This window comes from Onychomys torridus, chromosome 7, assembly GCF_903995425.1.
Source record: "Onychomys torridus chromosome 7, mOncTor1.1, whole genome shotgun sequence".
NCBI lineage: Eukaryota > Metazoa > Chordata > Mammalia > Rodentia > Cricetidae > Onychomys > Onychomys torridus.
The window spans coordinates 68,911,171-69,046,048 of NC_050449.1; the positions used below are offsets into that span (position 1 = coordinate 68,911,171).

A 134,878-nucleotide genomic window follows, 5' to 3' on the forward strand; every position below is an offset into this window, starting at 1 on the left:
AAGGACTATTAACAAACAAATAAACACATACACAAAATCAAAAACCAACCCCAGTGTAGCCGAGGCCCATTGAACAAGTTCAGAAACTTGCAATGCAGAGGAATGTTCTGTCTCCCAGAAGAGGACTGGTCGTCTCCTGGAGACCTGCTTTGGATTACGTAGATATGTCAGATTCTGAGCCATCTTTTAAAGTTCTGAAGTTTTATTTCCCTAATAAGGAAAAAGCAAACTCTTGCCAAATTCATATATTTTGTTTCGTTTTATTTTGTTTTTTGAGACAGAGTTTCTCTGTAGTTTTGGTGCCTGTCCTGGATATCACTCTGTAGCCCAGGCTGGCCTCGAACTCACAGAGATCCGCCTGGTTCTGCCTCCTGAGTGCTGGGATTAAAGGCATGTACCACTGCTGTCTGGCTCCAAATTCATGGATTTCTAAAAAAGGAAACCGCCTTGTGCCCTATCCTTTATGTACAAGAAGCAGCATTAGCAGTGGTCAGCAATGTCCCTTTTTGATTTAAAAAAAAAGATTGGTCCTCAAGGTGTTCAAATTATTCTATTTTTTTTTTTTTTTGAGCTGAGGATCAAACCCAGGGCCTTGCGCTTGCTAGGCAAGCATTCTACCACTGAGCTAAATCCCCAACCCTCAAATTATTCTTACATACATGACTTCTGAAACTTTCTACAACTGCATTTTTATCTAAAAATTATAAACCATTCAATTAAGCTAAATTAAAATGATTTCAGTAGAAAGGCTACAAATATAAAATACTAATTACTGATTTTACAAATCAAACATAATACTTGAAGCTAGGAAAATAATGCATATGGTTAAAAAAGATTTCCAGTCTTTCCCCTTCTACCCAGGACATCGTTACATCTGCCGTCACCACAGGAGCCTCTGGTGATCTGCAGGCTTCCAAAGGTACCGTGGCACTCTTACTGATGGTCTCCTTCAACTCGCCTCTTGCGCACTGTGGGGAAAAAAGGCCTGTTATGAATCCCTATTGGTTTATAAATTGTTAACTTGCTTGTAACAAGTTTCTGTATAATGCAGTTAACATCTCATAAAAGTGAACTGAGTACTTTTGATTCCTATGACCATTAATAAAGAAGACTCAGTCACCTGCCACTGTCATTACTTGATGGAACTCAGGAGACTTCTAAACAAGAGCTATCTATGTATCTTATGATATAGGAGCTTCCATATAGCTGGGTAGAAACCTAGGTGTTCAGTGAGTGTTCAGCACTCACTTTTCAAGTCATTTGCTAACAGACAAAAAAGTACGCCTAAGTTTCGAGAAATGATTGGTTAATACAATAACGTTTACAATGACACCAGCAAGCTGTGGCTAAGAAGTTATTTTAGGGGGCTGGAGAAATGGCTCAATGCTCTTCCAGAGGACCTGAGTTCAATTCCCAGCACCCACATGGCAGTTCTCAACTGTCTGTTACTCCAGTTCCAGAGGATCTGATATCTACTTCTGGCCTCTAGGTACTAGGCACACACATGGTACAAAGACATACATGCAGGCAAAACACCAATACACAAAATAAAATTTAAAAAGTTTTATGAAAAGTATTTGCATGTTCCCCTGGTTAGCTACAATGTATTTCCTTACATTGAAGGAATCTATAAAAATACTTTCATCATTTCTAATAACTTAGAACTGTTTTCCAAATTTCCCTTCTGGGACTATAAATGCTGGCTCCAGAAAGTGGCTAGCCAACTAGTCCAGATGACGGAGCAAAGAAGATGCATATGCCTGACCATGCTCGAACTTTTCATGGACTGGTGACATGAAACTATTGCCGAGCTCACAGGCAGCAAGTAAGGTCTTCGGCTGTCTTGCTCGTTTGACTATCAGTCACCAAGGGCATTTACCAAGAGCCACCACGTCAGTGTTCAACACTATGGCTGACCACTCTTCAGAGTCAGTGAGGGAACATAACCACAGTTCTGTCACTGTTCTGGGTGTGTGCTGTGGCAATCAGCCTGGTCTCAACTTTCTTCTCTAGCAGGAGAATAACGGTATCTAATTCTCACAGCTCTCAGTGATAACGTGCTGCACAGAGCAGTGCAGTGAACACAGTAAGTGTTTAGTAGAGGACTCCTCCATCCATCGCTGTGAGACTACACGCTGGCCCTGCGGCACTGGTCAGCCATGCTCCTAGTGAGGGAAAGGCAACCTGGCCACCAGGAGGAGCTGAGCTGCTGTGCTATATTGTCTTGCTGCTTGGCACTCCACTCTCTGACTGCTGACTCCCCACGTTCCCTCTAGAAGCTGGTCACAAGGCACTGCCTCTTTCTAGCCTGAGTTGGCTGTCAGAAGAGCTCGTCAAGAGTATGCTGGCTCCTACCCAGGCACAGTAGTGGCTGCTCCCATGCTATTCTGGCTGCTAGCTGCTGGTGCATAGGAGGACTGTCCAGTCACTGGCTGAGTGGAGTTGAAAAAATAAAAGCAAAGGCTACAGTCTCCACAAACTATACTTACCGACCCACCTTTTCCTGACTCTGATCTAACCTATAGTAATGAGGAACAAGTTTCAAGTGTCTACTGAAAAATTGAGGGAGAAAAAAGCCAAGGAGACCAGAAAGAAATGCGAACACAAATAGACATTGAAAAGGGAAACACCAGGCAGGTCTTAGGGCAGGGTTGGACTGGTTTTGGCAAACCATTTCAGATGTTAAAATGCATGCTAAAACAATGTTAAAGGCATTACAGACAGGATCTATAGGACAGAGCATAGCAAACAAAACTTCATAGACGCCGGTTATGCAGTTAGCTAGTGTACAGATGAACAGCTCAGTGTGGAAGTGACTATTGTATGTGTACCATACAACCTCTTTTCTGTTAGAGCTGGGACACTTCTTAGCTGGAGAGATGGCGAGTAGGCAGAAGTATTTCAATGGACAGCTGAGAGTAAGAAGATAATGAGAAGATATTATAAAAATGAGGACAAAGATCTGATATAGCCCCATTTGCAAGCTGAAGGAGAGTTATTTCAGGGGACTGTCAGGTCAGGCCGCTGGGACCCCTGGGTTAGAAAGCACAGTTCCCAGGCTCTCTGCCTCAGTCTATTGGCAGAGACCACGGTGCACTGAAAGAGAATGAGGCTGGAAGCAGATCTGAGGCAGCTGCTGTATGCACAGCAGGGCAGAGGGCAGTCTTGATTATTCTTCGTCACCTGTTGTCCAATCTTTGTTCCCAAAACCTACTTCATGAGAGTAAAAATTCTTGATCCTTCACTGGTAGCCACTGTTGATAAGTCTTAACTAACCTCACTTTCAGTCTATAAAACAATCATGTTTTTTCTTTTTCTTTTAAAGTATTGTGATAATCATATAGCCTATACTAGCTCCCAAATGCCTCCAACATAAAACATAAAAAGCAAACAACTAAGTTCTTTGTCATGTAGTTTTAGTACCTTCTATTAAACCCCCTGCTCCATTTTCCCCACCCATCTTCCTAATGTTGACCTTACTTCATGCTCATACACGAATACGATGCATTCCTGTTATTCTCACCCCACCCTTGTCTCTCTCTCTCATCCCTATCAATCCCCTCTCTTCCTTGCCAGTGACATCGCTTTAAAAATCTGTATGTATGCACGGAGAGTTTATTGTAGCGCCTGCTCTCACATCCAACCCTCTATGCCTGCAGTGCCCCCCGGAATCTCCTTACTGTCACTTGTGGTTGGTCTTTGCTCTTTTGAGGGGCCCACCACCCAGCTCCCAAACAAATCACACACAGAGGCTTATTCTTAATTATAAATGCCCGGCCTTTGCTTGGCTTGTTTCTAGCTAGCTTCATTTACCTTTAAATTATCCCTTCTATCTTTTGCCCCTGGGCTTTTATCTTTAATTCCTGAGTAACTTTTCTTTCCTTCTTAGTCCGTGTCTGGCTGTGTAGCTGGGTGGCTGGCCCCTGAAATCCTCCTTCCTCTCTCATTCCTTGATCTTTCTTCTCCCAGATTTCTCCTTCTATTGATTCTTTCTGCCTGCCAACCCTGCCTATCCTTTCTCCTGCCTCGCTATCAGTTGTTCAGCTCTTTATCAGACCATCAGGTGTTTCAGAGAGGCAAAGTAACACAGCTTCACAGAGTTAAACAGATGCAGCATAATCAAAGTAACACACCTTAAATAATATTCTACAACACAACCAGATTCAAGGAATGAAACTACAGCAACATAGTGCAGACCTGGCTGAAACTTAAAAGAACTATGCTGCTCGGAGATGCCATCCCTGTTGAGAGGACTTATTTTTACTTCTTGCCTACAATGAATCTTGTCAAACATTTTAGCGGTAAACTGTGTAACTTAAAGAGAGTCACTTTCTGGAAACAGAGAAACAAAATTACAAGTACAGTATTTATTAATTCACCCAGGACTAGCGAGTTCATTTCAATCAGGGCCCACAAAAGAATGGGATCACTGAGGCAGGTGAGTGCAGGAAGAGGACACTGCATACATTATGAGGCCAGGGAGCTAAACTATACTTGCTTGATATTTCATAATATGAACTGAATTCCTGTCTGGATCTGCCTGGTAAACAGGCAGAATGCCCTCTGGTGGTGTTGGACTCTGTTTCAAAGCACAAGGAGAAAGTGGCAACCAAGAACAAAGCCATCTGCCCTGGAAAGCATCACGTAAAGCCAGCATGTGCTTGTCAGAGCTCACCATCGACAGGAAGACCACTGCACCCTGGCACAGCTCTGACTCACTGTATAAAGGACCGAGCAGCACTGGACACCAAGGACAGGCTAGTTTCCCATGTTACAATTTATTTCTAAAAATAGACTGGTGTATTTGGAGACTTAACTGAGCATTGCATACATCTTACCTAAGTCGTTGTTTTTCGTTATAGCATTGGCTGCCCTGGTTCGGGGTCCTTGCTGTGTGAACTGATACCCAAATTTAAGAATATTCGTATTTTCTTCAAGCATCTTAGCCATTTCTAATTCTACAGCTGTGCCCAATTGCTGTCTCTGGAAGGATCAGAAACAGAGAATGGTATTAATAAACCAGATCAAAATATTTTTAGGTAAAAAAATTTAAGACTCAGTCTCATGCTGAGTCTGTTGGTCTTTTAAGTTTTCCCAATTTCTACAACATACGTAAGAAATACATTTTTAGAAGTTCAACAGACACCAAAAGCTCATATAGAAACGAAAAGCTGTGTGGACACCGTGAGTGTCACCTTATCAGCTGGTGCTGGCCTTGCATCCATGAAGCTCTGGGTTCAGTCCTCAGCACTGCACACTCCACCAGGTATGGGGGTACACACTCACCAGGTATGGAGGTGCACACTACATCAGGTATGGAGGTGCACACTCATCAGGTATGGAGGTACACATTTGTGACCCCAGAACTGGGAGCTGACAGCACATTTAAGGTCATCTTCTCACACAGAGAAGGTAGCCTGGGCTACACAAGACTGTAGTACAAGATGAACAAGCAGAAGGCATAGTAGTGGGCACCTCTAGTCCCAGGTACTGGGCAGGTTGAGGTGGGAGAAATGCTTGATCCTAGACCAAGAACAGTCTGGGCAATACAGTGTGACCCTTCTGTCTGTTCAAGTGGCTGTCAAGAATATAGCAAAGTGGGCCTTTGGCAACTGCTCGAAAAGCAGAATTATCTTACCATCCAGCAGTTCTACTCGTAGGTGTAAGCCCCAAGAAACAAACATGTATGTTCATAAAAAACTTAGATGTGGCTGGCTGATAGTGGTGCACACCTTTAATCCCAGCACACTGTACTGGTCTGATAAAGACGATGTCCTCAGAGCAGCCTGGGTACTGGGATGTTCCTCTCACTGGACCTGATGCTTGCTGTTTTGGCTATCAAGCTCCTGGGATCCGCTATTCCCTGACCCCCAGTGCTGGAGGTGATCCAGGCGGATGTGGCTGTGGCCAGCTGTTTTTACACAGGTGCTGGAGACTAACTCAGTTCCTCTGGGAATCAGAGCAAGCGCTCTCACCCACTGAGGCATCTCTGCAGCACTGTTCTTCTTTCGTGTGATCAATTCTAGTCATATTCTCTGTGTTTGGAGCTGAATACTCTACAGATACAAAAGGTTTACCTACTGTGTGGCTCTCTCAAAGGGCTGGGGAAAAGTGAGCTAAATCATATGCAGAAGTCTTCACAGTTCAAATCAGCAAGAGACTCGCTCTATATCCACCTGGTGCATTAATATTCTGGATCCCCAAATGTCTCATCACCCCCTTTCCACCGCCATTTTTCCGAGAGGGCTACAGCCCTCCAGGCAGGGGGCTGCAGTTTCCTCCGAATTCTTACTGCAGAACCAACCTGATTGTCAATCTTGAGCTCTGTCAGGGTCTCATTGTCTCTCAAAGCATCAATCAGTGCCAAAACCCCTGTGCCTGTAATGAAGTTGGACTCCATATTTAAACTCTTCAGAGTTTGGTTCACTTTTAGCATATCTGCAAACGCCTAGAAATTCAGAGAAAACATTTGGAGATTAAATGTTGATAGCGCCCATTTTCCACTGCACATGCTATAAGTAAATTCATGAATTGAACTTTCTTAAGTTTCTCTTTACATTTTTCAGCTTGTTACATTACTGCTCAGGTCTCACGTGCTATTTACTTATCTCATGTACATATATAATTTTTTTAAAGATTTATTTATTTTATGTATGAGTGCTCTATCTTCATGTATACTTCTTATACCAGAAGAGGGCGCCAGATCTCATTACAGATGGTTGTGAGGCACCATGTGGTTGCTGGGAATTGAACTCAGGACCTTTGGAAGAGCAGCCAGTGCTCTAACCACTGAGCCATCTCTCCAGCCCCACCATATATAATTTTAGATTATTTGGTCACATGGAATTTCCTGGTGCTGACATTCCCAACTCTTCTTCATATTTCACGTTCATTCATTCTCTACTCTGAAGCTCCTCACGCCTCCTCGGTTTCTGTAAGGAACTAATTCACTAATATCCTTATGGTTTGAGGGTGGGTAAGACAGAGAGATGGCTCACTGGAGAGGCCTCTGCAAAGATCCAGAAAAAACAAGACTGTTTGGGCCAGGGCAGGACTATCAAAACGTGAGAAATGGTTAGGTTCTGAATTATCCCACACCCCCCACTTTTTAATAAAAAAATAAAAAAGACAGGGTCTCATGCATCCCAGGCTGGCCTGAAACTCTCTATGGAGCTGAGAATGGCCTTGAATATCTGACCATTCTGGCTCTTCTTCCTGAATTCTAGGATTATAGGTATGTTCTACTACATTCAGTCTGTGCAGTCCTGGGGAAAAATCTAGGACTTTGGGCATGTTGAGTAAGCACTCCACTACGTGAGTGCTGTCTCTAGCCCTCCCCGTCCCCCTTTGAGACAAGCTTCACAATGTAGCATTGTCTGGTCTTGAACTCACAGAGACTGGCCGGCTTCCACTTCCAGACTGCTAGAATTAAAGGTGTGCACCACTGTACCCAGATCTAGCCCATTAAAAATTCTGATTGTGTCTATATGACGTGTGTAGATGCGTCTGCACTGTGGTATGCATGAGGAAGTCAGGGACAGCTTTGTGGAGTCAGTTTCTCTTTCCGCCTTTACCCGGGTTCTGAGGATTGAACTGAGGTTGTCAGGCCTGTATAGCATGTGCTTTACTTGCTCATCTATCTCACCAAGTTGTTCTTAAAAGATAAGATCTCATCATATGGCCCAGAACAGCCTGGAGGCTGCTATGTAAACCAGGGTGAACTCAAACTTATGGCAATCCTCCTGCCTCTGCCTCTTGAATACTAGGATTACCTGTATGAGCCAGCACGACTATCCTGGGTTCTAAAAATATTTTGAAGACAGGACTATTGGATTTACACGTTAAGGCTGTAAGAAAAGGAAGTTAATAGTGATTGCTTTTCATTTGTTTCCTGTCTACCAGGGAAAGTAGACGGATGCGTCCATTTAGTGGTAAAGACTGAAAACACCAGGCATGGGACAGAGGTCAGGAGTTCAGTCCTTGTCTCTGGTTTGAGATGTCCATTAGACATCCAGGTACACTACTTAGTAGGTAGCTGGGGGTCAGTGCAGAGTGAAGGGGACAGGTACAAAGGGGACTGGAGTCACCAGCAAGTCCAAACAACCCACAGCACTGAAATGATGAGCTTGCCCAGGCAGCAGTGACGGTGAGCAGAAAGCCCTGGACCACTCCAGCGTTCCGAGGAGGACTGTGGGGGTGGGGGTGGGGACCTGGAACTAGTGAAGCTGGGAGAGAACCAAAAGGAGTCACTGCTGCAAAGTCACGGGCAGGAAAAGGTTCTTGGGACGACTGACGTGCTTTCCGAGGAATGCAAGGCTGAGTCAACACACACAAGTCAGGGTTGGTGTTGAATCACAAACACCACACACTCATCTCCAGAGAGACCATTTGATACAAGCCCCAAGTCACAGACCCCTAACGGGACCCTGGACGACAGACGCTAAGGATGCAGCACACCTTTGTATGCTGACACAAAAGGAGCCCCAACATATACAGTTGAATGGGAAATCAAAATCAAGTTAATTCATTCATTCTTCTTTTTTTTTGTGGTCCTGGAGACAAAAAGACAGGGACTCACATGTAACAGGCCACTACTTTAATGCCTTTAATCCCAGCACTTGGGAGGCAGAGACAGGTGGATCTCTGTGAGTTCGAGGCCAGCCTGGGCTACTGAGTGAGTTCCAGGAAAAGGCGCAAAGCTACACAGAGAAACCCTGTCTTGAAAACAAAAACAAAAACAAAAACAAACAAACAAAAAAAGAAAATTCAAAAGGGTACATAATATAGTGCCAAATAGTGAGGTAAGATGGTAAGTGAAAAAAAAACCAACCATATATATATAAAAATCACAGTTTGGGCCAATGAGATGGCTCAGTGGATCAAGGTACTGGCTGTGAAGCCTGACTACCTGAATTCCATCCCTGAAACCCATGTGGTGGAAGGAGAGAACCGACTCCTGCAAGTTGCTCTGACCTCTACATATGTACTGTGACACACACACACATACACACACACACACACACACACACCCCAAATAAATCAATAAATGAATGAGTGTAAAAGAAGTCACAGTGTAAGAGGGTATAGTGGTTCAGGCCTATAATTCCAGCACTTGGGAAGTGGAGACAGGAAAATTGAGGAGTTCAAGATCATCTTCTACCGCCCATGGAATCCAAGGCCAGCCTGGGCTAGGAGAGACGCTATCTCACAAAACAAATCCATTTACCCTCACTATGACACAGGTCTGCAGACATCAGCTGGTAATTCCTGACAGTGTCAATCACAGCATACTTACCATAGCCACGGGGTCATTGCTCCTGGTGGCTGCAAGACTGAAATGTTTCACATGTGTGTTGGTTTCCAAAGTCTTAGCAAAATCTTTTAGAGTTGGAATTGGGATATTCTTGAAAGACAATAATGTGAAACACCGTCAACTTTTTAGTTTTCAGGAGGTTCAATCCATCAGTCAAAGACATTTATACTTACAGTTTGCTTAAAAACATATTCAGGAAACATGCAAACAAACAGCCTAGTCTATAAAGCAAGTTCTAAGATAGCCAGGACTTCACAGAGAGACCCTGTCTCAAAACAAACAAACAGTAATAAGAAATTTGAAAAAACAAAGAAAAACAGATCCCAGAAAGCCAATTTCTAGGCATTTGGTCAAGAGACACAGAACCTGTATTTTCAAAGGCCTCACATAAAGTGTGTGCAGCTGCTTTACACACACATCACCATTCCGACCTGGACACAACCTGCAGGCCAGCTACTGGACTCAGGACTCGGGGATGAGCACACCACAGCTGTCCCAGGAGAAAATGTCTCCGCAAAGGGCAGTCTAGAGGCATCTGCACAACACGGCCAGTCTCAAACGCATTAGCCCAAAGGGAAGACTCAAAAAGCTGTGAACCCGACCCCGTTTTCAAGGCTGGAGAAAGGGCAAGATGGACGGGGAATAACACAGGGCCCAGAGAACTGCTGATGTTACAGATGGGCTTTACATCACTTAGTTAGCCATTTATTTTTTGTTTTACAACTTGTCAGTGGTGTTTTACAGCTTTACATCCCAGGACTGTACAATTAAAAGAATTTTACTTAACTATATTAAAATTACCTTAATAAATCCAATTAAAAGAAAAACCAAAGGCTAAAGTTCTTACAAGTGGGCAGTACTTTAAAAATTAGAGTAACTTACTGACAATGTGTAGGCACATTTTATATGATAAACTCTTTCAAAAGCAAGTAACAAAATATTTTCTATAATTCTTGAATGTACAAACTTTGAAGAAATCTATGTTCATATCCTGATAGCATACTTGTCCTTAAAGCAGAAGTTAAGACTACATATCAGAACTGCCATATTACTGACCTGGGTTCAGTTGACTCAAAGCAAACATCATATGTGTTGATATTGATACATATGTATATTGCATGCTTAACATACTTACTTTTATGTTATTCAAATTAACTTCAACAAGACGGGAATCATTTTCCTTAATTCTCTTTAAACTCTCTTCAACATTGGTTGGGTTTGGAGGCTCATCAAACACTGGAAGAATCTTTTCACCTTTTACCACATCTGTAGGAACAAACGGAAGAGCAAGGGTTGGCCGAGTCGGCTGGAATTGAGAGGAGACACATTAACCTGGTCATCTATCCCACTCCCAGCCCACACAATCAACACATGCAGTCTGGAATCCCTTCTGCACAACTGCTAACAGATCCTCTATCTGTTGGTAGTTACTATATCACCACAGAAAGTGTTACTGAGTAGATTCAATCTAATGAGGCAGCCTTCTTCCATCTAGTGGAACACAGGAGGTACTTCTTCAGTGAATGGAAACTTGAGTGAGCGTTCAGTTTTATAAAACCACAGACTAAGTATATTTTAGGTCTAGCATCTAATAATGGCATTAGATTACGTTTTTAAAACGTTCTTAACTTGTGAGACATATATATGTATATGGGCACAAAGTAACAAAAATAAGGTTGGGCTTTCAAAACAGTATCTGATCAATGGCCTGCTACAATGACATGAAAGGTTCCTGGGGAACTGTAAGTGGACGGGCTAGGCTGACGCCTGAACCAGCTCATCTCTTCTCTTATTCTCTGCCTCCCTCCCTCTCATTCTCAGACAGTCTTGCCATGTAACCAAGGCTGTCGAGAACTTGGGATCCTCTTGCTTTAGACTCTCTAGTGCTGAGATTAGAGCTGTGTACCTCCACAACACACATAGTTCCTCAATGATCAGTCTGAACAGTCTCCAAAAATGAGGGACCACACTTGATAAGTTATGTGATTTAAGCATTAAGTCAAAATTCCTACATCTGAATCTGACCTCGCCATTAACCTAAAGTTTATAGAAACACTGGAGACATAAAAACATAAAATAACCCTGGGGTTACAATAAACCAAATCCAGAATGGAGAAGTTTTTATTCAGCAAATAATCTTCTCATTTACACATGTGCAACACGGCAGAAGGTTTTTTTTAAAAGAAAGGAAAAAGAGACTGAAAAACAAACAAATGTAATGTGTAACCCTTTCTCAGATTCTGATGTGAAGCAAGGACGAACTGATGATTTTGAAAGTAAGAGAAATGTGGACATGGACTGAATTTCAGATGATATAAAGTAAATATTAAATTTTGTGTTTAGTAATGGCATTTGGTTATGTCTTAAAAAGTCTTAAGTTTGTCATATATACATTATATGTATGTATATGTGTATACATATATACACACACACATATATATATATTTGTGTTTATGCACAAAGTAAAGGTTTGACTTTTTTTTTTCCTTTCTGAGACAGGGTTTCTCTGTGTAACAGTGGCTGTCCTGGAACACGCTTTATAGACAGGCTGGCCTCAAACTCACTAAGATCTACCTGCCTCCTCTGCTTCCCGAGTGCTGGGATTAAAGGCGTAGTGTGCCGCCACCACCACCGCCACCACCGCCGCCACCACCACCACCTGGCTAAAGGTTTGAGTTTTAAAAAATTCAGGAAAAAAGGAAAGGAAAGGAAAGGAAAGGAAAGGAAAGGAAGAAAGAAAGAAAGAAAGAAAGAAAATGGCTAGTGAGACGGCCCAGCTGGTGAAGGTGCTCGCTGACGGTCAGATGACCTTGTGATCCCTGGGACCCACATGATAGAAAACACAGACTCATGAAGGCTGCCCTTCGACCTCTAAATACAAAAGAAAGAAGGAAGGAAGGAGAGATGGATGGACGGACGGACAAATGAACTTACTTCAGAAAAACTGTGAAGGAGCTGAGAGGGAGGCAGAAGAAAGGTTGGTAATGTTTATAAAATAGCTGGAGGCAGGTAATGAATACCTGATGTTTTCTTCTTTCTCACAGTTGGACATTTATGAAAATAAAAAGTTAAAAACCATGGGAAACAGCCAAACCACACAACATTCTAAGAGGGACAGCTATACAAACGTTTGACTGAAATAAATCTGCATGTAGTGGTTGGAACCTCACTGCTTCTTTATGTGGCCCCAAGGCTGCTAGCGCTCTAAAATCCCAGCTCCCTCAGGGGACATTAAAGAGAATGATAATACTCTTCCATAGGGCTGTTGTGAGTATTTAGTGAGGATAATCCGCATTTGAGAGCTTGCACAGAGGAGGTCCATAGAAAGAACTTAAAAAGCAAACAAACAACCCTAGAAACAGTGCTATTACTGAAAAATTAAGTTGTGGGCTGGAAAGATGGCTCAGCAGTTAAGAGCACTGGCTGCTCTTCCTGAGGACCTGGGCTTGATTCCCAGTACCCACATGGTGTGGCTCATACCCAATACCAGTCCCAGGGACTCCAGCAGCCTCTTCCTGCCAGCATGGGTACACTCACACACTTATAGACAAAACAGCCATTAAAAAACATATTAATCACTGGGCGGTGGTGGTGCATGCCTATAATCCCAGCACTCGGGAGGCAGAGGCAGGTGGACTTCTGTGAGTTCGAGGTCAGCCTGGTCTACAGAGCTAGTCCAGGACAAGCTCCAAAGCTACAGAGAAACCCTGTCTCGAAAAACCAAAACAAACAAACAAAACAAAAACAAACAACAAAAAACATATTAATTAAAATTCTTAAAATCAAGTTGCAATAAATATATAAATTTTATTAAAAAGGCAATTTATGTATAACATGTATATATTTGTATATAAATTTCAAACAGGACAGAATCATAAAACAGGATACATACCATCTTATTAACAGCTGAGGGGTGACAGGCTACATAATGCTTGTGAATAGAGACATTTACTTCCTTTTTGTTTTGTTTTTGTTTTTGTTTTTTTTCTTTTTAATTCGGAGTTGAGGACCGAACCCAGGGCCTTGCACTTGCTAGGCAAGCACTCTACCACTGAGCTAAATCCCCAACCCTACTTCCTTTTTAAAAGAAATTTATGTGTATGTATGTGTGCCTATTTGAAATATAAGTGCATCCCTTGCAGGCAGGAGCCTACGGAGACCAGAAAAGGGCATCGGATCTCCTGGAAATGAAGTCGCAGGTGCTGGGAACCAAGCCGGGGTCCTCTACAGGAGCAGTAAGCTCTGGCTGAGTCATTTCTCCAGCTCTGAGACATTTACTTGGCAGTGTATACATATATGTCATGTTTAAATATGCTACAACAGCATATATTTACCTTGAGAATTTAAAATCATCTTATATTTTTAAATAAGAAACTTTGTCAGAATTTCCATGGATTCCTTAAAACTAGAAACACAACAATAAAATGTCGACAAAAACTAAGCATGGCTGGGCTGGGGCTGTTCAGTGGCAGGGAGTTCAGGTAGTATGCTTAAGGTCCTGGGCTGGATCCCCAAACTGCAAAAACAGCTCAGAAAAAAAGAAGACAAATTAAAAACCCTAAGCTTGTCTAGTTTTTATGTGGCATTGTCATTAGTATTTATGTGGCAAAAGCAGTTTCCATGACATTTGCCACCACATTAAGACTAAAATACTGCCAGGTATGGTGGCATATGCCAGCACTCAGGAGGCAGAGGGCAGAGACAGGCAGATCAGAGTTTGAGGTCAGCTAAGGCTGCACAGTGAGACCCTGTTTAAAAAAAAAAAGAAGACTAAAATGCTAAGTATTTATTCTATTTTTAAAATTTGATTTAAAAAACATTTATTTTAATTTATGTGTATGCCACATGTGGGCAGGGGGCTTGGAGGCCTGGAAAGGGCATGGGATCCCCTGGAGCTAGAGTTAAAACGTAGTTGTAAGCTGTACAACGTAGGAACTAAACTTCCATCCTCCAGAAGAACAGGAAGCATTCTTAAGGATAGGATACAGGCATGAATCACTACACCTGACTACATTCTATATTTAATGGCGCTCTGTAACAGTACTATCAAACTTGAATTTTAAATTTAATACACACACACACACACACACACACACACACACACACACACACACACAATTTGGTGTAATAAATACCGAAGTTAATACATGGGGGAAGCAAAAACATATTTGACAAAGGATTGGCATTCTCAAGGCATTTCAATTACTCACTTGAAAAATGTTCTTGGTCGACACCATTACTGCTCCCCACCACATCACAGAACTGTGAGTTTGTGATCAGATTGTGCATTCCAAGAATAGCTGCAGAGAGAACAGAGGTTTTCACTTCTACCTGCTCTAAACGTTTTCATTTCTACTGTGTAGACGGAGTCTGCTGTGTTGCCCAGGCAGGCCTCTAACTCCTAGGCAGAAGCAGTCCCCCTCAAAACTTCCGAGTATCTGTGACTATAGATGTGTGCCCAGTACCCAGTTTGCAAACAAAAATTTGTATTAATAATTTTAACATTCTCTAGACATATTTCTATTAAACTGAAAATGGACCTTACAACCCCAAACAAGAGGACGGGGTGGGTGTAGTGTTTAGAAATCACCGACAATCTCCCATTCATTTTCATCAATAGTTTAGACAACAGCGTGAGCCAGCAGATCCTAAAGGGAACTCTATGCTTAGCTCCACCTGGTGGCTATGAGTGGAAACAGAAAAGATTTACTTGGCTGTTCACTGTCTAGGTTTCTAGGAACAAAACAGAGTCCAGGCATGGTGGCTCATGTGAGACTACACTAAAAGTACTGTTAAGGTCGTTCATTTAAGGTAATGTAGCACCCTCAGAAATATTCAAATCTTTTGATGTCCCCTCTAATGAAAGTACCATCTACAAACCCACCAGTCCTTTATCCCTCAAGAATATACCACCTTCTCTAGCTGTGACACCACACCTCACTTTGCCCTTTCTAGGGTCCTTCCAAAAACCTTCAATCCACTTTCAAACATGTCAGTTCTTAGAGTTCTCTGGCATGTGGGTCTTCCTATATGTTACATTTTCCACCAGGGAAATGGGTATCTGCACAGTAAGTGGGGAAGAGTGGTCTAGGTAAAGACTGACGATGTGGATCCAGGAGGTCTACAGTGATCCATGTCACTTTGGCAAAGTTGGGGACATGAACACAGCTTTTGATTTCTATTTATTCTCCATGAAACAGGGCAGAAGTTGACCCTGACGTGTGTCTAATGCTCAGACAGGACAGGTTCACCAGCTGGTGATATGGCTTCATTGTTAGAAAGAATTTAAAATACAGCAATGAAGGAAAAAATATCAAATAAATTTTATCACTATAAAACTTCACCATAGAGAGTACTTAAAAGCATCCTTCTGCCAGGTTTACTGTGTAAAGTGCAAAGTGTTTGTGTAGTACATGCAGGTGGGCCCTGCATGACTCTTCCCACACCACACTCCTTTAAAATTTGCTCGTTTGGGGCAATACCTGCAAGGTCACACAATTCTGTATCAGAGGCACTTGTCAAAGCTTCTTCTAATTCTGGATCAAGGGATATGTTTTCTTCTGTAAAAGTCTGCACAGGTTTCTGTTTGGGGATAAAAATTTTCCCTGAAAAAGAAAAACAAAACCAAACCACACATTTGTTATTCATTTCTACTAACTCATTACCATCTTTGCCCTTCTAACAAACGTTAGACAAGGCATGTGCTACCTAAATGGACAGTATACTAGCAACAGACTGGCTACACATGTTAGAAAGGAAGGCTTCCTGAGAAACCTCCCCATCTCTGAAAATAAAAATGGCTCTTTTTGTTTTCTGTTTTGTTTTGAGGCAGAATTTCAACACTTGTCTGAGACTGGCCTAGAACTTCCTATGTGCCTAGACTGGCCTTGAACTCATAATCCTTTCACCTCAGCCTCCTGAGTGCACAATGCTCAATTCTTTCATGGAGCAATTATGAGTTATTTCACAGATTCTGAACCAATATTTAAATGAAGCTAGTTGAGTAATCGGACACTTGGGAAACTAAGGAAGGAGGACCAGAAGCCAGCATGGGCATAGTCTCCAGGCCAGTCTAGCATGAGAAAACAAAACAAAGTCCAAACCAATCAACCAACTGCACGAACACACACACACACACACACACACACACACACACACACACTCTCTAGAAAGTCTATAAAACTTAAAAATTAAAACAGGATCCAATTTCTTATTGTCAAACTACAAACTGTTACAGTCACTTGAGGAATAGCAGACACAATTTTATTCCAGAAATTCAAGTTCTAATTTTAAGGAAATTTCTCTATGTCCTCAGTAGTGTTCTAAAACTTGACAACTGTTCTTCTGAAGCAAGCACATGAACAAGCTGTGAAATAGAAGCAAGAGGATCAGAAGTTCAAGGTTAGCCTGAGCTGTAAGAGATACTGCCCTCCCCCCCAAATCAAAGCCAAGTTACTCCATGTCTCTTCTAAATGTTTTCCCATCCCTTTATATATGCTGCTGTATACATTTCTCTAAGATTCTTTGGTCAGTTTTAGCTAGGGTCTCTCTTTGTAGCCCTGGCTACTCTGGAACTCACTATGTAGACCAGGCTGGCTTCAACTCAGAGATCTACCTGCCACCTCCTCTGCCTCCTGAGTGCTGAATCATTTCAGAACATATCAGGAGTTTCTTGTCAAGGTCTGAGAGGTGGACTCTGAGATTGTGGAGGAGCTGCCTACTTTTTTGTGAACTGTGAGCTACACCTCTCCCCCACCCCCAAATACAGCCCTAACTACAAGCTCTCCAGACAGCTGACAGCGTTTCCCACTTTCCTCTCCTGCTTTTTGTACCCTGGAGGACAACTGGACCTGTGCTTATCTTGTTTACCTTCTACCCAGTGAGGAGGAGGGTGGTCTGGAGAGAGCTGCAGCTCTGCTGCCCTCCCCCAGTCTCTCCTAGCTGACAGGCAAGCCTTGGGGAGTTTTCCTCTCCACTTCTGTTCCTGAAGTACCGTCCCCACACTAAACACAGACTAGCGGTCTCTCTCTCTTGCTGCCCGGTGTCCAATGCCAATGTCCACTGGCCACATGTGGCTCTTATAAAACTTCAGCCATCCTTCCAGTGCTCAGTGGACACATCTTGTTTGATATCTGGACTAACTAGGATGGCAGATAGTAGCCAGTTAGAGTTTATTCTGTCTATTTTGGTTGTGATGGCTTTGCTGAGAAGTACCACAAAAGTGTATGGGCAGGAGTCCTGTTTTCCAGTTGGTAAGCCAGTCACTCATGAGAGCTGTGACCTAATAACATGGTGGCCCTGGAATGTGGGGTGGTGGGTGGTGGAACTAGTCACAAGCAAGTTGCTGGAGTGTGGCCTGGGGAGACCTACCCCATTTCTAGCCCCTTCCTGACTGTCATGTGGAAGCAGCTTTGCTCTGCTACATGTCTCATCACGGTGTTCTGCTTCACCTTACGCCCAGGATAAAGGAGCTGGTTGGCCATGGATCAACCTGGGCAGTGATCAAATATCAACTTTTTTTGTTTGTTTTGTTTTGTTTTTCGAGACAGGGTTTCTCTGTGTAGCTTTGCGCCTTTTCCTGGAACTCACTTGGTAGCCCAGGCTGGCCTCGAACTCACAGAGATCCTCCTGGCTCTGCCTCCCGAGTGCTGGGATTAAAGGCGTGCGCCACCACTGCCTGGCTTCAAATATCAACTTTTTAACTTTTTAACCACAGGGTCTCACTGTATAGCCCTGGCTGGCCTTGACTGAGATCCTCGTGTGTCTGCCTCTGTCTCCCGAGTGCAGGAACTATATATAAAGGTGTGTGCTATCACACCCAGTCCTAAGTTTCCCTTTAAAAGAACCAAAGTTGTCTTGTTGTCTTTTGTTAAAATGACAGAAAAACTAAGACCGTGAGAATAACAGTTTTTATGACTTCCTACCTCTGAATTCAAAGCCAGGGATTTCTGATTCAGAACCTATCACTGGGTGAATCCAGATGGCTTTGTATTTATTAGTGAGGACATATTAACTACATGCACAGCACAGAACACCTGGTTGAAATACAGCGCTTTAAGTCTTAGCTACAGCAGTGAGGATGTGTTACTGACATGCATGCCACAGAACATCTAGTTGAGACACAGAGTCTGAAGTCTTAGCTACAGCAATTAAACAAGAGGAAGACATAAAAGGGATTAAGAACAGACATCAAACTATCCTTATGTGCAGACTATATAATTCTGTCTGTAACCATCATCCTCTGCTCCTGTTTTTCAAGACAGAGGTTTACTGTGCAGTCCTGGTTGTCCTGTAGACCTTGAACTCAGAGATCCACCTGCCTCTACCTCCCGAGAGCTGGGATTAAAGGTGTACTAGAAAACTTTTAGCTCTAATAAAGACAATACAGTTGCAGGATACACAATCAATATAAGAAACAAGTGGCCTTTGTATGTATGTATGTAGATACATACACCAAAAAACGAACTCTCGAAATTAGGAAAAGTATCTCATTTACGTTGAGCTCCTATCTCTGCTAAAAGTAGCTAGAAATAAACCTAACCAAAGAACTGAAAGGCCTCCACAAAGAAAACCTCAAGACACTGAAAAAGGAAATCAATGAAGATATTAGATAATAGATATTAGATAATAGTCCATGCTCCTAGACTGGCAGAATTATTTGTGAAAATGATGTTACTACTTAACCTATGGATTTAACACACAATACCCATCAAAATTCAGATGCTATTTCACAGATCTAGGGAAAGAACTCTGGGAAGTCACATGGACTCAAGACCACAGGTGGCCAATGCAATCCTCAAGTGAAGGAACAGAACTGGAGGTGTCGCCGGCCCTCAGATGACACTGCAGTAGTGACAAAGGTGGCCTGGGAACAACGGAAACAGACAACTGGAAGAGAACAGAACCGGAAATGAACAGACAAAGCCGTGGCAATCCAACTTGCTGAAGAACTACTGAAGGTCAACTTTGTAGTCGAAATAGTCTCACTTTGTGAAAACTTAAAACACATTGGTTCAAAGGTGGGATAACTAACTAGAAATAATTTTATTTCACCAATATGGATGTACATATGTCTATGCCTGGTGCCTGCAGAGGCCAGAAGAGGGCATCAGATCCTCTGGAACTGGAGTTACAGATGGTTGTGAGCTGTCACATAGGTCTCCCCTAGAAGAGAGGCAATGCTCTTAACCACTGAGCCATCTCTACAGCCCTGGAATAAAAGTTTCCAAACTCTCAAGCCAGTGCTTCTTTCCATAAGTTGATAGCTTAAAATTTTAATTATTTCTAGTAAGAGCCCTTCTCCCCACCAAAAAAAAAAAAAAAAAAAAAGCCAAGCTAAATGGCAGTATGCATAACTGATGTCAACACCAAACTTTGGGGTTCTGGTGATTAGATAATTTCTTTTTACTTTGTGTCCGTGCATGTTTGGTGCCCACAGAGGCCAGAAGAGGGTGTTGGATCTCCTGAAACAGGATTTACAGTTGTGACCCTTTGTGTATGTTCTGGGAACTAAACCTGTGTCCTTCCTTGGTAAGAGTATCAAGTGCTCTTAACCCCTGAGCCATCTCTCTAGCCTTTTAGGTAATTTTTCATTATTGGTTCATAATTAACGGCAATCCAAATAATGGTGTCCTAAAATACTCACAGTGGTTACTATTATAATGAAAATGGTGTGTAGCGGGGCAGGGAGTATGGCTCAGTGGCAGAGCATGTGCTTATCATGCACAGGCCCCAGGCTTGACCTCCAACACAAAAAAGGGCAGGGGACAGACATGGTTTAGCAGGAATGCCTTCCACTGCCATTACATCTTCCTGGGCTCAAACCTGCCCACATTCCCTGCTGTTTATAAATAGCAAATGCACACTAGACTTGGCAACAAGTTTTGAGAAACACTACTGTCTGAATTCTCTGGTTTATTAGTTGGTCTGATGTGCTGCTGGGGGCATCTGCAATCCAACGGACATAGGCAAGGTTAAGAACCACTGGATTACAGCGTTCACTGATCAAACAAAACCATATTTGCCACAGGAAAATACGTGAGGCAATACAAATACCTTGATTTTGTCATTCTATCCTGTGTACATATATAAAAACTTTTGTTGCAGAGTATGTGTGTGTATATATATATATATATATATATATATATATATATATATATATATATATATATATAGTTTCTATTTTTGTCAATTAAAAAAGAGAAGCTGGGGTTGGGGATTTAGCTCAGTGGTAGAGTGCGCAAGGCCCTGGGTTCAGTCCTCAGCTCCAGGGGGAAAAAAAAGAGAGAGAAAAGCTGGTGTGGCCTTATGTAGGAGGTAGAGGCAGAAGTTGGAGATCATCCTCAGGCCAGCCCAGACTTAAAAATATTTGTAAGACCTTGTCTTTAAAAAATAAAAACAGAGCTGGGTGGTGGTGGTGCATGCCTTTGATCCCAGCACTCGGGAGGCAGAGGAAGGTGGATCTCTGTGAGTTCGAGGCCAGCCTGGGCTACCGAGTGAGTTCCAGGAAAGGCGCAAAGCTACACAGGGAAACCTTGTCTCGAAAAACCAAAAAATTAAAAAAAAAAAAAAACCAGAAAAGAAAATGAGAAAGAAAGCCACCGAACTATCCAATAGCTGTCCACGTCGTAGAGGAACCAAAGGAACCTAAAGCCTGTGAAAATCTAGGATGTCTGCTTCTGTGATCCCCACCACATCTTAGAGGGATTATTCATATCTGATTTTCCCCACCCACAAACCTTTGCTGAAGCTTTAAAAGCACAAAATAAATCTTAAAAGACAAAAGAAAAAGCAAAACACAAGGCAAAACAGAATTTCTGAAGACCTGTGGAAATTCTAACACAGATTTTTATCTTTATTTTTTGGAATTAAACTCATTTTATTAATTCTTTGATAAATGGAGACATGGTTACACATTTTTAAAGGCACTAAAGATAACAACAATCTCCAGGGGTATAAGGATCCGTGATGAATTCACATTTCCTTCCAAGTTTTCAATACAACTTAATGTCTCATTTCTAAATAAGGTCAGTTACAAATGAGTTGTTGTACTCTTACGAGGATATTAAAAAGTGGTAGTGCACAGACCAGATGTTATTTTTAAATAATTCCTGACACGGACTGGCACCTGTCTTGGCATTCTCTTTATGATAACCTCTCCTTATATAGAAATGTGTTAATAATAAAAATTACTTCATCCTGTTCTAATGAGAGACAGAAAGGGTGTGGCTCCTGAGGGGAGGGGAGGTAGGGAGGGACTGGGAGGAGCAGAGGGGAGGAACTGTAATCAGAACAGTACCTTATGAGAGAAGACTCCATTTTCAATAAAAGGAGGGGGGGGGGTTGGGGACTCAGCTCAGCGGTGCTGGCTTGCCCAACAAGGTGTCAAGTCAGGAGGAAGAAAAAAAGGGCAAAAATAGACAAGACAGCTCCTCCTATTCAACAATAAACAAATTACTTCATATTTTCTTTGTGAGTACTTTAACACTAATAAATAAGAGATTAATTTTATAAGAAAGTATAACTTAGGATCTACATTTACTCTATAATTCAAAATTTGTGGGCTCCTTCCAAATTTATTTTTTGACTTCAGTCCTTTTCAAAATCCTAAATGGTCACTTCACATGAAATGACAAGCTGATCTGAAAATTCATATGAAAACAAATGTAAGCCGGAACAGCCATGCTACCTTGAAAAGAACCAACACCAGAGAACTCACACTTAACCATTTTAAGACTGAATGCAAGCCTACTATAATTAAGCTAGTACTGGTGTATAGAAGAAAAGCTATTTAGATCAATGGACTAGATCCATAAGTAAACTCTTACACTTGGGCAACTGATTTATCTACAAGCACATCAAGACAATTCAACTGAGAAAGATCAGTAGATAACTAGACAGTCACAGGCAAACCCCCTGGAAGCTGGGTACCCCTCCCCCATCACAAGTATTAATTCAAAACAAATCAGAAAGCTGGGTGTAAAGGCTCACATCTATAATCCCAGCACTAGGAACACTAAGGCAGGAGGATCTCTAGGAGTTTGGGGTCAGCCTGGACTATAGCACATAGCTGTCTCAAAAAACAAAAAACCAGCCGGGCGGTGGTGGCGAACGCCTTTAATCCCAGCACTTGGGAGGCAGAGTCAGGCGGATCTTTTTGATCTTTTTGGTCTACCAAGCGAGATCCAGGAAAGGCGCAAAGCTACACAGAGAAACCCTGTTTCGAAAAACAAAACAAAAAACAAAACCAAAATACAAAAAAAAACACCCCAGAACAACAACAACCATTTGTATGCAATATTCACTGCAGCGTGCGTGCTTGTGGCAATGTGCATTTGAATGTAAGTGCTCTCTATCTGATTGACTTTAATTTCCTTGTTTAACAAAACCCAGAACTGGAATTTTTAAATTAAAATTAATTTTTTACACTGGTAACAAAACATAAACAATGACTAGATCAGGAAAAATGATGACTAGAACCAGTACAAAATGATCCAGTCCTGCCCCCGAACAAAACAAAGCAAGTAACAGTGGGAGCTTAAGTCTTTGATGCAGAACTTCAGCCACACCAAACCCGCACATGCAGCTGCTGCAAAGGCCTCTAATTGCATCTTTCTGACTCACTTTCTGACTCTGAGTCAAATGGTCCTCAGAGTCACATACTCAAGGAGATGTTGCAAGTCTCTCAGAATAATGGCGAACTCAAGACTTCTGGAAGCTGAGAGAGCTGCAGGAGAGTCGAAATGTATTTAACAAGCCATTCATTGAAGCCAGCCTGGCTAATTCACCGTTAGGAAGCAAGGGGGCGTTATATAGGATTCTTGGGGAGGAACCCGAGAATACTACGTTCTCAGAGTTGGAAAGAAAAAAAGAACAATAAAGTGCAGAGGGCTCTACCCCAAGAACTAGCAGAGCGAACAGGAGTGTTCCCCGAGGGACGGGAGGGGCCCAGGCCTGATGAGTCAGAGTTCAAACAATGCACTGGAACACATATATCTGCAGCAAACAGACTGCAGTCCCGGCACTGAAATAATGGGCAAAGGAAACACAGTCCAGACAAGAGTGAAGCAAGGCAGGGGCCAAACGGAGAGGGACTCACAGCAAAGCAACATGAAAGACAGAAAGAAACATTACAGACTGGGCACATAATTTGCCACATGATAAACTCGTGGGACAGCTCTATGCATTATTTAAGTCTGAGACAGACTACTGATGACACGCAGAGTATGGTAGGAAACAGCCACAGTCAACATTGTGCATGTTCATCATTTTTCAAAAGAGCTAGAAAAGGGTTGGGGATTTAGCTCAGAGGTAGAGCAAGCACAAGGCCCTGGGTTCGATCCTCAGCTCCAAAAACAAACAAACAAACAAACAAACAAACAAAAGAGCTAGAAAAATACTCTCCTTCATCCTGTCTTTGACTACGCCCAGCTACCCATTTTGCAATTTTATCTTAATTTGTGTATGTATATGTGGTAAGAGACAGGGTCTCATGTAGCCCAGGTTGGCCTCATACCCAATTCTCTTGCTTCCACCTCCTCAGTGTCAGGATTACAGACTATACAGCCACATCCAGTTCACGCAGTGTTGGGGATTGAACCCAGGTTCCTTACATGAGAGGCAAACTTCTTCTGACTGAGCTATATCCCCACCACTATTCTGCAGAAGGTTAAAGAGGCAAAAAGCCCATGTCTTTTTCATATTTTAATGCAATATCTATAAGTAAAAGAAATATACTTATAATTTTAATTGTTTTGGTTTGTTTTGTTTTTGAGACAGGGTTTCTCTGTATAGTTTTGGTGCCTGTCCTGGAACTCACTCTGTAGACCAGGCTGGCCTTGAACTCACAGAGCTCCACCTGGTTCTGCCTCCCGAGTGCTGGGATTAAAGGCATGCACCACCACCACCTGGCTAATTTTAATTTTTAAATGTTTAGAATCATAAAGGAGTTATTCATCTGTCAAGATTATTTCCTATCATGATAGTATTCCTCAAGGAGCTTATTAAAGTTAGATGAATTGAATAGAAGTATGCTGTGGGACTGCCTATAAAAAATGCACTTAAAGGGTTGGGGGATGCAGCTCAGTGGTGGAGTGTTTTTGTTTATCATGCACAACCTCTTGGGCTTAATCCAGTGGTTCTCAACATATGGGTTGTGACCCTTTGGGGGGTCAAATGACCCTTTCACAGGGATTACCTAAAACCACTAGAAAACATAGATATTTACATTATGATTCACAACAGCAGCAAAATCAGTTATGAAGTAGTAAAAAAATAATTTTATGGTTGGGGTCACCACAACATGTATTAAAGGGTCGCAGCCTTAGGAAGGTTGAGAACCACTGGCGTAATCTCTAGCATTGCAAAAAAAGAGGCATGGAGGCTCACATCTGTAATCTCAGCACTCTGGGAGGCAGAGGCAGGAGGATTACACAGCGGTTAGGTTAGCCTCAGCTAGTTCCAAGCCAGTCTAGACTAGCAAGACACTATCTAAAAAAACAACAACAACAAAAAAAAAAAACAGGGTTGGGGATTTAGCTCAGTCGTTAGAGCATTTGCCTAGCAAGCGCAAGGCCCTGGGTTTGATCTTCAGCTCAAACAAACAAACAAACAAACAAAAAAACAAAGAACAACAAAAAACCCACTACCACAATTCTTCCCTATTAGGTAACCTAAACGTTGTCTTACAAGGATGCTCGGTAATTTAAGAAAAAGCTTTCCTGGGCTGGAGAGATGGTTCAGTAGGTTAGAATGCTTTCCATCAAAGTCTAAAGACCTGAGTTCGGGCTGGAGAGAAGGCTCAGCGGTTAAGAGCACTGACTGTTCTTCCAAAGGTCCTGAGTTCAATTCCCAGCAACCACATGATGGCTTACAACCATCTAAAAAATGAGATCTGGTGCCCTCTCCTGGCAAGCAGAACACTGTATACATAATAAATAAATAAATCTTAAAAAAAAAAAAAAAAAAGACCTAAGTTCAACTACTAGAATCCACAAAGTAGGAAGAGAAAACTCCCTCCCCAAGTTGGTCTCTGACCTCCACATGCACACTCATCCATACACATATAAACAGAACATAGGTGAGTGAATGCAGTAATAAGAAAAAAGCAAGTCTGGGGCTGGAGACATGTTCAGTGGTTAGAAGCACCTTCGGCTCTTTCAAAGGACCCAAGTCTCAGCACCCATATTGGGTGGCTCACAACTGTAGTCACACAACTCCCTTTTCTGGCCTCACTTTACACACAGTTGTGGTGATATATTTGTAATCTAAGAAATAAAGATTGCCTGAAGATCAGGGGACAGAGCCAGCCATAGAGTTAAACACAGAGGTCAGGCAGTGGTGGCTTACATCTTTAATCCTAGCACTCAGGAAGCAGAGATCCGTCTGGATCTCTGTGAGTTCAAGGCCACACTGGGCTACATGACATTGATCCAGTCTAGGAGAAAAAGAGTCAGGTAGTAGTGGCACACACATTTAACTCCAGTATTTGGGAAGCATACACGCCATTAATCCCAGCACTAGGAAGGTTGAGATAGGAAGTGAAAGGGCTGGGTGGAGAAAGGCATATGAGGCGTGAGGAGACAGGAACTAAGAAACTTTTCGGCTGAGGACTAAGAGGCTTTTAGTCTGAGGATTTGTGGGGATCAGTTGAGGAGTTGGTGAGGTGAGAAGTAGTTGTGGCTTGTTCCTTTGTCTCTCTGGTCTTTCAGTATTTACCCCAATATCTGGCTCTGGGTTTTCATTAAAAGACCATTTAGGATTCGTGCAACACACGGGCACATAAAACATACACAGATCCAAGCACATACACATATTTTAAAAAAGAAACCCTCAAATTAAAAAACAAACAAACTGCTTTTACTGGATCAAGGGATCTACCTAATATACATAATTGTACCCTCTGTGTTCATTTTGGTTCATATTTTATGTACTCTGATTTTACTTGAAAAAAATATTAATTTTTGGGTTGGGGATTTAGCTTAGTGGTAGAACGCTAGCCCTGGGTTCGATCCTCAGCTCAAAAAAAAAATTAATTTTATTACGTATGGGGGGAGGTATGTGCAAGTGAGTGCATGTCCCTCAGAGGCCAGAAGAGGGCGTTGGGAGTCTTTAGAGGTACAGCTCTAGGAAGTTGTGAGTTGTGTCACATGAGTACTGGGAACTGAATACAGGTCCTGTGGGACAACAGCAAGTGGTCTAACCACTGAGCCACCTCTCCAGCCTTTCCTATAACTTCTATATAAGCTGCATACAAGCTAAGCCATCTTGCAGAATTTTCTATCTAGTTGTACTTTAAAGTAAAAGTCTATTACCCGTCCTTAGTTGCCCATTTTCTATTTCTTCATGTACACCCCAATTCTAAGTTATATGCTAGCCACTACTTCTTGAGCTGTAACTTCAGCTAGTAAATTTTTTCACTCTGAAAAGTAAAGTTCAATCAAAGCCACGTTTTCATGCATTGTTTGTTCTTGTTTTTTGACTAAGAAAGATCAATGTATGTGGATGAATGAATTAGATACTATAATATGAAAGCCCTAAGACTAGAAAAATTTCCTCAAACTCACCATAGGAAACATTAGCAAACTATGATGTATTAAAGACAGCTAAGGAAGGGCGTCTTTTTAAAAGTGTGAATTATTTTATGGAATTTCACTCTAAAGACTTTAAAGAGTTAGGGAAGAGCATTTTTGGCTGTTACTTGCGCTCTGTAAGTAAACTGGGTTTTAAATTTGCTTCAACAACTTGTAGTGTGAATTGATGTTATACAAAGTCTCTGTGTAATAAAACCTCACTAATGAATAATTAAGACAAAAATCTCACTAGGTAAGTTGATAAAAATACAAGTGAAGTGTCTAAACTACCTAGTAAACTTTTAGGTCGACAGTATTGCATCTTTAAAGGCTGCTGATTATGCACATCTAGAAACCATTTTCTCCTTGGGCATCCATTATAAAAAGGACCCGAAGCTGCTGAATGACAATGTCCATTCCTGGGCTTACCTTTTTTCTCTCCAGTGTAGGGCACATAGTCTTCCCGGTCTTTATGCTCCAGTGCCTCCTTCTCTAGATAAGAAAGGAGATGTTCTCTATCAAAGGGTCCCGTGGCAGACTTTGAGGTCTGGTTCTTCTGCCGAAAACCTGCAGGCAGAAGGGCATTCTGCCAAAGAGAATGAGTCAGTCATTATGACCAGCAAACCACCAAGAATGCCAACACTACATGCTTCCACAGATTTCCCATCAAGAAACTAGCAGGACACAGGCATCAAACACCTCCTTACAGGATTTTAGGACAATCACATGAGATGTTTTACAAGATGTTTTTTTATTTAAACATTGATTTATTGATTCTGGGTGTGGGCATATAGAGGTCAGAGGATAACTTTTGGGAGTCACTGGTAACTGCTCTTAGTGCTGCCCCATCTGACTGCCTCACAAGTCTGTTTTCCAGACAGGGTTTCTCTGCAGCCCTGGCTGTTCTGGAACTTGCTCTGTAGGCTAGGCTGGCTTCAAACTCAAAGAGATCTGCCTGCCTCTGCATCTCAAAAGCATGCACCACTACCACTTGGCAAGTCTAATTTTTTTTAAGTAGGCAGAATTCACTTACATTATTATTAAAAATAGGCACCTACATATTTTCTTCAGACAGTATCCCTCTAGGAGGAAACATCCATTAGCTTTTTTTTTTTTTTTTTTTTTTTTTGAAACAGGCTCTTGATATATCACCATGACCGGCTTGGAATTCACAATGTGTACCATGCTGGCAACAAACTTGTATGATCCTTCTTGCCAAATCCTTCCAAGTACTCAGATTATAGAAATGAGTCATTTTGCCTAACTTCACCCTTTAATTTTTAAGTGTCCATGGATTATTATTTTTCCAGGGAAGGTTTTTTTACTTTATGTTGATATTTATATTCAAGTTGATATTTTTATTTTTCTCCAAGCACTAGTAAGGAAAAGGTTTTCCTAGCTTGGCCTAATAACACATACCTATGTTCTAGCTCTCAGGGAGCTGAAGCCAGAGGATAAAAAGTTCAATGTCCAAACAACAGCAACAACAATTTTCTTAATGCTTAATAACTGACCAGTGAACATGTACATAAACTAATTCTATCACAAAAGAACTTCAAACTACTATATAATATTCCTTGTAATGACTTCCATTTGATCACAGAGCTAAAAACATACACAGTCCAACATCAAGACTGTTTAATAAGGGTTAGTGTATGCTAGTAACAGTTAATGTCTTTGCTATGCATGCCTCATGGTACCCTGAGATACAGAAGAGCTAAGTCCTCTGATGCCCACACAGCACAGCCTTGAGCACACGGACTAGAAAGAGAAAGGAGAGGAAGGCTTGAAGTTGCCCCTGAGAGTCAGGCCTCTCAATTTGTATGAATAGAGTAACAAAACAAAGTAAGCACCATCCTGCTTGTCAACAGTCAACCTCAACCGGGAGCACATGCCTGGACTCTCAGTCCCTGGCAAAGAGGCAGGAGGACCAAGAGTTCACAGCCAGGCCAACCTGGGTTACAAGAGTTCTTGTCTTAAAGCAAAGCAAAGCAAAGCAAAGACAGGTTGCCTTGCCCCATATTCCCGAATATTCCTTGTTCTACAATTGAGGTAGCCAGTGAAGGCAACACACCTATTACTAGGAGTGATGTTCAACCCCACAGATGGTATACATTTTCATTACAAAAGGTGATTTTTCAGCCGGGCGGTGATGGCGCACACCTGTAATCCCAGCACTCGGGAGGCAGAGGCAGGTGGATCTCTGTGAGTTTGAGGCCAGCCTGGTCTACAGAGCTAGTTCAGGACAGGCTCCAAAGCTACAGAGAAACCCTGTCTCGGGAAGAAAAAAAAAAAAAAAGGTGATTTTTCTATGGACAATAATGGGAAATGATGACTTTATAACTAAAAATATCATGCTTACGCTTTGGCCATTTCCTTAAGTCCACAACAGTTCACAAAGTTCTTAATGTAGTGATACTCAGTACTTAGAAGGCTGATCTACAAGGACAAACCACAAAGATCTGTTCCCAACCCTGAATACTGTGTGCATTTACAATTAAGAAACTATCTGTGCAACTATAAAGAATAAACATGAGATTTCTACCTTTAGATGTTGAAATATGAGAAGAACGACAAATAACCCATTCAGCCTGCAAGTTTACCCAGTTTTACTTCCTAAAGAATGCAACCATCACTTCCTCCTCTCCAAAGCCAATGGGCACAAGCACTGATGGGAGCTTGGCTGGAATGTCACACTAGTGTAACTGACTCAGTACTTCAGGTGCCTGGTCTCATCCTCCCTTCACGCCCTCCATCTGTTAGCCCAGGTTCAGCTCACACCTCCATTCTTGACACACTGGACTATTTCCTTCCTTGTTCTTGTCAGACACCTCCTTCAACCACAACCTTTAAATATGTAAAGTGCGGAGATCACTTCCCCTGAAGGTTCTGTCCATCCTTTCCTGTCACTCATTCGTTCTTAAGACTCTGGCACTATGCCCCAGGAACGTTTGTCCTGATGCCTCATTCGTAAGTTACTGTCTCCAGCACTCGTCACTCTTTCAATACACTTTGGTTAGCTGATTCAAGTCTACTTTTCCCCTTCCCTACCAGCCTGCATCACAGGGCAAAAACTACATTTGTTTGGTTCACTCTTGATTTCCTAAGTGTAGCATAGTAGCCAGGACCTGCAGGTTGTCTCCGAACATTTACTGAATAAAGATTTCAGAGCTGGGGAAATGAAGTATATACACCCATGTGTAGGGAGCAGAGGAAGCCCTAAGTGAGTGAAGTCTTGAGTGAATTGTGTGTTGTTGACATAGGCATGGCCATGTTAAGGACCCCATAGTCTTAGACCCAGGGAGAAAATGGTAAAGCCTTCTCCTTGGGGGTGGGACTCAGAAGGAAATAGTGAGCCCTTTGCTTCTGGTCCATGTGTGGATGCTGACAGTGTGTACAAAAATGTCTACCATAGTTTTCTTCCCCTGCATATTCACAGCCTGAAGACTGCTCCCCAATGGAGACTGCTCCCCAATGGAGACTGCTCCCCAATGGAGACTGCTCCCAATGGAGACTGCTCCCCAATGGAGACTGCTCCCAATGGAGACTGCTCCCCAATGGAGACTGCTCCCCAATGGAGACTGCTCCCCAATGGAGACTGCTCCTACTGAGGCAAGGAGTTGTTAAACATCCTGCAAAGCACAGGATAGCTCCTCACAAAAGTCACTGGCCCAGGTGAAAACCCCAGGCTAGACAGTCTCTTACATGCTTTCTAGGTCTTAAACCATTTTATTTAAATTGGTCTCATCAACTGACTGCCAAATATACTGTTGACAGCTCTATTATCCTGAGTAATCTCTCAAACTTAGATAGGAGCAGTTTTCCTCATTAATAGTAATTATGGTCAAAGGACTTGACCTATGGTATAGACATACCAGCTAGTAACAAGAACAATTTTATAAAGCACATTTTTAGCATGCTTGAGGCCCTGATTTTAATTAATTCCAGTATCTCTCCTTTCCCTAAAAGCTCATGATACTTCAATTCTTAAAGGGCATATACAACCAATGGCTTTAAGAAACATGGTAACGCTTTGCCGACAACCACTACTTTGCAGTTCTTCCTGCCACCTGCTCCTCCTTGAGCCACACTCAAAGATTAAAGGGTTCTACATTAGCCTAATGTAGCCTTGTATGAGACAAGTAACAGCTGCTTGGCAAATACAGACAAGAATACATCTACAATGTCCTTGACTTAACAATGGTACAACTCTAAGATGGTGGAGAAGTGTACCCACACAATCATTAATTTTCATTTTCAGTATAGCACACAACTTACATGATGTAGTTAATACTTAATTACAAACTAGGTTTACATTAGATGATTTTGTCCAAATGTTATTTAAGTGTCTGAGCACACTTAAGGTAGGCTAGGAAAAGCTATGATGTTAGTAGGCTAAGTATATTAAATGCACTTCAATGTATATTTGCAACCTAGGATGGGTTTATCAGTTAAGAAATATCTATGTTCGGATCTACATCTCAGAACTGTTCTACCAATGCTACTGACTTCTACCATTTGGTCAACTTTCCTCAAGAACCATTATAATTAGGTTTAGGCCATTAAGAACATTCTAGAGGCACAGTATACTGGCACCAGCCTGGAACAGAAACTCTGAAGAAAAACAGATTAGCATCAATTAAAGAGCTAATTAGCTATTACTACTTTCAATTGCACAGAGGGAAGATTATAATAGAGAAAAAATTGTGTAGAAATTTAACGATAGTTTAGAATGCCTGTGTCATAAGATGTGGAGGTAGATATGGGGACCTGGAGAAGAAGCAAAATGCCAGTTCATGTGGATAGAAAGTGGGTGAAGGGAACTGGGGAAAGCCATGAGAAAGCAAGCTGGCAGTCTGAAAAGCTAGCGCACTTCTTGTCCTCGGCTAGCACCAACCTCGGGGTCAAGGTCATCCAGGACAGTCTCGAGCTGTTTCAGCTCTGCTTCTGACAGATTGCCAAGGAGCTCATCTTCATCCAGGTCCTTATACTCCCCCAAGTCCTTCCGGAACGGCAGTGCCATGGTTCGCAGTGTAGGAAGTCACGTGATTTGCCCCACTTCTGATAGCTACGGAGTGAAGAAACAACCATTTAAACATAAATCTTATCTAGTTGTATCTATTATTGGGGAAAGGGCATGTTACGTCCATTTGTCATACAGTCTTGATGATATGATATGCTACTCTTAGCTACAGATCATTCATGCCTTCACTTTTTGTCTCTAGAAAAATAGTAAAGTGGGAAAAAGGAAGTGAAAATGAAAACCATTAAAATAACTACTTACAGAATTACATTTTCTGATAACTGAATTTCAGTGGCAAAATTATATATAGCCAAAACAAATTTCTACCAGTGATGTTAAGTTGTCCTAATGGACATTATTTGTTTCTATCAGTGATGTCAAATTGTCCCAATGGACAACATTTGTTTCACTACAAACTATTTAGGAGCGCAGTATGACACAATATCAACACAGGAAAACAGTAATAATGTGTCACAGGAAGGAGTAGTCCCCTGCCTCTGGGAAAAATTTTTTTAAAAATATTTTTTCAAAGGGATTATTTTAGGAGATGGAGAGGATGGCTCAGCAGTTAAGAATACTCCCTGTAGAGAATTTGTGGTCAGTTCCCAGCATTCACATGGGGCGGCTCACAAGTGTCTGTGTTCCAGATGATCTGGCACTTTCTTTTGGGTTCCAAGAGTATTGGCACACATGTAATACACACACATATGTAGTAGATAGCCATCCCAGCATTGGCCTGGAAGTTCCCAACCCCCATTGAGGCTTCGGTAATGGTCACGCCCACAAGGCAGGGCAGAGGAGGAAGCGGAAGACCAAGGATCGGGAGGAGGTCTCTCTCTTGGTTCTGGGACCCTGGACGCTGGAGGTAGACCGAGTTTTCCAGAGAACACCGCCGGACTGCGCTATACCTTTGCCAGACCCTGCAACCTACCCCTTCATTTGTAAGTTACCCCACAAAATAAACTTCCCTTTTAACTACGTGGAGTGGCCTTAATAATTTCACCAATACACATACATGCAGACACTCACAGGCATACATAAAATAAAAACAAGGGAATCTTTTACAAACTTTTTTTTTTTTGGTTTTTCGAGACAGGGTTTCTCTGTGTAGCTTTGCACCTTTCCTTTCACTCTGTAGACCAGGCTGGCCTTGAACTCACAGAGATCCACCTGCCTCTGCCTCCCGAGTGCTGGGATTACAGGCGTGCGCCACCACTGCCTGGCTTAAAAACATTTTTAAAGGAAAATATTATTTTGTTATTTGTTCATTTAAGGGTATTTTGTTGTTGTTGTTGTTGTTTTTTAAAGATGAGCTCTCACAATATAGCCCAGGTAACCAGGAACTCTCTACATAGACCAAGCTAGCCTTGAATTCAAGGTGAGCCTTCTGTATTGGCCTCCCAAGTGCTACAAACACAGGTGTACACTACCATATCCAGCTGAAAAGATGTTTTTAAACAACAATAAAAAGGCATTCTGAAAAGTCTTCATTAAAACTCTTAAAACACACTGGGATGCATCACCCAGTAGTTGGTAGAATGACCCAGAGGGCCTGACCCCAGGGAAGGCTCTTCATTTTGTCAGTGTGGCTCTACCTAACAAGAGTTAGGCACAACGGCATCCCTACAAACAGCAGAACTACTTTACAGGAATGGACACTGAAAACATGACACAACAATATGGGAAGCTGGTGATCATGTACTTCAAAATCTTTATCAGCACGCCTGGACCATCACATAAAATGTTCGTGTAAGAGACAGTGCTTAGACTAGTGGTCTGCCTGGTTTTTTATTGGCTGTGAAATGACCAGTAATGCCAAGGTCTGATCTGTATCCTTTGCTCCCTTTTCTTCCAAGAGTTCCCAGCTTAATGTTTTAGCTGGTATACCTTCCTCTACAAACTCATTACGGATCTTTCTGCCTCATGTATAGAAGTAAGATTCACCCACTAATTTACTAGCAACCCTTAGGTCTAACGACAAGTAAATGGGCAGCATTCACCTCTGCAGATATTACACGACAGGCATTTTATGTAACTGCCGAAGCCAGGCCTGGTGTATACTTGCTGAGTGGCAGTTCCTCCGGGTCGCAGGTATCCGGGACTTCCTGTAGCACAAGCTGGCACTGCTCCTGCTTTAGCTCCCCACATGCTGGAGATACAGGGGTGCTATGGTGCTTGGGTTACCTGTTGTTGCTATTGCTTGGTTTTCAGCAGATTATCATCACTAAGCAACTCCCACTTCGTGCTTCCAACTTTAAGAAATGGTTTGTTTTTATTTTTCAACTGTCTATCCTGGGCCTTGTGAATGCTACACAAACTCCCTACCATTGAACAACAGAGATCCCTCCGAAAGTTCTCTACGTTAACTGTTATCAGAATGTAGCCACATTCGTAAAGATCCAGAGTCCAGAGCCTTACCCAGTTTCCTGATTGACTAATCAAGTATGAGTCTGGTGAGAGCCCATAATTTGCCATTTCTGATAAGTTCCTAGAACTTTCAAATATATTAACCATAAAGTGTAATGCAGGAGGTGATGGATAATTTTGAGGGGAAAATTATTTAAAATAAGATGGCTTTGAAAAATAGTCCTTTCATAAAAATACCAGTAACGTGATTATTTGAGACAGGTAAGGGTAACAGACTGACAAAGGTCTACAAGTGTGTATCAAGAACAATTTTGCTAGCTGGACCTGGTGGCACAGACTTGTAACTTCAGCCATTGAGGAGGGTCATACAGGGGATACAAGTTCAATGCGGTGATATATATTATATCCTAGTAAAATTTGTCTGAAGATCAGAGGACAGAACAAGCCACTAAATTAAACATAGAGGACAGGCAGTGATGGCACACACCTTTAATCCTAAGCACTCAAGAGGCAGAGATCTGTCTGGGTCTCTTTGAGTTCAAAGCCACCCTGGATTATATGAGATTGACTCAGTCTAGGAGAGAAACAGAGCCAGGCAATGGTAGCACATGCCTTTAATCCCAGTACTTGGGAGTCACATGTCTTTAATCCCAGTACTAGGAAGAAAGTGAAATAGCTGGGCAGAGAAAGGTCTGTAAGAAAGGCCTGTATGAGAAGACAGGAACTAAAGCCTTTTAGGCTAGAGGCTTTCTGGGCTGGACCCCTTTTGGCTAAGGACTCAGGGACATTCAGTCAGAGGATTCGATTTGTGGAGTTGGTGAGGTGAGATGTGGCAGTGGCTTGTTCCTTTGTCTCTCTGATCTTTCAGTATTTACTCCAATATATGGTTCTGGGTTTTTTGGTTTTGTTTTTTAATTAAAAGACCATTTAAGAATTCGTGTAACACTTCATCTACCTAATGGAGACTGTCTCAAAAGTTTAAAAACACTACAAAAGGAGGGGTGGAGATATACCTCATTGTAGTACACTTGCTGTGTGTGAGGCCCTAGGTTCAATTCCCAGTATTACACACACACACACACACACACACACACACACACACACACACAGTAATTTAATTTCCATTATTTTTCAATGTTTGGATACCCAATAAAATTTTTGTTATTTTTTTTTGAGACAGAGTTTCTCCAAGTAGTTTTGTGCCTGTCCTGGATCTTGCTCTGTAGACCAGGCTGGCCTTGAATTCACAGAAATCCGCCTGGCTCTGCCTCCTGAGTGCCGAGATTAAAGAAAGGCGTGTGCCACTGCCGCCTGGCCCAATAAAAAAGTTTTAAATGTGCTTTAATATCACCCATGTAAAAAATATAAAAAGCCAGGCAGTGGGGGCACACACCTTTAAGCCCAGCACCCGAGAGGCAGAAGGATCTCTGTGAGTTCAAGGCCAGCCTGGTCTACCGACCGAATTCTAGGGCAGTCAGAGCTACACAGAGAAACCCTGTCTCAAAAAACAAAACAAAAAAAACCCAAAAAACAACAACAACAAAAACTATACATATATATCATAAAAACAATTTTTAGTAAGTAACTGTTTCTCTAAAAAGTCCCCATACAAAGATTGTAATTATTTTGATCATTCTCTCTCTTAATTCTCTAAAGTGTCCCAATACGATCCATAAATTCAAAATCACCATACTAAAATATTCTCGTGCACAGTGGCAAGAAACGAGGTACTATTGGCAAATGTAATGTTACATGACACCCAGGTTTTACAGATTTGGGATAGGACACACAGAAACAGTCTACTCCAGTATACTGCTTTTCCTTGTCCCGGAGAGAAATCTATGCTAAGGCTTACGGTATTACCCACAAGCACACTGAGCATCTCAGGCACTTCAGGTGCGTCTCTCCTCCAAAGGAGCTAGTTAGTATACTGAATTATCAATGACTCTCTTGCTCCCTACAGTTAGAATGTACAAATCCTTAGCAGCTTTTGTTTTTCCTTTTTATTACACCTCATATTGATAAGTTCCTAGAACTGACTTTTTTTCATTTACCACTGCTTTGAGTTGAGGCTTGAGTTATACTTACTTCCATTTCATCTCAGCACACTACTCCACTCTCTGAACATGTAAGCTCCTAGCACCATCCCCTCTACTTCTTTGCTGATAAATAATCTACTTATTTTCTGGTGCAGATGGACAATTCCTCTTTGGCTCAAACCTAGGAACAGAATTGCTGGGGAAAGGGAATGCTTGCTTATTGTAGTGGTTTGAAAAGAAAAAGGCCCCCAAAGGGAGTGTCACTATAAGAAGGTATGACCTTATTGGAGTAGGTGTGGTCTTGTTGGAGAAAGCGTGTCACTGTGGAGGTCTCATATATGCTCAAGCCACACCCAGTGAAACAGACCACTTCCTGTTGCCTGTAGGTTATGTAGAATTCTCAGCTTCTTCTCCAAAAACATGTCTGCCTGTACCACGTCCTACCAAGATGATGATGGACAACCTCTGAACTGTAAGCCAGCCAATTAATGGTTTTCCTTTATAAGAGTTGCCATGGTCATGGTGTCTCTTCACAGCAATAGAAACCCTAACTAACTAAGACATATATACTCAACTCTAATAGGTAATGCCAAATGATGTTCAAAGTGACTATGCCAATTTACATTTCTAAAAGGTTCCATACATGGCAATTCATGTTGCTCTTCTTTGTTTATTTTTAGTATTTATCACACTTTTGATTTTTGGCATTTGGAATATGTGAAATGGTATTTCACCTTGGCTTTAATGTGCATTTTTTTTAAAATTATGACATGATTATGCCTTGTTTCACATGTTCATTTACCAATGGCAATCCTTTTTCTTTGTGGATAACCTACTGCTCATTTTTACAAAACACATCATCTTTTGTGTGTGTGGCATATGCGCTTGTTAGTATGGATGTACATCCATGTGCAGGAATGCATACACATACATGTCAGGGCCAAAGGCTGATATGTGGTATGTTTCCCTGATCCTCCATCTTCTTATTTATGAGACAGTCTCAAAACAAAACAAAACCTGGGCCCTACTGAAGTGCAATGATTAGGCTACACTGGCTGACCAATGAGCTTCAGGGATCCATCTGTCTTTCTACCCCCAAGCAGTGGGGGTAGGAGGATATTTCTGGGCACTCACAACCATCCCAACTTTTTATGTGTATTCTAGGAATCTGAACTCAGATCTTCATGCTGTGATGGGGCTGGCACTTTATCTTTTCAGCTACCTCCTTAGTCTAATGGCCCTTTTGTTTTGTTTTGTTTTAAGAAGTCTTTGAAAACTCGAGTTCCATTTGCTCTCAGGATGGGATACCATCTTACAAGGACTCCAATTTGCAGTAAGGCTCATTAAGGAAGGGAATGGCTCAGCTGCCTTTAGCCTACCGGCTATGGGTAGGTCAAGACTTTTGCTGGTCTTTTCTGTGTTGAACACACAGATTGCAAGCCCAGTGCCACTTAGAGATCTTTGACAACAGTTAACTCTGCAGCTCTCACATGATTGAGCCTGTATGATGAATATTCACAGACGGGTAATGCCTGGGGGGCACTCACCAACCTAAGACAAAACACCTGTGTGGCCTGGACAGGTGTCTCCATGACAGGTAAGGTGACCTACTGATGTCTCACACAACCTAAGTCAGAAGCTCATTTTTTCAGTAAAAGGGGTGGGGGGACCTATAGGTCCCTGGCCCCCGTTTTGGTAACTATTGCCTTGCTTGCCGACCTTGACCTTGATATCATCCCTATGCTAATTCCCTGAATTCCACCCTCCTGAATGCTTAAGGGAAGCTCCTTGTCTGTGTATCCAGCACACTGGGCGTTAACAGCTTAGATGCAAGATTGTAAAACATCAGGAGAGGGGGGGTGCTTAGCTCAATGGTAGAGCACTTGCCTAGCAAGTGCAAGGCCCGGGGTTCGACCCTCAGCTCCAAAAAAAAAAAAAAAAAAAAAAAAAAAAAAAAAAAAAAAAAAAAAAAACAACAACAACATCAGAAGTGAACTTCTGCTCTCCGGGGTTCTCCCATTGTGCTGTAAGCCTGTATTTAAGACCTCCTCCCTCCTTCAATTAAAAAAAAATAAAATAAAATAAGAAGAGGAGGGGGATCAAGATCATGATGGGGAAACCCACAGAGATGGCTGACCGGTGCTAGTTGGAGCTCACTGACTCTGGACTGACAGCTCGGGAACCTGCATGGGACCGAACTAGGCCCGCTGAATGTGGGTGACAGTTGTATGGCTTGATCTGTTTGTGGGATCCCTGGCAGCAGGGCCAGGACTTATCCCAGGTGCATGAACTGGCTTTTTGGAGCCCATTCCCTGTGGTGGGATACCTTGCTCAGCCTTGATATAATGGAGAGGGGCTAGGCTCTCCTTCAACTTTGGTATGCCAGACTTTGTTGACTACCATGGGAGGCCTTACCCACTCTGAGGAGTGGATGGGGGTAGAGTGGCAGGGAGGTGAGGAGGCGGGAGAAGGGGAAGGAGGGGGAGCTGGGGTTGATATGTAAAATGAAAAAAAAATGTAATAAATAAATATATTTAAAAGAAGAAGTCTTTAATTGAGTCTAGACATTAATCTGTTATCAAGTTAAATTTGACAACTCTTTCATTTTCTATGTTCTGATTAGGTTTACCTTCCCATCTCCTTCCAATTCTTCTCCACCCACCCAGCCCCACACCCTTCTCTTTTTAGAAAACAAACGAGCAAATAAGAAAACAAACTAGAGTAATAATAATAATAATAATAATAATAATAATAGGAAAAAGCAGCCAAGTAGTAGTGACACATGCCTTTAATCCCAGCACTCAAGAAGCAGAGGCAGGCAGATCTCTGAGTCCAAGGCCAGCCTGGTCTATAGAGCAAGTTCCAGGATAGCCTGGGCTACACAGAGAAACCCTGTCTCAGAAAACAAACAAACAGGGGCTGAAGAGATGGCTCAGAGGTTAAGAGCACAGACTGCTCTTCCAGAGGTCCTGAGTTCAATTCCCAGCACCCACATGGTGGCTCACAACCATCTGTAATGAGATCTGGCACCCTCTTCTGTATATATAATAAAAAAAAAAAAAAGAAGAAAAAGAAAACAAACCCCAAAACAAAACATAAACAAACAAACAAACAAAAAACCAAACCAAAAAAATGGAAAAAGCACAAGAAACAAAGACACAGACACACCACCCACCCCATAAAAACACAAAATCAGGAACTATAGCATACAAGCAAAAGACCAGTAAGATTAAAACAAAACAAAACAAACAAAAATGCCAAAACAAAGCAACATGAGACAAAACAAAAAACAGACAACAAAAAACTCTACAAAACGTCACTCAGTTCATTTTGTGTTGGCCTTCCACTGCTTGGCATGGAGCCTGCCCTCGAATGTGGTTTGTACACCCAGTGAGATTCTAGTGGAGAATACTGGTTTTTCCTTTGCAAGTGATTGTCAATTTGGAGATAGCTTCTTCTTAGTTAGGGATGGGAGCCAAGTCCACTTCTCCCTCTCAGCTCTGGTATCCAGTCTGTGGAATCTACGCAGGCCCTGTGTGTGCTACCACAGTCTCTGTGAGCTCGTTAGTGGGTCAGTCCTGTCGTGTCTGGAAGACACGGTCTCCTTGGTGCCACCCAGCCCCTCTGGCTCTTACAACTTCTCCGCCTCCTCTTCTGCCCAGCTCCCTCAGCCCTGAGGAGAGGGATTTAATGAAGACATTTAGGACTGAGTGTTCCAGAGTCTCTCACCCTCTGCACATGGTCCAGCTGTGGATCTCTGTATTAGTTCCCATCTACTGTAGGAAGAAGTTTCTCTGATGATGGCCGAGCAAGACATGGACCCATGGTGCGCTGGCTAGTTTTGTCAACTTGACAAAGGCTAGAGTCATCTGAAAAGAGGGAACCTCAATTGAGAAAACGCCTCCATGAGATCCAGCTGTAGGGCATTTTCTTAATTAGTAATTAATGGGGGAGGGCCCAGCCTACTATGGGTGGTGCTATTCCTGGACTGGTGGTCCTAGGTTCTATAAGAAAGCAGGCTGAGCAGGCCATCATGAGCAAGTCAGTAAGTGGCTCCTGCCTATGTTCCTGTCCTGACTTCCTTCAGTGATGAACAGTGATGTGTAAGTGTAAGTCAAATAAATTCCATCCCTCCAAGTTGCTTTTGGTCATGGTATTTCATTACAGCAACAGTAACCCTAACTAAGATATAGGATACAGCAGAGTATCAGTTAGAGGTCATTTTACTGCTGTGTTCCTTCAGCAAAACAATAGTACTTGGTTTTCCCCTAGGCCCATGGCCTATCTCATCTCAGATTCTTAGCCACCCAACCTGGTCAGGCATGGGTTCCATCTCATGGAGTGGTCTTAGATCCAATCAGACAGTGAATGGTCACCAGTGTATCAAGCAGGAATGTTACTGCTGTAGATTACAGGGTCTGTAGCTGTGTTCTATTAACTCTTACTACTTTTTATGTGTCACAGGGGAACATGTATCTATGACTTTATTTCAGCTTATTTGTTTTTCCTTTTCAAAACAATGGACAAACCATTTCCCTGAGATTCAGATGATGGAACTTTTGCCAAGATGAAAGAACTGCCAGTTAATACAGCCAATTTTCCTAGAAATTCCAATTCTATAACAGCAAAGTGTCAACAACCAGTGTTCATGCTACCTAACCTTGCTCAAAACTCAGACGGGCACTCTCTTTTATTCTGTGTTATCAGTCTTAGAGTCTCTCCATGATGGTACATTTCCTCTTTACTAAGGGGTACGGTATACTGACAGGGTCCCAGGACAGCAGGGTTCAGAACCTGTTCTGGTTCCTGTGCTTCTGTTCTGAGGATGGCAATGCTATCTCTTGCCTGTCCTCTGAGAACAATTTACTGGAAAAGAAAACAAATTCTGAATGGCAATGAGGAAAACCAGTATGTTGGACATGTACAGCAACATGGAGTGAAGGACATTAGACTTAGTGCAAAAAGCTAAATACAGAAAGTCCAATAGTGTAGGTTCTCACTCTTAAGTACAAGTTACAAAGTTAATTTCATAGACATTGAGTAAATGTTTGTACAGGCTAAAAAGGCTATACCCAGGAGGATGGTAATGGGGACTAAAATACAAAATACAACTAGTTAAGAATAAGTCCTTGTGCTCTACAGCATTGACTTGAATTTGGCCTTATGCCTGGTTACATGACTGTAAACTGGAACAGTTACATTATCCATGGAGGCATTGTCTATTCCTGTTATGTGCCCCAGTAGGAGAGCTGAATAATTATAAAGGCTCACAGAGGCTAAAACATTTACTATTGGCCCTTCACAGAAAAGAAAAGAAAAAAACGTAAGAAAGAGTTTACAACCTTATAGCTAGCTTCCCAGTATTATCTCCAGCTGTTCCCTATCACACTATCCATGGCTCGGAACAGGAGACAAACTCTAGATCCCTCCATCCTTGCTTACCATGAAGTCTGTTTCCTCGACTGAAGCCCCAGACATTCCTCAAGGCTCACCGAACATAATAACATCCCTAAAATTTTCTGAGGCTCCATTCTCACACAATCACAATCTAAGTTACTTGCACCTGTACCACGTATTCTGCTTCCATGGATAAACTGTTCATACTGTTATCTATAGTTACTCGTGTGTGACCAGATCCCATCAATAACAGTTCTGTTGTGTGTAGAGGGTGGGGGTGGCGGCGTGTTTTCTTTAGTTTAAAATAGAGCATCATTATATAGCACAAGCTGGCCTTGAACTCAAATGATTCTCCTGTCTCAGCCTGTAATGCTAGTCTATCAATAGCAATTCAGTTTTAGTAAAAATCATCAATGAACACTAGGACACATTTTTCTTTCCTTCAAAGAGAATTTATAAATTATGTAAGTTTGGCTGATAAGATGGCTCAGTGAGTAAAGACAATTGCCACTGAGCTTGACTACCTAAGTTGATCCCAGTACCCAGTAGTGAAATTGTGATTCCAGCAAATTGTTCTTTGACCTCTACCATGGCACATGTATCTCTTCTACAAACAAACAAACAAACAAACAATTTTAATTAAGTATGAAAAACATGACTGTACCTAACCAGTATCTACTTATTCTCTCCCAGCTTCTATTTTTATAGAGGAAGGTCTCAACAGAGATTATGCTATAAAGCAACTATGGAGTTACATGATTCAGATACACAATCTGTTAATCTCCATTTCATCATCGTTTCTATAGGGTAGGCGTAGTTTCCAGACTCTTCTATCTGGACTCTTTGCACACATGTGATCATGCTCTTTTTGGTTAAACTTCTATGCAGATTCCTATCTCTCCAGGAGGATGGACAAACTATAGATAGTAACCGTCCTTCTCTCCTAAGCTCACCTTACTTCCTTGATGATTTCATACACTGACCATTCTTGAATTTTACCTTTAATCTGGACCTCTCTTCTGAACTCCATACCTAAAAAATAACTACCTATGTAAAATCTTTTCCTAAATCCTAAACACAAATATGTAAGAACTTGCTGGGTGGTGGTGGTGCACGCCTTTAATCCAAGCACTTAGGAGGCAGAGGCAGGTGGATCTCTGTAAGTTCGAGGCCAGCCTGGTCTACAGAGTTCCAGGACAGCCAGGATACACAGAGAAACCCTGTCTCAACAAACCAACCAACCCCAAACCATCCAACCAACCAATACAATAAATAAATATACAAGAACCCATACATCTGATCCCCCCCCACACTCTTGACATTTTGCTCATAACAATAGCAGCAGCTTCATTCTCTTAGTTGCTTTGGCGAAAAGTCTTGAAGTTAACTTCGACCTCTCTCACATTTCACACCCAAACCACCAGTCAAACCCTGTGTGCGAGAAGGTCTCAGTTACTACCTCATGCCTAGCTTCCTAAGGAGCCAGGTCTGACTCGAATGCCTTGTCCTTTTATCTATAAAATATCAGTTATTTTCTTTTTTAAATGGAAGGCGTTTCCTCTTAGTCTTTGTTTGTTTGTGTGTATGTGGTGTGTGTGTGTGTGTGTGTGTGTGTGTGTGTGTGTGTGTGTACAGGGGCACATGTATGGAGCTCAGAGGACAACTTCAGGTGTTAGTACTTGTCTGAGTCATAGTCTCTTTTTTGATGCCATGGATGAAGCCAGCTGGTTCATGATCTTCTGGGACTTCCTTGTCTCTGTCTTCCATTGTACAGGGAAATTTCTCCAGTCCCAGCCTAGAGGTCCGGCCGAATCTCTCTCACCTGTGGTCCCACATATACTTACAAAATAATTACTCAGAGGCTTAATATTAATTACAAATTGTATAGCCTCTGGCTCAGGCTTCTTGCTAGCTAGCTCTTATAACTTAACTCAACCCATAACTATTAATCTATGTATGGCCACATGTTCTGTGGCTTTCCCCATGTCCCATTACATGTTGCCCTTGGACGGGGTTGGCGTCTCCCACTCTCCTTTCTCCTCTCACTGTCTCTCTTGGACTTTCCCACCTGGCTCCATCCTGCCCTGCCACAGGCCAATGCAGCTTTATTTATAATCTAATTGGAGCCATACATATTCACAGCGTACAGAAAGACTGTACTTCCCTTTTCTGTCTAATAAAAAGGAAGGTTTTAACTTTAACATCCCATCTCAATGAAATAGTGCTGAGATTACAGATACATGCCACCATGCCCGGTTCTACATGAGTTCTAAAGACTCGAACTCAGTGCTTTACCCACTAAGCCATCTCAGTCCAACTGAAGACTTCTTAATTGTAAATTGACTAATTATCATTGTGTGTATTTGTTGGGCATAATGTGATATTTAAACCTTTACTGAGGTAACTGTAGAATCACACACAGTGGAAACAAAGAACATACAGGGATTTCTTTCACACTGTGTCCAGTTTCCCTTGGTAACATTTTGCAAAACCACAGAATCACAAGGAAGACATTGGCCTTGACACATTCCACTGATCTTCCTCCATTTCCCCAATTTTACATGCAGTCTTATGTATGTGTTTGTTATAGTCTAGTTTTTTCACCAGTACACATGAAGTCTCAACACACAGGATTCCTCATGTTGCCCTTTTACAGCCATACCCACCTACTTCTCTCATACCCAGCAACTGTTGATCTAACTAGTTTCTTAACTTTTGGTTATGGTGGCTCTTGCCTATAATCTAAGCATTCCAGAAGCAGAAATAGGAGGATTTCTACAAGCTTAGGACCAGCCTAGTCTACATAGTTCCAGAGCAGCCACAGTTACATAAAGAGATTGTTTCAAAACAACAAATAGGAAGTTGGATATAAGGGGTTGGGGATTTAGCTCAGTGGTAGAGCACTTGCCTAGCAAGCCCAAGGCCCTGGGTTCGATCCTCAGCTCCACCAAAAAAAAAAAAAAAAAAAAGTTGGATATAAACACCTTTGAGACTAGCTTTTATCATCAAATATAAATCCCTAGGAATTTATCTAAGTTACTTCATTAGTACTTCGTGCTCTGCTATAGTTCATAGTAATGTTGTGTATGTGCCATTGGTACTTAGATGCTGACAGTCATCTGGAATGACTTATTTATTATTTACTTATTTTGTGGGAGAAGTTCTGGAAACCAAACATAGGGCCTCGTGCATGTTATACAGGTACCCTACCTCCAAGCCATATCCCTAGCACCCAACTCCATATCTTGACTATTACAAATAAGGTGGCTATCAAGATTCATGGACATGTTTTTGTGTGAACATAACTCATAGCATTAATTTACACAGCTTATGATATCTAAAGAAAAGCCAGTCTGACCTTACCACGGTTCACAGGACTCAAAAGATTACCCTGGGCTTCACTCACTTCCAACCATTCACCTCTGAACTAGAACGCTCCGGCAGTTCCGATCTTATCACCCTTCCTCCAGCAGACCAGGCACACTTCTGCCTCAGTCCTCTGCCCTTTACCTCGATACTCACTCAGCTAAGCGACCTGTGCCCTCTTTCTCAGGTCTCTGTTTAAATGTGAACTGATTGTGGAGATCCGTTCATGATTACTTCTTACAATAGCAACCCTCACAGGTCCCTACTGTTAGGTTTTCTTTGGCTGTATTTCAGGCACTGTATGATATATTTACATTGTATAGTATATTTACTGATTATTGGCTATTCTGTCACTGAACTCTAAATAGTCAGGCAAGGACTTTGTTATCCTTAACACCTAGAATAAAGCAAGACACACACTAAGGACTAAAATGCAGCAAATATAATTAACTCCAAAGTTGTAACTAATACCCCCAAATCACTTAATATGCAATTATCAAGATTACTGAAACATTAACTTTTAACTTTACATGACAGTAATTTTGGGAGTGTTTTTCCATTCATTCATCATTTTATTTTTAACGCTACGTATCCCTAGCTAGCCTATGTAGACCAGGTCAGCCTTGAACTCACAGAGATCTGTCTGCCTCTGCCTCACAAGGGCTGAGATTAAAAATGTACATACCCAGTTTTCAGGGACTTCTGTTTGTCTGAGCAAGGTGTCACTATGTATCCCCTGGCTGGCCTGGAAATCCTTACATCATTTTAAAATAGGAAGCTATTATAAAATGAAAAAAAGGAGCAAGCAAGATGGGTGAGCCGGTAAAGGTACATGCCTCCAAACCTGACCACCTGAGTTCGATCCCCGAATACACATGGTGGACGAAGAGAGCCAGCTGGTGAAAGTTGTCTTCTGACCCCCACGGGCATGTGTGTGCCCCCCCACATAAACAAACTAACAGACAGACAGAAATTCAAATTAGAAAAAAATCAAAAAGCATAGCCCAGCATGTTCTCCACTGCCACATCCCAGAAGCATAAGGAAAGCCTGAAGGCAGCCCAGCAAACTTGTCAGGGCCAGAACAAAGAAGAGATTTAATTAGATGCGGGTTACAGAGGGCAACCTTAGCACAGAAAGCAGCAGATCACTTCAGGGACTATTACAAGAACATACTTTAACAGGTTACTCACAGCACTTCAAAAGCAATCTCAATTTGAACCTCAGCAACTTTGGGACTCCCATGTGAGTAACATACTTCCTGTCCAGGCTCATTGCTGCAAACCGGCTCCCGCCTCCCCATGACCCCTCCCATTTTCTTGTTGGAGTCATGACAACAGATGAGAAGCAAGGTGAGAGAAGAAGCCACCCTGAGAACCAAAGATGAATGCCAAGACAGGCGCACCCTTAGCATGCTCAGTGTTAGTGCCCAATGTTTATGTTCTTTCTACCTCTGCTTAACCAGTTATCCTATGAATAAAACCAGAGTGCTCAGCCATCAATAAAATGGTGAATCAATCCAAGTGCACAGCGGAGGGATTAATCTAAGGGGTTGTCTATCTGTTTGCATTTCCATTTCTCTCTTGAAGGAAGTACAGCTATGACTAACTCTTCCCTCTGCAAAAATGTTCTTCATCTACCATGTTAATAAGCTTTGAACTACTTACAAAAAACCCTAAAACTAGGTGAGGTCTGTAAGAAATCACCCTGAGAGTAAGCTGAATTTCATGTAGTATGTTATCCCAGCTCTATCCCTTCTGAGTTTCCTGGACGTAAAATGGATCCTTTTCCTTGTTTTATTTTGGGATGGAGCTAAGTTCTCTCATTTTTCAGCTTTACCTATTTTCCTATCTTGAAGTCAGTACACACACTTCTTAAAAGGCCCTCCACGTTTCATGTGTCATGGGAGGAGGCTGGACTGGCAGGACCTGGCCAGGAAAAGAGCTGTGGGAATGAGAGCAAAGGTCAGGGAGAGAATGACACAGAACATCTTCCCTCTCTCCACTTGAGAAATGGTTCTCAAACTAGACTTTAAAAGATCCCAAGGGCCCAAGATAAGGCACGGACAGACTCAGGCTTCAACACGCAACTGCTCCTTAAGGTGGAGTCCCAGTACAGACACAATACTCAGTTTGTTGTTGTTGTTTAACACACTGTTGCCACCTCTGAATTCCAACAGTGGTGCAAATTTGATTCTGCTTCTCCACCTTCTTTCCCTTTCCTGCCCACAGGTAGGCAGAGTCCCGTCTCCTAGCAACGCTGCACCAACAATTATGCTGCAGTGAAGATTAAGAAGTCTGTCACTGCTCATATGAAAACCTGTTCACAAAACAATGGTCCCTAAATGAAAACTGTACCAAGAAAAACTATTCTCAAAAAGGTGCCTGAGTGAGTACAACTGTCATCAGCAATACTTGGAGGCTGCTTAACAGTTAATGAGAAGTCTGGATATTCAGAAGGAAAGATGTCCCCCAAATTTTAGACAATTAAATCAGATAAGGTTTTTGGTAAAGTATGGCAGAAAATGCATTCAGAGATTTCTAAAACTAATGTAAACCACAAAAATAAGCCCACAAGATATGGATATAAAAATATCCTGTATTTTTGGGATATTTTTATATGATGATTTCCCAGATAAAGCTGGGTGTGGTGGTGCATGCCAGTAATTTCAGCACTTTAGGTCAACTTGGGCTGTATAAGGCACTGTCTCAAAACAAAACCCAAAGGTTTTCCAGTCAATTACTGTAAAACAAACACAACGAACACACGCTGTCTTTTGAGGGAACAGAGAAAAAAAGCCTCACTATGTGGCTCTGGCTGACCTGCAATTGGGTACATAGACCAGGCTAGCCCTGAGCTTGCAGTGATTCTCCTGCCTCTGCTTCCCAAGTTCTCAGATCACAGGCATAGACCACAACACCTGGTGGGGTTTTTTTTTGTCTGGTTTGTTTGTTTGTTTGTTTTTTGAGACAAGGTCTCACATAAATTCTGAGATTATAGGTATGCATACTATCAATTGTATTAATTGCAAAATAATGGATCAATTTGGCCAGAATGTTAATTGCACACACACACACACACACACACACACACACACACACACACACAGAGACAGACGGACAGACAGACTTAAAATAACACTCTAAAAAGAAAGGAAGGCCTACCAGCGCCTCCCCTTGAACTAGGGTCAGCAGATCTGTGGCCATAACTGGCTCTGTGGCCCTCAGTTTCCGGCAGCAGATGAAGAACAGTCAAAAGGTGGTACTAGTCTGGCAATCTATGCCCCCTGTCCATGCCAAACACTGAAAGGACCTTTTTACCACTGAGCCCAAATTCTGCCTCAGCCCTCAAGGGCTAAGATCCTTTCCCTTCCCTGGATTTCCAGGGCTTACATCTTTCTAGATAAAACAGGCATGGTCTTAAAGAAACATCATTTAGGGGTTAGGATTTAGCTCAGTGGTAGAGCCTGGGTTTGATCCTCAGCTAAAAACAACAACAACAACAACAACAAAACCATTTAACTAAACCTTAAAAAACAAAACAAAACCCAACATAATACCGACTTGCCTTATCAGAGCCAAGATGAACAATATACAAGCAGAAAAGAAAAACATGAAAGCTGAATCATGCTAGGTAGACACAAACATTTCAGAAAAGTGACTTGAAAACCAGATCAATTCAAAGGAAAGAAAAAAGAGAAAAATGAGTCAGACACAAGCCAATGCCACTAAATACTAGAGGGAGGAGAGTTCACACCGCACGGCACGCTCCCACCGGGGAAACTGCCACCACACCACGCAGACTTCAGCTGATCATTTATCTTCCCATTGATTCCATCATGAAATTAAAATGTCTCTATGAAAACATAAATGCTCAGCACACTGATAAGTCACAGGAATAAGTGCAAAAATGTCTTAATCCTGAACTTACCAATGTGGTTACTGTATAATGAAAACATTCAAAAGAACACAGTGACTTCCTCCTTGCCCTGCACACTCCCAGCACCTCTATAGCTCATCCTCCTGAGCCCTGGGATTACAGCTGTGAGGAGGGAGCCACCACACTGGGCCGTGGTCTCTTACTAAGATAAATTCCATCTGCAGGCAGTCCTTTGTGACTGCCCAGCCCACTCCTCCTTGCAGGGTACTCGATAAACCTGTTCCTGACATACTCAATAAACCTGTTTTCTTCCCACTTCGGCCTAAAGAGGAATTCATTTACGTCTACTGTGGCCTCTACCACATTTTCCCAATGTGAGAAAAGCTGGGAGTGGTGGTGAACACACCCGCAACCCCAACACTGAAGAGGCAGAGGCAGAAGAATGGTCACAAGTATGAAGGACAGCCAAGTCTCTATGTCAAGTTTCAAGGAGCCAGAACTATATCGTGAAACCCTGTCTCAAGAAATGAGGGGAGTGGGGAGAAAGGAAGTTGGAATTTAAGAAAGGGGCCTCTGGGAAACAGGTCTCCTCAAAGCTGAAATTTAATTTCAGGTCATATCCTAGGGAAGATTAGCAGCCCTCCATTATTAATATCTGTCCCTTAAGTCTGACTTATTTTCTTTGGTACAAGTAACTTTTTTCCCCTGGTCTTTTGGGACAGGTTCTCACGGTAGCTCATGCTGGCCAGAAATTCCTACATTACCAAGGATGGCCTTGAATTCCTGATCTCCCTGCCTTTACCTCCCAAGTGCTGGGATTAAAGGCATGAGCCACCACATTCTGACAAAGAAACCCTAACAGTTAACTAGAAGCACTACGGCCCTTCCAACTCTAAATACTGAGCTTTTAGAAGTAAATGAATTTAGAATAACTTTGGAAAGCTCTATGAGAACCGGAGAGAAACTGGAAAGCTGATGTAACAAGGAGAGTATCCCAATGTTCACTTCATACCCAGTGGAACCTTCTCAGTTCCGTATCATGTTCACTCACTCATTTTTATAGGATGTCTTCGGAATTTTGATTCTGCACATGAAGAAACAAATGTCTCTGATTTCTGAACTGAACACACCACACTCAGGTAACAGTACAAAGTGCTCTGATGGAAAGAACCATCGAGAGCCACGAACTACCCACAGGCCTGCTGGGAGACTCTCAAAGGTCAAGGCACAGCGTGAATGTTTTGAAATAGTGAGGCAGTGGGTTCACTCCTCAGAACCACACAAAGAAAAAAATGAGAACAAGGAAAAAAAAAATATAGATCAGAAAATACTTCACAATCCATAAAAGCAATAGCAAAACCTTTTTCAAACGTGCATGATCCTGTAAGCTCCCAAACTCTCCAGTCAGAGTATGAAACTGGGACTTGGGCCAATTTGGGGGTATTTCTTTTCCTCCAGAGCTTTTCCCTAAGGAAACACCAAGAGAAACAACCTCCAAAGCTCCACATCTTTAAAAATTAATTGAAAAACAAGCAACAGCAACACACAAAGCATCCTTATCTCCAGCCCCTGCTGCTTCCCCGGCAGGGTTCCAGGATATGCCCGGTCCTGGGTCTCTCCGAGGAAGGAGGCCGCCCCACAAAGCTACTTCCCAGGCTGCACACAGGCTGGCTCTGCCGGCTCTCAGCTCCCTGAGGCTGGGCCATGGAAGCAACTCCTTCCAGCACCACCCCCGGGTGCTTAGGACGCTCTTGTGTCAGGTGATTTGGTGAATCCCCCTCCTTGAACTGAGGATCACTAGGCTGGCTTCCTCAGGGGCCTCCTGAGTTCACCGCTGCCTCACCATGCTGTCCTGCCACTTCCCTTGTTTCCAGAAAGAGGGGTCCAGACCACCTGGTCTGCACCAACGGCATGTAATGGGACTAAATAGTGCCCCTGATTGCTGACTTTCAAGGAGACAAGAGACCAGGCGGCTGGAAGGGGCAGAAAAGGCCTCAGAAAGATCAGATCTGAGCTGGACTCAAACTGTGAGGTGTTTGGATGGGATGGAGAAATCTGGTGGTGGGTGGGGAGCTTGTTGCAGAGATGGACCAGATAAAACTGGATAATACATTTTTTAAATGACAAAAGACGAGATTTTTGACAATGTTCACCATTAGGAAACAATAAATGTTTGAGGAGACGAATTTAACCTTATTTGGACATTAAGTAAAACATGTAAGTATATATACCTACCACAATATCACGATGCTATTATAACTTTTATGTTTTTCCACACTGGTTCAGATAACTTAAAAATCATACTGACATAGAACACCAACAAAGTAACCCCACGTGAAATGGCTAGAATAATGAGAACCATACAGTAGTGGAGGCGGTTCTGGGAAGAGGTGGAGGGAGTGGAGGAGGAAAGAAAAACAAATGGATGCTGAGGCCTGGTGATCCTGAAGAAAGCAGAACTGACGAAAGAAGGGAAGCCTCAGGAAGCGTGGCCTCAGGCCAACAAGTCTGGTACAAGCTCTTTAGGAAGAGGCTACCGCCATTTTCCTTCTGAGTGAGAGGACTCAAGAAATGAAAGGCCAATGGGAAAGGAAACAAGGTTGCTGAGAGCTTAGGAAGGGCCCAGACAGAAGCTCAACACACACCTAAAACTATCACAACTGTAACTACGATTTTTAAGTGGTAGGGTGAAACTGGCTGTATTTTAATTATATCCCAGGGAAACACTTCAAAATTTGTATTTATTAGTAGTGTGTGTATATATGTACATGATGTGTCTGTAGCATGACACGCACGTGGAGATCAGGAGACAACTTTGGGAGATAGTTTCCGGGCTTACACAGACCTGCAGAGCCATCTATCGCACTAGGCCGAAGGGTCACGTCTTTACTTGAGCCTCGCACATTGATAAGGGACCACATGCCATACTTGGAAACAATGAAGAAAAGGGGACTACATCTCAGTTGCATACATTTTATATGCAAATGTCTTTGACACTGACGCAGTGTTAAATAGTACATAATATAAAATGCAATACATTATTTAATAATCTTGCATAATACTAATATCTTATGTAACTTGCCAGAAATAATCTGAGGCTCAGAGAGAAAAAAGAGCCTGCCCGAGAGCACATATATATCTCAGTGGATGGAAGACTTGAACAAGGCCTTAGAGTCCCCTTTTTCCCACAATTTCTAACTACTTTTATAAAACATTTCATTTCTATCATGGTTTTCACGTCACTAATACTTCACATTAACAGAAGCTAATTAAATCCAAGTGACTGAGAACAAGCCACAGCTGGATATAAAAGAAAAGGAAAAACAAGTCAAGATAAATTATGCTATAATTTCCACTATTTTAAGAAAGGTAATATCCCAGAGAGGAGAGGAGGCACAGAAAAGAGCCAAAGGGAACCCAAGCAAGCCGCAGATTCGGGAGGCTGGCACGGGGGTGGGCATCTTTCTAAGATCTGAGTCCCAGCTGTGGTTCATTTCTGGGAGCTCAGTGGCCTTATAATAACAATCCCCTACAACCCCAGCCCCGACACCACAGCGGGCAAGCTGAAGTGGGTTTGTGTTCCCTGAGATCCAAGAGCCAAGTGAATACCATCTACTTGGGAAAATCAAACACAGCATAGTGGAACACAGAAACCAAGGCAATCCATAATCAGCAGCGCAAACCGGTGGGCCTGACAGTTGGTGGGCCTGACAATTAGTGCCACAGAAGTTCCAAGGTAACTGTGGGTGGTCAGAAGAGGCAGACTCAGCTAGAAGAGGGGAGGAAAAGCTGAGGAAGCAAAGCTCAAAGCCTAGGCTAAAAGGCAGCGGGGACTGGGGCCAGGAGAAGGAAAGGAAGGAAAAAGTGAAGGGAAAGAAGACGGATTAAAGTTTTGGGACATGGGACCTGAAGGTGGTTCAGGGGTAACGACATTTGCTGCCTGATGACCTGGGTTTGATCCCTGGGACTCACATGCTGGGAGAGAACAGACCCCTGAAAATGAAGTCATCCTTTGACTTTCATAAGTGTGCTGAGGGACACACAAACAAATAAATGTTAAAAAAGAAATTAAGGCTATCCAGGGCTACATAGGGAGACACTGTTTCAAAATAGGACAAAAAAAAAAAAACACACACACATACACATACACACACACACACACTAAAAACAGTCCAGTCTCCATGCTTTTCTACTTGCCACCCTTAGATCACAGAGTTATAACTATAGCCTAAATTATCTTTTTCCCGTTTCAACTCTTTTTATATTCTTCAGAGACCAGCTCAAACAACACTTCTTTGAAGACAGTTCCCTAGTGTCCTACTCAGAAGACGGTGGCCAGACCCAAGGTTTAGACTTGAGGGTGGGGGAGTGCCTACAATGAGCAAGGAGTCTTCTGCAGCAAGGGGGAAGTAGAGGCTGAATGCAGTCAGGAGAACAAACTACATCCAAGAATTCTCCCATGGGTGTCTGCTGGAGGTGAGAGGTGGAAGTCAGGGATTAACCCTAACAATCACTCAGAGCCCACCAAGAAGAAAAATCACACCCTCAAGTTGTATGAAATCTTGCTACCTTTGCCCGAGGTAAGGGTTGACTGAATGACACATCCATTTAATTTGAGCCTGACTTGCACATGCGTATTTGAAGGGCAATCTCCCCTTTGCTGGTATGCATACCAAAGGGAATATTCCTTAATAACTCCTCGTTTATTGTAACAAAACAGCCAAAAATGCAAAATATATTGTTAGTTATAATTTTACATACAGGAATCCAGCGTGTGTAATTACTAGTAATAGAGTGTGTAACTATTAGTAATAGAATCCTGCTGAATAAACTTCATATTCAGTAAGCTAAGGACTAAAACAGTTTTATTTACAAGTTTATGTACATATTAAATAATACATACTTGCCAAACATTTACTACTGGTAAAACAAACAAACAAACAAACAAACAAAAACCCTAAAAGTTCCAGGAAGATTTTAAAAATCAGGAACACACACACACACACACACACACACACACACACACACACACTTACTTTGAAACAGTGGTTTTTATTTTTTGGAGTCCTGGCTACCCCTGAATTTGTGATCTTCCTGCCTCAGACTCCCTGGTGCCTGGATTACAGGCGCTCCACTACTCCAACATACTCCAAGTAGCTTTAACCTGCAGCTAGACATGATGGACCATGCCTATATCTCAGCAGGAGACAGAGAGAGGATGCTGTGAATTCAAGGCTACCTTGGTTTGTGTAGTGAGTTCCAGGCAGGCAGAGATACATGAAAGATCCCATCTAGAAATTCAAAAGGTCACCTGAGCTGGGCAGTGGTGGCACACGCCTTTAATCCCAGCACTCGGGAGGCAGAGCCAGGTGGATCTCTGTGAATTCGAGGCCAGCCTGGGCTACCAAGTGAGTTCCAGGAAAGGTGCAAAGCTACACAAGAGAAAACCTGTCTCGGAAAAAAAAAAGTCACCTGGCCTTGGTGTCATTAGCACTCTTATTCACTCGGCCTTCATTTCTCCTGGTTTATCTTTCATCCATTTTTCTTACATACTCTTCAGGAGATGTGTTCTCTTGAATGTATTTACAATGATACAAGTTGAAATATGAAAGTCCAGATATGAAACTGTTTATCTGCAAAGGGGTCCTGCCAGTTACCTTAGTTTGTAAGTTTGTCTTTGTGTGTTTGTGTTCCTTCTCTAGGGAGTGGTGTAGGTATTTGGGCATACATACCCTAGGGAGTGTATATCTTTACAGGTCAAAAGAGGCCACACCCATGGAGGAACCTTACTAAGTACCTTAGCAATTCTCTCAGGAGCACAAGGGTTGAACTGGGGATGTGGTACAGCTGGTAGAGTGCCCACACACAACCCCGGGTTTGATCCCTATCACCACATAAAAAAGGTGGTATATATATGTCTCTAACCACTTGGGAGGGGAAGGCAAGAGGATCCAAAGTTCAAGGCCACTTTCAGCTACTTAGGCTAAAATGAGACCCTGTTTCAAAACAAACAAGCCAGCAAGATGGCTTAGTGAGATCAGGGTACTTGCTACCAAGCCCTATGATTCAAGTTCAATTCCTGGGACCCACAAGGTAGAGGGATGTAACTGTGGACTCTCCTTTGACATCCATACATGTACCATGATGGCACATGGCTACTACCCACAATGCATATCACAGACACATACAAAATAAATGAAATTTTAAAAGGAAAAATATGGAACAAAGGTTTCTGCCATACATGGTGGCCAACCCTATAATACCAGCACTTCAAGGGCTGAGATGCTCCTGTCACAATTAGAGTCTAGGTTACATAGTAAGTTGCAGGCCAAGCCTGAACTATACAGTGACCTGTAAAAACAACACCACTAACGAGTACAACTGAAAGAAGCCAGTCACAAGAGCATGTTATATGATTTGATTTATACGAAGTATCCAGAGACTCAGTGACTGCCAGTGGGTAAGGGGTTTCTCTCTGGCATGAGAAAAATGTTCTAAAATGGATTTCGGTACGGGCTGCTCAACTCTTGAGAATATACTAAAATCCACTGATTTTTTACAACCACATACTTATTGTTCTGTTACATCTGCTCTGAGACAATCTCATTTAGCCCAGTCTGGCTATGAATTCCACTTACCAAGTGCTGGATTGTAATGCTGGGATTATTCTCTCTTTTCCTCCTTGAGATTACTTTTAAATGGGTAACCTGTATGGTATACAAATGATATTTCAACAAAGTGGTTTGAGATTGGATTTCTATATATAGCCCCAGCTGGCCTTGAACTCAAGATCCTCTTGCCTAAGTATCTCAAGTGCTAAGATTACAAGTATGCACCACCGTGCCTGGCTTCAATAAAATTATTGTATAATAATGAGAGAGAAATGTGAAGGTATGAATGAACAGAAAGTAAACCTAACCAGGCATGCCTGCAATCCTAGCATTTGGGAAGCAGAAGCAGGAGGATTGCCTGGGCTATACTATGAATTTCAGGCCAGCCTGGGCTGGTGAGTGACACTCCATCTTAAAACTCAACAAAAAAGCAAACCTATTCCACTCGCAACACTAAAATATTTAAGATGGATCATAGATAGAACAACGTGAAAACCCCAGAACAAGAAAGCCTCTACAAGAAAGCAGCGTATCCCGCTATGGCTGTGGTCTATGGCTGTAATTCCAGCACCTGCAAGGTAGAGGCAGGAAGACTTGAGAAGTTTAAGGTCATTCTTTCAACATCATGAGTCTTAGGCCAGCCTGGAGTACATGAGACCCTGTAAAGAAACCAGAGTATCTCTACTACCTTAAACGTAAGTCTAAATTTCTTGGTCAGGGTGTAAGGAACACTAATCATAAAGAAGAGCAACACTCCACTTCAAGATATAGGTTAAAGATGGAACCACCAAGATGGCTCAGCACGTAAAGGTGCTTACCACTAAGCTTGATGACTGAGTTAAATTCCCAGCATCCTCATGTTGGAGAGAAGGAAGTCCTGTGACTTCCACACATGCATCATGGCATATGGGTGCCTATACACAGACTAAATAAGTAAATGTACAAGTTTTACTTTCAAGATACAGGCTAATGATTTTGTTCCAAAAGAAATTCAGAGCACTATAATGCATGCACTTCCAACTATTTACTACTTTGGATTATTAGAACTCTATTCCTTCATTACCATTAAGCATCAAAACAAAACAAACTGACAGAGGTCTGTGGAGATGACTCAGCTATAAAAAACTCGCAAACATGAAGACCAGAGTTTGATCCCAAGTACCCATATAAAAGTCAGGCAGTGTGTGCTTGTAATCCCAGAGTTGGGGAGGAGGGGACAGGAAGATCCCTGGGGCTCAGTGATTGATTAGTCAGCCTCACTGACTTGAGCTCAAGGAGCTCCAAGTTCAGTGAAAAACCCTGCCTCAAAATAAATAAATAAATAAATACATACATAACACACACACACATACATACATACATACTTAAAATAAAGTAGAGCCTGGCATGGTGGTGCATACCTTTAATCCCAGCACTCCAGAGTCAGAGGCAGGATGATCTATGTGACTTTGAGGCCAGCCTGGGCTATATATAGAGACACCCTAACCCCCCAAAAGGCACCTGGCTTCCACACAAATACACATCTATGTGAGTATATATACATATATACACACACACTCTAATGGATTCAGACAGATATAAGAATGTATACTCAGATTTTACGTTTTTAATAATTAACAAACAGAATTGGACTCTACAATTTTAGTATCTAACAGGCTAATGGACCATCACAATTAAATAATATTTGTTTTCTACAGTTTTTCTTCAATATGGTTTTAAAGGATTTGACATAAAACCATGAAGAGCACATGTAACTCAATGTCAACAAGGTAGGTCAATGACCAGTAGCTGACACACTGCTTTAGCTACCATTATAACCTACACAATAATGCCCTCCTGGACTCTTCTAATCAGGAAAACCGAGCTAGGTGTGGAGCTCACATTTGTAACCCCAGCACTTAGGCTGAGTGCAAAAGGCTGCTGTGAGGGAGCAAATAATCTGTTCGTTGTGAGTTCCAGGTCAGACTGGGCTACAAAGCAAAACCCATCACAAACAAAACAAAACAAAACAAAAACTCCTCAGAGGTGGCACATGCTAGCACTCTGGAAGAAAGGCAGGAAGTTAACGATTCAAGCCTAAGCAGGAATGCAGAGTACAGACTGACACGGAACACTATGAAAGCCATTTCCTCCCACGACCTCCACCTCTTTCATCTTGCCCTCCTTCTGCTGATCTCTATCCCAGTTATACATTTACACCTGCAGACACACCCCTGCTGATAACAGTCCTTAGATCTCAGTGATTTTCCTGTGTTCAGATCATCTTAAGTTCCATAAAACAGACAAAATTACACTGTACTCTGTGTAGATATGCCACATACGCTCCAACATGACCGAAAGGGGTGGTCTGGGGGAACAGATGACTAGGACATGGACACAGACTGACTTTATTTGTTCCCCAGCTGTACAACTGGAGAAGATCGGCCACACCACCACCACATGTTCTTATTCCCTACAAAGAGCACCCACAAGTGCTCTACGCCAGCACACTGGCAAAATTCCAAAGAAAGTAAGTTTCCAAACAGGAATCCTACCTTACACACATCGGGAACCCGAGACGGTGTCTAGGACAGTAAAATACATCCTTGCGGAATCAGTCATCACCGAAGACGGGGATGCAAACAACGGAAGAAAAGAGGAAGGAAACTAAGAGCAGAGAGGAAAAGGAAGGAGAAGCGGGCATGGTGGCACCCACCTGTAATTCCAGCTCTCGGGGTGTGGAGGCTAAAGATCAGGAGTTCAAGGCTAGCTTTGGCTACACTGTAAATTGGAGGCCTGCCTAGGCTGTGTGAGACGCTGTCAGAAACAATTTTTTTTAATTGAAAATTAGACAAGTCCTATATATATATATATATATATATATATATATATATATATATCACAATTATCAGCACCTGTCTTCAAAGAATCATCATAAGCACTTTAAAATATTTTCAGAATTATCTTCCCATCTTAGTTTTCAAGGTATGATCTCTACCAACTTTCAGATAAGCAAATTCCAGACTTCACTTCAAAATGACCGGGTTTGGTGATTTATGCACACTAATGCGAAGAGTACTGCCCCTACAGGATGTAGGCCCTTAGGTCCTTTCTGTTGTACCGACCTGTTGTTTAAATAAGCCAGGAGCTGGGAGCTGACAATTGGCTTTTGTCTTTTGTGGTGCTCGGATCAAACCTAGGTCCTTACACTTGCTAGGCAAGCATTTAATTATTGAACTGCATCACCAGCCTGACCTATAAGTATTTATTGTCAGGCAAAACATGGCTTCATGTCTACCACACAGATGAAGGAAAATTCAGCTATCGGGCAGTAACAGCCTCAAGAACTCACTTTTGTTTGTTCTTGCCTAGCACAGGGGTGGAATGATATATATTTAGCCAAGGTTTCCCAAGTGGATTAATTTTTTTTTTAAGAATTATTGAAGGAGGGGCTAGGGATATGGTTCAGCAGATGTGACCCAGGAAGGCATGACATTAACTTCCAGGCTTCCACATGCATTGACCCAACTGCGCGCATCCGTGCTTTTCTAAGAAAAATAAAGAACACACACACACACACACACACACACACACACACACACACACACACACACACCATAGAAGGCTAGGATAATCATGGGGTTACCTAGCCACCATCAACCTCATTCTAAGGAAAACTGGAAATGTTGGGAGATGTAAGGCAAGGATGTTCTAGGATCTGAAATACAACGGAATGCACACTGTAGAGCCAGAGATGGGATTCTAACTGTAACTGTGGGCTCTTTTTAAGAGTTCTATTTATGTGTATGTGAATGCCAGCTTGTCTGTATGTGCACCATGTGTACAGTGCTTGTGGAGACCAGAAGAGGGTAACAGATGTCCTTAACTGGAGTTAGAAGATGGTTGAAGGCTGTGATGTGGGGGTGCTGGGGATTAAACCCAGGTCCTTTGGAAGTTCAACATGTCTTAACCTCTGAGCCATCTTTCCAGGCCCTAACTGTGGGCTCTTAAAAGACATTTAGCGGTAGCTAGACTTGACGGGCTCCATCTGTAACTCCAGTACTGGGAAGCTGGGGCAGGAAAAGAATGAGCTAAAGGCCAGCCTGGGCTACATAGAGAGACTGACTCAAAATACCAAAAAAGGGATGTATGTGTGTGGGTAAAATGTGTCACAGGACTCTAGGAAGAGACAACCAATACAAAGGAGTCTGAGCGAAGCTATTTTTCTAAAATACTGGCAGGTCAACTGATTAATCAATTTAATCTGCCAAGAAAACTATTCTGAAGGATTCTCAGAAAAAGAAGGAGCTGCACAAAAATGTCAGAAACCAAAGACGACTGCACATAGCTAACAGATCTCCGCAGGCTCATTTCCTGTTTAAGTATGACCTCCTGGGATAAGCTTTACTGCCCTGTTCATTACCAAATAGATGACTGTGGGTTTTAAGAGAAGCAGAGGGCAAGTGGGAAATTCGATTCTTAGCTAAACATGAAAGAAGACAAGGGGGAGGGGGACTAGAATCAGGAACAGGGGCAGGGGGATTCGAAAAAGGGTCAAGGAGGTTCTTAAACACTAATGAGAAGTCGAGAAAACAGAAAAGAGAGGGAAAGAGGCGAGAAGAAAAGGAAAGTAAAAACCAACCGAGGCCGGCTCCCATTTCTGTGTGTAATCAGAACGCAGGCTTGCGGAGGAAACACACCAACTTCTGTAAGCACAACTATAACGACCCAGTCACGTCCTCCAAACAAACCCACATCAGCTTCACAGCCGGCCCCAGCTGTGCTGCACGGGAGCCAGCAATTTATTCTAAGACAGAGCAGGGCAGAGAGATCAAAACGGCCAATGTAAGACGGCCAGATTTCAATCACGAGAAGGGTGTGTCCCAAGTTCTGTGGGTTCCCCCTCCACCAACAGCCAAGAAGATAGCTGGGGTATAGGGGCTGCGGGGCGAGGCACTTCCCAGACGACTTCCCAGCCCACGCCGGTTCCAGAGCATCAGTGAGTCCCAAACCCAGGTAGACCGTCCCGAACTCGAGGAGGCCGGTCTCGAACACTAGGTGACGGGCCCCGAACCCTAGCTGGCCGGTCCCGAACTCCAGCCGGCCGGCCTCCAGTGACTCACCGACAGCCCGGTGCCTGCGTGCCTGGCCGCGGGCGACCCCAGCACACCTCGCCGTCCCGGGACGGCCCGGCACCCTCCGCTCCCCAGCGAGGCCCTTGGGGAAGGCGCCGCAACCGGGCGGCGGGAAGCACAGCCGCTCCCTCCTCAGTCGCCCAGGCCGGAGCGAGCCGCTGCCGCGCCCGCCGACGGACTTCCTGGAAAGCACGGTGCTGAACTCACCTGCTGGCGTCCGGCCGCCAACCCTCTGCACAGCCCGCAAGGTTTAAATGGCCCTTCTCTGCGCCCACGCCCCGCCGTGCCGCAACTTCAGGGAGTTGCCGGATCCTCCCGCCCAGCGGCGCCCCCAAAACCCGACCGCGCTGTCTGTGCTGCTGGTTCCCTCTTCCCCTCCGCTGCGCGTGCGTACTCATGGGGCGGGCTGCATGCTGGGAGTTGTAGTTCGAGGGAGAAGGGCGCGGCTCCACACGGACCTGGTTCTTTACAATGGAAAGGGTTTTACAACCGGCTTCAGTTACCAGGAGTAGGTTGAGAAAAATGCTCTCTGATCCTGGACATACCTGCTCGCGACCCTCTGGAATCTAAAGACTGTCTAAAAGCTTTTTTGGTAATAGGTTTCCTTCTTGCCTGGCGGGCCTTTTGTAAAAAGACCTATAATACATAGCAAGGCTTGCCATATTAATACCCTTGGTTACTAATGTGAGAGAATGGTCTCAGCTTTTTAAAACTTGTCGTGGAAGACAGATAAATGCTAAGGGACTGGGGATGTAGCTCAGTTTGTAGAGCGTTTACCCAACCACACACAATGCCCTAGATTTTGATCCAAAGCAGTGCATAAATTGGGTGTGACGATGCATGCCTAGAAACTCAGCACTTGAGGCAGGAGGGGAGTCAGACGTTTAAGCTTATCTTCAGCCATTCAGCCAGCTACATACTGAGTTCAAGGCCAGTCTGGGCTAAATGAGTTTTGTGTTTTGTTTTTGTTTTTTAACCGGCTCAGGGCAGAAAAGATCATAAGTCACCCCAGGAGGTGGTGCCCCTAACACAAAGAGAAGAGTAAAGCTGAAAAGCAGAAATAGATTTCCTTAATGCACATACTCAGGAAAGGGACAGATAAAGGGGCCAACCAGCCCACGTGAGCTGTAGGTTTAAGCAGAGGAAGAACTGGGGCAGGGAGCAAGAAGTATGTATAATTGAGCAGTCCTAGTCACGATGTGTCCTGGCGGGTTACTGTTTCAGTCTGGTTCTGCAGGGTGGTCCAAAGAGTCCCTTTTGCCGGAGGGGACAATATTATTCTCAGAAGATGTTCCAGGGTGCAGCCTCCCTAAGGATGGGATACCCTCATCTGGTGTTCTGACCAGGGATGCTCTGATGTTCATGGAATCCAGGGTGATGTTAGGTACTTTTGGGGAATGTTGTGGGATAGTCTTTTTGTACACTGTGAAGCTGTGTCTCTACCAAGACACCTGATTGGTTTAATAAAGAGCTGAACAGACAATAACTAGGCAGAAGAGGATAGGCAGGACTTCTAGGCAGATAGATAAGGGGGGGCCAGGATCTGAGAGTCCGGGAATTTGCCAATGAGACACAGGAGGAAGTCAGACATACAGTATGGAGGAGAAGTAATGAGCCATGTGGCAAAATGTAGATTAATATAAATGGGTTAATATAAGTTATAAGAGCTAGTTGGTAACAAGGCTAAGCTAAAGCCAAGCTTTCATATCAATAAGAAGTCTCCATGCCATTATTTGGGAGCTGGCAATCTAAAGAAAGACCAGCTATAGGGGAGTAATTGAAAAAAAAAAAGCCTCATTTACTTTATTTTTATGCTTTTATCCTTGTAGGGGCATGAGATATCATGGGTTTTTAGATAGGCATTCCTTGAATGATGAACATGCCTACACACAGAGGTAACTAGGCAACCCCAAATAGAAAGGCAGACTCCAAATGAAAGCCGAGATGCTAGGCTCTGTCCTGCTTTTAGTTCTCTTATGGGCCCAAGTGAGGAGTCAGGGCTTTTCAACACACGCAGTTTCTAACTGCCTGGTAGATAGCAATTGTCTCTTCGTCCCGGTCAGTTTCTGCTCCATCCATCCTGCCATTCCAACTTCATGGTCTACATCAGGCAGTAGATTGGGCTAATTTGAGTGAGAGGAAATGGCAGTGGGGGAGATAAAGTAGATAGTTTGGGGAGGGGAAGGTGAAGAAAGCGGAAACACCTCAGAGGACTTCTGACGATGTCCTGTGTGATAGCTGTCTCTTGCGCAGGGCTTCGAGAAGAAGCTCTCTAAGGAGCGTGACAGCAGGGACAGGAATAATGTTCTGTCTTGATAATGCAGCCCGAAGGCAGGCAGTGGTGACGCACACCTTTAATCCCAGCACTTGGGAGGTAGAGGCAGGTCGATCTCTACGAGTTTGAGCCCAGCCTGGTCTACAGAGAGAGTTCCAGGACAGCCAAGGCCACATAGAGGAACCCTGTCTTGAAAAACCAAACCAAAAAAAAAAAAAAAAAGAAAGAAAAAACTTGCAGCCCAAAAGAGGACTGGAGTGCATGCTTGAGGTACATTCCAGCTACACCCAGAATAGGGAGTCACCCAATGGTTAACCTTCTCCTGGTATCTGCTTCTTCCTCTCAGGGCGTGGAGTACCCTTGGTTAAGTAAACACCCCGGAATTTTGTGCAACTGCCAACCACTGAACATCACTGATGATTTGGAAAACCTCTCTCTCTCTCCCTCCTTTCTTCCCTCCCTCCTTCCTCTTTCCCTCTCTTTCTTTTATTCACTAGTTTGTTCATCTGAGACAAGGTCTTGTCATGTAATCTGGCTGCCCTGAAACTTGCGATTAGACCAGGCTGGCCCAAACTTAAAGCAATCTTTTGTGGGTTTGTTTTTTTTTTTTTTCCCAGAGCTGAGGACTGAACCTAGGGCCTTGCGCTTGCTAGGCAAGTGCTCTACCACTGAGCTAAATCCCCAACCCCTAAAGCAATCTTTTGTACCAGGATTTCAGGCCTGTACCACTGTACCTGGCTAAGGGAAATCTCCTGTAAATTAAAATATCCAGGAGCTGGTTTCTGAAAGAAATTTCCTACAGTACTCAGGTTCAATTAATATGTATTGAATATCTAATACATAACAAGAATTGTGTCAGTATTTGTAATATCTCATTGAACTTTGAAACAACTCTACAAGGAGGAAATTAATATCCTCAAGTTTTCAACATGAAAATAAAAACAAAGAATTGAGAAAGTTAATTTGCATAAAGTAAAATGGCCAGTTACTGATTATAATAGTACTTTTGTTGTTTTTGAAAATGGTAAGCAGTGCTGGTTACCAGGTGGAAAGGTCATGAGTCACAAGCCACGACAAAACCCAGTATCAGAGCATTATTAGGAGGGGCAGGGTGGGGAGTAACAAAAGAACCAGGCTTGGGGAACAAGCATATGCAAAGAGCAGAGGTAGAGAGAGAGAGAGAGAGAGAGAGAGAGAGAGAGAGAGAGAACAGAGCAGAGAGAGGAGGGGAGTCTGTGTCAGGCTTTTTATGGATTCCTGTGAACATGCCCAGGTGGGCTTATAGAGCTACGCCACACATGCACAGATTGTGTGACCACGCAGCACACATGTAATCACCAGCACACACTGATGACAAAAGATACAAGTCCCCTTGCTTAGCTCCTGAACTGCGCATGTGCGGGCATGCAGCTGGAGTGGTGGCAGAATCCTAAAAACTTTCTCATTGAGACTGCCAGCCTGCAAATAATGACATGGAGATTTATTATTAATTCTAAAAGCTCCACCAGACTTAGGCTTGTTTCTAACTAGTTCTTATAAATTTTTAAATCTATTTTTTCCCATGAGGTTTGATACCTCACTTCCCTACTGCCCATTCTGTTTCCTCCACATCTGGCTGGCAACTCTGCCTTTCTTCTTTCCAGAGTTCTCTCTGTCAAGAAGTCTCGCCTATACCTTCCTATACATTCAGTTTTTTATTACACCAGTCACAGCAATACATTTTCATACAGTGTAGAAATATCGCACAACTGGTTGTAAATCCAGAAATGAAGCATAAACGCACTCAAATCCTAGTATGTTCTAACTGCTGATTAGACTGACATGTCTCCTAGTGCTCATCAAATCCTTTAAACTATGATAACCTGTTGCCAGGCTCAAAGAATATGAAGAAACTTCTCCAAGATGTTCCAGAAGCGACAGGGTTTTGAATGAGTAAATAATTTGGATTCTTTGACAGTTTGTTTGTGTGATATTAAAAACAACAACAACCCCCCAAACAAAACCTGATTTACTATTGATGTATATGTATGTGCGTCTGCATGTGTTTATGTGTACCATGTGTGTGCAGGTACCTCATGAAGGCCAGAAGAGGATGTTGGGTCCCCTAGAACTGGAGTTATGGGCACTTGGGACCAGCCAAGTGTGGGTGCTGGGAACTGGACCCAGGCTCTGCAAGAGTAGTCCATGCTCTTAGCTGTTGAAACCACCTCTCTAGCCCTTTTTGTGTGTCATTTTTTGAAAGAAGGTCTCATGTAGCTCAGGCTGGCCTCAAATTCATTATGGAGCTGAGGCTGGCCTCGAACTCTTTATCCTTCTTCTTGTGCTTCCCAGATCCTGGAATTACCAGCATGCACCACACACACATCTGGCTTTTTGACAGTCCCATATTCACATTAGTATCCTGGTTTATTCTGGCCTGAGAAAATAAGCTGGTTCTCTCCATCCAGCATTTCAGGGATTTAACTCAGGTTATCAGCCTTGGTGCTCCCTGGACAGTCAGCCTAGGCTGCTCAGTGAACTCCAGGGCAGGCATCAATGGAAATGGAGGGCTGAAGAAGTGGTTCAGGGGTTAAGAACACTTGATGTTCTTCCAGAGGACTCAGTGCCCTCTTCTGGTTTCCAGAGGCACTTGCACACATGTGATGTACATACACACTCAGGCACACATACATACACATAAATACATCTTTTTCTTTTCTTTCTTTCTTTCTTCCTTCCTTCCTTCCTTCCTTCCTTCCTTCCTTCCTTCCTTCTTTCTTTCTTTCCTTCTTTCTTTTTTTCTTTCTTTCTTTTTTTTAGAGATGGCACCCGGTTACCCAAGGTTGTCCCTTGGCTTCCACATACATGCATTAACACCCCCCCCCCCATCCCCCCCCTACCCCCGCCAACTCACACATACACACACACACACATGAATAAGGGCAGGGTATGGTTCTTACTAGCTTTCAGGCTTGGTCAGAGTGAAAGCGATGCATGAGATGGCACTCCAATTCCACTCAGTGCATGGTAAGCTCTCATTAGTGTTATCTTTATGCCTCCAGCCAGAGCAGCTCATAAAGCCCGTGTCACACTGAGTCATCATAAGCAAATTAATACCAGCGGCAATTTGTTCCTTATCAAAAGATTCCTGTAGGAAAGAGCTGCCCTCAAATACTTAAGCACCTTTTAAGAACATAATTTGCAAGACGGTTGAGAAAACTAGGAATTATAGACTAAAAAAGGAAAGGACTTCATTCTGAGGCCTCGGTGTTGGTTAAGGTAGAAGAAGGCAGGAAGAAGGCAGAGGAGGAGACAAGCACCACGGCTGGTATTCACAAGTGTATGGAAAGGTTCCCCGGAAACTCTGTGCCCTGAAATGCCCCTCCCCACCACCCTGTGTCTACTTGCTAAGTGACTCCTCAGGTGTCACCATCCACTCAAACGCCATTACTTCTACTCCTCCAGCACCGTCTGCTGAAGTTAACTTTTCCTATATCCCTGCCCTCTCCTGGCTTGGCTAATTCTGCAAATGCCCGAGGACCAAGAACCAATGCCATTCTCTAGGCGGCTGTAGAGGTTGCATGCCTGTGGACCCCAAACTGGAGGGAGCTAGAGGTGGGAAGATCAGGAACACAAGGTCATTCTCAGTTACTCAGGGAGTTTGAGGCCAGCCTGGACCAATTGAGATCCTGTCTCAGAAAAGACAGGAAGTGGGGGGTGGGGGGCGGGGAAGAAGGGTAAAGGGAAAGGCAAGGAAGAAAAAGGATAACTTTGTGAAGATGTAAACACTGGCATGCAAAGGTTCAAGTGTAGCAGAAATCATCCTGAAAAGGAGATTCAAGAGATGGGGGTGGGGTGGGAGGTGGAGCCAAGGCCAAGGTACAGATTGGTTTGCTAAATACTACAACTCTTTGTCTAAGACCACTTACAACAGAAATAGCTTGCTGGCAGGCAGGGACTATTACAGTAAGTTTATTTTATTTTATTTTATTTTTTTTGAGCTGAGGGCCGAACCCAGGGCCTTGTGCTTGCTAGGCAAGCACTCTACCACTGAGCTAAATCCCCAACCCCCACAGTAAACTTTTAGTTAACTCAGCTACCAAGATTATACATGCTAATGATAGCCCCGCCCCTCTCTATGTGTGGTGTGTGTGCACTGGGATGTGCATGTACAAGTGTGTTCATGAATATGTGGAGGCCCGAGGTTGACACCCAGTGTTTTCCTCTATTACTCTCCCTCTTATTTTTTGAGATATAGTCTCCCACTGAATCTGGAACTTGCTGTTTTCATTTAGACTGGCTAGCCAGTGTGCCTCAGGAACCACAGCCAGTGTAGGGTTTGCAGATACATAATCCAGTCATGTCTGGATTTTATGCGCTGCCAAGGGGCCAGATGCATGCAGACTCTCTGCAGCAAGCCCTTTTCTCCTTAAGCCATTTTCCTAGTCCCTGTTTTTGTTTTCTTGAGACATAAACTTGCTATGTAGCTCTTGCTGACCTGGAAACTCATAATATAGACCAGGCTAGTCCCAAACACAAGGCAATCCTCCTGCCTCAATACTTGCCTTGAATTCATTATGTAGCCAAGCCTGGTCTTGATCTCCTGATCTCCCTTCCTCTCCTTCAAAGTGCTGAGGTTATAGACATGAGCAACCGTACCAGCCTAGCATGTTCTCTGGACCTTACTCTCAAGCTTTCCTATCATTTATGCCCAATAAATCCCAGGCTAGCTCTTAGAGATAGATCTGTGCTTTACTTCCATATGCTTACAAGCCATTATTATATTGGATACTACAGTTTTCTAAAATTTGCTCAGGACTGATAAATCCAGGAGTCTAAAATTTGTAGAATCCTCTTCCTGCCTTCATATTTGTCAAGCCAAGGACCTGTGTGCTTTTTCTCCATCGTCTATTGCCTAGCCCAACGTTACTCAATTGCCTATTCATCTGGTCCTCACCAAGGCCCTGGGCATAAGCATGGCATCTGGTCTATGGTGTTTCTCTTTTTATTAGCATGCAAAATAATAGGTTTGAAGTGATAACCCACAAAAGTCTGGTCAATAATTTATTAAGGGGTGCAATGAGAATAACACAATCATGAGTACAGAATGAAGTAAGCTGGGCAGTGGTGGCGCATGCCTGTAAGCCCAGCACTCGGGAGGCAGAGGCAGGGGGATCTCTGAGTTCGAGGCCAGCCTGGTCTACAGAGCTAGTCCAGGACAGGCTCCAAAGCTACAGAGAAACCCTGTCTCAAAACAAAACAAAACGAAACAAAAACAAACAAACAAAGAACCAAGTAGACACCACTGTGATCCACCTACTGCTGTCTTGCCCTTCTGCCCAAGGGTGATGAGGACCAACCGCAAACCATGCTTCTCCACCGCTTGCTCCTGCTCTGACTACCCAAGAGAGAGAGAGCTTTCCAGAGAAAACCACGCCCATAGGGCTAGTCATCCCAAATGTCATTTGCTAAACGGTGAACTCCCACAACAAGGTTTCTAGGTTGGTAGCCAAAGAATGAAGACAGGGTATGGGCTACCACTTCTTTTAGACCTAGTAAAAAGCTGAACTATCAAACAGTTCATAAAGGAGGGGGCATTCCTTAACAGAGTCCAGCCATAAGATATCTCCAAGTCAAGGAGTCAATTAAGAGTTCACTGCCAAATCAAAAAGCTAGTGTCTAGAAAACAGCAAGGAAACACAGGTCCAGCATAGGGCAGTGGGCAGGAGCCCAGTCAGTAAGAGGATGGGTGTGAGCAGCTCCTGAGTCTGCTCCGTCTTGCTCAGATGCATTTCTTGGAGCTATCGGGGAAGGCCTCTCTGCATAGGGAATGAGCAGTACCAACAAAATGAACATGTTTTTAAAGAAACAAAGAGCCGGGGTTGGAGAGATGGCTCAGTGCTTAAGACCACTGTTTGCTCTTCCAGAGGACCTGGGTTCAATTTCCAGCAGCCACATGGCAGCTCACTATTCTCTAATGTCAGTTCTAGGAGACTCAACACTCTTACACAGACAGACAGACATGCAGGCAAAACACCAATGCACATAAAATGAAAACAAATAAAAATTTTAAAAACTATTATATTTAAAGTAATAATAATAATAATAATAATAATAATAATAATAATAATAAAGCCAGATGTGTTGGAACACTTGGTAGGGAAAGGCAGGAGAACCAGGAGTTGAAGGCCAGCCTTGACTACATAGTGAGTTTGAGGAGGCCTGAGGAAGCCTGGGCCACATAGGACCTTGTCTCAAGAAAGCAAAACAAAACAGAACAAGTGAATGAAAGAGGAAAAGAAAGGAAAAAAAAGAGACTCTTTTGGTCCTTTTTAACTTTCAAGAACAGATTTATTTATGTGTGTGTGTGTGTGTGACTGAATGAATTTATGTGCCATATGCATACAGGAACATGCAGAGTCCAGAAGAGGGCATTGGATCCCCTGGCATTAGAGTTAAAGGCTGTTGTAAGCTGCCGTGTGGGTGCTGGGAACCAAACCTGGGTCCTCTGCAGTAAGCAGTCTTAATCATTGAGCTGTCTTTCCAGCCCAGTTTTATTTGATTATTTTATATATACCAGTGTTTTGCCTATTTGTATGTCTGTACACCACGTGCATGCCTGGTCCCTGCAGAAGTCAGTAAGAAGGTGTCAGATCTCTTGGAATTGGTGTTACAGATAATTGACTGTAAGCTACCATGTGGGTGCTGGGAACTGAACCCCAGTCCTCTGGAAGAACAGCCAGTGCTCATAACCTTTGACTTATCTCTACAGCTCCCTCTCTGTTTTTTTTTAAAAGACAAGGTCTCATTATGTAGTGCTGGCTGACCTGGAACTTGCTATATTGATCAATGTGGCCTTGAACTTGAAACCATCCTTTTGCCTCTGCCTTCCTAGTGCTGAGACTACATGTGTGTCCCACCACTCAGGGCTCTACTTCCACTTTTGACCTTGTTAGCATGGGGAGTTGTGTCAGCATTAAGATCCGTGGATATTTACTTAGGTTAGAGGTCAAAGTTGTTGGTCGAATAGACGGCTCATCTTTTAAGAGGGGGCAATACCCTTGCAGAGGAACCAAACTCAGTTCTCAATATTCACATCAGGTTGCTCATGGCTGCCTGTAACTCCAGCTGCAGAGGACCTGATGATTTCTTCTGCCCTCCATGGATACCTATGAGCAGACAAAATGCTCACACATTTTTTTTTTCTTTTAAAGAAAAGAGTAGGGCTGGAGAGATGGCTCAGAGGTTAAGAGCACTGGCTGTTCTTCCAAAGGTCCTGAGTTTAATTCCCAGCAACCACATGGTGGCTCACAACCATCCATAATGAGATCTGATGCCCTCTTCTGGCCTGCAAGCATGCATGTAGGCAGAACACTTTATACATAATAAATAAATAAATCTTAAAAAAAAAAAAAAAAAAAAAGCCGGGCGGTGGTGGCACACGCCTTTAATCCCAGCACTTGGGAGGCAGAGCCAGGAGGATCTCTGTGAGTTCGAGGCCAGCCTGGTCTCCAAGTGAGTTCCAGGAAAGGCACAAAGCTACACAGAGAAACCCTGTCTCAAAAAACCAAAAAAAAAAAAAAAAAAAAAAAAAAAAAGAAAAAAGAAAAGAAAAGAAAGAAAGAAAGGAGTAGTAGTTAGGGTTATCATCCATAAGTGCTTTCCATAGGCCAACCACTATTGCCTGTATTTTACACATGGACACCTATACTCATGTGTACATACCTAAACATAAACACATTCCTACACAGTCTTTTAAAAATCTTGAAAAGCAGCACTAGTGTAGGCAGGCAGTGGTGGCACACATCTTTAATCCCAGCACTCGGGAGCAGAGGCAGGCGGATCTCTGTGAGTTCAAGACTAGCCTGGTCTACAAAGCGAGTTCCAGGACAGGCTCCAAAGCTACACAGAGAAACCCGGTCTGGAAAAACAAAAACAACAACAAAAAAAACAAACAACAACAACAACAACAAAAAAAACAAAAAACAAAGCACTAATGTAGGAGTCAGGGGCTGCAGACAGAGATGGTTCAGTGGCTAAGAGCACCGACTGTTCTTTCAGAAGACCTGGGTTAGAGACCCAGAACCCACATGGCAGTTTTTAATCATTTGTAACTTCAGTTCCAGGGACATGGTACCATCTTCCTGTCTCCATAGACACCAGGGGATACACTCCTAATTCAGACAAAATACTCATACTTATTTTTTTAAAGGGGTGGTAGTTAGGGTTATAATCCAGAAGTGCTTTCTATGGGCTAAGCACTATTCCCTGTATGGTTTTTTTTGGGGGGAGGGCGGGGGGAGCTGAGGATCGAACCCAGGGCCTTGTGCTTGCTGGGCAAGTGCTCTACCACTGAGCTAAATCCCCAACCCCTATTCCCTGTATTTTACACATTAACCCTTATTGTAGTTCTGCTGTGGTGTATTATCATTCATTGTTTCTGTGTTATGGATGAAAACACTGGATCAATTTTATATAATATATAAATATATTACATAAAGTCATACTTATATAAAATATTCAAACTTACGTGTATGAATTATCTATATCTAATGTATCATCTAAACTAATGGTTATGAGGTTTAAACTAGACTAGGATGACCTCAGTGTGTTTACTTGTAATCTCTACTAACAACAATGCCACAGACTGAAAAGGACAGGGTCTCTCACAGCTCAAACTGGCCTCAAACTTACTGTGTAGCTAAGAATGACCTTGAAATCCTGATCCTCCTGCCTCTACCTCCTGAATGCCAGGCTTACAGGTACACACCACCACACAGGGTTTTATGTGATGTTACAGATGGAACCCGAGGCTTGCTCTGCTCCACCAACCAAACTACACTTTAAGCAAAACAATAGAGCAATAGATTTCCTCATGGAGGTGTTTGGCAGCAAATATAGACTAAATGTAGGCCCTCTCTGCTTCTCAGACTGTCATTGGCCTAAACAATGAAATCTGGGCATCACCAAGCTGAGCCAGAACTCAGTGGGGGAAGCAGGAAGTGTGGGCTTTTCTGTTATTCGAGGTCACATCTTTATTCAGGAAATTTGGTTATGTTTTAGTGATAGCTGGCAGAAAGTATGCACAGCTACATGTAACTGTCTGTATTCCTGTTCCCCACTATTCTAACAGACGACAACTGTGTAACCACATGTGAGTCTTGGTTTCAACATGTTTCCATTTCTCTTGTGGCTACTGTGTTGTGTCTTTTATTTATTTATTTATTTTTTTTGTACTAAGGTGTCACTGTTCTTTCTGCAAATGTTCTTAAGTAAGAACATAGTGTCAGGCATTTATTTTGAAAAGAGACTCTAAGACTAGCCAGGAACCAGGTGTTTACATTTAGAGTTAAGTTTATTAACCCCCCTTAATTTTTTTACATGTTCATTTACAACTATCATTCCAGACACAAATGAAGACATGACATCTTCAAAAGCACAAAGATCTTGATTGACTGAAAGTCTATATTTAGCTCAACATTAGTTCTTGGTGGCTAATTCCCAAGGGCCCCAAATTACACCTTTCTGGACCAATGGGGTTCCTAATTATGAGGATAAAATTAGTTTAAAATTCATACATTTTCCTTATTTCCCAAGATGTTTAACTTCACATTTAAAAAGCAAGTTAGTCTTTAGTTTCCTAGTGAATGAGCCAACCATCGAGCTTTGACCAGAAAGTATCAAATGAAAAATAAAGCCATGTGGCTTTTCAGAATCTGCTTAGCTAAACAAGTGTTACCAATAAAATTTACAAGTTTACAAGCGTATTATGTCCCCTAGTCTCAACACGATACAGGTAACAATACACATATGGTCACACTTGACAGGCATAGAACCAGGAAGCCATTATGATTGGTGGCATGCAAGTATTTTACATTTTTATGTGCAATGAAAAATGCTGCTTGTTTTCTGAAAGAACCAAAACCAAAACCAAAACCATAAAACAGATAAAGGCTTACTTAAAATATAAATATGCTTTTTCATGTACATACTTTGTTCTTAAAATGAAAGCAGAGATACAAATTACTTTATTCAATTTATCTATTTATTTAAATTTTAAGACAAAGTCTCATGTGTCACAGGCTGGTCTTGAACTTGCCATGTTGCTGAGGATGACCTTGAACTTCTGATCCTCCTGCCTCCACCTCCCAAGTGCTGGGATTACAGATGTACACTACCATGCCTGGCTTAGAATAATTTAAATAAAGATTGTCATGGCTAACATTTGGTACTAAAGTAAAATTACTCAGGAAGTGTACTTTCTATCCATCTCCATTTGGCCAGTTTCTGTCTACCCACACCTAGATTGTGTCCACAGAAGTTTAAAATCCTGGGCCAGTTTCTTTCAACGCACAGTGCACTTTTGATTGTCTCTTGGTGTGCAATCAACATGTGCTTGGAAATGCAAATACACAGATATTAAATAAAAGTCTGCTAAAAACATACTGGTCAGTGTCTTTCTTTGCATCTCCTCCCCTCCTTTCTCTCTGATTTGGAGGAGGGAAATATTTTATATATATATTTCTGTTTTTGAGAGAAGCATCCCCAAACCTTTCAAGTTTTTTTTATCGTATTTTATTTTTTATTTTTATTTTTAAGTGCTGAGGATTGAACCACATGCCAGGAAATGCTCTACCTCTGAGCTACCTTCCCAGCCCGGAAGTAGCCTTCCTGACAAAGCTGCTCTTCCAGAACTATTCTGAAATGGTTAAACACCTCGGAAAAGGAACGAGCAACTGTCTGCAGATCATTCCTGGAGAGAGCTGGAGCTGCAGTGGGTATATTACCCACCCATGTTCAGAATCACAGGATTGTAATGTCTGGGATCTAGAAGGGACTTTAGAGAACACATTGTTTTATAGGTGAAATGAACATAAGATAGATGGAAAATCTTACCCAAGGTCACATACAGCTGGCATCCCAATCATTGATATATATATATATCTCACATGGTTGTAAACAGAATATAATTCTTGTAGGGCTGGAGGACAGTGATGCACAAGCAACATTTATAAAGCACCTACTACGTACAAGGCACCTTATTAGATGGTACCAAAGATACAAAGACCGATGAGACACCATCCCTGTGAGGTCATACTACACCACTTTTCTTGGCAGAAATAGCTGGCCAGGGCTGAGCTGCTGGTGATAGGTAGCTGCTGCTCCAGAGAGCTTGCTCCCTTTCAGTGTCGGAGCTGGCACCTGGTATACAGATGCCAGGCATGAGAAAATTCTTGGAGCCCTAAGGAGATGCTCTCCAAGGTGGCCAGCAATACCTTGAGTCTTACCTAGCCTCCATTGCCTTTAGTGATGTCAGGAAGGCCACAGTGCTCTCCTGCATAAATTTTGAGTTCCCCTCTTGGACCCAGCCATTTCTAAGGACTGGGACCACTTCTTCAGGTTTTTGTTTGTTTGTTTGTTTTTTGTTTTTTTCTTTTGAGACAGGATTTCACATAGCCCAGGCTGGTCTCAATCAAATTCATTATGTAGCCAAGGATGAATTTGAGGTTCTGATCTTCCTGCCTCCACCTTTTGATTGCTGGGATTGAAGATTTGTGCCACCTTGCTCAGCTAATGAGGTGCTTGGGATCAGATCTTTGTGCACACAAGGTCAGCACACCACCTTTCTGAGTTACTTCCCAGCCCTTTTCAAAGTACTTTCAAAGTGACCCAGCAAAGTGATCTATCATTTGGATCACTGAACTATAATACCCACTGCCACCACCAACCACCTCTCACCTCTATGTTTGAAGTAAAACAAATCTAGTCCCTTACATCATTCCAATTCCATCATTCCATGGTCAAATTTGCCCTACTCCAAAAGATGAACCATTGGTCAGAATGAAACAGACTCAGAGGCAGTGGGAAATATTGGTGAATTGATAAAAAAAAAAAGCGATCTACTTTTGTACAGTGCTTTCTAGTTTCTATTATGTTTTCATCCAATGATCTGATTCTATTTTCTCACTACAACTCTGAGGTAGTTAGTGAAGATATTATTCCCATTTAATGGCTGAGGAGCTTTAGGCTTGAGAGACCAAGTGGTTTCCCCAAAGTCACCCAGCTAAGAAAGTGCAGAGTTAAGTGTTCAGGTCACTTGACTCCATTTCCGGTGCTCATCCCCCATATAATCTATAATTGGCAGGCAATTAGATGAATTGCCCATGATCATACACCTGCTAAGTGTGGGTAACGGGATTGGGATTTAGCCTCCAAATCTGTTAGTATGGTACCCATTCACCATACCAACTAGCTGAGCCAACGTGCTCTGAATGACTGCCACAAGACACAGCTAACCAAGCCTGGTTAGTAGGTCTCTCTTTTCTACCCACGACTTCAAGCCCTCTCCTTCACCCTCTCCAAGGCAACAATGTGTCTGAAATAGGCTTAACCTCTGACTCATGTGCTGTTTCTAGAATGGTACCCAGGATACAGACTTAAAATTTGTAACCCATTGCTCATCCATCTATTGATTGTTTGGTCATTGCTGTTAAGCTGATGGGAGAGAGATTAAGAGGAGTGAGCAGAACCTGAGTTCTGCCATTAAATTAATTTAAATATTACATCCCTGGCCCTTGCGCTTGGTAAGGATCTTGAACCACAGTATAAAGTACAGTCAGATATAGAATTGGGGAATAAGGAAACAGTGAACACTGAGGTTCTGGGTACTTTTCTCTGGTCAGTTAGTTCCAAAAGGCTACTCTGTGGTTTATCCAGTGGGATCAGCCTGATGCTTAGAAAGTTTTTGTACCTTTCCTATATGTGTGCCTCAGTGTTTTAATTGAGAATGGAGTGAGTAGCAGGGGTATGGAAAGCAAACTCAATATCTACTTTTTGAAAAGGCCATCGGTCTATCGTCCCAACACTAAAACACGCGTAAACTTCTTTCAGTCCAGAATTCTTATGCTTCCAGTCTCCTGCACGGTATTTAGGAGAGGGCAAAGTAAGTCTCAGCCATGAAAAAGGAAGTACGTTCAAACACTTTTATCAACTCTGCAGGGCTGTCTGAGCATGCTGATGCTTCCACGCCAGGTCTAAGCTTTGTGCATCAGAAAAGTCTTGTGGCAGTTATTCTGAAGGCAGTGGCTTCCACAGCGTTGGTGCCCACAAGGGGCCACATCTCTGTGTGGAAGGGAAGCAGCTGTTCATGGTCTGGTATTCCAGTCTTCCTTTAGGAAAACTGGCTCCAGGGGTACAGGCACTGTGACAGTTTCTGAGCTTTAACATGGAGATGGGCTTCTACTGGAAGATGAGCTGTGTGCTGAAAGATGAGGGAGCCACACCTGCCCCTCCAGGCACGTGATTCTCTAACCTGGGCCCACAACAACCCCGAGAGGGGCAAGGGAAGCCTGGTCCCGTCAATCCATGGTCTACGTGTAGTCTAACACCTCACTACAGTATTTGGTGATCCTTATGTACAAAATATTTATATACAGTGTGTCCTACAGAGATGGAAGGATGGGGCTAATTGATGTTCATGAGTATGAAATGACACAGACTTTAGGCATATAGGAAGATCCCATGGGGTAATAATCCAGTGAATTTTCTAAGAGTCATCCTCCACACAATTGTGAAACTTGAAGACCCCAGAGTAATTTCCCATGGAACCTGGGTCTGCAGCAGTTCTAAAAGGGGAAGGGAAGTGGAGCTGGGGAGAGAGCCTCCCTTCAATCTGTAGTCCAGATGTAGCCAAATACCTAGTTAGATATCTGACAACACACACGCACACGCACACGCACACGCAGCGGGGTGGGGGAGGGAGGGAAATTCATTTCCCTCAAAGATGAAAGCAAGGGTTTTGATCATGCTGAAAAGGACGAAGGAGCTTTAGCTGCGCACATAAGGCAGACAGAGATGCACGTGGACTACTACCAGATTAGTCACTCTTTCTAGACTTGGGAAATGCATCTCCTGAAAGCCATCTATCTACATGTGCCGTGACAAGACATCAGGGACAGGAACCTTCAAGTCTAGGTGAGTGAGTTTTCATTTGCTATGGGCCTGTATAACTGTGAAGGTGAAGGGAACAGCTGAGGGAAACATGAACTCCCTCCAAACAGCTCTTCAGGCATTAGCAAACACTCCACACACTAGCTAGCAAAATATATACATACAAAAATAATCTACACATATTATGTCTCATCATGATGAAATTAATTGTCCACTTTGGGCAGAAGGGAGGTGAAGTCTTAGACTAATTATATGACTTGATAGAGTTCCCTCAAAATGTATGTTTGATCTTCTAGTAGTTATCTTCAATATGTAAATACTTATGGAAATGTCATTTTATAAGCCACTCAAAAATCCATAATGATAAAACAGCTGATTAGTAATAAATAATCTCATAAATTCATCTAATAAGCTAAAAGCAGTATGGTTTTAAAAATAATGTTCTCCTATCTTGCTTTAATAGTATTAATAACTCCTTATAAAAAGGAGCTGTGATCCAAATCTTATATTTTTTTTCCTTGCTTTTTGCCAGGGTGTGCTAACAGCTGCAACCCATTCTCCAAAACATGGGGCTGCAGACAACACTCTGCAGGGTCAGGGTTTCTCAAGAGATGGAGGAAAGAGAAGAAATGAGGAAAGGAAAAGGATTACTTGTAGAGGTTTGCTAGGGACTCTGCTTTTAAAGAGGTCTGTGACCAGGATGGAGGAAAGACACAGCATCCTCCCTTTGGCAACATGGTAACCAAAAATTATGATTCAAATACATTGTACATCTTTCACTCAGGTAGAACTGCTTATCTGCCAACAATCTAGAGGGAAGAAGGGAGACAGTTTCTTACACACTGATAATTCCCAAAGCTTTTCTCACCACGGCCAAGAAGTTAGTGCCAAGAGCTGGGAAGAACCATGCCATAGCACACCACAGGTAATATTTACACCATGTAGGCACAACATACATAAATAATCTTAAGAACATAGTTTAGCCTTTACCATAATTGATTTAACTATAAGCACATGTCACTTAATATGTTTTGGTTAGGGTCTCATGCATCAGGCTGACTTCAAACTTCCTATGTAGCCAACACTGATCTTGCCGCCATTCCAAGTGCTAGGATCATTGGTGTGTGCTAACACACCTGGCTTCCCTTAATTTTTAGTAGTGCTATGTTGAGCAATCATTCACAGAATTCTGGAAAGCCGAACACCCAGCAAACCTGTACAACCTGACTCCGATATAGCACATCCAAATGGGGGAGAAGGGAAGAAAAATCAGACTGAAATCCATCAAATGGAATGTACTAATACATTTTCAGACTGACAGGAAGATAAAGGATTGGGGATGACTCGGGAAAAAAAAAGTCAGAATACCCTCCTTATTGTGTCCTGAAAAAAATAAAATGTAAAACTGAGTCAAGAAAATGAGATGTTTCAGAGGACTTTTGCTTTCAGCTATGGGTATTTACAGAACTAGTCAATGTCCAGTTTCTCCCTCCAAGTGTCCAGTTTTTTAAAGGCCCCTCTAAACAGATTCCAAGTGCTTTTTTTTTGTTTGTTTGTTTGTTTTTTTTTGTTTTGTTTTTCGAGACAGGGTTTCTCTGTGTAGCTTTGGCGCCTGTCCTGGAACTCACTTGGAAGCCCAGGCTGCCCTTGAACTCACAGAGATCTGCTTGTCTCTGCCTCCCGAGTGCTGGGATTAAAGGCATGCACTGCCACACCCGCTTCCAAGTGCTTTTCAAGCTAAGTTATTCACCCATTAACTTGTCTCCCTGCTACCAAGCAACTCAAGAGCTCATAGTCACTAGTCACTAAAACTATACAGGCCTAGACCCAAGATCTGCCAGGGATGGCAGCTTCCGCTCTGCCTACAGTACAAGAGTCTCATCTCTGTAAGACACAGAGTCCTAAAGAGAAAGGGAACCAGAGGGATGCTGTGTAAGGAAAGGAGAGGACAGGGAAGAAAGAGAAACACTGAGTTATCCTCGTTGTCAGCCTGATAGGATCTGGAACCACATAGGGTGTTCCCAGCGACGTCTAACCAAGGAGGCAGGACTCACCCTGAATGTGGGTAGCGCCATCCCACAGGCTGGGGACAAAGGGGTGAGCGGGTAGGGTCCTGTCTGCGAGTGCGATGTGACCTGTGCTCCAGCTGCCATGGCGGATGGTACCCTAAAACTGTGAGCCCAAGCGGACGCATTCTCCCTTCCGTTCCTCTGGCCAGCTCTTGAGTCACTTCGGTGAGAAGAGGAGCTAGCCTTAGCTACCTGACAGGGGCTGTCACAGGCTGTCACCAATGACAGGAGAGAGGAGTGGGGTATGCAGCCAAAGGCTTCTGTCATCTGTCACCTTAGTTTCGCACTGCACTGTCCGACTGTTACACTAAGAAATCAATGCCGTCATATTGGTTGTGTTTCCGCCGGCTTTGTCTTTGAGGTGACAAATATCTGAGTCACTGACAATGCATTTTTACGTCACGTGTGCAAATGTCTGGATTGACCACGTGATAAAAAGTGGCACTTGATTTGAGCCCAAAGGCAGAGAAGCAACATAGGAAAAAAAAAATCTATGTAATAAACTACAATGCCCACCATTTATCCTGTGAACCTGTCATGCCAAAGATGAGGCATTAATTGCTTTTAAATTTTTGTCAAATTCACTCAATCTTATGTATCAGAAACTTTGATTAAGGTGCTATTTGTAATCATGTGTATGTGTATGGGGGCGGTATGTACAGGTATGTGTGGATGTCCTCAGAGGCTGGAGGCATCTGATTCTCCCGAAGATGGAGTTATAGGCCATTGTTGGCCGCTTGACATAGGTGCTGGGAACTGAACCCTGGTCCTCTAGAAAAGCAGCAAGCACTCTTAACTGCTGAGCCATCTCTCTAGCCCGTAAGATGTCATTGTTACTGTTTTATTTGGGAGTGTAACATTTTGAAATTTTCTTTTAGTGAAATTTAAAATTTTTCTATTATACCTGGAAATGGCTTTATAAAGAATTGTCTGTTAAATATAATTTAGGTTGGAGATGTAACTCAGGGGTAGAGTGCTTGCCTAGCATGTACAAGGCCCTGGGTTCAATCCCCAGTACCACACACCTACACAAATATGTTTATTTCATGTCTAATAGTCAGTAAAGGTAAGTGTGTGAATTATCAATATACTCATAGAATAATAAACAGTTGATTTGCTAATGCTATATTGAAGTGCTTTCTAAGAAGGATCCCACCGACTGTGAATCAGCTGGGCATGCGCACATAGAGACATTTTTCTGGAATTAACGGAGAATTTGTGGAAGATTGGCAAATACTAACTTCTCATGTACTCAGCCTAGCTCAAAGTGATGCATGTAAACAGAGATAGGCCTCTACTGTAATCAGCTACAAACACATGCTAAGTCCCTTTCCATGATTAAAAACACGTTCATGGAGGAAAAGCAAGACAACCCAATATGAAAGTGGTTATAATCATCTCCAGTGCTGTCACTGGCTAACATCTGTATCATCCTATTGGTACAAGCCGCCAGGTGTGTCCAGAAACAAGTCAAACCGCTACACACATTTCAGAACCTCACAGAAGTAGTGCTAAAAAAGAGTAACGGTTAAAAGTATGACGCCTATGGTTAACGGAAACGAACAGCCTTAGATAAGATGGTGCCGTGGAGGATGAGTTTGTGCCTGTTTTTAAGATGGCTGCATGGTGCGTCTTCACCTCTGTTAGTGGAGGTTTACCTCCGGTCTCCTTCAACTCTCTTCTTGCGAACTAGGTAAGAGAGAAAGAAAATAATTTAAAGAGACAGATAGAAAAAAAAAGGATATTCTTGAAAATCATTTTAGAGCAGTATTTCTCAACCTCCCTAACGCTGTGACCCTTTAATACAGTTCCCTGTGTTGTGGTGACCCCCAACCATAAAATTATGTCGCTGTTACTTCATAACTATAATTTTGCTACTCTCATGAATATGTAAATATCTGATCTGCAGGATCTCTGACCCACAGGCTGAGAACCACTGATCTAGAAGATAGGATTCACCCCATGAAACTCTATGCCGCACACCCAATGGCATGAATCACCTTAAACTTCAACATTCAATGAACTATGGCAGAAAATGGAAACAGCAAAATAACCTAGTCTGAGGAGGAATTTAAGTTTAAATAAAGCTGTGTCTGGTAACTGGGAACGTCTAGGTATGTCTGTGGAGCTTCGGTCCAGGAGAGACAGACCACAGAGCAGTGAACTGGGAAGTACTTTCATGGGAATTTAAATACAGGGAATCTCCTTGGCTTCTGTGTAGTTCTGTTACCTACTGGCCTTTGCAAAGTCCCCAGATGAAAACAGCCTCACCCGTCACCTCTGACGATGGTGGGGAGACCAGCTTTCTGTAAAGAAGCGCTCAGATTCTCCAAATCTCATTTTGATTAGAAACTCCTAAGTCCTAGATGTAGTGGAGTGCACCTGCAGTCATCATATTCCAGAGGCTGAGGCAGGAGAATCAAGAATTGGAGCCAGCTTGGGCTACATAGTGAGTTCCTGGACAGCTTGGGATATACAGCATGATTCTGTCTCAAAACAAACAAACAAACAAACAAACAAACAAACAAACCAACCCTAAATATTGGTCTTAAAAAAATGAGTAGTTTAGACAATAGGCAAAATCAGAGCTTGAGGTTCCTTTAAACCAGTACTTGGGATCAAAGATACTGTTAAGATGGCCTGATTTGGGGGCTGGAAAGACAACTCAGTGGTTCTTTCGGATGACCTGGATTCAATTCCTAGCACACACATAGCTGCTCACAACTGACCACAAGCCCAGCTCCAGGAGAATCGATGCTCTTTCTGACCTTCAAGGGTACCAGACACATACATGGTACACAGACATGCATGCAAACTAAACATTCATACACATAAAATAGATACATCTTTTATAAAAATTGCCTGATTCTATCCTTCTCTTCCCTCCTCTGACATGGTCTTACCATGTAGCCCAGGTTGGTCGTCAACTAGGATTTTCCTGCATTAGCCTCCTGAATGTTGGAATTACAGGTACACACCACCATACCTGACTGCATTCCTGGTTTCCACAGTCCCTTTCTTCTCCTTTCGCTTCCTGGGCTGCAGACTCTTTTGGTTGATAACAAGGGGCTTCTGGAAGCTTCCTGGATTTAGCCAACTGGTTCCCTGTCTGAGGTCCCCTCTAACCGGCTACTTTCAGTACCCCAAGCTGTAGAGATGCTGCCGTCTACAATAGCTGTTCCTGGGCATGGGATCTGTTATCAATTCTTCCAGAGCCTTGCTTTGCCTATTTTTCTGGGGTGCTCAGATACAGACCTAACATGCTTTCTGTTGGGGAATATTATTTTAAGGTGTGTTACTTATGTTTAACTCTGTGAAGCTGTGTTACTGTGCCTGTTTAAAACACCTTGTGGTCTAATCAAGAGCTGAACTGCCAATAGTGAGGCAGGAGAAAGGATAGGCAGGGCTGGCAGAAAGAATTAATAGGAGAAATCTGGGGGGGAGAAGAAGAGGGAGAGGGAGAGAGAGAGAGAGATTGATCTAGCAGCCAGAGAAGGAAGAGGACTCCAAGGGCCAGCTACATGGCAAGCCATGGAGTAAGAGTAAGATTCACAGAAGTAAGAAAAGGGAAAAGCCCAGATGCAAAAGGTAGATGGGATAATTTAAGGAAAGCTGGCAAGAAACAAGCCAAGCTAAGGCCCGGCATTCTTAAGTAAGAATAAGTCTCTGTGTGTGATTTATTTGGGAGCTGGGTGGCGGGCCCCCCAAAAGAATAAAACATAAATAAACAACAATACTTTCTTTCCTAGGCATCTTCTGGATGTCTCCATCCTTTCCCAAAGCCTTCTGCTGGCTCTTGGGTCTCACTCTCTACACCTAGTGGGAAAGTCTGGCCCTATGTCCTGCCAATGTCTTTCCTTCTCCCTTGTCCAAGGTCTGGTACACTGTTCCCAAACCTCAGACAAGGGACTCAAGCCTGCTGCTGGCTGACTGCCAAGTAGACTTGTCCAGTCTTAGATGTCCCTCTGCTATCCTGTCCCGGGTAGTTAAGATGTTCCCAGACCAAGCTTTCCCAACCTGCCCCATCTTTCTACACTGTGACTGACCAGGATATGCCCCATCTCCTTGTAACAGAAGGAACAGTGTGGATCCTCAGCAAAGTGTAACAGCATGGGAAGGCAAAGAGAGGCCTCGCTGAAAAGCTCCACAAGAGTTTAACCTGTGTAGTAGAGCTCTGTTAGAGTACTTCACATGTAAAATACAGAAGTATTCATGTCCCCACATTTAAGCCTGAGTATTGAAAAGAAGTGCCGTCAGAAGTCATGCATAAGGAACCTGGGATTGCCATGCCCTGTATCTAAACAGGGAGAGTGCCATCATCATGGAGGGAGGAGAGGAAGGGAAGGGAGGGGTAAGGAGGGCAGAAGAGGTAAAGACAAAGAGGTCGAGCCAGAGCTAAGCTACAGGAAACAGTTCTAAAAGAATGTTGTACTGGGCGGTGGTGGCGCACGCCTTTAATCCCAGCACTCGGGAGGCAGAGGCAGGTGGATCTCTGTGAGTTCGAGGCCAGCCTGGTCTCCAAAGCAAGTTCCAGGAAAGGCACAAAGCTACACAGAGAAACCCTGTCTCAAAAAACCAAAAAAAAAAAAAAAAAAAAAAAAAAGAAAGAAAGAAAAAGAAAAAGAATGTTGTGTTGAAGTTTAAGCATCTCGAAGACCAGAGAGGATTGCCATGACCACCCAGTAAGGTGCCTACCCAGCCCCTCGGCACAGCGTCTGAGATGCTACCTCTGAACTGGAAGATGAATGTCCCCGCACCCCTCTGATAGTCAACAGCACAGATCACATCTGCCTTACCCAGGTCATTATTTTTTGTGATGGCAGCTGCCACTCTTGTCCGTGGCCCTTGCTTGGTAAACTGGTACCCGAACTTGAGGATCCTTGAATTCTCTTCCAGCATCTGGGCTATCTCCATCTCTACCGCTGTCCCCAGCTGCTGCCTCTGGTTGTGGGTGCACACACATAGACACGGGATAAACAGGAAGGGAAAAAAACAAACAAACAAACCCAGTTACTTACAGGAGAAAACTCATGACTACTTCCACAAAAAGGTTCAAACTGAAAGGGAACAAGCCCCCTGAGAAGTTTTCTCCCATGCAGTCATTGGATCTGGCTCTTTGTCTAGAATGTAGACAGCCCAATCTGCTGGTACTCAAAAATGAAAACCAACCAACCAACCAACCAACCAACCAAAACAAGAAGCCAGGCTGGGGAGATGGCTTAGTGGGAAAGGTGTTTCTGTGCAAGCATGAGGACCTGAATTTGGATCCCAGACCTATGTTATAAAGTCAGGCATGATGGCAGGAACCTATAATTCCAAAGCTGGGGATGCAGAGATAGGTAAATCCCAGAGGTCACTGGTCAACCAGGCTAGCCAATCAGCGAGCTCCAGGTGGTAGACCCTGTTACAAAAACTAAGTTTAAGGTGGGATATGACAAGATGACCCTGACATCAACCTCTGGCCTCCACATGTACACACACAATTTTTTTACACACTCACATGCATATGAACACACACATAAGCAAAAACAAACAAACAAACAAACACAAAACAGCAACAACAAAAATCCCAACAGCAAACAAGAAATCCTTTCTGAAGAAAAGATGAACTGGGTGTATGACCATAATTGTAGTCCCCAGGAGACTCAGGCTTGAAGATCTTTAGTTCAAGGCTAGCCTGTGCTAACCCATGGGACAGTCTCAAAAACAGATACACGACACAAAAAAAGAAAGAGAAGGTAATTCCTGAGTGAGTTTAAGCAAAACTAATATTTGCGCCTCAAAGTCATTCCATGCTAACAGGATTAAAGCAGGGATGTTTCTTAAGGAGTGGGAAAGTCTAACAGCCATCAATCCAAATACTGAATTTTCTATCCTAGAATCCATATCCAAAAATAATTAAAGATCTAGGCTGGAGAGATGTCTCAGCATTTGAGAGCACCTGCTGTTTTTCCAGAAGACCTGTATTTAAATCCCAGCACCTACATTGGGCAGCTCCTGACCTCCTGTAACCCTAGAACCAGATGTCTCTGACCTCTGGCACACACAACATTAAAAATAATGTTAAAGCCAGGTGGTGGTGGTGGTGGTGGTGGTGGTGGTGGTGGCGGCGGCGTCGGCGGCGGCCGCCTTTAATCCCAGCACTCGGGAGGCAGAGCCAGGCAGATCTCTGTGAGTTCGAGGCCAGCCTGGGCTACCGAGTGAGTTCCAGGAAAGGCACAAAGCGACACAGAGAAACCCTGTCTCAAAAAAACCCCCAAATAATAATAATAATAATAATAATAATAATAATTTAAAGATCATTGATCAATGGACTCTAAAACAAGAGTGAGTCTCGGTGTCTGGGCAGGGCCACCCCACTTTCTTTTAAGGCTGGGGCAGCATTGGGCTTTGATTCGGGTTACAGTGTAAGAGAATGAACAAAGCGGCTGATAATACCCCTGCTGCCTGGCTAGCTTAGGGCAAGGGTAGCCACTCTTTATGGGTCCGCTGACCTGCAGAGAAGTTCACTTAAGAACATGCTCTGGGGCTGGGAAGAATGCTTAGTCAGTAACGTGCTTGTCACACAGCATGGGGATCTGAGTTCAGTCCCTGGGACCCACATTCAAAAAGCTGGTGTGTGTGTGTGTGTGTGTGTGTGTGTGTGTGTGTGTGTGTGTAATCCTAGTGCTGGGGAGGCAGAGACAAGGGAATCCCTGGGGCTCCCAGCTTGTCTAAAAAAAGGGTAGTCATCACCTGAGAAAGGTAGCTGAGGTTGTCCCCTGGACTCTATGTGCGCGCGCACACACACACACACACACACACACACACACACACACACACACACACGCATACAGATTGAATATGTGTTCCCTCCATGGGCCAGAAGCTATGAAGATTTGTAGGACAGCCAGAAGACCACATCGAGTGCCCATACTGTCTAAGAAAAAAACACTAGCTTGGTTGGGGATTTAGCTCAGTGGTAGAGTGCTTGCCTAGCAAGCGCAAGGCCCTGGGTTCGATCCTCAGCTCAAAGAAAAAAAAAGTTGTCAAGTAGAAAAAAACGCTAGCTTTGCCCTGCCCCACTTCTGTACCTGGTTGTCAATCTTGATCTCCGTCAAGGTGTCATTCTCCCGCAGGGCTTCCACTAGGGCCAGGATTCCAGTTCCAGTGACAAAATTGGATTCTATGTTTAGACTTTTCAAGGTCTTGTTGACTTTCAGCATGTCTGCAAAAGCCTTAGTGTACAGAAACAGTCATTGGGTTTTCTAATGATGGGTTTCATGAGCATCTCTCCCGAATAAAAACCATAGTTTTATAGCACTTAAAGAAAACCTTTGTTAAGTCAAAAATACTTTCATCTCCAAGTAAAATTAAAATTTAGAACTACAATTAAAACTGAAAATAGCAGCCGGGTGGTAGTGGTATAGGCCTTTAATCCCAGCACTCGAGAGGCAGAGGTAGGTGGATCTCTGTGAGTTCGAGGCCAGCCTGGGCTACAGAGTGAGTTCCAGGACAGTCGTAGCTACACAGAGAAACCCTGTCTCGAACAAAAGAAAAGAAAAATTAAAACAGCTCATTAGGCTGGGGCGGTGGTGGCACACGCCTTTATTCCCAGCACTTTGGGAGGCAGAGGCAGGCGGATCTCTGTGAGTTCCAGGAAAGGCACAAAACTACACAGAGAAACCCTGTTTCGAAAAACAAAACAAAACAAAAACAAAAAAACAGCTCAGTAGAGGCTGGAGAGCTGGTTTAGCGGTTACAAGCACTGGCTGCTCTTTTGAAGAACCTGGGTTGGATTCCCAGCACCCACATGGTATGAGTGAACATATGTTTTCTCTTAGTTTTAACTGTTTATCTTTTTAATGTTGGATCACCTGGAAGTGGAGTTGCAGGCAGTTGAAAGCACCATGCGAGTGCTGGGAACAAAACCACTGGATGAGCAGCCAGTTCCCTTCAACACTGAGTCCGCTTCAGCCCCCTGAGCCCCCTGCCACCGTGTGTGTGTGTGTGTGTGTGTGTGTGTGTGTGTGTGTGTGTGTGTGTGTGAGAGAGAGAGAGAGAGAGAGAGAGAGAGAGAGAGAGAGAGACTGACTCTCAGGTAGTCCAGGCTGGCTTTGAACTTGCTGTTCTGTGAAACTGAGATTGGCCATAAAGTGCTGATCTTCCTGTTTCCACCTCTCAAGAGCTGAGACTACATACTCACTAAACGAACACATTTTAATACTAGTTTAAAGTATTTGAGTACACTGAAATTCAAAAATACACATATAACTGGGGCTAGAGAGATGGTTCAGAGTGCTTGCCACTCAGTTATGAAAACAGGTGTCGAGATCCGAGCACTGAGAGACTCACAAACACCTGTAAGTCCAGCTCCAAGGGATCCAATGCCCTCTTCTGGCCTCCATGGGTACCCCAACGCTCATGTGTGCATACAATTACCTAGACACATATATGCAGGTGCACACAGACGCACACATACATAGATAACATCTAAATAAATATAAATATACATGTAAAATTTCAAGTATATTTGGGTCCCACCCAGATGAACAGAGACTGAGTCAGGATCTCTAAGGCTGTGGCCTGGCCTTCTGCTCCTCAGGTGAATAAACAGTTGATTGGCAGCCACTTCAATAAGTCATAAAGGCAGTAAGTAGAAGAATGAAAAACAAATTGCCAATAGTGATTGCTTCTAGGGAGTAGACCAAGGCAGTTCTAAACTATTTTAATTATCTTGTTGTCAGTCAGGACAGGAAGGAGGAAGAGAAGGAATTCCGCATGAAGTGGAATTTCTCAACCTTGACATGGCTAAGATCTGGGCCTGGAGAGTGCTTTGCTATGGGTCCTGTGTACTAGGCTGGTTAGCAGCATTCCGGCTTCTGAGACCTAACACATGCCAGTAGTCTTGTCCTCAGCACAACCCCAAACATCTCCTGCCACCACTGCCAGTGTGGCCTGGGAGCAACACAGCTCTTGAGCTGAGAATAACTAGGACAGAATAAAAATCCTGTGTCATGACAGCTGTTTGAATGGAAAGCCCAGGGCTATGAGCTGATGGAATGGCACACTATACAATTCAAGGTACATTTATCCAATTCGCTCTCTCTCGCTCTCGCGCTCTCTCTCTCTCTCTCTCTCTCTCTCTCTCTCCCCCTCCCCCCTCTTTCTCTCTCTTTCTATTTTGATTTTGATTTCTCGAGACAGGGTCTCCCTGTGCCCTGTCTGTCCTGGAACTCACTCTGTAGACCTGGCTGGCCTTGAACAATGATCTGCCTGCCTCTCCCCACAAGTGATGGGATTAGAGGCATGCACCACCACACCCAGCTTAATCTTGATCTTAAAATTAAATGTACACATTCTAATCAGAGCATGAGAGGGGAGTTCGGCAAGCCTTTCCTTAGGGGACACACCAAGCTCTGGCATTAACTTCCAGTTCCAGAATAATGAAATGTCAGAGCAATTAGTTCTTTACAAGAACTTGCAGGACCTCCTGGCCGCCAGCCACGATCATGTTGCTTTATCTGAAACTTGAGAAAACACTTTTTCTCCAACTGGACAAAATGGAGCACACACAGCCAAACATAACTTGGAGTTATGACACCCAAGTTCACTCAGTTCAGCAAATATCTGAGCATCTACTTCATGTACTGGGATAATAATGTCAGGGAAACATAGATATGATTTCTTAAATGTTATATAAATAATTAGAGTAGAAATACATGTCTCAGAAAAAGATTTGTTTCTGTACTCTGTGGGATTATACAAAAATACAATTTCCCGGGGCTAGAAAGGCGGCTCAGCAGTTCGGGGCACATGCTGTTCTTGGTGAGGACCCAAGTTCAGTCCCCAGCACTCACGTCAGGCTGCTCAAAACCACCTGTAACTCAGCTACAAGAGTCCAGGTTCCCTCTTCTAGACTTCGAGGACACCTGACCTCACACAAGCACACATATACACGAATGCACAGTTCAATTAAAAATTAAAATAAATCCTTAAAATCTAACAGAAACCAGAGTACATAGCTTCCCTGCTGACAAATGGTAGCCACAAGACATACAGCTACTAAGCCTTTGAAAAATAGCTAGCTTGAACCGATGTGCTATAAATGTTTTACACTGTGGATTTCAAAGATGAAATATGAATAAAAGAATGTGGAATATCTCATTATAGTTCTAAATTATATCTACACTCCTACACATATCTATATATGCTTATATTTTTTAACATTTATTTTTATTTTATACATATGGGTGTTTTGCCTGAAAGTGTGTCTGTGCACCATGTGCATGAGGTACCCAAGGATGCCAGAAGAGGAGGACACCAGATCCCCTGGAGTTACAAGTGCTTGTGAGTTGTCTGAAGTGGTTGCTCTGAATCAACACAAGTCCTCTGGAAAAGCTACAAGCACTTGTAAACTGCTGAGCCATCTCTCCAGCCTAAGATGCATTGCTCTAAATCTCCAATCCTCATGCCAGGGCAACTTTGCTTTTTCTAGGTTGACTTGAGAGCCGAGTGACGGATGTTGTAGACTCTCAGGTTGATTCCCAGAATCCCCATCAACCACAGATTTTAGCCGATGTACCACAGAAGGGCTCTGTGTGTAAATGTGCCAGGGTGGCACCCGAACGACCTGGTAGTGACTCTCGGCTCTGTCATTTCCTTGTGACACCTGAGATCATCTACCCTCTCTTTTGTTATAGTAGGAACTAAGGACAGCACACACTTAGAGCTCTGCAGCAATGTCTGGGTAAGGCAGTGCACGCAAACCTGAGCGACCTGTGCTGCAGCCACTGAGTCCACAGATAAGCGGCTTGGACTAGGGAATGTAGACAAGAAGAGCAGTGATGGATCCGGCGGTAACAGACAGCATTTGCTGAGCTAAGCAGCTTTCCTGTTTGGCCGAATTACCGAAAATACATAAAAGGACAAGGAACTTTGCTATCTTCCTTTCCGTATTCTAATTAACTGGATGTCAAACACTGTATTTTGATTGTTTAAAGTGTGCTTGGAAAATTAATGCACATAAAGATTAAGAGAAAATATACTCTGACTTTTTTTTTATATGTGCCAAGTTCAAGTAGGCTTTTGGGATCATAATATCCATTGACCATTACAGAGAGTCACTATAGAAGCAGAAGTTTCAGAATGGCCTTTCTCAACACAGAACAAACTCTAAATATTTATTTAGCTAAATGCCAAACGCTTGTCTTATTTCTCTTTTGGAATGTGCAGCCCAGACAAGAGTCCAGTTAATTCAACATGCTTGCAGTGTACACAGGCACCGAGCTGTGCCTCAGAACTGTAAATTCGTTAGCTTAAGTTGACCAGTTCTAAGACTTTCCAATTGATAGAATAAATGACAAAGATTCTCTAAGAGCCAGGAATGGTGATTTCATGCCTAAATCTCAGCACTAGGCAAGCTGAGGCAGGAGGATTCCTGGGATTTCAAGGCCAGTCTAAGATATATAGTGAGTTCAAACCCAGGTCACATAGCAGAGCCTTTCTCAAGACAACTAAAAGCAAAGTTAGCTAATTTTAAACAATAAGAAAAAACTAAAAATAGAGTCTCCAGGGAATTAAATGACTTCATATTGTGTTTCAAGTCTTACTTACAAGGGCCACAGGGTCATTGCTGCGGGTTGCAGCCAGGCTGAACTTCTTCACATGGGTGTTGGTCTCCAGGGCCTTTGCAAATTCCTTCAGGGTTGGAATTGGAATGTTCTAGAGCACAGAAGATAGGGCTGGTTATATACCACTCACAGCACACTCACCCTCCACTTGAAAATACTTTTTTTCATGTTTGATGGGACCCAGAGTCTCACACGTGACAAGCCCCCATCCCCACCCTGGTAACTTTTAACTATCACCTATATTTAGGTGGCTGATTACACAGCCTCTCTGTAAGTTTTATTGGTTAGGTGTGATACCTAAGCTATTCTGAGTGAATAGCGCCTCCTAGGGCTCGGTAAAGGAATGTAACCCCAAAGCCTTTTCCTCTTTGTTTTCATTGCAGATCTGTATTCTAGGACAGGTTAACAACTAAGGTCTCTCATATACATACCCTTAGATATGCTTTTCTTCTTGGCCTGAAAATTCCTGTTACCTTCTCTAATTATTATCTACTCATCTCTGAAGACCCTGCTGAAGTCTTCCTCTTTTGTTTATGAGTTCTCCTACTTCAAACTTTTCCTTTCTTACAATTCCATAACACTTTGGGGTTGACCGCATCATGCTGCCCACATTTGGTTAGTGTTGTTCTCCTACAATAACCCTCCTAAGTAAACACTGGATGGATCTTAACTGGGTCTCCTAGAACCCAGGTTAGCTTCGGTCTGGCCTCAATTTCCCTACGTGGCCAAAGCTCCTTTGAACTCATGGTGATTCCCCTGCCTCTACCTCTACAAGATGGAGTCTTTACAAAGTGAGGTCTCTTGCCCGCAGCCACATGGGCATGCCATGTTGGAAGTAGATCCTTTAGATACAAGGTGTGAGCAAGCACATTTGTTTGCAATCCTTTCTTTTTTCTTTTTTTTTTTTTTTTAGATTTATTCATTATATTTTATGAGTGTTTTGCATGCACCGATGGATGTGTGCCTGCACTTTCTTACAGATCACACAATACAGTACTGATCACTGTGGAAGTAAGCAGCAGGCAGCAAAGGGCGGCAATGGACAGGCGCCTGACTGCATTATGGACAAGTGAGTAATCTCTTCAAGTCTCCCTGGAGATGAAATAAGAAAATGAATTTTAAGTAGCCAAGGATATGCCAGAGTGAACATTCAATAAAAGCAATATTACTGGGGCTGGAGAAATGGTTCAGTGGTGAAGAGCACTTGCTGTTCTTGCAGAGGACCTGAGTTCAGTTCCCAGCATCCATGTTGGGTGGTGCACAACTGCCTATAATTCCAGCTCCAGGGGATCCAATGCTCCCTTCTGGCCTCTACAGGCAACTTCACTCAAGTGCACATACCCACACACAGACACCTACACACAGAGTTAAAAATCTTTAGAAACAATAGTAAGTGCTAGGGATCAGTCCAATAAGAACAAACAAAACAAGCCAGGCTGACGGCATATGTCTGTGATATCTTTAGGGAGGTAGAGGCAGGAGAATGGAGGATTTATTATAAGTTCAAAGAGTTTAAAGCCAGTCTTGGCAACACAGTGAAACCTCATCTCAAATGAGGCCAGCAACTAATCAACCAGCCAGCGAACTGGAGAGGATGAATAAAGCAGGCCTCAGGCAATTCCTATTTGTTCATGTTCCACCTCCCTTCCCTGCCTTCAGCAGCAACACGATGGCCAACATGGTCCACACAGGAAGTGTGGGAGGAGATTCCTGAGACTTTATGAGAAAGCTCCAAGTAAACAAGACAAGAGTCTTATCATCTCTGTTCCTCCATAACATGGGTTCTTCTTGGAATGTGCTTTCTCGCCCCTTCCAGGTGGAGGGCACAGGAGTGACTTCAGACTATTCATTACAATTGGCTATTGTTATTTGTTTATATGCCTCTATAAGAAAAAAAAAAGCATGTTTCTGCCATATGTGGCTTGTCCTTGTGATTAAACTCTAGTCAGGTGACTCTTCTTAACCCTCAGAGTACCAATTGTCTGATGCTCTGAATAAAGTTGGCTATTGCTTGAGACTTCAGTCAGGCTCATATTTAGGCCCCACTCTCCCAGGTTCACATTGACATCTAGAGTGGCACCAGCAACGACTTATCACCAAAAAGAGTAAGGTGGAAATGACAATGACAGTCTGTGACTTCAGACACCAGGTCACGGAAAATACTGTTCTGCTTTTCTTGCATTTGAAACTGTGTGAAGAGGCTGGGGACACAGCTAAGCGGCAGAGTGCTGTAGTACGTGCATGCACACACATGTATGCATGCATACACACACACACACACACACACACACACACACGGCCTTGGGTTTGATTCCTAGTACTGGAAAAAAAAAGCTAAAGGTCTGATTCAGCAGCAGGCACAATGTAGTTCTTTTGGCCCAGGTGCTGTGAATCTTTTCAGTAAGTTCTAGAAATTCTTCTTCCTGTAGACCTGTTTCTTTTGACTAGGTTATTTTGAAGTCAGTGACTTGGAAGAATTGCAAGCCAGTGTAAGAGCAGGCAGTCGATGCTCTCTAGCCAGCTCTGTGATGCCAGGATAAGCCAAGGGGGAAGGGCAGTGACGTACCTTGATGTTGTTGAGGTTGACCTCTTGCAGGCTGGGGTCATTGGCCTTCATCTGCTGCAGACTTGCTTCTACATTTGTGGGGTTTGGGGGCTCCTCAAATACTGGTTTGGCTTTTTCACCCTTGACAACGTCTACAACATAAGTTTTAATTAGTGCAAGAGGGCTTCTATAAAATTGGAGATGATTTCCCCAGAACTCACGGTTCTTTCCTGTGTAGTCTAACACTCCAATATCAACGATAGTAAGTTGATTCTCACTGAGCAGACAGGGCAGTGGTGCGTCTCTGGGTTAGTTTTCAAGGAAGATGCTTTTCAGCCCCCATGAGGCAACTCAGTGGCTAACACTGCATGAAGTTAAACTACAGAAGGCCCTGGAGCAAACTCCAACCCCCAAGACATCCACTGGCAGCTACTACTGCACCACATGGACTTTCTCCACACTATCTTCACCAGACCATAGGGTGGGTCTAAGGTGCAAAAATGGGCACCATAATGAATCTTTTCATTTCCCAAACCCGTTCTAAAATTTTTGTGTGATACTGAGACTTGAACCCAGGACCTGCTCAAAGCATATGTTCTACTACTGAGCTAGCCTTTATCCTTAGTTCCCAAATATTAATACCCCTCTGTTCTTTGATCACTGCCTTCCTCCAATTTCCATTTTGCAGCTTTAGCTTTGAGAAAGGTATGGAAAGACCAAGGGATAGAAAAGAAGGATGAAAACCATCTTAAAAGCAGTTATTGGGGGTGGGAGACATGGCTCAGTAGTTAAGAGTACTTGCTACTCTTACAGAGGACCAGAGTTCAGTTCCAATCGCCCTCAACGTGGCTCCCAAACATCAGTCCAGTTTCAGGGATCTGAAACTCTCTTCTGGTTTCCCTGGGCAGTGGATATACATGTGACACACACACGCACACACACACATTAAACAAAACACTTATAAAAATAATTAATAAATAAGTAAGTAAAAGAAATTACTTGAGCCAGATATAGTCAGTACATGCCTGTAATATCAGAATTTGGGAAACTGAGGCATGAGTATCATGAGTTTGAGGCCAGCCTACACAGTGAATTTCAGGCCTATCTCAAAATAAACAAACAGAAACCAAACAACAACACACACCAATTTATCAGAAAATATTTGGAGTGCATATAACACACAAAGGATTAATATTCTAATGTACAGAGAGCTCCCCCACCCCCACTCCAAGTCAGGGTTTCTCTGTGTGGCCCTGACTATCCTGGAACTCAGTCTGTAGACCAGGCTGGCCTTGAACTCAGAGATCTGCCTGCCTCGGACTCCCTAGTGCCGGGATTAAAGGCCACGGTATCCTTCATGCTTTCTGGGGGAAGTAGGTATTTAGATTCCAGTGACCAGCATCCGTTATCAAGACAGAAAGACCCTGGAATTCAAAGGGAACACCGTCAAGCTCCCCTTGTTTATTAAAATATCCCTTGAAACCTGAAACTATTTGTATCCTGAGCTGACTCTTCAAACTTATCAGGATCCTCCCCACCCCATGCCCCTGTGCCCTGGACCACCTGCTGTGAAATGTGTGTTCTGTGGTTCTAGCCACCCTGCCAGGCAGAGTGCCCACCATCAGCTTCTCCCCCGGGTTTGATTGCTCAGTGCCCAATGGTTCCTTCTAGAAGCAATGGGTCTCTCCTCTAGGCACAGACAGAGACTGTGAAGTTTCTCACACTCCCAGATTCCTGATCGACTTACTCCTTATAGGCCCCTTGTGACCTTTGCCATTGGTTGTTTCTTCATCAAACTTTGGATTGTTGAGCAAATTGTGGACTCCAAGGACAGCTGAAAATACAAGCAATAAAAACAAGCACTAAGTTTTGAGACACATATTAGGATGGCCACATGTTAATCTGCACCTTGGCAAATGATTCGTTATATAGCACGACGTCTCCAGGTTCCCTTTCCTGGCACAGTGTGTGGTGTGTGTACAGCATTCAATAAACTTGCTGCTAAAACCTCCCAAGACCATCAGTGAACTCTACATGCCTCTGTGTGTTTAAACGGGCAGGATCCTTCAGGAGCTGAGAAACAATGGTGCAGTCACATCTTCCAACCTCAGAAACACTGCTCAGTTCCTGTGCCCATCAGTCTTAACTGTCAATCTGGCACAATCTAAAGTCACCTGGAAAGAGTCTTAGTGAGGAATTATCTAGATTAACTGGCTGGCAGTCATGTCTTTGGGGGGTTGCCTTGATTACTGTTGATGTAGAAAGATCCAGCCCACTGTGTGCAGCACAACTTCTTGGGCTAGGCCCGGAACTGTGCCAGAGTGAAGAAAGCCAGCTGCACAGAGGCAGCAGCATCTGTGTTTATTTCTCTCTGCTCTTGGCTGTGGATGTGACGCAACTCAGGCCTTACTTTTCCGTTTTGACTTCCCCTCAATGATGGACCGTAACCTGGAAATGTAAGCAGAATAAATCCTTTCTGCCCTGTATTGCTTTTGATCAGGGTGTTTTATCATAACGAAAGAAATGAAACTAGAATATTCTCCTAGTTAAGTAAACCCAACATTCAGCTATTTGTTTGGTGTGTGTATGTGTGTGTGTGTGTGTGTGTGTGTGTGTGTGTGTGTGTGTGTTATTTTGTTTTCAGGGTCTCTTATTGTCCTGGATAGCCTGGAACTCACTTGTAGGCTAGGCTGACCTCAAACTCAGTGTGATTGTCCTGCCTCTGTTCCCAAATGCTATGATTACCCATAGGTGCCACCAGACCCACCTCCATTTAGTTTCCTTATCTGTAAAATAAAAAAGGTGGGATTCAAGCTAAGGATTTTGTTTTGTTTAAAGTCTCACTATGTAACCCAGGCTAGCCCGGAGCTCATCACATAGACCAGGCTGGCCTTACATTGGCAGTCCTCCTTCTTCTGCCTTCTGAGTATTGAAATTAACACTGTACCAACAAGACTGACTGAGTCTAAGGATTTTAAAGATCTGCTGTGATGTAGATCATTATGTTTTTTTTTTTCCCCTCCCTTAGAGGCAAAAGCAGAAAGGTTATGGTCTTCTTTCAGTAGAAAAAGGGAGTTGTCCTTTCTTCACCTTTGGAAAAGGAGGGCTTTTGGGAATAAACGGTTAGCTGAGCAGAACAAGGTCTCAGTCCCTGATGTTATATCAGAACTGGCACCAGGAAGCAGGCATTCAGGGAGCAACACTATGGGCAGATGCTGGACAGGTTGAAACAGATTTCCCTTCTAGTGAAATTGCTGGGGAGAGGCACAGGTCTCTGAGATTCTTGACTGGATCTACTATAAGCTACACTTCAGAAGGGAGGCGGCCAGCAAGGTACAAAGAAGGGCCAGGGGTTAAGCCAGGAAGAACAGGAGTAAGAGGAAGGTGTGTGATGGCCCACATCTGCACTTGAGAAGCCAAAGGATTCCGGGAGGTCGGTGTGGGGCTCTATAGAGAGTTCAAGATTCAAGGCCAGCCTGGACAGCCTACACTACATGGTCCATACCCCGATTTGAAAAAAAAACAAGGGCTGGGACTACAGCTCGGTGGTAGAGCACCTGTCTGGCACGCCCAAGGCCCTGGGTTCAATCCTTTGCACTGCAAACAGAGTAACAACAACAACAACAACAACAACAACAACGATGATCATGGAGTTCAGGGGGCGGGGCCTGGAGTACACAGAGTTTGAACTCCCGACTGCCACACCCTAACTGTGTGATCTGGGAAGCCACTGAAGGCCCACGGAGTCTGCCTCCTCATTAACCACAACTGATTGTTAACTTGATTAATGGCTAGGTTCGTAAGACACACTCAGGGGTTTCTGTGAGCATGTTTCCTGAGGGGGCTGACTAAGGGGAGAAGCCTTGCTCTGAATGTACCTGGCACCACCCCATGAGGGGACGAAAGGCGAAAAAGAAGATCCAGCCATTGTCACACCTTGGGACTGCTTGCTTTTCTACTTGCTGCCTTCCACACCAGCACGGGCAATGTTTCCACCCTCCTTATCTCCCCCAGTGGATATGAGCCCTTCCAACCACAGGTTATTTTCAGGCTTCTAGAAAAATCCACCAGAGAGAAGACGCCGCGAGTTCCACTGAGTGGAGGGAGTGTCTGAGCAGGGAGGGCACTGAGTGAGAGGAAACCAAGCAGTTTCTATCTGCATTATCTCCCTGGATTTATTACCTGGATTCTAGGCTCAGGCATCTTCAGAATGACTGCTTTTTTCCCCTTCCTTTCTCAAGTGTTTCCTGGGAATCAAGTCCCACTCTACCTTCTTTCTTTGGGCAATTCCAATAAAGCCTGTGAGGCAACCCTTGGGAAAGGCAGTAACTATGGAAGGACCTCTCCACAGTAACCACAGGGCCAAGATGCCCAGTCGCTGCAAAACACCTTCCTCACCAGGTAACTCGGATGCTACAGAGATCTCTGACCGACATACAGACATGTGAACCTGACGTCACCTACTGATATCCTCAGAGATGGATGAAAATGTGTGGAGATGACAGCCGCATAGAATAAGGCAGAGCAGGTACCCCCACAGGAAAGAGCTTTCTACATCCATCTTCTAGTGGAGTAAGAATCAGCCTTCTAGGGCTGGGAAGCAGCTAAGCCCATGAACAACTTCACTTGAAACCCCAGAACTTATGTAAGAAACAGGTGCGGATCGGGTGTGGTGGTGTGCACTTGTGGTCTCAGTACTGTGGAAGTAGAGTCAGGCTTTGGGCTCAACAAGTCAAGGCCCCTGCCACTCTACAGTGCAAGCCAGCTGGCCTGAGTCTGATCCTCAGAACCCACAGACAGGCAAACCAGGGACCCAGCTTCATAAAGTTGTCCCATGAACTTCACATATATACTGAGACTAGCCATGACTCCTGATCTTCCTGCCTCCACTTCCTGAATGTTGGGAATAAGAACACACACCACCACACCTAGCTCTTGTTTAGATTTTTTTTTTTTAAAGTCGGGGACTCACTATGTAGCCCATGCTACTCTAGCAATCAACTATGTTGCTCACCCATCCACATCACATACTTTCTTTTTTTTTTTTCTTTTCAGAAAGGACTTAGTTTGGGGGAGAGACTTGCTTTTCATTTCTTTTGTATCATTTGAGCTTTTTATAGAGACACGGTTGTTTGAATGCTAATGGCCACCATTGACTCATATGTTTGAATACTTGGTCCTTAGTTGGTGGAACTGTTTGGGAAGGATTGGGAGGTGTGGCCTTGTCAGAAAAGGTGTGTCATTGGGATAGGCTTTGAGGTTTCCCAAGACTCATTCCCAGGGTGCTGTCTCTCTGCCTCCTGCTCTCAGCTGTTCCTGCTGCCATGCCTTTGCCTCACCACCACAGACTCTGACCCTCTGAAACCCAAAGCTCATTAAAACACTTTCTTTTATAAGTTGCCTTGGTCATGGTGTTCTGTCACAGCAACAGAAAAGTTACTAATGCAATCTATGTGTAAAAGTCGATTAAAATAACAATCCTGTTACTGTTGTCATGATTGGGTTTGCTCAGGAAACTAGAAGGATAGCTGACCTGCTGGCATAAATCAGCTTGTAACGGCAATTATGAGGGAGACCAAGAACTCCACAGAAATGTGACCATGAGGCCAGCTGGTGATGGCGCACGTCTTTAATTCTAGCACTCAGGAGTTAGAAGCCAGCCTGGTCTACAGAGAGAGTTCTAGGACAGCCAGGGCTACACAGAAGAGCAAGTCTTTCAAAAAACAGAAACTAAAACAACCAAACAGAAAGAAACATGACCATGAAATGTGAAGTCTATAAGTTCATTTTAATGTGGAAGCTCCTGGGAGAGCATATAAGGATGTTATTTCATTCATTTTAAATTTTGTTTTCTTTCGAGACAGGATCTCAATTCTGTAGCCCAGGCTGGGCTCAGACTCACAATAATCCTCCTGTCTCAGTCTTTAGAGTGCTAGTGCTCCCATTTCAGGCATGGGTCACCATCCCTAGCTTGCAATTTTAATTCTTTAAGCTCTCAATACTATTTCAAATCTGTTCTCCTCCATTTATTATAGGAGTTTTGTAGGAGGGGCATCATCTGAACATGAGAATGGGTTAAGACATGGCTTGCTCAGCCACAGGATCCAGTCTTGATAAAACAGGGCTGCTGCTACCCCAGCAGCACAGTATTCACCAGCTACCAGAAGCTCCGAGGTTTGCACCAGGGGAGTGAGTGCACACCTGGAGGTCACCAGACAGCCCCAAGAACTAACCTGCAAGATCGTAGAGGTCAGAGTCGGAGGCGCTGGCCAAGGCTTCCTCCAGTTCTGGGTCCAGAGTCACTTTCTCTTCTTTAGGAGCTTCTACTGGCTTTTCTTTGGGGATAAACACTCTCCCTTTAAATTAGAAGAAAAACAAAGACAACCTTGTGCTGTGGAACAGTCTTTTTGTACACTATGACTATGTATTATCCTCATTGTTAATAATAAAGCTGATTGGCTGGTAGCTGGGCAGGAAGTATGGGCGGGACAACCAAACTAAGGAAGGGAGAAGAAGGATGGAGTCAGGAGTCACCAGCCAGACGCAGAGGAAGCAAGACAAGAATGCTGTACTGAGAAAAGGTACCAAGCCACGTGGCTAAACACAGATAAGAGTTATGGGTTAATTTAAGTGTAAGAGCTAGTCAGTAATCTGCCTGAGCTACCGGCCAAGCATTTGTAAGTAATATTAAGCCTCTGAGTGGTTATTTGGGAATTGGTGGGTGGGAGAGAACTGCCTGTTTACAACCATGCTATACTGCCTTATGGGTGGGGCTGCCAGATGGAACAGGAGAAGTAATGTTGGCATGAAAGACATGTATCATTGAGCTGTTCCATGTAATCGTTTGAGGTTCCTGAACTGCTGGGATGGAGCTGATCCTGCGTGGCAAGAGGAATCCTCCCCTGAGCCACGCTCATTTTAGCAGTTAAGCTTCTTCCTAATGGTGATAGTGTCCTCAACTTGACAGGGTCTAGAAAGTCTCTAGACACGTTTACGAGGGAGTTTCTAAATGTGGGTGGCTCCAATACGTGGGCTAGGATCCCAGAAAAGTCTCCATCGAGCCTCTGCGTTAGGCTTCTGCTGCCCTGCCCTCTCGGCCAGGGTGGGCTGCTGCACTCTTGAACCAGGGGTCCAACAGACCCAGCACCCCTTAAGTGCTTTGTCAGGCATTTTGTCCGAGCAAGGATAGAGTCACTGATCCACCAGCCATCTCCCAAGCTACAGGATGTGACCGTGGATACCCTTCATTCTCAGATAGCTCCAGCCTTCCATCCTAACCCCATCATCACAAGCCTCCTGCAGATTAACCTGGATCCAGCGGGTAATTCGAAGAGAAGAAATGAAAACACTTTCCCATTAATGTTCTGTCATGATCTAACACAGGATTTGGGGGGATTTTATTGAAGTTTTTTACCATTTAGTTTATGCTTGTCACAATTTGGTTAAGTCCAACAGCATTGTGTGACCATAGAAACAGCTCATATTCCACAGTCACCCACGGCTGTTTACCTGACTCATCACCGATCAGCTCTACTTTCTTAATTTCCTTCTCGGTGGCATGTGACCTGTCAGATGTGCACAGCACAGAGGGAGTGACAGGGATGACTCATGCTCAGTGCTGTTTTCCTTGCCCCTGAGTACAGGCTTAAAGACCACCTCACTGGAGCTCAGAGGAAGAAGTACCTCCTCCTCCAAGTCACGAAGTTCCACTGCGGGGTTCTCAGACTGATATAGGGGCTACACAACCACCAAAGTTAACAGCAAAATGATGAACAAGGTCACAGAGCTATGAAAGCAATGCCCGGGTGCCATAGCAGGAAAAGGGATGAACACAGAGAGGGGTCAGGGAAATCCGAGACCCTAGCATTTAAGCTGAGCGCCTCCTGATTAAAAAAAAAAAAAAAAATTGGGATATGGATGAGAGAGAAGAGCTGATGAGAAAATTAACTTGAGTTGGACAAGTTTGGGAAAATGAAGAAAGACACAACAGACTGAGGCTCAGCAAGGAAAGGAGAGCTGTGGTCAAGAGGCAGTGGAGGCTGGACCCATGCTGAGGTCAAGAGGCTAGACCCTTGCTGAGGTCAAGAGGCTAGACCCATGCTGAGGATGCAGCAAGAATTTGGGACACAATGTAGGAAGTATGCCTGAAGTTTCAGCATAGGAGGGAGGTAGAGTCAGGAACAGCATGAATTAGGAGCCTATTTAGGCAATGGAGAGGGAAGGGGGAAGGAGGAGGGGGGGGAAGGAGAATGAGGAAAGGGAGGTAAGGAGAAGGGAGGAGAGGGGAGGGAAATGTAGTAGAATATTATTTGAAGGGGTGTTACTTTTGCTTATGTTGCCTTGGTTTAACTCTGAAGCTGTGTTACTGTGCCTGTCTAAAACACCTGATGGCCTAATAAAGAACTGGCCAATAGCAAGGCAGGAGAAAGGATAGGCGGGGCTGGCAGGCAGAAAAAAATCTATAGAGGGAGACATCTGGGAGGAGAAAGATCTAAGATCTAGCAGCCAGAGGAGGGGCTAGCCACCCAGCTACACAGCCAGCCAGAGAGTAAGATTAAGATTTACAGAAGTAAGAGAATGGGAAAAACTCAGAGCTCGAAGATAGTTGGGATAATTTAAGATAAGGAAAGCTGGCTAGAAACAAGCCAAGCTAAGTCCGGGCATTCATAATTAAAAATAAGCTTCTGTGGTGATTTATTTGGGAGATGGGTGGCAGCCCTCCCCCGCAAAAAAGTAAAAAACCAAACAACAGGGAAAGAGAAGAGAGGAGAGGAGGAGAGGGGTAGGGATTCTAGCATGGACTTGCTCTCCGCAGCCTGCCCAGTTACAACCCCATGTTTCTTTTACTAGGTGACAAGCCTTCTGAGGGAAGATCAAGGTCTTATAGACCTGTGGGTCCAGGGTCTGCCATAGAGTTCTGCACATAGGTTCTTAGCAAATGCAAGGTGAATGGAAGACAGACAGGCTTTTCATCATAGCATCTAAGGTTAGGGAGTGGGGCTCTAACCACTCCAGAGAGCAGAGAGGCCTTGCCTAGCTTTCTGAGTTGATGGCACAAAAGGCTGAGGGAAACATCATTGCCTGTGTAGCTCATTCAGGTAGGACACCGCTTTACATTTTCAAAGCTTTTCCTTGAGACTTTGAAATATTTTTAACAGAATTAATTTCAGAACCATTATATCCCATGTATTCACCTAATCAATCACATATGCCGCCATCCTTTTTTTTTTTTTTTTTTAAAAAAAAACTAACGAACTTTCATTTTGAGAGTAGCATTAGGTTCATATCCCAATTAAGCAGAAAATTTTCATGTATCACCCCCACCCCAAACCTCCCCACTAGCATCCCACACTATAGTGTGGGCACTTGTGATAACCAACAAACCTGTAAAGGCCCACTGTCACCACCCAGGAGTTGTAATTTACCTTAGGGTTCACTCTGGGTGTTGTGTCTACCCATCACAGGATTCTTAAACACCACGTGTAGTTCATACGATTATTTCCTATTCCTAGGTCAACTTCCTTTGATTGATGCTCCATAATATGTGTGTGTGTGTGTGTGTGTGTGTGTGTATGTGTGTATATATGTATATATATATGTATTTATTTGTTTTTTCAAGACAGGGTTTCTCTGTGTAGTTTTTGGTGCCTGTCCCGGATCTCACTCTGTAGAGCAGGCTGGCCTTGAACTCCTGCCTGGCTCTGCCTCCCAAATGCTGGGATTAAAGATGTGCGCCGCCGCCGCTGCCACCACCACCCTGTTGCTCCATAATATGTTAAGGGTACTTTGTCCCAAGAGGTGCAGCCTGTGGGCCTTACCTTTCTTTTCTCCTGTGAAGGGCACGAAGTCCTCCCTGTCTTTCTGTTCCAAAGCCTCCTTTTCCAGGTACATGAGGAGGTGCTCTCGGTCGAATGGGCCAGTGGCTGCTTTCTGGGTCTGGTCTTTCTGTCGGAACCCAGCTGGGAGCATTGCACTCTGACAAGACAGATATGAGATGAAGGGAAGATGTGTGCTGGGCCGATTTGCTATTTCTTTACTCTTTTGCACTTGCTGTTAAATGGGAAAGTGTTGGGGGAGGGGGCACCTGTACCAGCTGAGGACAGCTCTAGGGATGTGTTATTCTAACTTCCTTTGCTAAAGGGAGGAAACCTGACCAGCTCAAGGGGTACAGTGACAGAAGTAGCAGCCTCTGGACCTTCTGCAGCTGCCTTCTAGAATGTGGAGGGGAAGGTCTTTCTGTGTCCATCATGATCTGCATTGGTCAGGTATGCATACAAGGGCTCCTAAGGCAGGGGTCTGGATGGCTACACTCACTTTCTTCTAAACTATCTCCTCCAGACACAACTAAGAGGTAAGGAAATATTATAGTATATGTCATATCTGCCTGAGTAAGATTCATTTATTTGTCTTTTGGAGACACAGTCTCATATAGCTCTGGCTGGCCTCAACCACGCTATGTAAGTGAGGCTGGCCTTCACTCCTGATGTTCCTGCCTCTACTCCTGAGTGCTGGGATTAAGAACATGTATCAAGATTATCAACATGTCCAGTTCTTGTTCTAGGTTTTTTTTTTTTTTTTCTTTTCCCAATAAAGTCTCACCACTAACACTGGCTGTCCTGGAACTCACTATGTAGATCAGGCTAGCCTTGAACTCTCACAGCTTCGCCTGCCTCTACCTCCCAAGTATTGGGATTAAAGGAGTGTGCCACTATGCCTGGCTTTATTTTAGATTTTTTAAGTCAAGGCCTCACTTTGTAGTCCATGCTGCCTTAGAACTCACTATGTTGCTCAGGCTTGACCTTAACTCACAATCTTCCTCAGCTTCCCAAGTGCTGGGATGATTGACGTGTGGCATTATATGACCACCTGCTCTGATTAAGCCCCAAGTTCTTTCCTTATATGCATAAAAATATTGTAATTAAATTAAATATCCAAAGTACCTGGTACAACAGAATGTCATATAAATAGTTTTATTTACTTACATCTTTCGAGTTAAATCACTAATTCAGATGCCTCTAATTTTAAGTTTAATATCATCAGGGCTGAAAAAAATACTTGCTAAAGAAACACCATAATGAACTACCGAGCTTTTTAAAAACTGACAAAAATATTAGAAAACCTCCCCAAATTTACTTGGTGTTATGAGGATAATCATCTACACACTGTCATAGAATTTCAAGTTATTTGTATATTTGAACAAAATAGTACCAGTTGTGGTAGCACATGCAATCCCAATACATTGGAGGTAGAGAAAGAACAGTAAGGATTTTGTCCTTAATTACGTCACCAGCCTGCAACAGTCCCAGGCTAAGAAGTGGGCGGGCCCTCTGTGCGTTCCTTTTCTCTCTTTCTGCTCTCTCCCCCTCTCTCCCTCTCCCCCTCTCTCTCCCTATCCCCCCTCCCTCTCTCTCCCAATAAAGCTCTAAAAAGGTAACCATGGCTTGTGAATCTTTCCATCAGTACACTCCGCCGCCAGCATGGCTGCTTTTGGCGGCAGCCAGCCGGAGTGTCACAAGTGTAACCAACAAGAACAATCAGAAATTCAAGGTTATCCTTGCATACATAATGAGTTTGAAGCTAGTCCCTGCTCCTCGAGACACTGTCTAAAAACACAAAAACATGGGTTGGGGATTTAGCTCAGTGGTAGAGTGCTTGCACTCCAGGAAAAAAAAAAATTCTGGGCTGGTTGTGATGTCACATATATTTAATCCCAGCACTTGGGAGGCAGAGGAGGGTGGATTTCTATGAGTTTGAGACTAGCCTGGGCTACATAGTGAGTTTCAGGCCACACAAGACTACATAGTGAGACCTGCTTAAAAAAAAAAAAAAAAAGTCTGGCTAGTGATGGTTCATGCCTGTAATTCCAACCAACACTTGGGACATTGAGAGGTAAAGACAGGAGAGATTCAAGGTCACCCTCAGCTATGTAGTGAGTTTGCAGCCCCGATAGGCTACAAGACCCTGTCTCAATAAACAACAACAACAAAAGAGTCTAGGGCTGTAGCTTAGTTGGTGGAGACCTTGCTTCAGCTACATAAAATTCCAGTGTTAAAGTTAAAGTGTTAACACACTGATAGCTGTAATCCCAGCACTGGGGAAGTGGAGGCAGGAAGATCAGGAGTGCAAGGTCATCCTCAGCTACACAGTAAGTTCTGACAGCCTGGAGTACAGGAGACCTTATCTCAAAAAATGAAAACAATGATAAAAACCCAAACCAAAAGAAACTATTACTACAGAGGTGTTTTCAACAGCACCTCGGACATTACCAGTGTGGGATCCTGTGCGGGTCACTCTCGAAAGTGTGCCTTCTAGTTATGAAAAGAAGCTAATACCATTCATTTCCCCCAAGGACTCTTGGGTCTAGCCAAGGATCTGACACTTGGAAAATACTTGGTAAGGTTTGTTCTCTTTGCTCCCCCAAGTCCTATGATAAACCAGACCATTTTTTTCCCCCAATGGAAAACACTCTTGCATCATCTACCGTGAACTAGTTTTTGAGGAACACACTTGTCATTTCTCATTGTGGTGGCCCTGGGGCTCGCCATGGACTTGTAAAAGTGGCTCAGCAGCAATGGAGCAGAGCCCAGAATTCTGCACTGGGGCGGCAGGCACTTCGGCGGCGGCAATTGCTGCCCCTTTCCTCCGGTGCTCTCATTAAGCACCCCACTCCGGTTCCACACCACAAACCTCGGGATCTAGGTCATCTAGAACATTTTCCAGCTGTTTCAGCTCCTCTTCTGAGAGTTTGCCAAGAAGCTCGTCCTCATCGATGTTCTTGTATTTCTCCAGCTCCTTTTGAAAGGGGAGCGCCATGGTTTCGGAGAGGCACCTTCCTCAGGCACGTTCAAGTGGGCCAGCTTCCCCGGGCCTTCACACTACCGCTGTTAAAAGAGCAATATTGTCATCTCTCCTTACCGTTACGCTGGCAATGGATTCTACTGCACAGAAGATTCCTCTAGAAGACAGCATTACCTTGACTTCCAGAGCAGAGTACAGCCCGCGATATTTGCACACACGGCCTTATTTCAATTATTTTTTTCCCCTTTAGGGCAACTCTGTAAAGAAGCCTGCAAGATACCATCACTTGATTTTACAGACTACGATTGAGCTGGAGGTGACAGAGACCTGGCGATGATGGGATGTGTGCCTGGCTTCTGGTTCCCAGGGGAGTGAGTGCTTTTCCATTCTACTATAAGACTTCTCCCAGCTTCCCATTGAAAACCAGCGAAGAACAATGACTAATTGTATGGCAGTTGTAAGCAGCATACTTGTGCCCTTTCAGGATCGAGAGTGCTGTGAAGAACACAGAATGGGATTCATTCAGGGAAGAGTTTAGAGGCTGCGTGTAAGAACACATCGTCCCATAACTCGTCCAATGAAACCAAGAGACGTTCTCAAGCCCTGGCCCCATAGTTACTCTCTCTGCTCCTCTTTCTCCTCCTTTATCAATTTCTATTTTCTTTAAAATGATGTCTTTGAGAGTATTTTAATAGTATATTTTATTATTTGAAAGTTCTCACCTTTAAATAATGTCTTTTTTTTTTTTTGAGCTGAGGATCGAACCCAGGGCCTTGCGCTTGCTAGGCAAGCGCTCTACCACTGAGCTAAGTCCCCAGCCCTAAATAATGTCTTTTGATAGTATCCACCCACTACTATAACCCTCCAACACTTTGTGCCCTGTACCCCATCTCCCTCCCAGCTTAATGTCCCTTTCTATTATGGTTGTTATTGCTTCTGTAGCCATTCTCCTTAATTTTTCTTTCTTTATATCCCTAAAATATTCTCTTTCAGCCCCCCCATCCCTCTGAAATGCTTCATTCTTTTTTTTTTTTTTTTTCTTTTCAAAACAGGGTTTCTCTGTGTAGCTTTGGAGCCTGTCCTGGATCTCACTCTGTAGACCAGGCTGGCCTCGAACTCACAGAGATCCGCCTGCCGCTGCCTCCCGAGTGCTGGGATTAAAGGCGTGTGCCACCACCATCCAACTTTGAAATGCTTCATTCTTAAACTTTCACACCAAATGCAGGTTTTACTCAGTCTCTTGCAGACAATTCCACAGATCTTCCCTAGCAAGACAACTCTGCATTCAGTCCAGTCAGCTCTTCCAAGACATTGAGTGTCAGCTGTCTACCTGCTACTGCCAAGGGCGGTTCTAGAAAAGTCCCCTCAGGAAGGTCACAGCTCACCGAGACAGTCACACAAACGGCAATAATACCGTGTGATACGTTACAATAATGTCTGAAGTGGGAGTCACTCCAAAGAGAGACTGTCATCGACCCTTGAAGGAAGAGGTCCTAAGGAGGACACGGGCGTGAAAAGCCATCTAGCACAGAGAAGAGGATACGCAGAGGGACAGGACAGGAAAGCATGTGATGGGCTGGAGTGGCTTGGAGGAGGATTTGTGGAGGGGGGAAATGGGACATCCGTAAAGGAGCTTCTTTACGGGCTGCGCTAAGGGACCTGGATCTTACCGAGCTACATCCCCAGTCCCTAAATTAAGGGCCTATCATAGGGAAAGCATTCCAAATCATCCCAGTGGGCACAATTTACTCCAGAGTACTAAGGTGACGGAAGAGGAAGGCAAGAGGCCATGGCAGGGACAGAAGGTCAGCACATCATGGTTTTCGACTTTGGAGGTGCAGGAGAGGCCATGAGAAGAGGACTGGGGGACTCCGGGTGTTGGAAAGGGTTAGGACCCCCCACCCCACCCCCGTAGCCTTCAGAGAGTAGCAAGGTCCCACTGACACCAGCGAGACCCATTTGGGTCTCTAACTTCTGAAGCGGCAACACATTCACACTTGTCGTAAGCAACGGAGTTTGCTCATTGTCACAGCAACAGAAACTAATATACTCTCCCCCAAACACTCTCATGTCCAGGGGGACTGCTGTAGAATAGCCCGCTCATCCCTCCATTTCTGCTCTCCACTCTGCTGTGGCCCAGGAGGTGTTGTCTACCTAGACTGCACCTGGGCTCCTGTCCTTCCTGGCTCCTGCTGTTTGACCCACAGGAGGCAACCAGCGGCAAAGCAGGGGACACAGGGGCATTCCAGAAGAGCCTGTCACCCCACAGGCCACCCTCTTTTGCTGGCTTTGGGCCTTGGGGTGGGAAAGGGTCTCTGTTATGACTCTTGCCAGATTTCTGCCTCCTTGTTTCTCTAAAGCTTCCTACGTCCTTGTAAATAGCCTCTTTATCAAAACCTTCTCAAGCTATTTGGTCTGAGCCCACCCTCTGTTTCTTGTCGGGAGGTTGGCAGATGTGGCACCATTGCTTGGAATGTCCCTTTTTTCTCTTTGTGCTCTGTTTCTGAGGCCTGGCCGAGATCCCAAGCTCTGCAGGACCACAGGACTTGAGAGTGAAGGGACATTCAGCCCGGCTCCTGCTTTCCCTCATCACTCTCCTCTCGGTCTCTTTTCAGGTTCTCTTCCTTCTCCTTAAGTGCTGGTATTCTTCAAAATCTTGTCTTAGAAGTTATTTTCTCATCCCTCACCAAGGGTGCTTACTTACCTTGAAATTTTAATTATTTTAGTTATTTCTATTTTTTTATTAAATTTGAAATTTTAATTATTCTCTATATTCTGCTAACTCTGAAATCTGTATTTGGATCCTGAGGACCAGATCTGAGTTACCTAACCAAAAACCCTTCCTTGGCTAGATTCTTAAAATCTTCCCTCAAACCCTTAAAATTTGTGAGAAGAGCTCTTCTTGCCTGCCTGTTCCTCCTCTAGAATTTCAAGAAGTTCTTTCAGAAACCAGGGTGTCCTCCTTGACATTTTTCCTTCACCTCCTTTCTACCTACTAATCACCAAATCCTAACCTCACAGAGTGATGAGGAGAACTCATCTACTTCTCCATCCATGCCCAGCCCTCGACCTTCTGATCATTCTACACACAGTGGTCAAAGTGATTTTTTTTCCCCAGACAGGGTTTCTCTGTGTAGTTTTGGTGCCTGTCCTGGATCTCACTTTATAGACCAGGCTGGCCTCGAACTCAAAGAGATCTGCCTCCCAAGTGCTGGAATTAAAGGCGTGTGCCACCGCCACCTGGCAGTGATTTTTTTTTTTTTTGGTACTGGTTTTATTTCATTCTTTTAAGATCCCCCAGTGGCTTCTCATTGTCCCAAAGATAAAGTTCAAATTCACACTCTGGCCTCTGTAGTGCCATTTTTCTTTCTGCATTGCATTCCCAATGTTCTCCTGGACCACCTCCAATTCCTGGCTCATTTATGTGCCCTTTGCTCAAAGCCTAAGAAGCCTTACTCCAAGCCCACCTCTGCTGACTCTGCCATGGACTCATCTTCCAGTCTCTATGTGAGCTCCATTTCCTCCATCAGCTCAGACCCTGAGTCAAAATCTGGGTCACGTGCTGCCCCCACGGTACTCCTCCGATTGCAATTTGGCTTCAGCACAATTACTCACTGATCTCGGTGAGGGCGGGGACTATATAACTTTTATTCACCAATAAAATCTTGGCTCCCAGCACAGATCTTGACTCAGAGTAGACATCCAATAAATACAGATGTCAAAGGAAGGACATAAGCTCAGAGTAGTGAGGTGGCCATAGGTCCAGAGACCCGCCCCCAGCACCCCATCACCCCCACCCCTCCTGGAGCCTGCTGAGATCAGCTAAGCCCACAGAAGTTGCTCTGCTCCCTGAATTGACTTTGTCTGTAATGAAGCTCACACTGAGACTGGAAGATGAGTCAGGCAGAGTCAGTGAGGGGTGGGCTTCGAGTCACCCATTTAAAATCCACCACTTGCCATCTTTCACATGTTACTATGCAGTTCTCTCTCCAGTTACCACAACCAGCCCCCCTCCCCCCACCCCCTCCAGAAAACAAGGACCATATTCTCGACGCTCCTGGGTTTCTCAAACTCAGGCATGGTCATTCAACAAACTTCTATTGAAAGCCCGCCTTTTACAAACACTGCTGAGACATAGCAGTGGACAAAATAGATGGTTCTCTGGGTGCTGGCTGAGCCTATAATTCACAAGGAAAAGATCATTAAGTAATAATTTAACCATCAAATCATCGTGCTGGTCAAAGCCAAGGTCACATTCTAAAGCATAGGGCCAGGGGGTCTCAGAGCCAGAGGAGGAAAAAAAGTAGTATGTATTGAGTGCAACACTGACAGGAGATCTGAGGAGAGCCTAGCTGTTACTATTATTATGGTGGAGTTTTTGTTTTTGTTTTTGTTTTTGTTTTGTTTGAGGCAGGGTCTCACACTGTAGCCTAGGCTAGTCAGGAAATCACTGTTTAGCCTAGGGCTGGCCTCAAACTTATTGCAATCCTTCTTCAGCCTCCTAAGTGTTTGACTATAGGCATATATAACCAAACCCAGCTATTTATTATTATTATTATTATTATTATTATTATTATTATTATTATTTTACTATTTCTGAGGCAGAGACAGGAGAATTGACACAAGTTTGAGGTCAGCCTGGTCTACATAGTAAGAGTCCCATCTCAAAACCAAACCAAACCCCTACAACATATGTAGGTGTGCTGTAGGGAAGAATCCAGCCTTCTCGTAGCCTCTAACGTCAAATCCCTGATTTCCCAGTGCTTGGCTAGCCTGCTGTACCCCACCCAGGCCCTGCTGGGTTCACTTTTGTTTCCCTCTCGGGAGTGATGAGGCAGTGGAAAGTTTGCAAAGTGCTGCCACAGCCTCGCCTCCAGCAGGGTGTCTGTCCCATGGCAAACATTCAACACGCAACAGGATACGAATGCACACACCGGAATGGAGCCTGTGCCTCTGAGGCTTCCAGAAGCCCAGGTGGGCAAACACAGAGCCTATTGGCCAAATGGAAAATAGGCTCAGCAGGGAGCTGAAGGAAGCGGCTCTTCCTGTTACCCAGAAACCCAAGCCTTGGGAAGGAAAATTAAGAGCGTGGTGTTCTGTGCTTCTTTTTCCACTGTCTTGTTAATATAACTATGCTGAGAAAGAGGAACATCAGCTACAATATTCTCTCTACACAAAGACAGACCAAACTCCAGACTGCTGCTGCTGACTTATTTCTGTGTCAGTAAATGACATTAATCTTCATTTGTTTAATATACCTTCATTTTTTCACCATACTTGAGATTTGCACAAGAGTCAAATCTCATTGCCTAAAACTAACCAACCGAACAACACCAGTTTATCAAAGGCCCTCCAACAAAGCGTGCACTGATCCTGCAATTAATTCATCTCTATTTTTTTTTTTCCCTGGGTTGGGATGAGACAGGCTCTCACTATATAGCCTTGGCTGGCTTTTGGAACTCACACTGTAGCCCAGGCTGGCTCCAATATCACAGAGATCTTCCTGCCTCTGCCTCCAGAGTGCTGGGACTAAAGGCAAGGGCCACCACACCTAGTCTTTAATTCATCTCTAGATGCTGGGCAAATATAAAGATGTTACAATTATAGCCTGTGTTTTGAAACCTAGCTATTGGAAGACAGGCCAGCAAAATCTTTTTCTTTGTTTCTAATTGCCAAGAAGCCAGGCATGGAGGTGCAGGCCTGAAATCCCAGCATTCAGAGGTGGAGGCCAGAAGATCAGGAGTTCAAGGCTAGGCTCAGATATACAGTGAGTTGAAGGACAACTTGGGCTACATGAGACTCTGTCTTTCTCTAAGAAATAACCATCAGAGGATGAAAGACACAGAACATAAGATAGGGAAAATTTCTGGCAAAAATTACAGCAAGGCAGAGGGGCAGAGAGGGCAAAAGGGCAGTGAGGGCATGACCCTACCAGAGTCACGGTGTTTTTTCTAGCCGAGACTGTTCGCTCTTATTGCATAATTGTATAGCACAAAAACTGTCAGATTTTCTTTTTCAGCTTGAAAACAGTCCCCTTTTATAACAATGAACCCACAAAAGAAGGTTCCTTTATAGCCTGGAGAGCACAGAAGGCCTTGTAGCATTGGCTGGGAGCTTAAAGCGATAGACCCAAAAGCACAGAAGACTGAGAACAAGCCTTGAGGTAGCCAGCCCGAAGCCTCCCGAGGCAGACACACATGAAACTGATGGCCTGTTCTCTGGCCACACATTGCTTTGCCACAGGGCAGTATTCAGAGAAATGCATCATCAGGCAATTTTGTATTGTGCTAACATTATAATGTCATACATGGTCTGAAGATAGAGCTACAACAAATCAGGTGATGTAATTCATAGAATCCCCGTCATGCATGTTTTCCACTGTTGACTGAGACATCACATGACTATATTTCTCTTGTGAGATGTGGGTGATACTTGGGTCATTAATGTATTGTGAGGGATTGTATAGTACCCAGTTCACACAAGCCCTCACAGTTAATTCTTTCTTGTCTTTGGTCTAAGAGAAGTCCTATTTTGGAAGTATTCTTCCCCTTGCTTTCCTTATTAAGATTAAATATAGAGAAGCAGCATCATACAAGGGTCTTGAATTAGCACTATCAAGTGTAGTGAGCCTCCACGGTTAGTGGCTGTCCAAACTGATGTAGACTTCCACCTGGGCAATAACCAAGACTTCTGAGCTGGGGCAGAAGCTCTTTCATGTGGAGGTGTTATGGCCTTCCCATGCTACCTCTTGCTTCCTAATTTTCTTGGTCGATCCTATGTCCCACTGCTGCATGTCCCTTGTGGTTAGGCTCTATTTCCTGACAAATTCCCATTTCTTTTTCCCATTGTGCCCCTCTTTTTCCCTACGGAGACATGGTTTTTTGCCATGTAGTCCTGGAAGGTCTGGAGCTCACTAGGGGCCAGGTTAGCCTTTTCTTTGTTAGTCCTAGTGACTAGAGGGGGTGAACCACCATGCCTCACTGAATTCCCACTTCTGTATTTTGGCCTTTCTGGTTTTTAACTGTCAGCTGCTGGTGTTTTTGTTTTTTTGTTCTGTTATTACTTTAAATATTAACTCATTTTTATTTTGTGTATGGGTATTTTTGCCTGCATGTATATTTGTGGGCCATGTGTGTGTACGGTGTCCGAGGACATCAGAAGGTGTTGGATCATCTGGAAATGAAGTTATAGTTATTAGCTGCCATGTGGGTACTGGAAATCTAACCCAGGTCCTCTGCAAGAGCAAAAAGTGCTCTAACGGCTGAGCCAAGCAAAAAGTGCTCTAACTGCTGAGCCATTTCCTCAGCCCTATCACCATCACCATCACCATCAAGAGGAGAGGAGAGTATCTCATGTAGCTCTTGCTGGCCTTGAATGCCTAATCCTCTTGCCTCATCTCCCAAGGCTGAGATTACAGGTGTAGGCCACCTGCCCCGGTTTCATGCTGGTTTTAATGTTCCTCATCATGATAGTGGGAATTAAGGACTTCTAATTTCCTGACAGCACGGGTTTCCTGTTTTTGTCCTCTGAGTCATCTCTTTTCCTGGCTTCCGCCTGCTCTTGGACGCTTCAATCTACCTTTTCTTTGGCACTGATCAGCTAAATTTTGATTTCTGCCATGTTATGATCTGTGGGCGCTCTGTGCAACCTGACGCAGGATTGCTTACAAACTGACTCAGGATGATAGGTAGGCTGTTCAGCAACTGGTGTGTAATGGCACTGCCAATTAGAACGGCTGTCTATAAACAAGGGTGCTGTCTGGCTCCATCCACACTGAGTACATGGTAGCCATGCTCATTCAGCTCAGTCCTCCAACTGCTCTCCTAAGAGGCCTCTTGGTTCTTCCTTAGTGCTGGTGCCCCAGTTGTGTGCTATTGTCACGTCCAGGCTTGGTAGAGCTGGTCTAGGAACTCCTGTCACTGACACTCACAGTCCTAGAATCAACCTTTCGACAACCTAGCTGCCACTAAGGGAATCAGGGAAACTGGTAATACACATGAAAGAAATAATTAGTAGGAAAGTCTGTCTTTTTTCTCTCTCTCTCTCTCTCTCTCTCTCTCTCTCTCTCTGTCTTTCTCTCTCTTTTTGCAGGGTGAATGGCAGACTTAAAACAGGCTCTCACTATGTAGAGGCTGGCCTGGAACTTGCTATTCAGCTCAGGCAGACCTTGAAATTGTGATCCTCCTGTATCAGCTTCCTGAGGGCTGAGATTACAACCATGTGCCACTATACCTGACAGACAGGGGAATCTTGATACTCAAACGGGAAGGTTGAAAATGTAAGAGCGAAAATATCAGTCAGCTAAAGCTCTCAGGAGGAATGTGCTGAAATATAGGACCTAGTTCAAAGAATCCTGATGGCTTTGGAGGGAGAAGAGCCAGTGCGGACTATGCCTCTCCCTTTACACAGCATCAACCGAGTGCTGTTTTCCAGACAGGGTCTCACTGTGTAGCCCTGGCTGTCCTGGACCTCACTCTGTAGACCAGGCTGGCCTCAAACTCACAGAGATCCACCTGCCTCTGCCTCCCAAGTGCTGGGATTAAAGGCATGCGCCACCATGTCCAGCACTATAATTGACTTTTTGGGGTACTAAAACTAAAAATTATTGATAATAAAAAATTAATCAGAAGGTTTTCTAGGAAGAAACAGATGAAATTAGACTGGGGTTAAGTGATCAATGAAAAATGGAAACTGAAATTTGAATTCTAACCTGCCAGGCAACAAGAAACACAAATGACAATATTTATGATCTACATACTTATGAGGGTGTTCTGGCCACTCACTCAATAATACACTGAAGGTAGGATTTCCAAAAGTTGATTCCAGTCAATGCTAGCTAGTTTTTCAAAATGTCCATATATATGCATATATAGTACATATAGTACATGAAGTATATACATTACATATATTATATAAGGTATAATATTTTGTACATAGCTTGGAAAACACTATATACAATGTTCTACAGATCCAAGAACTGTAACCCATGAAAAGCTCTGACCACAAAGAATAAACCAGCTTTCCTGGATCTGATTAGGTAGGTTTTGTTTTTTTTTCCTTGTAACACTAACAACATTCTAGACATTTAGAAGCATAACAGCTGAGAGAATCAGAGAACACACTCACGTATATCACCACAGACACATATCTGAGTAAATGTGCATGCTTTAAATGGCCATTTTCATACACACATGAGACCTAGTTATAGAAAAATTAACCTGGAACAAAAGGGGTCTGTATCAGAGTGCAGTTTCTTTCTTTCTTTCTTTCTTTCTTTCTTTCTTTCTTTCTTTCTTTCTTTCTTTCTCTCTCTCTCTCTCTCTCTCTCCCTCCCTCCCTCCCTCCCTCCCTCCCTCCCTCCCTCCCTCCCTCCCTTCCTTTCTCCCCTTTCTCCTTTTCTTCCCTTCCTTTATTTATTTATTTACATCTACACAGGATCTCACCCTGTAGCCTTCACTGGTCTGGAACTCACTATGTAGACCAGGCTAGCCTGGAACTCACTCACAATGTGAAGTAGGCCGGGCTGGAGCTTTTGATGAGCCTCCTATCTCTGCCTCCTGAGTGCTAGGAATGGGGGCATGAGCCACCACCACACCTGACGAGAATTGATTCTGCTCTTTCAGTCCGTGGTCAGAAGTCTTCTGCATGTGCCTTCTAGAAATTTCTCTGAACAAGGTATAGCCTATCAATCCATGTAACCTTTTACACAAGGTTACCGATGATTGACACACAAAAGGACTACGAGGGAATTCCATTATTAAGTTCTGTCGGGAACTAGACCAGTTAATTTCACTAGCACTTTCTCAAGTCAAAGTAAAACGAACGGCCACTGATGCTAGTGTATGTTCTCAAGCTTCCTTCCGTACTGTCACAGACCTCAGACGTGGAATGGAAAATGAACTACCCTAGCTATAGAACTTACTTTTTCAGATTCCCTTACATTCTGACACAGATCTCAGATATGGAAAGGAAAAAGACAGCTGGCCCTGGAAGCACAGGCCAGTTATCCAGTTACTCAGGAAGCTGAGACAGAAAGATCATGAGTTCAAGGCTTGCCTGAACAACTTGTTGAGACCCTGACTCAAAATAAAAAACAAAAGAAGGCTGAGGCTGGGTGTGGTGGTGCGCATCTTTAATCCCAGCACTCAGAAGGCAGAGACAGGCAGATCTCCAAGTCTGAAGGCAGCCTGGTCTACAGAACAAGTTCCAGGACAGCCAGTGCTACACAGAAAAATCCTGTCTCAAACCAACAAACAAACTAACTAAAAAAAAAGCATCACCACTACCACAAATGGAAAAATACATACAAACAAAAACAAATAAATAGAAGAAGGCGGAGGATATGGCTCAGTGGTAGAGTGCTTGCCTAGCATTGTGTGAACCTCATCTTCAATCTCCAATGACTAGGGTGGACAGTTCTTTCAGGGTAGTTCTTAGCTAGGGCAAGAATTTTTGAGGGCTGGTAATTATTAACACAGCTCCACTAATAACTGTAAATTCCACATCTGCTACTTTAATCAATTGAAGGTCAAATCATTAAAAACAAAAACAAAACCAAAAAATCCAAACAAAACTATGAGGGCTGAAGATATGGGCCAGTGGTAGACAACTTTCCGAGGAAGACTGAGTTTATTCCTAGAGCAATCTGAACTTGTGTATACCTTTTCCTTGTCATTCCATGAAAACAGCATAGAAAGTTATAGAATCACACTATATTAAGTATAAGTAATTTAGAAATGCCTTCAATACCTGGAGAGGATACATTTGGTTACATGTAAATACTATGATATTTTATAAAAAGGACTTGGAAGCTGCAGATGGGGATGGGGTGGCTTTCTACGACAAATTTCCCATGGGTACCAAGGATTTGATGACACTTGGAGTTAGAGCTATAGAACTCATCTCCTAAGTATAAATGATCAACAGTAGCTAAGAAGAACCAAGAGAAGTGAATATTTCCTGACTCCATGAATCTCTCTCAGAAGATTTATGTCTTGCTTGGGAGTTCGGAGTAAGAATTTTCTCTCAGACTCACCACAGCCCTCCACGGCCCTTTCTGTTTGTTTGCTTATTGTTTTAAAATTTGCCCTCAATTTCTTATTTAAAAAGTTCAATCCTACAAAAGAGTGAAGAAAATCCAGCTGCACACCGCTCTTCTTGACTCACTGGCTCTCACTCTTTCTGCTGTGCCCCTGAACGTGCTCTCCCACTACAGACGGCTCTTCCCTCAACCTGCTGAGGTTATTGTAGATGCCAGTGAGCTTCACCTTTAAAATCCTAAGCTTTCATAGTGACAGAAGGTGCTCTGTATGCTGCTGGGGGAGAAGAGTCATCAGTGGAATACCCAAACAGTGAACCCTGCATGCTTTAACACTGACCCACCAGGCAACATGTACTTACATGAAGGTTATGGGTGCAACCAACCAGTTTCTGACTGAATTTGAGGTCTGCTCCACAGGAGGGAATGCATGCCTGGTCAAAAGACCCTGGCTTAGGAGGTTATAGGCCCTATGTAGGGGGAACCCACTACTGACATTTTGCTAAATGGTCACACCATCAAGTGTCTTCTCAATACTTACGGCTATGCCCCTACCTTAGTGCTGCTCTCAACTTTGGCCAGGGAAGATTCTTCAGCAGTGGGCAGCAGTTGATGCAGAGACTCATAAATGATCAAAGTGGTGAGAATGAGGGACTATGGAGTGCTCATCCCTATATCAACCACATAAAGCTCAGGGAGCATCACTTAAGAGGGAGTGGAAAGAACCTAAGAGCCAGAGGATGGGAGTAGTGCAGTGAAAGGCTGTCCTCTAGACATGACACAGCTGTTGCCCTCATGAACTCACAGCAGCCGTGGTTACTTAGGCAAGATCAAGCCAACAAGACCATTTTACTTTGGATTTAGTAGGTTACCACAGTTACCACCATTACCACTATAACCACAACCACCACCAAAAGCATGAAGGTGGGAAGGGGATATATTGGGGGTTAAGGAGGGATGGATAAGATCAAGATACATTGTATCAAGTAATAAGTAAAGGGTTTTTTAAAAAAAGATTTAAAATTTAAAAAATACAGAACATTCTCATATATACTACGATACTGTTACTGCACCTAAGAACAGTAATTCCACATTGTCTAGTATACAGCTCATATTCAGGTATCTTGAGAATCTCCAAAATATCTCTACTTATTTCTTTATTTTGGATGCAAGGCTGAGACAGGATCTCACTATATGTTGCTGAAGTTGGCCTAGAAATTACTACATAGACCAGGCTGACCTCAAACTCACAAACATCTACCTGCTGGCATTAAGGAAGGCACCACTATGTCCTGACCCCAAAATGATCTTTTTTTTTTTCCTTTTTTTCTGAGACAGGATTTCTCTGTAGCTTTGGAGTCTGTCCTGGACTAGCTTTGTAGACCAGGCTGGCCTCGAACTCACAGAGATCCACCTGCCTCTGCCTCCTGAGTGCTGGGATTACAGGTGTGCGCCACCACCGCTCGGTCCGGAAATGATCTTTTACAACTATCATTTTCTCATCTAGGAGTCAAAATCCACATATACCAATCCACAGTTACTCGTATTGCCATCTCTGACAGCTGTTCCCCTACCCCTGCATCATCTTGTCTGGACTACTATGTGGGTGAAATTATGGTCTTTTTATTAGAACAGGAGGCTCACCGGCAGGAGGCTCATCTTGACCTTTGGGGGATGATGGAAACTTCCTAATCTCTGCATTGTAAAGATGTGTTCTCCCTAAGACACTGAAATAATAAGAAAATCCTGCTCTAACCCTTCGTTCACTCAAAGCTTTTGGACCAGTTGATGGGTTAGGTCAGTGTTTGTACAGTGCGTCTCTCAAACCTTCTATTGTGCATTCACTTTTCACACAATAACCCATCAGTACCATTTTTCTCTTTCCTCACTGTACGTACATTCCTCACTGTTATTTCTTGCAGGAGTCCCGTCCCCTCCCCCTCCCCGCCTTCTTGCAGAGCACATTTGACAGCTCAGGCCCAGCCCTGGGGAGCCACCGACCTTTATCAGCTGATCGCACCTGCAAACAAAACCACCACAATGTGGCCTGCCGATTTACGTTAACATAAAAACCCAAACCTTTGTGATAGTGAACAAGACTGAAGAGGATAGAGGGAATCAGGGAAAACAAACAAACAAAAAACCTCGATTAACTAAGCCCTGAAAATATCCCAGCTTCCTTCGGAAAACTGTTCTTTCTGTCCCCATCAGGCTTTCTGTAAAAGTGCCGAACACTCTTGCCATTTCAGTATCCAAGAAAAGAGGTCCAGAAATCATTTCACCAAATACCCCATTTTATACGGAGGAGAACGCAGCTCAGAGAGGTGAAGAGTCTGGCCCAGGATCCCGCAGTTCCTCAATGGTGGAGCTGCTACGGAAACCATGCTTTTGTAATACCTTCTCTGATGTTTTTTCTCCTTTCCCAAGAGCAGGGTGAATCAGATATTTAATAGGAGCCGAAGAAGCGGTGGCGTTCTCGGCCTCTTTATTGCAATTTGCATTTTAGCCGCACCACCTTCCCACCTTCTGATATTTTAAAGTAAAAATTCCCCAAACCTTTTACTATTGCTATTTTAAACCGATCTTCATTTTTTTTTGCAGGTCAACATGTTAAAGCAAGGAAGCCCCGGGAAGGCACGAACCAGCATGATTTTAACTAGGAAGAATAGGAAAAAGATTCTCTAGGACCTGCAAAGGGCGGCTTTGTGAAGGCTGAAGCATCCTGTGACAGCTCTGGGGACCTCAGGAAAGAAGCCGACCAGAGTCCTCCCTTCCCAGGTTCCTGCTCAAATGAGGCCAGACTCCGGGAGCTTATTACACATTCACGGGAGAGGAGAAAATGGGAAACAAAGCCCAACCTGGAAACCCCAGCTCCGCAGCCCCCGGGCGATGGGAGACCGCGCCCTCTCTGCATCTGCGCGTGCTTTGGGGCTGCGGGGCTTCAGGGCACCATGCAGCCGGTACCCACACAAGTCCCCGGCCGCCCCTCGCCATCCCCGCCTCTCCACGCACCCGCCACTCGGGTGCAAGCTGCTGCGGGCTGCGCTTGGCCGCGTGCCACGCCATGGAGCATCCTCCCGCGGGTGGATGGCAGGGTGCGGTGGCAGCTGAGCAGCGGACCCGGGCGCTGCAGACAGGCTGCCCCGACAGTTCCCTCCCGTCCCAGGTTCTCACCCTTGCTTGCACCCATCCCGAAGCAGAAGGTGATGAGCAGCAGCCTTTAGAGCCCCGAGTGCTCCGGTCGACCAGCAGGGGCGGCTCCGTGGCCCCCGGCTTGCACTGCGATCAACAGGCGGCTCCGGGCCGGGCGCAGCGCGGGGCGCGCGGCTGCAGCGGGGCAGCCTGGGAAGCGTAGTTCCGGCGGCGCGCGGTGGCCACGCCGAAGCAGGACCCCGGCCCAGGCTGCAGCTGGCTCTCCTTTGACGCGCAGGTCTCAGGGGTCCTCCCCTAGAGTCTGGAGCTAGATTTGCGAGTGCGCAGCGGGGCAGGTGGAGCCTGGGCTTGAGAGAGGTGGGTAGGCTCTTTGGAGCTGCTCAGGATCACTGACAGCGGTGGGTGGCAGAGGCTTGGCAAGATTGTAGACAAGTGAGCATCCCTCTGAGCTGCCTTGGGAAGACCAGCTCAGGAACAGACCAGGCCTGACCTAGGATTTACTGGCTGGCGTGGGTGTGGAAAGGACTAAATGGGTTAATTACTTAGGGAAGAGGAGGGGAAAGCAAGCTGAGGTTTAGGGAGCTTGGTAAGTTTTGGTTTGAGAGTGTTGGGGAACTTAAATGCTGGCATCACAAGATACGACCCTGGGCACAGGACTCGAGACTCAGGGTCCTCATCTGTAAAATGTTTACAGCTTAAAGATACAAGGTTGGAGTCAATGACCTCAGACCTGTCGGTACTAAGAGCACACACAATAAAGATTCCTTCACCATGGTTACAAGAGGTGATTTTTGGATGCAGTCTCCTGATGGGAAGGCCCTATAAAAAATGCCATGCAAAAGATAGCTGTGTCTCATTGGCCTGCGACTCACTGGGTAGACATTCAAACTCTCTGAATTTATTACCATGGATCTTTTAGTTGTCTTTCTCCCCTGAGTATGTACTGGAATGCCCTTTTCTCTCTGTCTCGTTCTTAGGAACCATAGAATGTTAATTTGGTTTCTGGAGCCTGAGAGTGGGATGGGACGAATCCCTGATTATTGAAGCACATAGTATATAGGTTTCTTCCAGAAACTTATTTTTGAGGGCGAGCAGGGTCTTATAATGTAGCCTAAGCTGTTCTTGAACTCATAATCCTCCTGATTGTTTCCTGAGGCTTGGGATTACAGGCCTGTCCCACCACACACACAATAGAGGCATTTTCTAATTTGATTAGGTCTCTCTCCTTTTGACTTCTTGTTGGGTACTTTGAGTATATAACCTTTTCTAGGGTGCTTGACCTTTCCAGCTGTGTTGAGGTTTTTCCAAGTTGCTCCATGTAGTATTCCACCGTATGGTGGGATCTGTGTTTAGAAACATAGTGTAGGAACATGAACTAAAGAGATGGATGCAGCGGGGCTGATGGAATCTGCAACAGACAGAGGACAAATGAGCGTGAACTTCAGTGGATGCTGTCTGGAATGAGGTATGCAGAAGTCATGTGGTTAAAAAAAATGCGGCAGAGGAAACTCTATAGTTGAAAATAATGATGGCAACTTCGCATTTGTGCGGAAATCCGCTTTCCCATTCCTGTGTTTATTTTTGTAACCGCCCTGTGAAATGGGCAGGGGGAGTTTTTATCTATTCAGAGTCATTCAAGGCAGAGAGGTAGTAGTACTTACTCCTGCTCATCCATCTTAGACAGTCATTACGGACATCTTCTCCCCTGGCTGCATCAGCATTTCAAAACAGGGGTGGCTGGAGCTATGACTCAGTCACTAACAGAACTTGCTACTCTTTCAGAGGATACAACTTCAGTTCCCAGCACCTACAAGAGATAGGCCACAACAGCTGTGACTCCAATTTTGGGGTATCCCATGCCATTTTCTGGCCTCCTAGATCACCCTCATGCATGTAACATACACATTAAAAACAAACAAAAAACAGGCAAATGGGGTTCAGTCAGAAAATAAAACTGATCTTTGAAGGCTCTGGAAACTAGGGTGGTGAACACAGGTATACCATGGCTGCTGAAACATCTGTGTTTCCACGGTCAGCTATGAACCTACGAACCTGCACTCCTTGTCAGAATGAAAAGACTGTGCTCTGAAAAGAATAAAATAAGATTAAATAAGGCTCTCAAATTGTCTTTTGCATTTATTATGCCAAATGACCTGTATAACAAACAGGATGTCTGATATATCTATGTGAATGTATATGTCATTCCATTCATTACAAATCATAGCCTTTTACTAAGTAAAAATGGGGCTGTTTCTAGATCAAATCAGTTTTACTAGAGAAAGGTGGTGTAGACATAAACTAAAGGTAATGGAGCCCCATTGTTCAGACTGGAGGTAAGAGTAGCAAAGGTAGCTGGTTGCAGGCTGACTTCATGTGGCGGGCTCATGGTTCTCCATGAAGAAATGGATGCTTGTGGTACAGTGAATGGACCATTACTGCAGAAGCAGTCTATGAAATGAAGCAGACACAGAAGTGATTTCTTACACTGTAGGCACAGTTGGCAGCCCAAGCAGAGACAGAGAGCCATGTGTGGGCTCTGGGAAGATGTTGAAGTCACACTAAAGATGCCTGAGAAAAAAGAACATCTAGTCAACCTCTGTCTGTCCCATGAGGGTTAGAAGCAAGTCGATGTCCTATACAAATAAGGAAGGCAGGATACTTAACTTTCCGATTTTTAACATTAGCAATCAATAAGCTAGGCATGCTGACACACACCTAGTGCTTATAATTCTAATGTTTGGGAGATGGAAGCAGGAGGATCACAGGTTCAAAGTCATCCTCAACTACACAGTAAGTTTAAGGTCATCTGGGCTACCAAGAGCTTGTCTCAGGACAAACAAACTAACATTGATAAGAAGCTGTGCTGTGCAGCAGGGTTTTTCTTTTGGCCACCAACCAGCTCCCAAATCATGACACAGATACTTATTATTAGTTTTGAATGCTCGTCCTTAGCTTATTTTAATCTGTTTCTCTTTATCTATGTTTTGTCTTGGGACTTTCAACCTTTCTTTCTTTTTGTATACCTTACTTTCTCTCTGTCTCCATGTCTGGCTGGCAGCTGCCTGGCTTCTGGCCCCAGGCATGTCCCTCTCTTTCTCCCTTGTTCTCTTCTCTCGAGCCTAGATATTTTCCTCCTACTTACTCTCTCTGCCTGCCAGCCCTGCATATTCCTCTCCTGCCTAGCTAGTGGCTGTTTAGCTTTTTATTAAGCCAATCAGGTGCCTTAGGCAGGCAAGGTGAAATAAACGCAACACATCTTTACATAATTAAACAAATGTAGCACAAACAAATGTAACACACCTTCACATAGTTAAAGCAATATTCCACAACATAAACAAATGGAACACACCTTCACATAGTTAAAGTAATATTCTACAACATAAACAAATGGAACACACCTTCACATAGTTAAAGTAATATTCTACAACAGGGCCAGGTAGTGGAATTCTGTAATTCTAGCACTTGGTAGTTGATGTAGGAGGCTTGCTGAGATATTAAGGTTAACTTGGGCTACACAGTAAAGTACAAGACAGCCTTCATTACAGTGTGAGATGCTAGTTCAAAAAGCAAAATACTAGCTGAGTGTGGTGGCACACACCACCGCCCGGACTGTTTTGTTTTGTTTTAAGAAGAAAGGACAAGCCGGGCGGTGGTGGTATACACATTTAATCCCAGCACTCAGGAGGCAGAGGCAGGCAGATCTCTGAGTTCGAGGCCAGCCTGGGCTACCAAGTGAGTTCCAGGAAAGGAGCAAAGCTACACAGAGAAAGAAACCCTGTCTAGAAAAACAAAACAAACCAAAACCAAAACAAAACAAAAAAAGGTTTTCTTTTGAGACAAGGTCTTACATAGCTCAGGCTGGCCTCCAACTTGGTATCTAGCTGACGGTGACCTCGAACTCCTGATCTTGCCTCAACCTTCCAAGTTCTGGTATCACAGGCCTGTATCACTACACTAGTTTTGCCTTTAAACTTTAACTTTCTCTTTGTGAGTGCGCATGTGTGCAAGTGCACATGCACATATCTGTATATGTATGTGGAAGCCAGAGGGCAACCTTGGGTGGCATTCCTCAGGTGCCATCTGTTATGATATATCACGCAGTAGACCCCCAGCTGGCTGGGTCAGGGTATCCCATGCGTGAGGGAAAACATGCTTGCATGCAGGGCAGATGCAGGGAAGGGTGGTGGGTGAGACACACCATGCAGGCATGGCGGTGGCGGTGGCGATGGACATTTATTCACAACCCTAGACGCTGCATCCACGTGGAAAGAGTTTATTAGAAAGAGAAAGACAAGGAAAGAGGGACAGCGGAAGAGAGAAGGGAAAGCGGAGGTGTGTGCACCTCATGGCAGGGAAGGGAGGAAGAGCAGAAGAAAGAGAGAGGAAGGGGAAGGGGTTTGTCCTTAAAATGAGGCTTTTATGTCTGGATGCAGATCAGCGCCAAGGGGCGGGATTTCAAGGGGGCGGGTCAGAATATTAACACCATTTTTTTTTTTCTTCTTCTTCTTCTTGAAACAGATTCTCTCTTTTGGGACTGGCGCTGGTCAGTGAGCCCTCATTTCTGCCTTTCCAGCCCTGGGGTCACAGGTACTCACCGCCACAGCTGTCATTTTACGTGCATGCTGAGGATCAAGCCCAGATCCTCAGGCTTGTGCAGCAAACACTTCACCAAAGAGTCAATTCTCTGGCATCTCAACTGCTTTCTGAACTGTGAAGATGTAAAATAAAGCAGAACTGCTAGATTGCAGATCATCCGGTGTAGCCTCTTCCTGCAGACGAAGAAGAGGACACACAGCAGAAAATAAAAATGCGGTAGTTACAAGGAAGTGTTTTAGTTATTCATGAAGGAACATGCTCCCCCATGGGAGCGGGTAGCAGTATTATTGGTTGCCTGTTCCACATCCATTCTATTTTTTTCCTCTTCTCTTTCTCTCTCCCCTCCCCCTCCTCCTTCTTTGGTTTTTTGAGACAGTATTTCTCTATGTAGCCCTGGCTATCCTGGAACTCACTCTGTAGACCAGGCTAGCCTTGAACTCAGAGATCTGCCTGCCTCTGCCTCCTGAGTGCTGGGATTAACAGTGTGCTCCACTACCACCTGGCTCTCTCATGTTCTTCTTTACAGGAGAATGCATCCATCAGGGAAGGGTGCCCTAATACCATTTCAGGGGTATGCTCCTAACCCTGTTATGGCTGAGGGAACAGAACCCTTTCCCCCAGAATATATGACATTAGGAGTGGGCACATGACTTATTCTGGCCAGTGACACCTGAGGCAAGGTCTTCTGAAGAAACCTCTTTTTTACCCTTTAATTTATTCTTTGATAATTTCATGCATGTTTATCCATCTCTAACTCCCTCCTTCTACTCCTTCCAGATACCTCCCAATACGCCCCCCCTCTCACTATTATGTACCCCTCATTGCATCCAATTAGTGCTGTGTGCTGAAATATTGACTGCTTTTGTTGGCTTGATCTCACAGGAAATAATAACCACAGTGGGTTCATGAGAGCAACAGCCATGTCCAGAAGACAGCATTTCCCAGCACCCTTTCCCACTCTCTGGCTCTAAGCATTGCTCCTGTCTCCTCTCCCGTGTCAAGGAGCATCTTGCCCTTACACAGAGATGCATAGAGAAACATGCCATCATCCATGATGGAAGTTGTTCCATGGGGCTATTGGAATGGCCATCTTATAACTATCAGAGGTTCTAGCTGAAGGGCAAAAACACACTGATGATGTCCAAGGGAAGAGACAGAATGGCCTGGGATCTGCTATGCTGCTGAGTCAGTAAGCCAACCAGCCCTGGAGTTGTTCTATTTCTAGCTTTCTTGTTGTGTGAGATAATAAATATCCTTATTGTTGAGTGTTATGGCATAGTCTTTTTGTACACTGTGAAGATGTGTTGCTCTCATTGGTTTAATAAAGAGCTAAATGGCCAATAGCTAGGCAGGAAGAGGTTAGATGGAACTTGTGGACAGAGGAAAAGTGTGGGGATGAAGAAGGGCAGAGTTGCAGGAGACGCAGGGAGAAGCAAGATCAACTTGCCCTGTGCTGAAAAAAGGTACTGAGACATGTGGTAGTACATAGTTAAAATATGGGCTAATTTAAGTTGTAAGAGCTAGTTAGTAACAAGCCTAAGCTATTAGCAAAGCTTTATTTTTAATCTTTTTTTAAAAAAAGATTTATTTATTTATTATGTATACAGAAGAAGGCACCAGATCTCATTACAGATGGTTGTGAGCCACCATGTGGTTGCTGGGAAATGAACTCAGGACCTCTGGAAGAGCAGTCAGTGCTCTTAACCACTGAGCTATCTCTCCAGCCCCTAGCCAAGCTTTTATAATTAATGATAATTCTCTGTGTGTTTATTTGAGAGTGAGCTGGCAGGTTTTCTATTACTTGGAGCTGAAAGCATCCCAAGTGTTATTTAGGATATGAAATGTGGAAGTTTTTTTTAAAATAGACTGAAAGACTACTTCCTAGAGTCTTAAAACAACCAACCATCACGAGCCTCAGGCAAAGGAATGTGAGGGGACATTATCACACAATGGATAACAAGATGGGTTTTTAACATCAGAGTTTGAGCCCGGCTATTTACTGGTGAATTAACTGTAGTAAAAATTCCTTAACCTCTTTAATCTTTGTGTTCTTCATCTCTAGATTAGGGATAATAATAAGAACCATATGGGGTTGTTGTTAGGAAGATCGGATGAGATCACTCGCTTCAAGAATGCTACAAAGGGTGCAGCCATTATTAAGGACTACAAGAGCAACAGTGTGTTGATGACAGATGGGTTAAATCATATTTAGAGCAGAATTGGCAGCAATCACTTAAAATTGAGTCACTGTATAATAATGAACATGTTAAATGACACCACTATAATTCCACCAGCAGAATCCAGAATGTAGCAGACTGCCTGCCTAACATCTCAGTATTTCGTATAGCCAGTTACATGTCTAACATTGTAGCATTTCTTCAGAAAATAGGCAGAAAAACAAACGAGTGAAGGAAAGCTTGAAACTATGTGGAAATTCAATAGGTAACCAAGTGGAATGTGTAGATACTGGTTTGAACAAAATAGCTATTAAAAAGTTACAGCAGTATCTGGCCTTGTGGCACACATTATAACCCCCTCTATTTGGGAGGTGGAAGCAGGAAGGTCAAGAGTTCAAGGTTATCCTCAGCTACAGAGCAAATTCAAGGGAAGATTGGGAGTACTGTACACACACACACACACACACACACACACACACACACACACACACAGGAGACAACCAGGGAAAATGTAAATCCAGTGCTAGGGATGTAGAATGCTTGCATAGCATGTATACCACCCAGCACCAACATGCAAACACAGAATATTTGATTATATTAAGGTATTACTTAAAGATTAGGGGTGGTAATAATGGGATCAGAATCATGTTTTTGTAGAATCCTTATCTTTTGGAGTAATAAACAATATTTACAGAAGAAATTATTTCTGACTGGGCGGTGGTGGCACATGCCTTTAATCCCAGCACTTGGGAGGCAGAGGCAGGTGGATCTGTGTGAGTTCGAGGCCAGCCTGGTTTTCAAAGTGAGTTCCAGGAAAGGTGCAAAGCTACACAGAGAAACCCTGTCTTGAAAACACCAAAAAAAAAAAAAAAAAAATGGTTTCTGGGTGTTGCTTTTAAAATGTGTGTGTGTGTGTGTGTGTGTGTGTGTGTGTGTGTGTGTGTGTGTGTAGGAGCAAAGTACAGGTATAGATGTAATAGGTTTGTCTGTGAGTTGATAATTGTTGAAACCCCCGTAAATCATGTTTTCTGGCTTAGGATGTTTTGTTTTAAAACAGGGTCTCAAGTAGGCCAGGCTGTCCTACAACTCACTACCTAGCTGAAGGTAGCCTTGAACTTCTAACCTTCCAGCTTCCACCTCCCAAGTGCTAGGAGGTGAACTGTCATGCCCAGCTTTTTTTTTTTTTTTTTTTTTTGAGACAAACTTCCACTATGCATCTCCAGTTGGATTGGTCTTCAGTTTTCTTTTCATGTCTTTGACTGGTTTTGGCATTTGGACAGCATTAGCTTTATAGAAAGATGTTAGTGTTTTCTTGTCTTCTGTCCTTTGGAAATGTTTGCGAAAGCATGACATTAATTTTTCTCTAAATGTTCAGTAGAATTTGCTGGTGAAGCTATCTGGGTCTTGGTAGAGTTGTTTTGTTTCTAAGCAAGGAACTCACTAAGTAGTCCAGGCTAGCTTCAAATTTACGATCCTGACTCAACATTCTTGAATGCTGGCATAAAGGCATGGGCTAGGGTTCCTGCCTGTTGTTGTTCTTTGTACTTACTTTGAGGCAGGATGCCACTGTGCAGTCCAGTGTAACACGAATTCTAATATAGTCTTTTAATAAAAAACCCTGAGCCTGACATTGGGGTAAATGCTGAAAGATCAGAGAGACAAAGGAACAAGTCACTGCCACATTTCACCTCGCCAACTCCATGAATCCTCTGGCTGAAATCCTCTGAGAAAGGCTCCCTCCAAAAAAGCCTCTCGCTGAAAGGGGCGCTTCTGCCGAAAAGGCTTTATCGTTCTTGTCTCCTCACGAATTATATACCTTTCTCCACCCTGCCATCATTGCCTGGGATTAAAGGCGTGTGTGCTTCCCAGTGCTGGGATTATAAGTGTATGCCACCACTGCCTGGTTCTGGTTCTCTCCTAGTAAGAGAGAATCTCTACTACAATCTCATGTAGTCCAGGGTGACTTTGAACTCACAGAGATCCAGACAGATCTCAGTCTCCCGAGTGCTAGGATTAAAGGTGTGTGCCACCACTACCTGGCCTCTATGTTTAATCTAGTGGCTTCTTCTGCTTTCTGGTCTTCAGGCAGATTTTATTAGGGTACACAATAGTTCTTCCAGGGGTGCAGATTGATTTTTTTTTTTTTTTCTCTGAGACAGGTTTCTCTGTGTAGTTTTGGTGCCTGTCCTGGCTCTCACTCTGTAGACCACCAACTGGCTCTTTTTTTTTTTTTAAGACAGGATATTATGTAGCCCAGACTCTCCTGGAAACTCACTGAAGCTGGCTTTGAACACCTCATCCTTCTGACTTCTGAGTGCTGGGGTGATGACCAGCTTGGATTTTATGCCTCTTCTTGGGTTAGTGCCATTAGCTTGTGTCTTTCTGACAATTTTCCCACGTCATTGAAGTTATCTCATTTTTTGTTTTTCTTTTCTTTTTGTTTTGTTTTTTATACAGGGTTTCTCTGTGTAGTTTTGCTGCCTGTCCTGGAACTCACTCTGTAGCCCAGGCTGGCTTTGAACTCACAGAGATCTGCCTGCCTCTGCCTCCCAAGTGCTGGGATTAAAGGTGTGCGCCACCACCGCCTGGCATGTTACCTCATTGATTAGTGTAGTTGTTTACAATATGCTATCGTTATTTCTTCTATTTCAATAAGTTTTGACGTTATTTTATTCCCAGTTTTAAGCACTTCACTGTGAGTTCTCTCTTCCCTCTTGGTCAGCCCATGTAAAAGTTGATGAGTTTTGTTCATCTATCAGAGTTTTGTCTTTTGGTTTTGTTGATTTGCCCACATTTTTCTAATCTATTTTTATTTGATTTTACTCTAACATTTGTTAGATTAATTGTGATTTCAGGGTGAATTCGTCCATACATGTAGGGAGAAATTCTATCAGTTTTATACAATCTTCACACGATACTTGATTCCATCCTGTGAGGCCAACATTGCCTTAATTCTTAATTCTAAACCAAAGACACTACAGTACAAGAGAATCACAGGCAAGTGCCTCCCACAGATACAAATACAAAAATCCTACAAAGTCTTAGCGAATTGGATTAGACCATATAGAAAATGAACTGTACAGCATGATCAAGTGGCTGGATAGCCAGAAACAGTTTGATTGATTACATCAACAGAGGAAAGCAGAGAAAAGGTGACCACACCTATACATGCACTTGTAAAGCTTTTGACAAAATTTAATGTATATTCATGTTAGAACGCTCCCAGCAAACTTGGAATAAAAGGATGCCTCCTTGATTTGATAAAGAGAGCCTATTAAAAACAACAACCCTACAGCTAACATAACACACTGGTGAGAAACTATGTTTTCCTCTAGCTGCATAAACAAGGCAAGGATGGCCTCCCCCAAGTGTTCCTAATCAACATCCTGGTGCTAGCTGAGGCAATAAGATTTTTAAAGAAGTGGGTGGGTGGGGAGACTGGGCATAGATGGAGAGGCTGGGGTAGGGTGGGTTCAGAAGCAAGACAATTTCCTCAAAGTTCGGGCTAAAATTCTAATCCCGGGCTGCCCCAGCACTCAGTGCAGCTGTGGATGCAAACATGGCTGACACTCCAGAAGTCAGTTTGTTAGTCTCTCAGAGAGCCAAACACAGCCTTAGCATAGGTCTAGCAACCGTGCTCCTTCTATATGAGTTCAAATTGAAGACCACACATCAACCTGTACATAAAAGTTTATAGTTGAGGCTGGGTGGTGGTGGCGCACACCTTTAATCCCAGCACTCTGGAGGCAGAGGGAGGCAGATCTCTGTGAGTTCCAGGCCAGCCTGGGCTACAGAGTGAGTTCCAGGAAAGATGCAAAGCTACACAGGGAAACCCTGTCTTGAAAACAAACAAACAAACAAAACAACAACAAAAACCTCAGAGTTGCCAAAGATTGGAAGCAACAAAGAGGTCTTTCAGAAAGTGAACAGATAAATAATAAAACACAGTCAAATAGTGAGAGGAAATGAGCTGCAAGATTATAATCTGTGTGTGTGTGTGTGTGTGTGTGTGTGTGTGTGTGTGTGTGTAATGGGTTAATGTCCTTATAAAACAGACCCAAGGGTGCTCATTGTCACTTTCCACCATCTAAGAAAACAACACGAAGCAGAGCAGTGGTGGCGCATGCCTTTAATCCCAGCACTTGGGAGGCAGAGGCAGGAAGATCCCTGTGAGTTCGAGGCCAGCCTGGGCTACAGGGCGAGTTCTAGGACAGGCACCAAAGCTACACAGAGAAACCCTGTCTCGAACCCCCCCCCAAAAAAAAAAAAGAAAAAAAAAGAATACAACATGAAGGTACTGTCTATGAACAAGGGCACAGGTTCACCAGACACTGGATACACCCTCCCCCATCTTAGAGTCCTCAAGTCCTCCAATAGTGAAGAATAAACTCAGTATATGCTATTTTGTCAGCACAATCCCAATGAACTATGACAAACACTAACAAAAGAATCTTAGAAAATACCATTAAGCCATATCTTTTGAAAAAAATCTTTTTTATTATTTGTTTTATTGAGACAGAGTCTCTCTCACTATATAGTTTATTGATCTGGAACTTGCTTTATAGACCAGTCTACCCTCAAACTTGAAGCAATGTTCTTGCTTCTGCCTTCTAAGTGCACTACAGTGCCTAGCCCATTGACCCAAATCTTGATGAACTCTTACTAGTTTGAACAGTTCTACTGTAGCTATTATCAGTGTTGCTTGTAATTGTTTCAGAATTGCCTGATCTGTTAGTCATCTTCCTGTGGGAGCCCACAAAGACTCCAACTTGTGGTTTGACGCAAGGTCAGAGAGTCAGAGTTTATCTTGCTCTCCAAGGCTGCATAACAGGGTGCAAAGGCATGGTTACCAGGTGTGTTCTACTTCAAGGCCTAATCACAAGATGCCTTGCTGTGGGGCATGGTTACCAGATGTTTTGAAGGGTCTACACTTGGTTGTACATTGTGCATTGATCTTGAAAGAGGGAGGTCTTTTGCCTCTCCCTTGCTAGTGTATAAAAAGCTCATTAGAAATAAACTCAAGGCTGTTAAGTATTGACCCAGGGCCCTCCCGAAGCTATCCTGTGTCTCTGTCTTTTTTCTCTATGTCTATATTTCCTAATATTTCAATTCTTCACTCCCCTCTTCAAGGGACCCTTCGATAGGTTGGGGCTGAACCCCAACACTAGACCCGACATCTTCCTGCCACCATAACAAAATGTCTGAGGTAATCAGCCTAAAACGTGGGAAGTTAGTTTTAGTTTACAACTTCAGAGGCCTTAGCCTACACTCAGTGGGCCCTCTTGTCTTTGTTCTTATAGCAGAGATATATCACAGCAGGGAATACATGCTAAACCAGTTCAGACCTCAGTATTTTCTACTGTGCTTCAGCTATATGTAATAGTGTGTATTTTTTATTTTACTGAGGTAGGCACTGCTTGAGCTAAAAAAAGGAGGAGGGGGTCGGTTGAGGGAAGAACCAATTATGCCTCCCAGGAGCATGTATCTGGTGGAGGAGATAAGGTAAATACACAAACGTTTCAAACAAAACACAGGGAGTTTAAAATTAAACAAGATGTACAAATCACCCTGGAGGTTCAGATGAGGGGCAACAATAACAACTGGGCAGCTAGGGACAACTGGGAGAGAATTAGGGGAAATCCCATGGAGAATATATCACTTGATTCTAGCATATATACTTCCTCAGAGCACTGAGAATATACTGTTTGAAAAAGGATCTTAAGGATTTAAGAAATCTGGGCACAGTGGGTCCCAGCATTTATTGTGCCTAAAACTGGAGGATTACTTGAGTTCAAGCGCTTTAGACCGGCTTTGGCAATATAACGAGACCCTGGTAAGACACACACACAAACAGGATGTGGTGAGACACGTCTGTGACCCCAGTATTTTGGAGGCTGAGGCAAGAGGATTTTGAGTTTAAGGCCAACCTGGCCTACACAGGCCAGCCTTGAAAATATAGGGAGATGTTGTCTCCGAAAAATCCCCCAAATGCTGGGGCTGGAGAATGTAGCTCCCTTGGTAGACTGCTTGCTTGCCTACCAATCCACAGGTTCAATCCACAGCACTGCATAAACCATTTGCGATTGTGTATGCCTGCAATTCCAGTCCATAGGAAGTGGAGGCAGGAGAATCAAGAGATCTAGGCTAGCCTGGGCTATGGGAGACCTTTTCTCAAAATCAGACTAATCCGGCTGGAAGAAGGCTCAGCAGTTCAGAGAGAATGTTGTTCACCCAGAAGACATGGGTTTGGTTCTCAGCACGCACACTGGGTAGCTCACAACCACCTGCTCCAGGGGGGTGGCATAATTTCTTGGCCTCCACGAGCACCTGAATGCACATAGAACACACACACACACACACACACACACACACACACACAAGTCTAAAAAAATGAACAAAATATTTACAGTAGACAGGATATTGGGAGAATACCGTTGCTAATGGAGGGAACAACATACGAAAATATGAAGGTGGGAATCAGGAAGGAGTTTAAGCGGCTCTGTCCAGGACGAATTGTAGATGGGGTAGAGGCTAAAAGCAAAAACAACTAACTTGGGTGCTCTCGTGGGTTTGTACTGATGCCGTTATTCTCAGGGAGCAACGGAAGAAGCTCCAGTGGCAATGTGGACCACTGCTCCTCTGAGTGATGTGGGGACCACTGCTCCTCTGAGTGGTGATGTGAGGACCACTGCTCCTCTGAGTGATGTGGAGACCACTGCTCCTCTGAGTGATGTGGAGACCACTGCTCCTCTGAGTGGTGATGTGGGGGCCACTGCTTCTCTGAGTGATGTGGAGACCACTGCTCCTCTGAGTGATGTGAGGACCACTGCTCCTCTGAGTGGTGATGTGGGGACCACTGCTCCTCTGAGTGATGTGGGGACCACTGCTCCTCTGAGTGATGTGAGGACCACTGCTCCTCTGAGTGATGTGTGGACCACTGCTCCTCTGAGTGATGTGAGGACCACTGCTCCTCTGAGTGATGATGTGGGGACCACTGCTCCTCTGAGTGATGTGAGGACCACTGCTCCTCTGAGTGATGTGGGGACCACTGCTCCTCTGAGTGATGATGTGGGGACCACTGCTCCTCTGAGTGATGATGTGGGGACCACTGCTCCTCTGAGTGATGTGGGGAGCACTGCTCCTCTGAGTGATGTGAGGACCACTGCTCCTCTGAGTGGTGATGTGAGGACCACTGCTCCTCTGAGTGATGATGTGTGGACCACTGCTCCTCTGAGTGATGATGTGGGGAGCACTGCTCCTCTGAGTGATGATGTGGGGAGCACTGCTCCTCTGAGTGATGTGAGGACCACTGCTTCTCTGAGTGGTGTGAGGACCACTGCTTCTCTGAGTGATGTGGGGACCACTGCTCCTCTGAGTGATGTGGGGACCACTGCTCCTCTGAGTGATGATGTGTGGACCACTGCTCCTCTGAGTGATGTGGGGACCACTGCTCCTCTGAGTGATGTGGGGAGCACTGCTTCTCTGAGTGGTGTGAGGACCACTGCTTCTCTGAGTGATGTGGGGACCACTGCTTCTCTGAGTGATGTGGGGACCACTGCTCCTCTGAGTGATGTGGGGACCACTGCTCCTCTGAGTGATGATGTGTGGACCACTGCTCCTCTGAGTGATGTGGGGACCACTGCTCCTCTGAGTGATGATGTGTGGACCACTGCTCCTCTGAGTGATGTGGGGACCACTGCTCCTCTGAGTGGTGATGTGAGGACCACTGCTCCTCTGAGTGATGTGGAGACCACTGCTCCTCTGAGTGATGTGGGGAGCACTGCTCCTCTGAGTGGTGATGTGAGGACCACTGCTCCTCTGAGTGGTGATGTGAGGACCACTGCTCCTCTGAGTGATGTGGGGAGCACTGCTCCTCTGAGTGGTGATGTGAGGACCACTGCTCCTCTGAGTGATGATGTGGGGGCCACTGCTCCTCTGAGTGATGATGTGGGGGCCACTGCTCCTCTGAGTGGTGATGTGAGGACCACTGCTCCTCTGAGTGGTGATGT

General features: G+C 43.7%; 2 protein-coding genes across 8 annotated transcripts; both read right to left on the reverse strand.

Annotated features, from left to right (window-relative positions):
• Window positions 1–593: 593 nt before the first annotated feature.
• Window positions 594–61,051, reverse strand: Tmod3 (tropomodulin 3). Of its 5 annotated transcripts, none has more exons than XR_004945483.1 (11): window positions 60,885–61,051; window positions 31,781–31,951; window positions 27,313–27,469; window positions 15,796–15,918; window positions 14,524–14,613; window positions 10,449–10,579; window positions 9,296–9,403; window positions 6,305–6,448; window positions 4,839–4,983; window positions 2,840–2,912; window positions 594–968 (listed from the first exon to the last, which is right to left on the reverse strand). XR_004945483.1 is itself a non-coding variant. In XM_036194088.1 (11 exons), exons 3-11 carry the CDS (start codon window positions 31,904–31,906, stop codon window positions 934–936), a joined length of 1,059 nt encoding a protein of 352 aa, XP_036049981.1. In that variant the 5' UTR covers window positions 31,907–31,951; window positions 55,591–55,659; window positions 60,885–61,051; the 3' UTR covers window positions 594–933. The 5 variants fall into 5 exon arrangements, 4 of the variants coding, with proteins under 4 accessions (XP_036049981.1, XP_036049980.1, XP_036049982.1 ...); XM_036194088.1 differs by lacking the exon at window positions 2,840–2,912 and adding an exon at window positions 55,591–55,659; XM_036194087.1 differs by lacking the exon at window positions 2,840–2,912.
• Window positions 61,052–78,544: 17,493 nt separating this feature from the next.
• Tmod2 (tropomodulin 2) lies at window positions 78,545–120,463 on the reverse strand. 3 transcript variants are annotated; one of them, XM_036192862.1, is made up of 10 exons: window positions 120,118–120,461; window positions 105,795–105,988; window positions 102,926–103,082; window positions 99,341–99,463; window positions 94,855–94,941; window positions 93,129–93,259; window positions 90,546–90,653; window positions 86,024–86,167; window positions 83,747–83,891; window positions 78,545–80,639 (listed from the first exon to the last, which is right to left on the reverse strand). In XM_036192862.1, exons 2-10 carry the CDS (start codon window positions 105,918–105,920, stop codon window positions 80,605–80,607), a joined length of 1,056 nt encoding a protein of 351 aa, XP_036048755.1. In that variant the 5' UTR covers window positions 105,921–105,988; window positions 120,118–120,461; the 3' UTR covers window positions 78,545–80,604. The 3 variants fall into 3 exon arrangements, with proteins under 3 accessions (XP_036048755.1, XP_036048756.1, XP_036048757.1); XM_036192863.1 differs by lacking the exon at window positions 120,118–120,461 and adding an exon at window positions 106,080–106,125; XM_036192864.1 differs by lacking the exon at window positions 86,024–86,167 and having other exon boundaries at window positions 120,118–120,463.
• Between the last annotated feature and the right edge of the window lie 14,415 nt (window positions 120,464–134,878).

Excerpts from the sequence above, each read along its gene's own strand:
- Tmod3 (XM_036194087.1), bottom strand. The coding sequence starts at position 31,906 with ATGGCACTGCCGTTCCGGAAGGACTTGGGGGAGTATAAGGACCTGGAT. Across the intron at positions 10,580-14,523 it reads CGACCAAGAACATTTTTCAA|ATGTGGTAAAAGGTGAAAAG; the intron begins GTGAGTAATTGA and ends TTGTTCCTACAG. Across the intron at positions 6,449-9,295 it reads GCAATGACCCCGTGGCTATG|GCGTTTGCAGATATGCTAAA; the intron begins GTAAGTATGCTG and ends CTGAATTTCTAG.
- Tmod2 (XM_036192862.1), bottom strand. The coding sequence starts at position 105,920 with ATGGCGCTCCCCTTTCAAAAGGAGCTGGAGAAATACAAGAACATCGAT. Across the intron at positions 103,083-105,794 it reads TAGATGACCTAGATCCCGAG|AGTGCAATGCTCCCAGCTGG; the intron begins GTTTGTGGTGTG and ends CTGTCTTGTCAG. Across the intron at positions 86,168-90,545 it reads GCAATGACCCTGTGGCCCTT|GCTTTTGCAGACATGCTGAA; the intron begins GTAAGTAAGACT and ends CTGTACACTAAG.